The sequence below is a fragment of the Apodemus sylvaticus genome, chromosome 19, assembly GCF_947179515.1.
Source record: "Apodemus sylvaticus chromosome 19, mApoSyl1.1, whole genome shotgun sequence".
In the NCBI taxonomy this organism is placed as follows: domain Eukaryota; kingdom Metazoa; phylum Chordata; class Mammalia; order Rodentia; family Muridae; genus Apodemus; species Apodemus sylvaticus.
In genome coordinates, this window is record NC_067490.1 from 367,791 (window position 1) to 491,457 (window position 123,667).

At 39.2% G+C, this 123,667-nt stretch overlaps 6 protein-coding genes and 6 pseudogenes across 6 annotated transcripts; 5 read left to right on the forward strand and 7 right to left on the reverse strand.

Annotated features, from left to right (window-relative positions):
* Positions 1-2,240: 2,240 nt before the first annotated feature.
* On the reverse strand, positions 2,241-3,206 carry LOC127669767 (olfactory receptor 12D3). Its single transcript, XM_052163975.1, has one exon. The coding sequence runs from the start codon at positions 3,204-3,206 to the stop codon at positions 2,241-2,243; it is 966 nt and encodes a 321-aa protein (XP_052019935.1).
* A 3,306-nt stretch (positions 3,207-6,512) lies between these two features.
* LOC127670058 (HLA class I histocompatibility antigen, alpha chain F-like) lies at positions 6,513-14,155 on the forward strand (annotated as a pseudogene).
* Positions 14,156-18,611: 4,456 nt separating this feature from the next.
* On the forward strand, positions 18,612-26,701 carry LOC127670059 (olfactory receptor 11A1-like; annotated as a pseudogene).
* A 1,425-nt stretch (positions 26,702-28,126) lies between these two features.
* LOC127669779 (olfactory receptor 1361-like) lies at positions 28,127-29,056 on the reverse strand. The gene has a single exon (XM_052163987.1). It carries the CDS (start codon positions 29,054-29,056, stop codon positions 28,127-28,129), a length of 930 nt encoding a protein of 309 aa, XP_052019947.1.
* A 4,431-nt stretch (positions 29,057-33,487) lies between these two features.
* On the forward strand, positions 33,488-36,180 carry LOC127670061 (patr class I histocompatibility antigen, CH28 alpha chain-like; annotated as a pseudogene).
* An 11,690-nt stretch (positions 36,181-47,870) lies between these two features.
* On the reverse strand, positions 47,871-48,833 carry LOC127669768 (olfactory receptor 1G1-like). The gene has a single exon (XM_052163976.1). It carries the CDS (start codon positions 48,831-48,833, stop codon positions 47,871-47,873), a length of 963 nt encoding a protein of 320 aa, XP_052019936.1.
* Positions 48,834-64,632: 15,799 nt separating this feature from the next.
* LOC127670062 (olfactory receptor 11A1-like) lies at positions 64,633-65,240 on the forward strand (annotated as a pseudogene).
* A 1,433-nt stretch (positions 65,241-66,673) lies between these two features.
* On the reverse strand, positions 66,674-67,630 carry LOC127669793 (olfactory receptor 1361-like). The gene has a single exon (XM_052164011.1). The coding sequence runs from the start codon at positions 67,601-67,603 to the stop codon at positions 66,674-66,676; it is 930 nt and encodes a 309-aa protein (XP_052019971.1). The 5' UTR covers positions 67,604-67,630.
* An 18,771-nt stretch (positions 67,631-86,401) lies between these two features.
* On the forward strand, positions 86,402-86,937 carry LOC127670063 (olfactory receptor 11A1-like; annotated as a pseudogene).
* A 657-nt stretch (positions 86,938-87,594) lies between these two features.
* On the reverse strand, positions 87,595-88,480 carry LOC127669783 (olfactory receptor 1G1-like; annotated as a pseudogene).
* An 11,076-nt stretch (positions 88,481-99,556) lies between these two features.
* On the reverse strand, positions 99,557-115,165 carry LOC127670068 (olfactory receptor 12D2-like). Its single transcript, XM_052164379.1, has 4 exons — positions 115,158-115,165; positions 112,696-112,726; positions 108,510-108,570; positions 99,557-100,485 (listed from the first exon to the last, which is right to left on the reverse strand). The coding sequence occupies exons 1-4, from the start codon at positions 115,163-115,165 to the stop codon at positions 99,557-99,559; spliced, it is 1,029 nt and encodes a 342-aa protein (XP_052020339.1).
* A 111-nt stretch (positions 115,166-115,276) lies between these two features.
* LOC127670084 (olfactory receptor 12D2-like) lies at positions 115,277-120,937 on the reverse strand. Its single transcript, XM_052164413.1, has 2 exons — positions 120,904-120,937; positions 115,277-116,205 (listed from the first exon to the last, which is right to left on the reverse strand). The coding sequence occupies exons 1-2, from the start codon at positions 120,935-120,937 to the stop codon at positions 115,277-115,279; spliced, it is 963 nt and encodes a 320-aa protein (XP_052020373.1).
* Positions 120,938-123,667: the final 2,730 nt, after the last annotated feature.

Below are 123,667 nucleotides of genomic sequence, written 5' to 3' on the forward strand. Positions count from 1 at the left end.
GCATGATACTATTGGAGTACCGTGTTATACCACTCATGGGCATATACTCAGAGGATTCCCCAACATGTAATAAGGACACATGTTCCACTATGCTCATAGCAGCCCTATTTATAATAGCCAGAAGCTGGAAAGAACTCAGATGTCCCTCAGTGGAGGAATGGATACAGAAAATGTGGTATATTTATACAATGAAATACTACTCAGCTATTGAAAACAATGAATTCATGAAATTCTTAGGCAAATGTGTGGAACTAGAAAATATCATCCTAAGTGAGGTAACCCAATCATAAAAGAACACATATGGTATACACTCACTGATAAGTGCATATTAGCCCAGAAACTTGGAATACCCAAGACACTTTTCACATATAAAATGATGCCCAAGAAGAAAAAAGGAGAGGCCCCTGGTCCTGGAAAGGCTGGATGCAGCAGTGTAGGACAGGTTAGCAGGAAGGGGTTGATTGGGGAACAGGGGGAGGGGAGAGGACTTATGGTACTTTCAGGGATAGAGGAACCAGGAAAGGGAAAATCATTTGAAATGTAAATGAAGAATATATCTAATTTAAAAAAAAAAATATCTTGAGAAGAACATCTTGTGATTCCTGGGAAGTCAGAGTTGTTCTTTGTTGTTACTAAGCAAATTTAGATACATACAAACTGAAGCTGGAAGGGGAAAAAACAAATCAAATGGAAAGCTAGAGGAAAATTTATTAGCCCTCAAAAGGAAATCTGAGGGCATACAAGTTGCAAATCTCACAGCTGCTAGGAAGGAAGGAAGGAAGGAAGGAAGGAAGGAAGGAAGGAAGGAAGGAAGGAAGGAAGGAAGGAAGGAAGGAAGGAGGGAAGGAGGGAAGGAGGGAGGGAGGGAGGGAGGGAGGGAAGGAGGGAGGGAGGGAGGGAGGGGAGGGAGGGAGGGAGGGAGGGAAGGAAGGAAGGAAGGAAGGAAGGAAGGAAGGAAGGAAGGAAGGAAGGAAGGAAGGAAGGAAGGAAGGAAGGAAGTGGAGATGTGAAGAAACAAAGGCCGTGTTGCTTGAGAGAAGCAATTCAAATATCATAGTTACTTAGGCTTAAAAGTATACTTAGGCTCTGGCCAGCAACCAAAAGAAAAAGAATAAGGAAAAGACAAATAAATCGGGAATCAAAAAGGTGGCCAACCCAACCCAGTCTTCTAGAGGGCTAGGCTTAGCTCCAGTTACTACAGTAGTGGGCAAGAATTATGGGAAAGAAACACACATTATCTTAAGGAAAAGCACCTTCCTAGGGTTAGTCCCTAGCCAGGTTCTTAACCAGCCCTACTAGACTAGCCCTAAAGGTAGAAAAATAGGGCATGTCTCTACCCACAAGTAAATTGCATTCTTAGAGTACCAGCCTCCTGTCTTTGTATGCCTGCTGTAGGTCAGTTAACAATAATCTCTAGCTCTATGTTGTTATAATGATAGATTTTCTCCTTCTTGCAATTGAATAGGTTTCCTCTGTTTCAGGAAAGCCTGACAGAACTCAGAAAAGTGCTGTGCTTGTGATTTAAGTTTATTATACACAAGGGTACACATGAGAGCTGGTGGAAGGACACAGAGAAAGTTCTGTGAAGTCCTTAATGTGCACAATTCTTTCAAACACCAATGTTCAAACATGAGAACCTCACACTAAGTACTGAGCTTCTACTGAAACTTCCTTACATAGCTTCATTATTTTCTATTTTTGGTCTATAGCTGAATTTAATCTCTATCCTCCCTCACTAAATAATTAAGCTTCTGTCAACAGACCCAAATTTCCATATATAATCATAAAATCTTTCTGTTGTAACCAACCTCCTATCTGGGATTTGCTTGGAGCCTACCATGAAATCTGTTGTTAATATAGACTCAGGTTTGAGTCAATGGCCTATGACTTATTAAGGTTATTTAGGGTTTTCAAAACTCTATCTCAGGAATCAAGGGCAAAGGCCAAACAAGTTGTTTAATATATATCAAGAACTTGGTCCCATCTCTCTCTGTCCCTCCTGCCTTTTTAAAAATTTCTACACCATTTAATTACCTTGGTATATGTACTGTGCAAATTGTGAAAACCCTTGACACATTAAAATTTATATCTTAAAATACTGTGGAATTAATTTGTTTATTCCCATGTGATTTGAACCTCCAGTCCTGCCTAAAATGTTCATAAATCCTGACAGAGGGAAAAATGAAGTTAACCCATCATTTATTAGAGTGAAGTGTCTTCATATACTTAAGATATGAGTGTCATTGGTATCCTCCATGTAGCTGGTTGTCTTTAAACAACTTCTTCCCAAAGTTCCTTTTCAGAGCCAACATCACCTCTTTGTTCCTAAGAGTATATATCAGTGGGTTCAGCACTGGAGTGACTGCACTATAGATAATGGCCACCATTCGATCCTCACTCATGGAGGAGACTGATGCTGTGGCAGGGCGGATATATGTGAAACCAACAGGTCCATAGAAAAGACAAACCACCATAAAGTGAGAGGTGCAAGTGGACAGAGCCTTCTTAAGCATTCTGCAGGACCGGTTCTTGAACAGAAGAAAGGCAATGATGTAGAAATAGGAGAGGAGTATGAGGAGGAAGGCCCCCATGGATATACTGCCTGTAACAACAGAAAGAAGCCACTGGTTGAGCACTGTGTTGCCACAGGCCACCTCTAAGAGAGGCTTGACATCACAGAAGAAATGACTGAGTTTGTGAGAGTGGCAAAAGTTCAATCGAGCAGTCATCACAGAATGCAGCAGAGCATAGAAGAAGCTGGTGAGCCAGGCAGTAGCTGCCAACAGGATGCACAACTGAGGATTCATGATACCAGTGTAGCGGAGTGGGCTGCAGATGGCCACAAAACGGTCAAAGGCCATCACAGCCAGCAAGATGGCCTCTGTGCTTCCCAGAAAGTGGAAGAAGTAGAGCTGAGTGATGCAGCCTAGGAAAGATATGGTCCTATGCCTCGAGAGAAGGTTAATGAGAACCTTGGGAAGCGTCACCGAAGAGTAACAAATATCCAGGCAGGAAAGGTTTCCTAGGAAGAAGTACATAGGGGAGTGGAGTCTTCTTTCCAGAGTGATAATCATTAATATAACTCCATTTCCAACCAAATTCAGCAAGTAAATGGTTAAAAACATCACAAAGAAGATGGGCTGCAGTTTCTGAACACTGGTCAGGCCAAGCAAGAGGAACTCATCCACTGAAGTGGAGTTCTCCATCACTAGGGGAAAACAATGTATTCTGTTTTTCTGAATTTAAAACATTACTCTGAAGGGATTAAGTGAAGTACAAGCTGACTCTATGGAGGAATTTATGGAGCTTCCATATAAATAACATTTAGACGTCTCATTTACTTACAACAGAGTTAGAGATGGGTATATCTGATAAATTCTGAACCTGTAAAAGGGTTTCTGACTAATAAGTAAAGCATGTTAGGACTAAGCCAAATACATAAGGGCACTTTTAAGAGGACCTTACCATAACCTCATACAAAACATTCAAATCAAGGGTTGAACATGTTAAAAACACACAGACTAAGGGAATAATGATTTATCTTCTGTTTTAGGTCCTGAGAATCATACAGATATGGCCTAGTGAAAATTTCTCCACTTCTGAACCAAAGCAGTCAATGATGAACCTCTACATCCTCCTTGATGGCCTAAATCTTTCAAGAAATTAAAAGAAGATTATGAGTTTGAGGACAGCCTAGGCTACAATGTGAGACCATGTTTCAATAGAGGGGAAGAGCAAAAAAATAGAAAAATACAAGGTGACAGAAATTATAGGGAGGAGGGAGTGGAAGGGAGAGCTCACAAACTCCAGCATCATGTAAGTACAGGAAATGTCGAGTGATTTGCACTGCAGTATTTCAGCACAGCTGTGGGGCTCTGAGTGAAGCTAGAAAAATCTTGAAATACTAGAGGTTGTAGAAATATGGCAACACCCCATTTTCAGCCCAAAAGACTATTCCACAATGAAATTTCCTTTAAAGGAGGGGAGCTAGTAGGAAGAAGACAACATAAACACTGAGGGTGAAGGTAAGAAGGACATAGTAAATTAACTAAGAAAACTGCCATTTGAAAAAAGAAAGCAGCCACATAAGCTCCACAGAAGGAGAAGCCCTCAGACTGTGTTGAGGCATTGAGAAAGAACATGGGCGATTTTCCACTACTACCCACAGAAGAGACTCTGATAGTTAGTGATCCAGAATATCAGAATCCAAAACAAACTCCCAGTAATTAGCTTTAAAAGTTAAAAGAATGAAGAATATGTAGTCAAATCTACAATCAGGAGATACTTTTACATACCTTTCAATACAACTGACTAAGTAAACAGCCAAGGTGTATGTAAGATATGAAAACCTGAACAACATGACTTCACAATTTGGTTAACACATGTAAAGCACTGAACACAAAAATAAAAGAATTCATGCTATTGTTGGGGCACATTGAACATTTACTAAGTCAAGCATAGACTGAGCTTTTTTAAAAGACTTGGAGTTTTTTTTGTTATGCTCTTTTTTGTTATGGTTGATTGGTTGGTTGGTTTTATTTCAGAAAGCAGAACTATTCAAAATGTTCTTTGAAATATGAACCTGAAGAAAATAAGATGGAAAAGACAAAAATAAAGGGAATTTTACAATAAAAAATAAGGATATAATAGAGAAAATTCAACAAAGATAAACTCCATCAGAATCAGAAAATTATAAGAAAGGCAATTTAAAAATCTTACTAAGTGCTTCAAACTAAGTAACATCACTTAAATAACTTATAGATAAAAAGGAAACCCAAATAGAAACTAGAAAATACATTGGATTGTTAGGAAAATAAGACATATCAAATTTTGTTATGTAGTGAAAACAGTAAGTAGAAACACTATTGGCCTTAAATACATATGTAAGAAACGGATAAATACTGAAAAAACACATGAAAATAGTAAGCTTTTGTAGTGGTGGGCATGTAAACTAACATGTCTTGATCATTATAAAATAACATGCATACCAAAACCTCACATTGCGGCTGGACAACAGTGATGCATGACTTTAATTCCAGCATTTAGGAGGCAGAGGCAGGTGGATCTCCAGGAAGCCCAGCCTACTCTACATAGCAAGTTCCAGACCATCTAGACCAGCACAGTAAGGCTCTACCTAAAAAAAGAAAACTCACATCACATTCATGAATATATACAATTATCTATTAATAAAAAGCAAAATAAAATAAATGGAAGTATCTAAATTTTTACTTCCTAAAGCTATGCAGATAAGTGAATGGTTGCTAGAAAGTTGAGCATGAAGAAAATAAGACGGAAATAATAAAAAATAATCTTACTATAAAAACAAATGTACAATAGAGAAAATTCAACAAAGATAAAGCTGTTATTTTAAAAGATTTTGAAGATGATAAACTACATCAGATGTATGCTACCAGTTCAAAAGACAGTCTCTTTGTAGATAAGATTAATGTTAAAAATGTAGAAATCAAATCAACCAAATATTAACAAACACAATATCATATGATTGTTAATTAGAATTTACAGCTTCAGTTGCACTGAGTTCTTTTAAAACTTCAGTCTTTTCCTCTGTAAACTTAAAATGTATAGTATATTCATATTATATGATATGTATAATATATTCATAAAAACTTACACATCAACGTTTGTAGAATATTCACTTATAAAAACCAAAAACTCAAAGTAAAGCATAAGTCCTTCAATGAATAAATAGCAAAGCAAATTGTATTATATATCAGAGAAAACAATTCTGCAATACAAAACAAACAAACTGGATGTGGTGTTTCATATTTGCAATCTCAGCATTTGAGAGGCTGAGGGAGGAAAAGAGGGTTGCTATGAGTTTTAGGCCTGTCTGTGCTTTATAGTGAAACTGTCTTTTAAAGGCAAAAAAATATTACAAGGAAGGAATAGAATCTGTTTAACTTTAGCCTCTCCCAAGATGTTTTACACTCAGGTTTTATGCTTCTGTATCATGTTTTAAGTGAGCAATATTTAGAAACTGAGAAAAGATAAGTAGTTCCCAACCCAGGATCCCTCAACGGAGGAATGGACAAAAAAAAATTTGGTATATATACACAATGGAGTACTATTCAGCCATTAGAAACAATGAATTCATGAAATTCTTAGACAAATGGATGGAGCTGGAGAACATCATACTAAGTGAGGTAACCCAGACTCAAAAGGTGAATCATGGTATGCACTCACTAATAAGTGGATATTAACCTAGAAAACTGGAATACCCAAAATATAATTCACACATCAAATGAGGTCCAAGAAGAATGGAGGAGTGGCCCCTGGTTATGGAAAGACTCCATGTAGCAGTATAAGGCAACACCAGAACAGGGAAGTGGGAAGGGGTGGTGGGGGAATGGGGTGAGGGAAGAGGGCTTATGGGACTTTCGGGGAGTGGGAAGACAAAAAGGGGAAATCATTTGAAATGTAAATAAAAAATATATCGAATTAAAAAAAAAAGTAGTTCCCAACATTGTGGAATGAGGTTTAAGAAGAGGCCGATGTACAGCTATGGGCATAAAAGAATAATGACTGATCCCCATGAACACACTGTTCTGCACTTTCAGAGGAGTGGCAGCTGTAAGGACACACAATGAAATCATGAAGATGTAAATACAAACACGGAATGGATGAGTGCAAGGGAATCTGGGTAATCATTAGAGTGATGAATTGCAGCAGTTTATTAACCTCCCTGTTCCCTCGATTATAATTTGTTACCTTTGGAAGGACTGACTACAGGGACACAGCATGTTTATAGTTCACGTTGCAAAGACTATACTTAGGATTGTAGTTAATGTGTTTGACAACAACAAAATGTTTACAAGCAACCTGTATTTTTTGAAGCTATTAAAAGAGAAATTTGTCAAGACAGGATTTTGCACTATTTATATGATGATAAACTTTCAATTCTATCTGCTTTGTAAATTTTTAATCACATATATTAAAATTACAACTTACCTGTCCAAGTCCCTCAACATGTTGAAAATTACATATTATACCATTATGTTCGTTTGACCAATTTAAACACAAGTGAATGGAAATAATCTAAACACACAAAACTATGACTAAATTATTACATTTATAAAAGGAAATGTATGCAGGATTTAAGCATGTATGTGTATATAAATATACTAAAAATAAAACTTAACTACCAGATAAACTCAGGAAAATGCAAAAATCATACATAGTTTTAGGTATGTATAATACAGATGTACACGTAGGGCATACATTCAGAATTCCAGGATGATTTGTTGGACAACAAAATCAAGATTCAGTACAAGATGATCAATGTGCAGAGATTTCTCACTGAATCTTCTTTTGTGGGTAGAAAATCCCTCTGAACACACCAGAAGAAACCACTAATGGTCGGGACCTTTAAGAAAAGGGCCTCAATGGCAGATGGACTAAGGTACAAGGAATACACACCTTTTATAACATTTTTAATTTTGTGAAATATTAACATCTAATATATTCAATATATAATCATTTGTTTATAAATAGGAAGTAGAAGCTGTACAAGACTAGAGTATTAAAATAGAGAAGAGTGTTGGGAATACACAATTTTTAGTCCACTTATCACATTCAAGAACAATGAGATTTGGAGTGACTCATGGCCTATACTTTACAGTCTAGGAAAGAAATTACTTTTGCACACCCTTTTCACCCTTTTCACACAAGAACAGTAAGGTAAAAGGCACAAAGTAGAAATTTCACCAATTCTACAGTCAGTTATTCACATTTGTCTTCTTAGCCAAGGCATAAAATCATTGGAGATTTTCTTAATTTCAGTATATTCTGTCAAATCTTTGTAATTCCTACACCATACAAAATTGGGTGGAATCAAAATGGTGAATATTTTTAGCCACTTGTTACTATCATAAGTGACTGGTAGAATGAATAATGTTCCTAATGCATTTACTAATAATACTAATATATTCCTAAATACATCTGGAGTCTTATAAAGATATTATCTCCATTTATGTCCAAGTAGTACTTCTTTTAAAACCCATCTTGGATCACTGTTACCTATGTCTAATGCTCTGAGCTCTCAAGTGCCTCCCATGTTATTTGAAGGTTTAACATACTGTGTTGAACTAGAATATTGTGCACCACCTTCCCTCTCTTAACTTGTGCATGTATCTGCTATTCAACTTCCTGTCTCAACCACACTGATATCCAAGTCAGCACCAGTTCTTGACTGAAGCGAACATTACTCACTTGATAAACCTACATGGATAATTCCCTTGCTTTTATCCTAAACTCAGTGCTTTACTGGCTGTCTCATTGTAAACACACACACACACACACACACACACACACACTGTTGTTATCAATAGACTCTCTCTTAATTTGCTGCATTGAGTTTTATTACATATCTTCAACATGAATGCAAGTTCTAGGAAGAAACAAAAATGCTTTCTAATTTTTTTCTAATACTGTAACCTCAGCATCCAAAACAATACCTACCATTTTTACCTGCCTTATATGCATTTACTGGGCTCACTCAGAGCCTAATATTACCTATTAAGTGTTTGATAACAAATCTCATGAGATCACATTTACCTACTGTTACAGTTTGCATCTACACTTTATCCACAAGATTCCCCTGACTGTGACGATAAACTTGAAGATTATCAGAATACCTAGAAACAACACACCAGAATCTGTGTCCTGAACTAAATAAATGACTTTAGCAATAGAGGGACAGTTACTTTGGCATTTTGTTGTACTGCATGACATAGTCAGATTAGTTAGCATCAGAAGCACTATGGAAATTCATTACATAATAAGTGAGTCAACATGGACACCAAAAAGATGATTGCTATTAACACATGTGTAAGAGAAATGTCCTAAACATAACTGTTGATGGTGGAGCATCCCAAGGATCATGAATCAAACTGACACACACAGTCAAGAATTTGGGGTTCTATAAAAGAAGTAATGTAAGAAGTATATCATACATACCATAGTTCACAGTTTATTATCATCTTTTCTGACAATTGAATCCTCCCTCTTCCACTAAAAATACTCCTACAGAGTCATGTGTTTATTTAATACCAAATACAACCTAACTTGTTACTAGCACTGGAAGAGAACCTGCTTCTCTGATGATCATTGACTTTAATGGATACTAAGAGATGAATCCTATAATTCTTTGCTCTCTCTATCTTCCCTCTTTTTATCTCCTCTCATTCTTACATGAATACAAGGGCCCAACTCTACCACCAGATCCACTAAAATTATACACACACACACCCTGCCGTATACTTTCAACATATTATATGCTTGATCACACAGCCTATCCTAAGATCTGAAAATCCCAAACACACCAAGAGTGCATGCAACAACTTACAAACAAATTAGGAAAATAAAAGATTTCCAGATAGTGACTTGTATACTCTATTTTTATAAAGATGCCCCCCCCCAGTTACTCTCACTTACCCATTGCTCTGGTCTGAACTTCCTTTCATCAGAGTGGGGGGAAAAGACCCTAAACGTCCATGTGAAGGCACATTCCACATAAGCCAAGCTCTCAGAAGGTGCTGATCACCAGGCTCTCTGCACATATGTAGCAGTTGCTCAGCTTGGTATTCCCGTGGGACTCCTAACAGCAGGAGCAGAGGCTGTCTCTGACTCTGATGACTGCCTTTGGTTTCTTTTCACCTTACTGGGCTGCCTTGTCTTGCTTCAGTAGGAGAAGTTGTGCTTAGTCTTCACTGCAACTTGAAATGCCTAGGCAGGTTGCTATCCATTCAAAGCCTTCCCTTTTTTGAAGACAGGAAGGGTCAAGGAGAGGGAAGGCCTGGGAAGAAAGGAGGGAGGGGAAACTGTGATAGGGATGGATGTAAAGTAAACAACTGAATTAATGGTTTCTTAAATAAATGGTTCAAAGTGTTAATTCCCCTGGGCTACATGGAGATTTTACACTAGCTTGGGCTATAAGACAACTTGTCTTAAGAAGGAAGGAAATGAGGGATGAGAGAGGGAGGAAAGTAGGGAAAGAGAGAGAGATAGAAATTCGGGGACATGAAAGAAATTTTTTGCCAATATTACATTTGCCCATTACTCTAAGCTGCTGTACATACTTTAGAATGGATATAAGAAACTACTTAAAATTATAACAATCTCAGAAGATCTTATTTTGTGTTCTGACAGAGGGAAGACCAAAATGAACCCTCTTATACTTACTTCTCTAGCAGCATCTTGGGCATTAACATCTTGGGGTTTTCTCTCCAAGGAGTCATTCTGTCCAAAATTCTTTTCCCATAAGAATCAAGTCATTTGTTTTCTTTTTGTTTTAGTAGTTTCCTTGATGTTAAAAATAATAAAAATTTGGGTAAAACCCTTTGCCAATTACAAGAGAGAAAAGGGTGGTAATAATATCAAAAATGAGGTAGCACTACCGCAGTCCTTGAGAAATCCAACATATAGTGAATGCAGAAAGTCATAAAACTTAGAGTAGTATACTGCAAATTAAAATGATGAGCTTTAAACTGAGTTCTACATACACTGTGAATCATTTACGACCAAATACGGAGACTAAGCCAGGCACAGTGGCACACAACTTTGATCCCAGCACTCAGGAGGCAGAGGCAGGAGGATCACTGTGAGTTCAAGGCCATCCTGGTCTACAAATTGAGTCCAAGACAGTTAGGATTGACTGACAGTTTGAACCCTGTATCAAAAAAACAAAACAAGACAAAACAACATTTCTATTATGGCCACTCCTACCTAAGACTAGGTTTACAAGTGTGCATCACCAAGCAGGACCTGAACCATTCTAACTTCCAAATGTGATAATTATTGTCAGACCTAACCAATAACAGTTATCCATGGAGTCTGCCAGAGGACCTGAATTTTATTTGCAGCACTCACATGGCAATAAATAGGATCTCTAACTCCAGTTCCAATGGACCATATGCCCTCTTCTAGTCTCTGCTGGCACCAGGCACTCACTTAAAGCACATATATACATATGCGCAAAATATCAGTGCACATAAAACAAATCAATAAAAAATGTTCGGTTTTTTCCTTGTTAGTTTGTTTTGGTGAACATACAGAGATCCTGAAATATTTGACAAGCTCTAGGACATTAAGTACTTAGTGTGAGAGAACAGGAAACAACATTGGAGATTCCATTTCCTCAGAGGTTTCAATTTTCTGTAACTTAAAATTTGTCTGGTACTTTCTCATGGATACTGATGACACTCCCCCAGTTCTCATTACAGTTGTGTGGTGGGTAACTAGAGAATCCAATCAGCACTACCACTGAAAGGAAGGGGAACTCAGAAAACTGCACTCTTGCTTCTGGTGGTTGTCCCTCTGGCTGTTACCCAAAGAGGGCCCAGTGAGTTCAGGGGTCCAGTAGGAAACAACCTTGGCGGGGAGGAGCAAGGGCTTGGGACCAGACCCTCAGACCCCTTCCCTACCCTGTCCTATGCTCCTTGTCCTGCCCATCTCCCAACACCCTGCCAACTCCTGCACTTGCTTGTACTCTCAGAGAAGGGTCCTGATATCAACCTGCACTTTCCCTAGGCTCACATTTACTGTGCTATTTCCAAACTGTCCTGTCAGAGTACATCACTGCAGGCTTCGGGGATGACAGAGTTTCAGCTCTCTGATAGCAATGAGGAGTTTCCAAGGATAGAGCCAATTAGGCCCTGGATAGAGTAGGAAGGTCTAGAGTATTGGAAGGAGCTGAAACTCAGAGTCAAGAACATTATACAAAGAACCAGAGCTTGCCTTCAGAAACTGCTCACCTACTACAACCATACTGAAGGCACCTAGTGACTCTAGGACTATGTTCAACTCCTACATATCCCCACTGCCTAGCCTGACTAGCCCTGGGTCCCAGGTTCAATGTATGGGGGTGGGCTTCAGAACCCTCAAAAACACTAAACCAGTTTCACTTACAGTTTAGGTCCAAATCCTGCAGGTGAGCATAACAGGGTGAGGTGGTCCAAGGCTGACTGACAGCTCTGTTGTCAGGCTCTCATATCTTGCGGTGGATCGTTGCTTCTGAGGCAGGGCCATATATGGGCCTTCTTGTAGAACACTATCGGCTTGCATATGATGGCTCAGATTACAAACACTCTGAATGAGGACCTGAACTCCTGGACTGCATCAGACATGGTGGTTCAGATCTTGAAGAGCAAGTTAGAGTCAGATGGTACAGCGGAGTACTTCAGGACCTATGTGGATGGAGAGTGCCTAGAGCTGCTCCATAGATTCCTGCAGAATGGAAAGGAGTCTCTGGAGCAAGGAGGTGTGAGGAAAAACTAGGAACCACTTTTAGTTAGCAAATTTATCTCTTCAACCGTACAAGTGAGGTTCATGCTGTCTGGGGAGGGAGGAAATATTGGATCAGCTGCAATACTGCATAAGGAGAAGGAAGAGTGTTACTTGGCTTTCCTGATCCAACATCAGAGAGCAACTGTTCCAGGACTGACACTACTTTCAGGATAATTGAGTCTGTCCCAGGATGGAAGGAGAAAACATCCCCCAGATAAACAACCAAGCATTTCTATTCAGTATGCAGCTCATTGTGAACCGTAGCTTCTTTCAGGCTTGGTTCTCTGCCCATCCCCGATGTCTTTGGAGGTCACACTCCTCTGATGCTGAGTCTCTCAGCTTAACCCAATCAGGCCAGAGATGTTAAATCTGAAGGCTTCTACTTGATTCTGTCTTAGGGTGTCTATTACTACAAAGAAACACCATGATTGTCTTAGTTAGGGTTTCTATTCCTGCACAAACATCATTACCAAGAAGCAAGTTGGGGAGGAAAGGGTTTATTGAGCTTACACTTCCACGGTGCAGTTCATCACTAAAGGAAGTCAGGACTGGAACTCAAGCAGGTCAGGAAGCAGGAGCTGATGCAGAGGCCATGGAGGGATGTTTCTTACTGGCTTGCTTCCTCTGGCTTGCTCAGCCTGCTCTCTTATAGAAAACCCAAGAATACAAGCCCAGGGATGGTACCACCCACAAGGGGCCCTCCCCCTTGATCACTAATTGAGAAAATGCCTCACAGTTGGATCTCATGGAGGCACTTCCCCAACTGAAACTCCTTTCTCTGTGATAACTCCAGCCTGTGTCAAGTTGACACACAAAACCAACCAGTACAATGACCAAAAGCAAGTTGGAGAATAAGGGGTTTATTTGGCTTACCCTTGCAGCACTGTTCATCATTGAAGGAAGCCAGGACAGAAAGTCAAACAGCTTATCAGCAGGGCATGAAGAAGTACTGCTTCCTAGCTTGTACCCTATGGCTTGCTCATCCTGCTTTCTTATAGAACCAAGGACCTCCAGGCCAGTGATGGCACCAAATACAATGAGGTGGACTCTCCAGCATCAATCACCAATTAAGAAATGATCTATAGACATGCCTACAGCCTGATCTTTTGGAGTCATTTTGTTAATGGAAGTTCCCTCCTCTCAGATGACTTTAGCTTGTGTCAAGTTCACATAAAACTAACCACCTTGATTTTCAGAACATTTCAAGAAATGGATCATGCTAGGTATCTGAATCTAGGCTTCATATTGTGTTTGCATTCCTCTTTTACCCTAATTATGTCCATTCCAAGGATGCTGACATGAGCCCCAATGGCTCCACAAAAAGAATGCAAAATGCTTAAAATTTCCAAACCTTCCACCTCACCCCCCCCAAAGGCACATGTGGCCTATCAGCCTAGATCTGAAGGAGATGTCATCAATGAAGTGCTAGGCAGTGGGCTTCTATCCAGACCAGGCTCTGGGATGGGAAGGACCTGGCCTATGACATGGTGCTTGTGGAGACTGGGCCTTCAGGGGATGGGACCTTTAAGAAGTGGGAAACTGTGGTGGTACCTTAAGGAGAGGAGCAGAGATACACATGCTATGTGTCCCATGAGTGGCTAACAGAGCCCTTTGTCCTGAAATGGGTTAAGGACAGAAAAGGGTAACAACAGAATCAAGGAAAGGAGCCCAGAACAAGATCAGAACTGATAACTGGGGTTCAGGACCATCACTCTCCACTCCTTTCCCAGGAAGATCTTCTCAGTCCTCTGTCATCATCATGGTCATCACTGCTGGTCTGGTTCTCCAGGGAGTCGTGCTTACTACTGTGGTGTGCAACAGGGGGAGCAAAGTATGCAAAAGCGTTGCCTAGGTCATCCTCCTCACCTGTGGACTCAAGGTCTTAGGTGGAATTGTTCCTGCCTCTTCTCTGGGAAGGCCTTTGGCCCACCATCTCAAATGACACAATTGCTTATTTTATCATTGCATTTTATTGTCTGTCTGTGAATGTACTATGTAGGTGTTTGTGTGTATAATGTAGCTATGTGTTCAATACATGTGTGTATGTGTGTATGTATGTTGGTATATATGTATGAATGTGTGTGAGTGTGTGTGTGTGTGTGTGTGTGTGTGTGTGTATGTATGTGTTGTAAGCCAGAGGTCAGTATTATGTGTCTTCCTCTGTCCTTTCTATCTTTTCTTGAGATGGGATCTTACCAATGTGATTGGAACAATTAGCCAGTAAAACAAGGGATTCTACTATTTCTGCCTTTCTAGTACTTGGATTTCAGATGTATACCAATTGCATTCAGACAGACTGAAAACACAGTTTAAACAATTTGCATCTGAACACCAAATATTTAAATTTTAAAAATATCAAAATTCTAAAATTAAAATTCTGGGAAAATATTTTTTAATTCATGTAAAGACATTTACTTACATTTTAAAGAGATGTTTATTAAGGTACATAAAAGTATCAGAGAGTACACTTTATCCCATAAAATAGATAATAGCATATAACTTATATGCACAAGCACTCAGAAATACTAATGAAAGTCATACTGATCTAGCATCATGAGTAACACAAACTAGGAAGCAGTATCTGAAACAAATGATCACCTTGCCTGAGTGTCTACCCTGACAACCTACTATTGTACAAGGGAAATAAAGGGCCTATTCTTTATCCAGAGTCAAAAGTAGGAGTGGAAGGTCCATGTTGAAAACAGACCATCCAGAATACTTTATTATGCTTCCTTCATATCTCACCAGATTTTCAAATCCTTCCCTGAGTCTACAGTCCTAGTTCTAGTGGCTTCCTTTAGGCTATGATTAAGCATTTCACTAGACGATCAAGGCCATTCTGCCTTCCTGGCTTCTTATCCACTATATTCTTTCACAGGGAAAAGAAGCAGCAGTTTTTTTCAGACTTCCAGTAAGTATTGTGGTATATGGCCCAAGCTATGGGCTATAGTAGACAGGAACCTGTGGGGAAACAATTCCAGCTCATAAACCCTACTTTATCCCATCATGTGGGCTCTGATCAAGTCTCATTTGATCTACCACAGTCAGGAACACTGATTAAGGATCTGGTGCTTCTCTCACCATCTAGAAAGATAAGACCTTGCAGGGCCTAATCTCTGGCATGTGGTGGAACAGAGTAGAGATCCTAGGTTATAGGGGCTCTAAGCATTGGGACATTTTGAGTTGAGTTCTTTAGAGTATCACCACGCCTAGGAAATAGTCTGAAATTCTTCTATTTTCTTCCCCAGTATGAAAGCACTGCCTTGTGTGGGTCTGAGTTTTACAGGGTGTGTTCAGATCTCTCTTCTCTACTATAAATCCAAGTCTCTAAATTTCTCTTTCTGCAGTTGGCATCTCATGCTGTCTCCTGTTAGCACAATGTGATAAAGTGAGCAGCCCAGGCCAACCATGATGACTGAGTCTGTCCCCTATATCAGTGTCTCTTCCATGTCTCATCTGTAACACAGCGGGATCTGGGAATTCTTCATCCCTTGTGAAACTTTAGGCTTCTATGAACAGCTTTTTTACTTCCCTATTGACAATAAGAATGTAGATATAGCTTTTTTATATCATCTAAATATAAGATTTGGCTTGTGTTAAGAGTAAGATTTGTAAACTTGAAAGGAAATAAAATGTGAAAACGAACACAAACACCATAAACCTCTGTAATGCACTGAGTCTATTGGGGTGGGTCAGGAGAAAGCTAGAGATCAGACTGTGGCTGGAATTTGTCAGTGATGCATCTTTTATGGGCTTGCATGTGAGTTATATGTAATATGCAGAACATTGATGAAACTGCCTAGGGAATGACTAAGATGAGAAAGGAAACAAGGACTGACCCCCAAGGCTCTAATAATTTTATGTTGGCAGTTTTCTACATACAGTGATGGTTATACTGTATTTAGCATGGATTTTTTTACTCTAGCCAATTTTAATGCTTCAGGATTTCACCATGTCCCCTTTCCTCTACTGGAATTGCAATGTAAATTCTGTGCCATTGTATGTTGGAAGTGTATAATTTGCTATGTGCTTTTGATTTTACTGGGAGTTATTAATAAGATATTGTACCAAGTCTCAGAAGAGACTTTGTACATGGAAATTTTTAACTATATCAAGACTATAATAGACTATGGAGACTTTTGAAATTAGACTAAATGCATTTTTCAATATGATATGGCCACAAGACTATAAGATACATGGAATGAAATGCGGTTGTTTGGATAAGAATGGCCACAAATGGTGAAGCATTTGAATATTCATCCCTTGATGTTAGAAATTGATTGGTTTCTTTTTTTTTATTCAATATATTTTTTATTTACATTTCAAATGATTTCCCCTTTTCTAGACCCCCACTCCCCAAAAGTCCCATAAGCCCCTTTCTCTCCCCCTGTCCTCCCACCCACCCCTTCCCACTTCCCCGTTCTGGTTTTGCCCTATACTACTTCACTGAGTCTTTCCAGAACAAGGGGCCACTCCTCCTTTCTTCTTGTACCTCATTTGATGGATGGATTATGTTTGAGGTATTCCAGTTTTCTAGGTTAATATCCACTTATTAGTGAGTGCATACCATGAGTCACCTTTTGAGTCTGGGTTACCTCACTTAGTATGATGTTTTCTAGCTCCATCCATTTGCCTAAGAATTTCATGATTTCATTGTTTCTAATGGCTGAATAGTACTCCATTGTGTAGATATACCACATTTTTTGCATCCACTCTTCTGTTGAGGGATACCTGGGTTCTTTCCAGCATCTGGCAATTATAAATAGGGCTGCTATGAACATAGTAGAGCATGTATCCTTATTACATGGTGGGGAATCCTCTGGGTATATGCCCAGGAGTGGTATAGCAGGATCTTCTGGAAGTGAGGTGCCCAGTTTTCGGAGGAACCACCAGACTGATTTCCAGAGTGGTTGTACCAATTTGCAACCCCACCAGCAGTGGAGGAGTGTTCCTTTTTCTCCACACCCTCTCCAACACCTGCTGTCTCCTGAATTTTTGATCTTAGCCATTCTGACTGGTGTAAGGTGAAATCTCAGGGTTGTTTTGATTTGCATTTCCCTAATGACTAATGAAGTTGAGCATTTTTTAAGATGCTTCTCCGCCATCCAAAGTTCTTCAGGTGAGAATTCTCTGTTTAACTCTGTACCCTATTTTTTAATAGGGTTGTTTGGTTTTCTGGAGTCTAACTTCATGAGTTCTTTATATATATTGGATATTAGCCCTCTATCTGATGTAGGATTGGTGAAGATCTTTTCCCAATTTGTTGGTTGCCGATTTGTCCTTTTGATGGTGTCCTTTGCCGTACAGAAATGGGAAAACCTCCCATGCTCATGGATCGGCAGAATCAATATAGTTAAAATGTCCATTATGCCAAAAGCAATATACAGATTCAATGCAATACCCATCAAAATCCCAACTCAATTCTTCACAGAGTTAGAAAGAGCAATTAACAAATTCATCTGGAATAACAAAAAACCCAGGATAGCTAAAACTATTCTCAGCAACAAAAGAAATTCTGGGACAATCAGTATCCCTGATCTCAAGCAATACTACAGAGCAATAGTGTTAAAAACTGCATGGTATTGGTACAGTGACAGGTAGGCAGATCAATGGAACAGGATTGAAGATCCAGAAACGAACCCACACAACTATGGTCACTTGATCCTCGACAAAGGGGCTGAAAACATCCAATGGAAAAAAGATAGCCTTTTCAACAAATGGTGCTGGTTCAACTGGAGGTCAGCATGCAGAAGAATGCGAATTGATCCATCCTTGTCTCCTTGTACTAAGCTCAAATCCAAATGGATCAAGGACCTCCACATAAAGCCAGACACTCTGAAGCTAATAGAAAAGAAACTGGGGAAGACCCTTGAGGACATGGGTACAAGGAGAAAATTTCTGAACAGAACATCAATAGCGTATGCTCTAAGATCAAGAATTGACAAATGGGACCTCATAAAATTGATTGGTTTCTTAATTTATAAATTGAATTGAGCCAAATTAAAGTATAAAGGCAGATTTATTGGGAGCATCTCTCACGTGGATTGACTGGATTCACAGGAAGAGTTCAGTAAAGTCTCAGCTTGGCCAGCATTTGGCATTGCATACATTTAATCTCAGCACTTGGGAAGCAGAGGTGGGTTGATCTCCAAGTTCATAGCCAGCTTTCTCTACAGAGCAGATTCCATGATAGCCAGGGCTACACAGAGAAACCTGTCTTGAATAGAAGAAGGAGCAGGAGCAGGAAGAGGAGAAGGAGGAAGAAGAGGAGAAGAAAAAGGAAAGAGAAGAAGAACAAGAGCAAGAACATGAACAAGAACGAGAACAAGAAAAACATGAACAAGAACATGACCAAGAACAAGAAAAACAAGAAGGAGGAGGAGAAGGCGAAGAACAACTGTCATGGATTTGGGGGTAGGGAGTACTGCTTGAGGTTTAATAATAAAAAACATGGGTCTGCCAGCCCCCCGGGAGTGGGGCCTGTGTCCTGCCCAGTGAGCTGCAGAAGGAGAGAAGCCCCGTGGCCATACTTGCTGCCTGCTGGGACAGAAAAGGGTCACTAGGTTCTGTATCACCCTGAGCATTAGATCTCTGGTGGTACAAACCACCAGGGTTCTGCTCCAAGGAACTGAGCACATAGGCGGTTTGTCTGCCAGTCTGCCTGGAGTGAGACCTGTGTCCTGCCCAGAGAGCAGCAGAGGAAGAGATTCCCTGTGGCCATATTCGCTCCCTGCTGGGACAGAAAAGCGTCACTAGGTACTGGATCACCCTGAGCTTTAGATCTCTGGGGGTGCAAATCTCCAGGGGTCTGCCTGCACTCAGGAACTGAGCACATAGGCGGTTCATCTGCAAGCAAGTCGGTCAAGGGACCTGTGTCCTATGTGAGAATCAACAGAGGGAGTGACCCCACCACACCATCTTCGCTCCATAATAAAGCAGAGAACGCCTGACTGACCTTGACAACCTAAGTATAACATTGCTTGAGGCAAGACTGAGAAGGGCTCCAAAGGCACAAAAGATGAAGGCAGCATATCAGTAATCTGTGCCAGAGGAAACCCAGTCATCAAGTGTTGCATAAATAACCTTAATGATCCACAGTAGGTTGAAGCACCAGCGAGTGACAATAAGACCATCTAACTCCTGGGAGAACTATATGGCTACAGGCAAACATTACTAACAGAAACCAAGGCATTATGGCAGATTCTGAACCCAATTCTCCAACAATAGCAAGTCCTGGATACGCCAACACACCAGAAAAACAAGATTTAGATTTAAAATCACTGGTCATGATGCTGGTACAGGAACACATGAAGGACATACTTAAAGAAATTCAGGAGAAAATGGATCAAAAATTAGAAGCTCTTACAAGGGAAACACAAAAATCATTGAAAGAAATTCAGGAGAATACAAAAGCCAATAAGGAAGAAACGCAAAAATCACTTAAAGAAATATAGGAGAACTTTGATCAACAGGCAGAAGTCATGAAAGAGGAAACAGAAAAATCTCTTAAAGAATTAGAGGAAAACACAAACAAGCAAATGATGGAACAAGCAAAAATTTACAGGATCTAAAAACAGAAGTAGAAACAACTAAGAAAGCACAAAGGGAGGAAACTTTGGAGACATAAAACCTTGGGAAGGAATCAGGGACCATAGACGCAAATATCAACAACAGAATACAAGAGATAGAAGAAAGAATCTCAGATGCTGAAGATACCAGAGAAACCATGGACTCAACAGTTAATGAAATTGCAAAATGCAAAAAGCTTATAACCCAAAACATCCAGGAAATCCAGGACACAATAAGAAAGCCAAATCTAAGGATTATAGGCATTGATGAGAGTGAAGATTTACAACTTAAAGGGCCAGCAAATATCTTCAACAAAATAATGGAAGAAAACTTCCCTAACCTAAAGAGAGAGATGCCCATGAATATACAAGAAGCCTACAGAACTCCAAACAGACTGCACCAGAACAGAAATACCTCCAGTCACATAATAATCAAAACCCCAAATGTACTAAACAAAGAAAGAACACTTAGGGCAGTAAGAGAAAAAGGGCAAGTAACATATAAAGGAAGACCTATCAGAATTACACCAGATTTCCCACCAGAGACCATGAAAGCTAGAAGATCCTGGGCAGAGCTCATGCAGACCCTAAGAGAACACAAATTCCAGCCAAAACTACTATACCCACCGAAACTCTCAATTACTATAGATGGAGAAACCAAGATATTCCATGACAAAATCAGATTTACACAATATCTTTCCACAAGCCCTACAAAGGATAATAGGGAGAAAACACCATTACAACGAGGGAAACTATACCCTGGAAAGAGCAGGATATTAAGCTTCTTTCATCAAACCCAAAGAAGATAACCACACAAGTATAAAATTAAAATCAAAAATGATAAGAAGCAATAACCACTACTCCTTAATATCTCTTAACATCAATGGACTCAATTCCCCAATAAAAAGACATAGACTAACAGACTGGATACATAAACAGGACCCTACATTTTGCTGCATACAGCAAACACACCTCAGTGTCAAAGAAAAAAACTACCTTAGAGTAAAAGGCTGAAAGACAATTCTACAAGCAAATGGTCCCAGGAAACAAGCCATTCTAATATCAGATAAAATTGACTTTCAACCTAATGTCATCAAAAGAGAAATGGAAGGTCACTTCTTGCTGGTCAAAGGAAAAATCTAACAATAAGAACTCTCAATCCTGAACATCTATGCCCCAAATACAAGGGCGCCCTCATTCATAAAAGAAACTTTACTAAAGCTCAAGGCACACATTGCACCTAACACAATAATTGTGGGTGACTTCAAAACTCCACTCTCACCAATGGACCGATGAGTAAAACAGAAACTAAACAGGGAGACAGTGAAACTAATTGAAGCTTTGAACCAATTGGAGTTAACAGATATATATATATAGAACTTTTCATCCCAAAGCAAAAGAATATACCTTTTTCTCAGCACCTCATGGTACCTTCTCCAAAATAGATCATATAGTTTGTCACAAGACAGACCTCAACAAATATAAGAAGATTGAAATAATCCCATGCCTCCTATCAGATCACTATGGAGTAAAAGTGGTCTTTAATAACAATAAAAATAACAGAAAGCCCACATACACATGGAAACTGAACAATACTCTACTCAATGATACCTTTGTCAAGGAAGAAATAAAGAAAGAAAGAAATCAAAGATTTCTTAGCATTTAATGAAAATGAAGGCACAACATACACAAACCTATGGGACACAATGAAAGCAGTGCTAAGAGGAAAACTCATAGCTTTGACTGCCTCCAAAAAGAAATTCGAGAGAGCATACACTAGAAGATTAACGGAATAACTGAAAGCCCTGGAAAAAAAAGAAGCTAATTCACCAGGAAGAGAAGAAGACAGGAAATCATCAAACTCAGGGCTGAAATCAATCAAGTAGAAACCAAGAGAACCATACAAAGAATCAACAAAACCAAAAGCTGGTTCTTTGAAAAAATCAACAAGATAGATAAACCCTTAGCCAGACTAACCAAAGGGCACAGAGAAAGTATCCAAATTAACAAAATTAGAAATGAAAACAGAGTTATTACAACAGAAACTGAGGAAATTCAAGAAATCATCAGATCCTACTACAAAAACCTGTACTCAACACAACTGGAGAATCTGGAGGAAATGAACAATTAATTTCTTAGACAGATACCAAGTACCAAAATTAAACCAGGATCAAATAGACCACCTAAACAGACCCATAACCCCTAAAGAAATAGAAGGAGTCATAGATAGGCTTCTGACCAAAAAAAAGCACCGGACCAGATGGTTTTAGTGCAGAATTCTATCAGACCTTCAAAGAAGACTTAACACCAATACTCTTCAAACTTTTCCACCAAATAGAAACAGAAGGAACACTACCCAACTCCTTCTACGAAGCCACTATTACGCTGATACCAAAACCAGACAAAGATCCAACTAAGAAAGAGAATTTCAGGCCAATTTCCCTTATCAATATCGATGCAAAAATACTAAATAAAATTCTTGCCAACTGTATCCAAGAACACATCAAAACGATCATCCACCATGATCAAGTAGGCTTCATCCCAGTGATGCAGGAATAGTTCAATATCAGGAAATCCATAAATGCAATCCACTACATAAACAAAATCAAAGAAAAAAACCACATGATCATTTCATTAGATGCTGAAAAAGCATTTGACAAAATTCAGCATCCTTTCATGCTAAAAGTCTTGGAAAGAACAGGAATTCAAGGCCCATATCTAAACATAGTAAAAGCAATATACAGCAAACCGGTAGCCAACATCAAACTAAATGGAGAGAAACTTGAAGCAATCCCACTAAAATCAGGGACTAGACAAGGCTGCCCCTTCTCTCCATATCTTTTCAGTATAGTTCTTGAAGTCCTAGCTAGAGCAATTAGACAACATAAGGAGGTCAAGGGGATCCAAATTGGAATGGAAGAAGTCAAACTATCACTATTTGCAGATGATATGATAGTATACTTAACTGACCCTAAAAACTCTACTAGAGAACTCCTACAGCTGACAAACAACTTCAGCAAAGTGGCTGGCTACAAAATCAACGCAAGCAAATCAGTAGCCTTTATATATTCAAAGGATAAGCAGACTGAGAAAGAAATTAGGGAAATGACTCCCTTCACAATAGCTACAAACAGCATAAAGTATCTTGGGGTGACTCTAACCAAACAAGTGAAAGACTATATAAGAAGAACTTCAGATCTCTGAAAAAGGAAATCGAAGAAGATCTCAGAAAACAGAAAAATCTTCCATGATCGTGGATTGGCAGGATTAATATAGTTAAAATGGCCATCTTGCCAAAGGCAATCTACAGATTCAATGCTATCCCCATAAAAATCCCAACCCAGTTCTTCATAGAGCTAGAAAGAGCAATTCTCAAATTCATCTGGAATAACAAAAAACCCAGGATAGCTAAAACTATTCTCAACAGTAAAAGAAATTCAGGGGGATTCAGTATCCCAGACTTTAAACTTTACTACAGAGCAATAGTGATAAAAACTGCAAGGTATTAGTACAATGTCAGGCAAGAGGATCAATGGAATAGGATTGAAGACCCAGAAATGAACCAACACACCTATGGTTACTTGATCTTCGACAAAGGAGCTGAAAGCATCCAGTGGAAAAAAGTCTTTTCAACAAATGGTGCTGTTTCAATTGGAGGTCAGCATGCAGAAGAATGTGAATCGATCCATTCTTATCTCCTTGTACTAAGCTCAACTCCAAATGGATCAAGGACCTCCACATAAAACCTGACACACTGAAACTAATAGAAAAGAAACTGGGGAAAACCCTTGAGGACATGGGCACAGGGGAAAAATTCCTGAATAGAACACCAGTAGCTTACGCTCTGGGATCAAGAATTGACAAATGGGACCTCATAAAACTACAAAGTTTCTGTAAGGCAAAGGACACTGTCAAAAGGACAAAACGTCAACCAACAGACTGGGAAAGGATCTTCACCAACCCTAAATCCCACAGAGGGCTAATATCTAATATATACAAAGAACTCAAGAGGGTAGAACCCAGAGAACCAAATAACCCCATTAAAAATGGGGTACGGAGCTAAACAAAGAATTTTCACATGAAGAACTTTGGAGAGCTGAAAAACACCTTATGAAATGTTCAACATCATTAATCATTAGGGAAATGCAAATCAAAACAACCCTGAGATTTCACCTCACGCCAGTCAGAATGGCTATGGTCAAAAACTCAGGAGACAGCAGGTGTTGGCGAGGATGTGGAGAAAGAGGAACACTCCTCCACTGCTGGTGGGATTGTAAAATGGTGCAACCACTTTGGAAATCAGTCTGGCGGTTCCTCAGAAAACTGGGCATGACACTTCCTGGGGACCCGGTTATCCCACTCCTGGGCATATATCCAGAGGATTCTTCAGCATGCAATAAGGACACATGCTCCACTATGTTCATAGCAGCCCTATTTGTAGTAGCCAGAAGCTGGAAAGAATCCAGGTATTCTTCAACAGAGGAATGAATACAAAAAATGTGGTATATTTACACAATGGAGTACTATTCAGCCATTAGAAACAATGAATTCATGAAATTCTTAGACAAATGGATGGAGCTGGAGAACATCATACTAAGTGAGTCTCAAAAGATCAATCATGGTATGCACTCACTGATAAGTGGATATTAGCCTAGAAACTTTGAATACCCAAGACATAATCCACATATTAAATGATGTCCAAAAAGAAAGGAGGAGTGGCCCCTGGTTCTGGAAAGACTCAGTGCAAGAGTATAGGGGAATTTCAGAAGAGGGAAGCAGGAAGGGGTAGATGGAGGAACAGGGGGAGGGAAAAGGGCTTATGGGACTTGTGGGGAGTGGGGACCCAGAAAAAGGGAAATCATTTGAAATGTAAATAAAAAATATATCAATAAAAAAAGAAGAAAAAATGGTTAAATCTATGAACCAGCGAAACATAGATTTAAAAAAAATATGGAGACATCTGCATAGTATGAGGTATTAGCCTTTTTTCTAGGGGCAGTCTCTTGAGCTAGTCATCCTAATTCAACCCTACTCCCTTTCCTCTTCCTCTCAAACATTTAGTTCTCAGTTTGTATCCCTGTTTTGCTCTTCCCACAGTTCCAGCCACTAGCTCTTTTTATAGTTGCACAGCAAGGGCCAACAGGGAAAGACACACACAAAGGTGCATCAAGTGGTACTCACATATTCACATGGCAACAAACTGTTGTCTAATTGGACTTAAAGTCCATTCATCAGCAGGAAAGTTATACCTTGTACTGGAAAACTAGACAGCTCCCCAGGGCTAGAGATATCATGGACATCAGTAAAGAGTCTGATGTGGCCCTTTGCTAAGCCAACATAATTCCTTACTACTTTCTAAATCTTATCTTTATACTGACAGATAAGTGTAGTTATGACCCTTCATCAAAGAAGCTTCTTTTAACAGCTAATGAAGACTATTATTTGGGCTTTCCATTGCTGTGAAGAGACACCATGACCAAGGCGAATTTTATAAAACATAACATTTAACTGAGTCTGGCTTACAGGTTCAGAGATTCAGTCAATTGTCATGGCAGGAAGAATGGCAGCATCCAGAGAGATATGGTGCCTGAGTGTTCTACATCTTGTTCTGAAGGCAAACTGGAGCTGTCGATGGGAAGATAGAAGGAGAGTCTCAAAGCCCAGCCACACAGTGACACAGTTCTTCCAGCAAGGCCTCACCTACTCCAACAATGCCACACCCACTCTAACAAGGCCACACTCCTAATAGGGTGACTCCTTGAGCCAAACATATTCAAACCACCACAAAGATCAGCACAGAAAACCACAATTGAACATCGAACAGAAATCAATTGATCACAGACTTCAGCTCCCATGGATATCTCTACATCACAGCTCCCGTCTCTATGGTTCAGCAAACATTTCAAAAGGAGGTGAAAAGATGGCAAGAGCCAAAATACTAGATGTTCTGTTCTGAAAAGGTATCTGCTGGAAATGGCTTCATAACCAAGACAGTGGGGTCCCAACCCTTGACAAAGAAGTATGGATATCTGCTAACTACTGGAGGAAGTGAATTAGAGTCTCCCATGAATAAATCCACTCACTGGTTTTCCAATGCAGGGTAGTCAGCCCTGAAATTATATATACATAAACAATAAAAATGGACTTAGCACATATTATATATGTGTGTGTACAAACATACATATGTAGTTACACACATAAATACTTATGTATGTATGTATGTAACTATAATATTCAAAGAAAAATGATTATCAAGTTGATCTGTCCCCTGAAATCTGTCACCTTCTATGATACGCACTCTTGATCAGTCTTCAGTGGTTCCTCTGACTGGTGCTCACGGTCTGGTATCATGGAACATGGACTAGTTGTTGTTCTGATGGCTCAGCTGAGGTTCTGTGGCCCCAACCTAATTGATTACTTTTACTGTGATGTCTCACCCATGATGGTCCTGGCTTGCTCAGATACCCAAGTGTTCCAGGTGACTACTTGTTTTTCTCTCATTTGTCTTCCTGACTGTCCCCTTCGGGCTGGTTTTGATCTCTTGTGCTCAGATTGTGGTGGCAGTGCTGAGAATTCCCTCTGAAGCCAGAAGGACCAAGGCCTTCTCTACATGGTCCTCTGATCTGGTTGTGGTGTCCACATTCTGTGGAACACTCATGGTCTTGTACACTGTACCCTCTGCTGTCCATTCCCAGCTCTTTTTCAAGGTCATTGCCCTGCTTTACAGAGTGGTCACCCCCATCTTCAACCCTAGCATCTATATTTTGAGGAAACAGGAGGTGCAGCAGGCACTAAGAAGACTTCTCTACTGCAAACCAACTGAAATGTGACCTAAGAAGGAGGGCAGTGAAGATTTTCTATTTGACTGTCAGTGTCTTGATTGAAAAGTCTCCCACAATGGGCTGGAGATAGAGTAATAATGTTCATTCTCAGAATTCCACTTTAGGTCTGCTGAACTATGCTGGTGGGGGAGAGAAAATAGTTAAACAATTTTCTCATGTTAGCTTAAAAGATTATGTGAATTACTGTGAGTTGTAGACTGCATACACCATAAACTGCTCTGGTTTGAATATCACAATGTGAAGAAATGTACGGAATTGTCACTCTGTAACCTGTTACTATATATAGAACTTTTGCTAAAGATTAATGCAAAATAATTAAAGAAACAAGACACCAATGCAAACACAAATCTGGAACAATGTTCATTTATTTTATTGTATGACGTTTAGAGTCTTTCCTATTGTGTGTATTTGGTTTAAGCATGCAAACTTTATGATGCAACTTGCAATATGCTATCCCACAAGATGATATGTCATAAGTAGCTTTATATCCATATACCCACATAATAACAACAATAATAAATTATTTTAAAAGGACTCCTGTAATATACTCACCATTAAAAAATAAAAGAATAAAATTTTATTCTTTCTCATCCTGCTCCTATTGACCTGGCTTATTGCCAGACTTCTTACTTGTTATTTAAGTTCTGTGAACACTATAGCTCCTTTTAACATGATTTGTCAGTGGTATCCAGGTTCAGCTGGAGGAAAGATATTAGAAAAATAAAGGAATACTTTAATTCACTAGATATCAGGAATAGGAGATGCAGTAAAATCTATAAGGCTATCATGGGGCAGTTGTTACTAAACCACTGGTAAAAATTCTTAAAATTATCACATAATTGTAGTGATTGCAATGTATATTCATGCAACAGGAGTATAAGAAGACAAATTAAAGAATATCAAACCCAAAATGCTATTCTTCCAATAGATTATTTTATTTGTTACCTGTCTTTTTCCTGTGACAAAACACATGACAAACAATTTAAGAATGAAAGTTTCATTTTATGCATGGTTTGAAGAATACAATAAATCAGGATGAGAAAAGCAAGGGGTGGATGGATACATTGCATCTGTGGTCAACAGTCAAAAACAGATGAATAATGTAAGAAAGCTAGGTTTTTACTTTTTCCATTTATCAGTCTAGGATACTTCTATGAAAATGGTACCACTCACATTCAAAAGGATCATTTGTTCACTGTGAAATCTCTCCAGAGATATCTTCACAGAAATGCCCACCTGTGTACCCCATGGGCACAACCATGCCCATGTCTGTTCAGGTTGATTCCAAATCTAGTACTGTTAACACTGAAGATTAGCCATAACAATCATGGAGTTACCCCCTGAGCCATGGGATTAAGTGACTCAACATGTGTGGTAGTAAAGTGGGGTGTGATCCTTCCTGAATAATGAACCTTACCCCTGAGACTTCTCCATATTCAGGATCCTTCTCAATGAACTCTTAACATCCTTATTTCTCAGACTATAAATGAAGGGATTCAGAGTGGGCGTTACAAGGGTATACATAACAGCAGCTACCACCTCCCCAGAGGAGTGAGAAGTGGATGGTGGCTTCAGATAGGTAGCAAAGACTGTGCTATAGAAAAGGAGAACTACAGAGAGGTGGGAACTACATGTGGCCAAGGCTTTCCTTTTCCCCTTTGCTGATGGAATCCTAGCCACAGCATGAAAAATACAACCGTAAGAACTTACAATGCAGAGAACTGCACTGATACCCAAAACTCCAGCTGAAGCCATCATCAGGACCTTGTTGAGGTGAGTGTCAGAGCAAGAAAGCAATAAGAGAGGCCTACAATCACAGAAAAAATGAGGAATCACTTGATTGGTATGAAAATATAACTGGGAGAGCAATAATGTATACATCAGAGAAACACAATGAGCTATTCCCCATGACCCACTGAGCAGAACCTCACATCTACAGGGAGTCATGAGAAGTGGGTAGAGGAGTGGGTGGCAGATAGCAGCATAGCGGTCAATAGCCATGACTGCCAGAAGCAGGTTATCCATATCTGCAAAAACACCAAAGAAGTACATCTGAGACAGGCATCCAGAGAATGAGATTGATCCATCTCCAGTCCACAGAGACTCCAGTGTTTTAGGAGCTGTGGTGGTGATGAAGCAAAGATCCACGAGTGAGAGCTGACTGAGGAAGAAATACATGGGGGTGTGGAGGTGGACATCAGCACCAATAGCTAACAGAAGTAGCAGGTTCCCTAAAAGGCCCAGGAGGTAGAGACCTAGGAAGAGGCTAAAGAAAGAATGCCATTTCTCTGGATCCCCAGATAGTCCCAAGAGGATAAAGCCAGGAGCCTGACTGCAGTTCATCCTGGGTCTTGTTATTAAAGACAAAACTGGCATGAAAACAATTCTCCCACAGCAGGCAAGAATTGGCACCAACTCAGACCTGGTCCCTTGTCAATAGGTGTTACTCAAAGCCCTTATTGAGCAATAGAAACTAAAACAACAAGAGGGACAAGATTTAGAGTTCACTAAAAATGGCTCCTAGGGAGACATAAAGAAAATTTGTTGAGTGGCTTCCAGGAATTCTCTTGGTGAAAGCTATGCTCTTTAAGCATTGTGTTACTTGATTGAATAACTACTTGTTCATATATCTGTTTGTCTGTGACTCCTTTGAAGGCAGAAGCTGTATCTTAGTATGTAACTTAGTGCTTTGCTGACTCGGTGTTTCAGCAAATGTTCCTGTCCATCCATAATGTCACCATTCCAATTGCAGCTTCATTAGACAAAGTACAATACTTTTGTTTTCCTGAGTGATGTACTGTGACTACTTAGCCTCAAAAAGTGGATTGTTCACAATGCTGCCAATGGAGTTCCTTCAAAAAATAAAATCATATTTGTTTAAAAGAAGTTGCCAGGATAAACATATTTTTAATGAAACAGTGTAAGTCCTTGTGTTTTTTGAATTTTCCCATTCATTTACTATTTCAAGAAAGAAACAAATGTCCTCTAGATGTTGTCCTGCTGGTGTGACTTGAACACATGGTACATCTATATATTTCATTCCTACATATGTAAGCAGTGTTATAACACTCTTCTCCACAAACTCTTGTACATTCCAAGGACTTACTTGTGTGTCTTCTATGACTCTAAGTGTTTTGAACTAGGAATGCCTCATAAACTATTATGACTCATTACCCACATTGAGTGAGCTTTTAGCAAGATTCACATTTCTCAGTTCCATTTTCAATGTTGGTCAACTTCTGTTGCTAACATATTATTACAAACTAATTAATGAAAAATGATCCATTTTGGATCAAATGTCAAGAAAAAGGAGAACCCCTCTGATGGAGAGCAGAGAGCAACAACAGAGAGGACGATGTGGGAAGTGTGTGTCTGTGACTTCTGGTAATTTTTCTTAAACCACTAGTGTTTAATCTTTGTGTGTTTACCTAACCCAAAAGACAACCAAATATTCCACCACAGTTGGATTCATTTTCTACTATCTCAGTACCTCACTGAGCTGTGATATACTTGAGAGAGATTATATATGGTTTCATACCATAGGGTTTATCTTTGCCATCTAAGATTCATTCCAAGAAAATCTTATGCTTCTTTGATTGGCAGATTTACTTGCACCATCATAGATTATCATCTTGTGGTATGGAGTATGTAAACATATATATTTTGTTGAAATATTTAGTAAAGTATTAAGTTAGAATTTGCCCCCTTTCACAAGGAAATGAGACATATGATGGACCACACAGAATCTGCCTTTACTCTTCAAGGTATATCTAGTGCTTGGCATTAAAAATAGTGAATGCTGATCATGAAGTGGGCACTGAATTTTCCCATCCATTTAGTATTTCAAGAAAGAAACAAATATCCTCTAGATGTTGTCCTGCTGGTGTGACTTGAACACATGGTACATCTATGTATTTCATTCCTATATATGTAAACAGTGTTATAACACTCTTCTCCACAAACTCTTGTACATTCCAAATCTTTGATCATCTTTTCTTACCTTAACTGGATATTTTCTCATCAATTCAGTCAAAGTTTATTGTATCAACCGTATAATTGGCTAAACTAATTGTACTCTAAATACTATTATTCAAGTTGGAAACATTTCAGTTTTGTCTTGAAACTATTGCTCAAATGCCTCTTGATCAAATATGTCTAGTGTCTCTTCTTTCCCATTAATTACATACATTGTACTGTGCCTGATTACTGGGAACTCATCAGCAAGCCTCTGCACAACTGTCACAGCCCTAGCTAGCCAGTCTTGTCTTTCTGACTGGTCACCCATAGTTTTTCTAATACTCACTCTAGATATTGTGCACACTTATTAAGAGTAATCCCCATAGTTCCTCTCACATAAGGAACTTCATCTTTAGTCAAATTTGACCAGGGCTTCAAAATTGTTATAATTTTAACTTCTTGTCCATTTTTAAACTGTCAATGAATACTTTACCTTTTATTATCTTATCTATTTTTCTTGAATATACACTTTGGAGGATATGTAGCTTAGGTTGATATTGCCTGAATGAGTTTTCTAGTTTCTGTGACATGTGATTTTTTTCTTCTTGGTTAAATGTGAATTTCCTGAGAGTAAAGGCCATAAGTTCTGTATTAAAAGGTCAAAGAAAACATGACTATTGTAACAATTATTACTAGTCTTTTGGACAAGATACTACTCTGGAATTTCCTCCCTATGACCTGGTCAAGGACAATAAAATAAGAAAACTGAGACACTGTTCAAGGACAATGATGGCTCTGAAAATACACCAAAGAAATGAAAGAATATCTTAAACATGTGGAGAAAATTATATTATGTACTAGTAAAATGTATGCTGACAGAAAGAGTATTCCAACACTTTGTCCAATTTTACTTTCTTACTTTCCTTCTTTTTTCTTGTTTTTATTATGATTCCTAATCTTGTCAGACTATAGCCATATTTTCTTCATGGTACTTTCTGTTTAATCATGCCTTTATTCTTTTTTTATGAGAAGAATGGGTTAATAATGTAGATCTAGGAAGGAGTCAATCTTGTGATTGTAATATGTCTAATACTATCAGAAGACAAAGAAATGTAATCTTGTTCATCAACTGCTTGCCAACAGTTATCTGTACATATAACATGAAGTAATTAATGAAACTTTACCGTTGAGTGGTATAACTCTGAGATTTATGTTAGGGGCTAGGATGTTGGCACATTACTTATGTTGCTGCTTTTCCAGAAATGTGAGTTTGGTTCCCCAATCCAAGTTAGGTGACACACGAGCACCTGAAACTCCACTTCCAAGCTCTCTACTCCCAATTCTGGGCTCTATGGACACTCACACACATGTTCACATACAAACACAAATATATATACATATACTTTAAAATAAAATATAATTTTAAAAGATAATGAAAAGTCAGTCTCCCTGTATACAAGAAAATTGAAATAACTTGCTGCATCTGATCATCACAATGAGGTTTTTAGAAATATGTTTCTAAATGAAAATGAGAACTTCAAAGTTCACAAAGCTGACACACACATGGACATGTTGTTAAGTAACAGGTGTCACACTGCACACTAACCTGGAGATGCTATTAAATCACAGGTGTAACACTGACCCCAGAAGTTCTGATTTCAGAAACTGGTGTGAAATGAGAATCTGTGTTTCCACCAACTCATGCTGCAATTAGCAGCACCAAATTTAAAAAATTGAATTGTTCTGCCAATCATACTTGCAATATCACTATTCCAACTTTATAATAAAGATTAGGAAGTTATTTTCATATAAGGTTACATACTTTCACACTTATTCCTGCCATCAGGCAATGACATGCCTCTCATGCTGTCAATCCTCATGTTAAACATTCTCACTGATATTGTAATCAAATGAAACCAATCACTGCTATTGTATTCATCTCAAACCTATTTATCTAAAAAATACATAGATCGCATTGAGCAACTGAGTCTCAGTACTGAGACTATCTGGAAACTACTCAGCATCTGAGGTTGTGTCTAATGACTTAGATTCAGATGGGCTGCACAGTAATATATGATGATCCCTTGGCTTCTAGAGCTATTGCATCATTTTTCTACTTCTTATGATGTATCCAAAAGCTCCTGTCTCAATCCCTAATTGCCTTCTAAACCAAAAGTTTTAATTCTGTGTTTTCTTGAACCCTCTTAAAGCAATCATTTTTGCTTGTATCTGACAAAATGACTCTCATCAATGTCAGGTTTAAATTTCAGTCAAGTGATTATTTGCTTTCTTAAAAACACAACTCAATTGAAAACCCTTTGTTTTCAATTCAAATTTTTGTCTGACTTTCAAGGAACCTACAATACTCACCTAGTTTCTAGTGATCTCTCTCTGACTCATTTTCATTCTCCTATCTGGTTTGTCTTCCTATTGTAAATTACTTTTAAACTCATCTTTTGTATCTCTCTTCTAGTTACAGTTCACATTTCATATATCTGTAAACCAATCACTCTGTTAAAGTTTTAAATTATGGATTTTTTCCTCAAACGTGTGTGTGTGTGTGTGTGTGTGTGTGTGTGTGTGTGTTATGCATATATATAATATATAACATAGTTGCTTCATAGAAGTATTTTTATTGTGAAACATGTTTTCTTTTTCTGTAGGATTATTTACATGCAACTTTGGAAACTAACATACAAATTGAAAGATGTCCTATATTACATCTTCTATGCTCCAATTTGAAATATGACCTAATACTTCATTAAATACCACATTTCACACTTACCTTCTGACTTCTCTAATATCCACTAATCAATGATGAACTCAAAAACATCCACTTTGTCCAGTGTTCTTAGACCTACAAGCATCCTGCCCTTTACCTTCATTGCTGAAACCATATATGAGAGTAGAGATGATGGAGTCTGGAAGTGGAATCTGTATTATCTCTCTTGGGATCAGAAAGAGTTTCCCTACAGAAAGAAATTATTTCATGACCCTGTAGATTAAGTTCCCAAAGTTACTCATTAGTGAAAAATCTGTAATAACCTTCCACTGAGAATTTTTCCTGAAGAGTATTTGAAGAAAAAAATTACTAAACAGCCATAAATTTAGGCCATTCAGATGTGAAAGCAGAGAGATATTTACAACTCATTATCTATTTCTAGACATTGGTCTAACTTCTTAACTAAGGAAATCTGAATAGTGTACATAAGCCCATAACATTTCCTGGCTTCTAATTAAATCACTCTGACTGATGTATGAGCTTTACATTGCACATTTCTAATTAAATATAATTCCAAATTTATGTTCTGTTCACTAAGTACCTACCATAAGATTCTGACAGCACTGCAAACCTAACTCTATCTAAATAAGAATTCTTCTTCCATTCTCCTAATTAGAGCTCATTCAATTTTTACCATATTTGAAGATAATGTTCACAATTCATAAATAGCTCTACAAGTACCATACATTTAAGTCAGCTAGGAAACATTTAACTATGTGGGGCCACCAAGACAACAAATGAAATTAGTAAAAATCCATTTGCACTATAATAAAGATGGCCAGAAGTTGGTAATATATAGAAGAGCTGGTTCATTCCCAAGATCATGGGAATAATGTTCCTGTGTCTCTGGGTATATACAGGCATCTGCTAGAACTATGAAGTTCCAGTAATTATCTTATTTTTCCATCCTCTTAGTAACATGACTGAATTCAAGAATGATATTGTTCTGATCAGATTAACAAGAAGAAAATATGTAAATCATTTCAAATGTATGTCATGCAAGGCAACGTAGGGAAACAATGAACCATAGAAGGTCATGAAGTAGAAATTTTAACAATTCTACAGTCAGTTATTCAAGGAATTGATACACTTTTATTTCCTTCAACAAAGCATACTATCATTGGACATTTTTTTGAAATGAAAATGTATATATTCTCCAAACTTTGCAATTCTTACACAAAACAAAAGTTGGGTGGAATTAAAATGGTCAATCATTTTAGCCACTCATTACTATCGTAAGTTACTGGTAGATAAAAACAATGTTCCTAATGAATTTACATGTAACTATAAAATACTTATGGTGTTTTGGAATGATTTTGATTCGTGTCCAAGTAACACTGCTCTTAAAACGCATCTAGGATTACAGTTATCTATGTCTAATGATCTAATTTCTCCAATGACTCCCATGTTATTTGAAAGTCAAACAGCTCCATCCAGGGCAGATCGGTCATGCCTGTCCCTCTCCCATACCCAACAGCCTGCCTGTCTCTCAGGAAGTCTGCCTTAACCAGGGACACGGGAAACCCCTTCCCCAATACCTGCCCCAGATGGGATCCCCACAGAACCCAACATATGCAGAAACTATCAGCTCTGCTCCAGCCCTGTCTTCCTTCTGGTCTGTAACTCCACCTGGGGTAGAAGTGGAGCACCTGCCCCTCTCCCATTCCCCACAGTCTGCCTGTCTCCCAGGAGACCTGGCATAACCAGGGACACAGTTGAAACCTCTGCCCCAAGAGCTGCCCCAGCTGGGACCTCCACAGAACTCAGACAATGTGGGCCCTGTCTGCTCTGCTAGAACCCCATTTTCCTTCTAGTCTGCAACTTTGCCTGGGGCAGATTGGACAGAGGACCATTTCCTTCCTGTCTGCAACTCTGTGCCCCGTAGCAACATATCCCCACTCCCTCCCAGGCATAGTGCACTTGTCCCTAGTTCTCAGAGAAGGGTCTTGATGTCACCCTGCTCCTCCCCTAGATTCACATTCACTGTACTATTTCCACACAGCCCTGTCATGTCCAAGCCCTAGAGAAACCAGGTACATCTCTATTGACTGTGGTGACTACACGCAGTTTCAGCATCTTGAGAGCAATGAGGAGATTAAGAGGATGGAGCCATGTGAACCATGTATGGAGAAAGAAGGATTAGAGTATTGTAAGAACCTCAAACTCAGACACAAGAACATTGCACAAAGGTCCAGAGCCTGTGGAACATGCTCTGATACTGCAACCAGAGTGGAGGAGGTAAGTGACCCCAGTCTTGTCTAGATCTCCAAAGGTCCACACTGAGTAGTCACTGGGCCTGGGTTCAATGTATTGAAGAAGGCCTCAGAGCCTTCCATAATTCTGAAGTTGTTTCACTTTGATTTTAGGTCCAAATCCTTTGAGTGGGCAGATCAGCGTAGGGTAGCCCAGACTTCCAGGCAGGATGCTGCCAGGCTCTCAGAACCTGCAGAGGATGACTGCCTGCAAGGTAGGGCCAGATATATGACTTCTTGGCACACTCTATCAAACTGCCTATGATGGCTCAGATTGTATTACCCTGAATGAGGATCTGAACTCCTGGACTTCAGCAGACATGGTAGCTCAGATCACAAAGTTCAAGTTAGAGTCAGAGTGTGCAGCAGAGTAGTAGTTCAGGGTCTGTGAGGATGAAGGTTGCCTGGAGCTGCTCCACAGATTCCTGAAGAATGGAAAGGAGACTCTACAGTTAGCAGATATGAGGAACAACTAGGACACACTTTTAATAAGCAAAGATACCTCCTCAACTGATATCTGTTTGAGTATTATTTGTAGGTGCTTATGTGTATAATGTAGCTTTGTGTTCAGTGCACGTGTGTATGTGAATGTGTATGTGTGTGTGTGTGTGTGTGTGTGTGTATGCTTGTTTGTATCTCTGTGTATAAATATGTGTATATGTGTTTGTATGTATGCGTAAGCCAGGGTTCAGTGCTGTGTGTCTTCTTCTATCCTTTCTAGCTTTTCTTGAGATGGGATCTTAACAATTTGGTTAGAACAGCTAGCCATTAAATTCCAGAGATCTTCCTATTTCTCCCTCACTAGTACTGGAATTACAGATGAGATCCAACCACATACAGTCAGACTCAAAATACAAAATTTAAATAATTTACATCTAAATCCCAAATAATTAAATTTTAAGAGATCAAAATTCCAAAATTACAATTTTGGAAAAATATTTTTTTAACTCATGTCAAGACATTTACTTACATTTTAAAGAGGTGTTTACTTAAAAGGCAAAAATATCACAAAAAAACACTTTATACCATAAAGTAGGTAATAGCATACATATTTGCATGCACAAGCACTATGATACAATAATGAAATTCATACTGATGTAGTTTCATGAGCAACATGAAGTAGGAAGCAGTATCACAATCAAATGCTCACCTTTCCTGCGTCTCTGTGCTGATAACCTACTGTGCATGGGAACATGGGAAATAAAGGCCATAATCAAAGTGGAAGGTTCCTGCTGTGAACAGATACTCTAGAAGGCTCGTTCATATCTCGCCAGGTATTCACATCCTTCCCTAAGTCTGAAGTCCTAGTTCTAATAGTTTCCTTTGGGAAAAGATTACGGTTTTTCATAGATGTTCATGTCCCTGCTGCCTTTCTGGCCCACCATTTTCTTTTCAAGGGTGAAAAGAAGCAGCAGTTACACTAAGACTGCCAGTACATATGGTTGGATATGATCCCTAGTATGGGATACAGTAGACAGGAGCACATGGGTTACACATCCAGCTTATAAATGCTTCTTTATTCCATCATGTTGCTTCTGATCAAGTCTCAATTGTTCTACCACAGGCAGGAACAGTGATTAAGGCTCTTATGATTCTGTCACAATTTAGAAAGTTAAGAACTTGCAGGGCCTAAGCAGTGGCATGTGCTTAGACAGATACATTCCTGGGTTATGGGGCCTCTAAGGGAAGAATATTTTCAGATCTCTCCTCTACTATGAATCCAATTCCCCTAGTTTCTCGTTCTGTTATAGGCATCTCATGCTGTCTCCTGTTAGCACAGGGTGAGTGACAAAGTGAGCAGCTCTGACTAACCCTCAGGACTAAGTCTCTTCCTCATACCTGTGTCTCCTCCCGCTTTCACCTGTACCACATGGGTGTCTGTGGAACTTGTGGAACTTTAGGTTTCTATGAGCAGCTTTTTAATTCACTGTTGAAAATAAGGATGCAGATATAGCTTTATATTTTTTAATCATCTATGGTTTGTGTGATTAATAGTAAAGAATATGTGAATTTGAAAGTAAATAAAACATGAAAACTTACAAACACATGAGTTTAATGTGCTTGGTCTTTTGTGTCTGGTTCACTGGACAGCTAGAGTGCAGACTCTGGCTGGTATTTGCCAGTGCTACATTTTCCATAGGCTGCTATGAAGTCATCAGGGGTACAAAGAGAGTTGCCCAATGATGCCATGCGAGTTATATGTATGTAATGTCCTGAGCATTGATGAAGCCGCCTAGGGAACGACTAGATGAGAAAGGACCAAGGACTGAGCCCTGGAGATGAACAGTTTTATTTTAGCAGTTACCTGAAATACAGTGATGGGTTATATTTTCTTTGTTTTTACTTCAATGATTTTAATGCTTCAGGGTTTCTTTTATTTGTTTTAGGTTTTTGTGTGTTTTTATTAGATATATTCTTTATTTACATTTCAAATGATTTCCCCTTTCTGGCATCCCCCTCCCCGAAAGTCCCATAAGCCTTCTTCCCTCCCCCGTTCCCCAACCAAACCCTTCCTGCTTCCCTGTCCTGGTATTCCCCTACACTGCTGCATTGAGCCTTCCTGGACCAGGGGCCTCTCTCTCATTTGATATGTAAATTGTTTCTTGGGTAGTCTGAGCTTCTGGGCTAATATCCGCTTATCAGTGAGTGAGTACCATGTGTGTTCTTTTGTGATTGGGTCACCTCACTCAGGATGACATTCTCCAGTTCTACACACTTACCTAAGAATTTCATGAATTCATTGTTTTTAATAGCTGAGTAGAATTCCATAGTGTAAATATACCACATTTTCTGTATCCATTCCTCCATTGAGTGACATCTGATTTTTTTCCAGCTTTTGGCTATTATAAATAGGGCTACTCTGAACATAGTGGAGAATGTGTCCTTCTTACATGCTGGGGAATCCTCTGGGTATATTCCCAGGAGTGGTATAGCAGGGTCCTCTAGTAGTATCATGCCCAGTTTTCTGAGGAACTGCCAGACAGATTTCCAGAGTGGTTGTACCAGCTTACATCCCCACCAGCAGTGGAGGAGTGTTCCTCTTTCTCCGCATCCTTGCCAGTACCTGTTTTCTCCTGAGTTTTTGATCTTAGCCATTCTGAAGGAGCTACAATCATTCAGTGGAAAAAAAAAGATAGCCTTTTCAACAAATGGTGCTGGTTCCACTGGAGGTCAGAATGCAGAAGAATGCAAATTCATCCATTCTTATCTCCTTCTACTAACCTCAAGTCCAAGTGGATCAAGACCTCCACATAAAAGCAGACACAGTGAAACTAGTAGAAAAGAAACTTTGGAAAAGCCTTGAGCACATGGCCACAGGGGAAATTTTCCTGAACAGAACACCAATAGTATTTTCTCTAAGATCAAGAATTGACAAATGGGACCTCATAAAATTACAAAGTTTCTGTAGGGCAAAGGGCACTGTCAAAAGTACAAAACGGAAACCAACTGTATTAGTTTGGGTTCTCTAGAGTCATGGCAGTCTCTATATAGTTAGGGAATTTGTCTATGACTTACAGTCTATAGTCCAACTCCCCAAAAATGGGCAGCAGCAGCTGTGGATGGAAGTCCAAGGATCTAGCAGTTGCTCAGTCCCACGAGGCAAGCAGGCAAGGAAGAGTGAGTAAATCTTCCTTCTTCCAATGTCCTTATATATCTCCAGCAGAGGGTGTAACCCAGATTAAAGGTGTGTGCCTCCATGCCTTTAATCCCAGATGATCTTGAACGCAGAGATCTCCTTGTCTTAATCATCTGGAATTCATAGCCACTATGCTTCAAGATCTCCATGCCAAGATCCAGGTCAAAAACTTATATCTCTGAGCCTCCAGATTAGGATCATAGGTGAGCCTTCCAATTCTAGATTGTAGTTCATTCCAGATATAGTCAAGTTGACAACCAGGAATAGCCACTACATCAACAAATTGGGAAAAGATCTTACCAACCCTACATCCGAAAGAGGGCTAATATCCAAGATATACAAAGAATTCAAGAAGGTAGACTCCAGAGAGCCAAATAACCCTATAAAAAATGGGCTACAGAGCTAAACAATGAATTTGCACCTGAGGAATATAGAATGGCTAAGAAGCACCTCAAGAAATGTTCAACATTCTTAGTCATCAGGAAAATGCAAAGTTGAAGTTTGAAGTTACAAGTGTTTATAAATAAGACTGCCTCAAGTCTCAGAAGAGACTTTGGACATGGGAGTTTTAAACTATGTCAAGACTGTGATAGACTATGGAGACTTTTGAAATTAGAACAAAAATGCATTTTTTATTATGATATGGCCACAAGGCTACAGGCTCCATGAAGTAGAATATGGTGGTTTGAATATGAATGACCCACATATGCTCAAATATTTCAATATTGATCCACAGATTGTAGAACTGGTAATAAACCTATGTAATAAATTGAACTGAGTCAAATTCAAGTATAAAGTCAGGCTTATTTGGAGCAGCTCTCAGATGGGCTCCCTTCATTCTCAGGAAGAGGTGAGCTAAGTCTCATACCTGGGCTGGTTAGGGGCTTCTTGTAGGGCAGGGATGGAGGTCCTGATATGATGGTGAGGTACTTGGGCTATTGAATTATTATGTGAATTTTTAAGTCCCTATATGATGGTCTAAGTTCCAACTGAACATAATGGAATCGGGAGCTGGCTTTGTCCAGTGTTCTGTGAGGGCTTTTGAAAGCATGGGCTCCTGGTCAGAAGAGAAGGGAGGGAACCTCTTGGCCCATACCATCTTGGCTATGTCCCCAAACCCTCAAACTATCAGAACTATTTGAGAGGGATTAAGATAGTAGACCTTAGCCAGGTAGTGGTGTTGGGCATTGTGAGCTTAGCTCAACACCCTCTGATGAGCTGTTTGCACAGGTTTCCTGAGAGCAGAACATCCTGTGGCTCATCTTGATTTCTGGTTTCCCACCTGGTGTGGTAGGGACTTCCCAGGTGCCTGACCTATGGATATGATTGTTTTTTTCCTATTGTTTTTCACCCAGCCTCAAGTATAAATTGTTGGTCCCTCAGAAAAGTTTTGGCATTCTCCTCACCAGAATGATCCGAGTCAGTGTTTCCTGTCAATTCCCCATGCGTATGCCCAATACTTGGTACTGTGGAGGGGTGCTGTCAAGTGGAGGTCCCTCTAGATCGGGAAAGAGAGGAGCACCTGATGGGATCTTTCGAAAAAAGGCCAGCCGGCAAAGAGGGAGGAACACATTGGAAAAATAAAAATAAGGTGCTGGGAGCAAAGTGAAATAGTGGCTACAGATTGGCGCACAAACTTGTGGCTTGGAAACATGGAGACCAACTGAGGGATGCTGTCTTGGGTGGAGCTCCATAGGAATGAAACATGTTATATAACCAGAACAGTAAGCAGCATAGAGCATCAATGTTAGTGCTATAAATGTCATCTTTTGAAGGCTGTTGTTGCAGGGGTGCGAAAGGTATAGGGGCCAGAGTGAATCAGTGTAGGCCTGATGCTGAGAACAGCTAAGGTGTGACAGGGAATTGGGACAGCAAATTTTATTAGGCAAATTGTCCACAGTCTAGAACTGCTTCAGGCTAGAGGAATAGGACATAAAAAATAAAAAGAGTATAAAACAAACAAACAAACAAACAAAACAAAACAAATTTTAGAAACATTAGAAAGAAAGAGAGAAGTAAAACGGATTTCAACACTCTCCTGGGGACAAGGAGAAATCTAGAGATGTCCTGTTTTCTCTATGGACCCTACTGGAGATATTCTTAGTATTGGATACAACAGGTACTCTTCCCTCTCCATGTATTGTTTGTCTTTGGTGCAGCAAATTGTCCAAATGTCAATTTGTGTCTGTCTTTGTTTCGTTGTTTGATTGTTTTCTATGTTTCATGTTGAAAAGAAAAAATGGTAAAAACTTTATCTGCTGGCAGTTCATTTCTTGATCCAGTCTCAGTTTACACAGTGGAGGCTGATTTAGGCTGCCCCACATTCATCTAGAAGTTAAGCACAGCTGGAGAAAAAGCTGGTTTTAAAAGGTCTAGCAGCTTCTCAAGTTCTAGGGCAAATAAGATGGTTATTTCTCCTAGAGAAATCTCTACAATTGTGATTATTGGGTCCAAAGTTCTTTTTCTCTTGAAATTACAGCTAGAAAAATAATTGTTTGGTTTTAGTTTATAAGATTCATGTAGTGACTTCATTTTTGTTTCTGATTGGTCTTAAAGGTATAAATATGTTTTGCATGTCTTGACTATAGATTATTGGCTTATAAGTTATTGGTCATGATTAAAAAGTATTACATTGGGAACAAAAAGTTAATTTAAAACTGGTAACTCAGGGTTGAAGTTATCTTATTTTTATGAATCATTACTTTTATTTTTTTTTATTCACATTGCCAATGATTTCCCCTTTTCTGGGTCCCCACTCCCCGCAAGTCCCATAAGCCCTCTTCCATCCCCCTGTTCTTCCATCCACCCCTTCCCATTTCCCTGTTCTGGAATTCCCCTATACTCTTGCACTGAGTCTTTCCAGAACCAGGGGCCACTCCTCCATTCTTTTTGGACATCATTTAATTTGTGAATTATGTCCTGGGTATTCAAAGTTTCTAGGCTAATATCCACTTATCAGTGAGTGATCTTTTGAGACTGGGTTACCTCATGTAGTATGATGTTCTCCAGCTCCATCCATTTGTCTAAGAATTTCATGAATTCATTGTTTCTAATGGCTGAATAGTACTGCATTGTGTAAATATACCACATATTTTGTATCCATTCCTCCGTTGAAGGACACCTAGGTTCTTTCCAGCTTCTGGCTACTACAAATAGGGCTGCTATGAACATAGTTATAAGTTGCACTGTCATGCATTCAAACATAAAAACTGGCAGACAGACATTGTAATGTAGAAGTAATGCATTTGCCATTGATTTTAAAGAAAATAGATTGATTAAAATTGGGTTTTGCTTTCCAAAGTTGTAGTTATGCTCTAATATTGCAAGAGAAAGTTAAGAATTACGATTAACAACTGCCAATGTACCACTGACTGCAATTTGTAGTCTGATGGAAGGTTCACGATTCTGAACTCACCCATATTTTGTAATTAAGATAATTTCAAGAGTGATAAAATTTAAAAACAGCTATGGCCAGTATAGACCTATTGTCACTTTTTCACAAGCTTTATTTGATACAGTGGTAGAAGCAAATTTTAACTCCCCAAGATTGAAAAGGAGATCTCAGTGGGAATTTATTTGGTATCTAACAGGCTCCTTTTGAACTATTTCAAAATTTGTAGATAAGACTACTAAAAACTGAATTAAATCTTTTGGCAGTTAAATATTCATTTTCCCCCTTTTTACATTTTTATTTTAATTGAAAATAATTATATCTCTTTCTTTCATTACTCCTGATCCACTTAGCTACTCTGCCATGAGTACCTCCCATACACCTCACTCCCAGGTTCATAGTCTTTCTTTCTTTCTTTCTTTCTTTTTTTATTGATATATTTTTATTTACATTTCAAATGATTTCCCCTTGAAAAATGTAAAAAGGGGAAAAATGAATATTTAACTGCCAAAATATTTAATTCAGTTTAAAAACAATATGTATTAACATATTTCAAATGTCTGCCTTACTTTTGCATAAAATTCACTTTAATGAAAGAAATATATGCCAGTATTTTATTGAGCTGTGTGGTTTTGAAAAGTTTATTTTGTTTGGATTATGCTTTTAGCAACAAAAGTTATGATATTGAATTCATCAAAATGCATGAGAAAAACCCATTTCAGTAGGTTATCATTATATCACTTTCCTCAAACTCATTTAAAGATTATGGCATATTTTTAAAACATGTAAGAAATTTTGCTTGTAATATTATAATTGTACATTTGGTTCTGCAAAATGAAATCTCTTGAAATATAATTAAATGCATAACTATTTATACACAAAGTTTGGGATATGCAGTAAGTAAAACTCTATTGAAACTTTGAAAAAAAAAGACTATTAAAAACAGCTAGTAGAATTTTTCCAGGAACCCTCAAATTACAGGTTCCTTTTGTTATTCGACCCTCATACAATGGGGTCTTGTTGCAGTCTACTGGCCTACAGGACAGGTGGTTGTTGGGCCTGGCCTTGGGCAATAGGCTCAGATTAGAAAATAATTTACATTTGAGTAAATGCAAAGTTTAGAGCTGCCTCAGTAGAGACTTGTGAGACACTGCTTTTGTCCTGCAAATCCCACCTAGGAAGTTTCAGGCCAAAACCAGAGTTATTGACAGATCTATCCAGGTGTGGTTCAAAATACAGTTCAAACTTAAGATCTATGAAAGGTTAATAAGGCGATGGAGAACTTATGAAAGCATTAAAATCTGGCCTGCCTACTCCATACAAAATTATTATGAATTCAGAAGGCTGTTTTTTGCTTTGCATCCTGATAACTGTAAAACATTTATTAGCTAAGACATTGCTCTTAGCTTATCACAGGTGGACTTAAACCTCTGTTCTCAAGGTGAATGCAAATTAACTGGCAAAAGACAAAAACTTTACAGAGAGTTGAGAAGGCTACTGTAATCAGTTGTTTGTGTTATGTGTTCACAGCCATTCTCTGGCAAAGGGAGCATTAATGTAGATCACCCCTTTTCATTTTGAAGTAAATTTTAACAACCTACTATAAAGCTGTTGGTGTGTTGATAAAGTATTGTTGGACAGAATTATTTTGAAAAGAATGTGTAAGACCCCAAAAACCGAGGGTGCCCCAGCACCCCACACCCCGGAAGGCGACACCCAAATCACTCGCGAGAAACGGTCTCGATGCAATGGCATGAGGATTTCTTTATTTCCAGAATTCTGGGTTCCATAGCCATGCACCACGCAGGGTCAGATGACTATGGACCATGAGTGCCAAATTGAGACAGCTTTTATAAGTTTACGACAGAGCCCGCGAATCACAAACCAATCATTTCTTAGCATGGAGAGCCCGCAAAATGCGAGCCAATTGATTTGTACCACTCCATAGTTTGTAGGCCAATCAGTTTAAATTATCGGAGCCCAAGCTCAGTGAACCAATTAGTTTCCTATAGTGTCTACAGCTGCGTGAACTCCTGCTTAGGGGTAATGGCGTAAGTTTACAAAAGCAAGATAAGCTTAGCCCATTTTCAGTTACCCTATGGGGCCAGGATCACCTATTCAAGGCCTCTCTGCTAGGTCTAAACAAAGGGTGGCCTCTGGAATGTGACCTTTTACCTAGTTTCTAACAAAGCAAGATAGCATTTTAAACTACTGACTTCTTGGAGTCATTAGAATTAGGCTGTATTATTTTTTTTATCCTTTCAAATGTCTTAACCTGATGAAACATTTGTTTCATCAGCTTGTTTCAATCAGCTATCAAATTGGTCATTACAGAGTATTGATACTTGGCCTATTACAAACATTTTAGGAAAAATTGATAATTGCTATCCAAAAGACAAATTGTTAAAATTTGCATCCATGCAGGCCTCAAGTATAAATTGCTGGTCCCTCAGTAAAGCTTCAGCATTCTCCTCAATAGAATGACTTGAGTCTGTGTTTTCTGTCAATCTCCTAGGCCTATGCCCAATTCTCGTAGCAGGGCAGGCACCATCATAATTGCATAATTTTAATCCCAGCACTCACAAGGCAGAGGCATGCAGAGCTCTTAGTTCCAGGCCATCTTTGTCTACAGAGATATTTCCAAGCTAGCTAGGAATACACAGAGAAACTATGTCTTGAGAAGAAGAAAAGAGAAGGAGAAAAAAAAAGAATTAGGAATAGGAGGAAGAGAAGTGGGATGAAGAAGGGGAAGGGGAGGAAGAAGAGGAACAAGAGGAGGAAGGAGAGGAAGAGGAGAAAGAGGACAAGAAGGAGAAGAGTAGAAAAGAGGAGGAAGAAGGGGAGGAAGAAAAGGATCTTGTTGGAGCAGGTGTGTTAACGGGGGTCAATTTTGAAATGACTGAAAGTCCATTCTACCAAAGGCATTAGAGCCTAATTCTCCAGGACTCCATCATATTCTGAAGACCACTTAAGACAGCCAGGCTTCAGCTTCCAGCATCTTGTCCTGCAAGTTGTTTTGGGGATGAAGTTGCTTGAGATTTAATAATAAAGTTGTGGAGACCTGTATGGTATAAGGTGTTAAACGTTTTTTCTGGGGACAGTCTCATGAGTTAGTCATCCCATTTCGATCCTACTCCGCGGCCACCTTCTCTTAACCATGTAGTTCTCAGATGGCCTCCCTGGTTTGCTCCTCAACCCAGCTCTTTATTGTTGTACAGCAATGGCCAGTGTGGAGAGTTATACACAATGTTGCAATAAGTGGTACTCACATGTTGGTAGCAGCCAAATGCTGTCTAATTGGACTTAGAGTCTACTCATCATCAGGAAAATCATACTTGGACTGGAAACCTAGCCAGCTTCCCTGGGCTAGTGAGATCATAGTAAAGAATCTACTATGGCAACTTTACTCAACCAACATTATTCCTTACTACATTCTAAATCTTATCCTTATACCCTTAAGTACTATTCTTCATCAACAAAACCAAGGCCTTCTCCCTATGCTCCTCTCACCTGCCTGTGGTGTCCACATTTTGTGGAACACTCATGGTGTTGTACACTGTGCCCTCTGTTATCCATCCCAGCTCCTCTCCAAGGTTATTTCCCTGCTCTACATAGTGGTCACCCCCATCTTCAAGCCTGGCATCTATACCTTGAGGAAACAGGAGGTACAACAGGCACTAAGAAGTCTTCTGTACTGCAAACCAACTGAAATGTGACCTAAGAAGGAGGGCAGTAAAGATTTTGTATTTCACTGTCAGTGTCTTGATTGAAAAGTCTCTCACAATGGGCTGGAGATGGAGTAATTATGTTCTTTCTCAGAATTTCACTCTAGGTCTGCTGAACTATGTTGGGGGGTAGTAATTGTTAAACAATTTTCTCATGTTAGTTTAAAAGATTATGTGAGTTGGTGACCAAATACAGCATAAACAGCTCTGGTTTGAACATCACAAAATAAAGACATGTACTTAATTGTCACTCTGTAGACTGTTCCTGGATATAGCACTGCTGTTAATGATTAACGCAAAATAATTATAGAAACAAGACACCAATACAAACATAAATCTGGAACAATGTTCATTTATTTTATTGTAGCATGATGTTTAAAGAATTTTTTCTATTGTTTGTATTTAGTTTGAGTATACAAACTTGATGTTGCAATTCACAATATACTATCCCACAAAATGATATGTCATAAGTAACTTTATACATATATATCCACATGATAACAAAAATAATAAATTATTTTCAAAAGAATCCTGTGATATACTCTCCATTAAAAGATAGAATAAAATTATATTCTTTGTCTCGCTATACCTATTGACCTGGATTTTTAATCAGACTCAACAGGCTCCTAACCTCTTACTTGTAATTTAAAGAGTGTGAGCATTAAACTACATTTAGGAGCACTTATCAGTGGCATCCAAGTTCAGCAGGAGTATGGATATTAGAAAAAGAGTGCAACACTTTAACTCACTAGATCTCCAGAACAGAAGAGACAATAAAACCAATAAGGATATCAGGAGCCTATTTTTACTAAACCACTGGTAGGAATTCCAACAATTATTCAATGATTGTAAAGATTGCAATGAAAATACATGCATCAGGAATATGAATATAAGAAAAATTAAAGAAGATCAAATCTGACATAGTGTGGTTTCCAGCAGATCATTATATCTTTCACTCATCTGATTGTTGTGGCAAAATTCCTGAGAAGCAATTTAGAAGTGAAAATTTCATTTTTATTCATTGCTTGGAGAATACAATACATCAGAATGAGAAAAGCTCAGCAGGCAGATGGGTTCACAAGTCACATTGCATCTGTGGTCAACAAGCAAAAAGGGACTTAATGGCAGTAAGTTTGGTTTTTCCTTTCTCCGTTAGCAGATGAGGTGGGTTCTAGGGACTGGATGGTGCCAACCAAATTCATAATGGATCTTTCCTACTCAGTGGCATCTCTACAGAGACACACTCAGAGAAATGTCCAAACTAGTGGTTCAGAGTGATTCCGAATTCAATCCAGTTAACACTGAAGATTAGCCATAGCAATCAGGTAATTATCCCATGAACCATGGTGTTAAAAGACTCATTTTGCATGTGTGATAGTGAAGTGTGGAGTTGTCCTTTCTGAATGATGATCTTTAATTTTGAGCCTTCTCCATGTTCAGGATCCTTCTCAATGAACTCTTAACATCCTTATTTCTCAGACTATAAATGAAGGGGTTCAGAGTAGGAGTTACCAAGGTGTACATAACAGCAGCTACCACATCCCCAGAGGAGTGAGAAGTAGATGGGGGCTTGAGGTAGGTAGCAAAGGCTGTGCTATAGAAAAGGAGGACTACAGAGAGGTGGGAACTGCATGTGGCCAAGGCTTTCCTTTTCCCCTGTGCTGATGGAACTCTAGACACAGCATAAAAAATACAACCATAGGAACTTATAATGCAGAGAATGGCACTAATTCCCAAAACTACAAACAAAGCCAGCAACAGTCCTTCATTGAGATGAGTGTCTGAACAGGAAAGCAATAAGAGATGCCAAGAATCACAGAAAAAATGAGGTATCCCTTGATTGGTATGAAAATATAACTGAGAAAGCAATAAGGTGCAGACCAGAGACACACAATGAGCTACTCCCCATGATCCACTGGCAAGAACTTCACATCTACAGGGAGTCATGAGAAGTGGGTAGAGGAGTGGGTGACAGATAGCAACATAGCGGTCAAGAGCCATGACTGCCAGAAGCAGGTTATCCATGTCCACAAAAACAGCAAAGAAGTAAAACTGAGTCAGGCATCCAGAGAATGAGATTGATCCATCTCCAGTCCACAGAGACTCCAGTGTTTTAGGAGCTGTGGTGGTGATTAAGCAAAGATCCACAAGTGAGAGCTGACTGAGGAAGAAATACATGGGGGTGTGGAGGTGGACATCAGCACCAATAGCTAACAGAAGTAGCAGGTTCCCTAAAAGGCCCAGGAGGTAGAGACCCAGGAAGATGCTAAAGAGGGGCTGCCATTTCTCTTGTTCTCCAGATAGTGCCAAGAGGATAAATCCATGAGCCTGACTGCAGTTCATCCTGGGTCTTGTTATTAAAGACAAAATTGGCATGAAGACAATTCTCTCACTGCAGGCAAGATTTGGCACCAACCTAGACCTGGTCCCTTGTCAATAGGTCTTCCTCAAAGCCTCTCTTGAGCAATAGAAAATGGAATAGCAAAGGGAGGAACAAAACTCACAGTTCTTTAAAAATGGCTCCCTAGGGAGTCATGAAGACAATTCCTTGTGTTGCTTCCAGGAATTCTCTTAGTGAAAGCTATGCTATTTAACCATTGTGTTACTTGATTGAATAACCACTTTCCTGTGAATCTGTTTGACTGTGATGCCATTGAAGACAGAGGCCTTATCTTAGTATGTAGCTTAATGATTTGTTGACAGTTCCTGTCCATCCCTAGAGTCACCACTCTAGTTGGAACTTCAGCAAAGTACAATACTGCTGTTTCCTCATTGACAAACTATGACCACATAGCCTCAAATAATGTATTGTTCACAATGTTGCCAAGGGAGTTCCTTCAAAAAATATAGTAAAATCGTGTTACTTATTCGTTTATAAGAAGTTGCCTGGGTAAAAATATTTTAATGAAACTGTGTCTTTGTGTGTCTTTTAAACCTCTAAGTAGTTTGAACTGTGAATGCCTCATAAACTCTATCATGACTCACTGCCCACATTGAGTAAGCTTTCAGCAAGATTCACTCTTCACAGTACCATTATTTATCTTGGTCAATTTCTGTTGCTAACATAATATTACAAACTAATTAATGAAAAATAATCCATTTTGGATCAAATGTGAATTTAAAGCAGAACCGCTCTGATGGACAGCAGAGGGCAACAACATACAAAATATTTTGGGAACTGCTTGTCTGTGACTTCTGGTAATTCTTCTTAAACCACTAGTGTCTAACATTTGTGTATTTACCTAATCCAAAAGACAACCAAATATTCCACCACAGTTGGATACAGTTTGCACTATCTCAGTACCTCACTGTGCTGTGATATGCTTGAGAGAGATTATACATGGTTTCACACCATAATGTTTATCCTTGCCATCTCAGTTTAATTCCAAGGGAGTCTTATGCTTCTTTGATTGGCAGATTTACCTTGCACCATTATAGATTACCATCTTGTGATATGAAGGATAGAAACAATATATATATTGTTGAAGTATTTAGTAAGGTATTAAGTATTAGTATTTTCCCCCATCACAAGGAAATGAGACATATTATAACAGAGCACAGCAGAATCTGACTTTACTCTTCAAGGTATGCCTAGTGCTTGGCACTAAAAATAGTAAATACTGATCATGAATGGGAATTTTCCCATTCATTTAGTATTTTAAGAAAGAAAAATGTTTCCTACAGATGTCTTGCTGGTGTGACTTGAACACATGGTACATCTATTTATTTCATTCCCACATATGTAAACAGTGTTATAACTCTGTTCTCCACAAATTCTTCTACATTTCAGCCCCTTGATTACCTTTTCTCACTCCATCCCAAAAATTCTCACTTAAGAGACTGGTATGAGATGAGAATCCGTGTTTCCACCAACTCATGCTGTAATTAGGAGCACCACATTTTAAAAAATGGAATTATTCTCTCAGTCATACTCGTAATAACAATTTTCCATCTTTGTACTAAAAATTGAGAGGTTATTTTCATGTAAGGTTACATCGACTTTCACACTCTTTCTTAGAGGCAATCATTCCTATATTCAGGCAATGACATTCCTCTCATGCTGTCAATCCCCTTGTTAAACATTCTCTCTGATATTATCATCTGAAAACAGTCACTGCTATTGTATTCAACTCAAACCTATTCATCTAGAAAATATATAGATTTCAGTGGAACTCAAAGCAACTGAGACTCAGTACTGAGATTATCTGAAAACTACTTCAGTATCTGAACTCACATCTTAAGACTTAGGTTCAGATGGGCTACATAGTAATAAGTGACAATACCTTGGATTCTAGAGCTATTTTTCTATTTCTTATGATGTATTTATCTAATAGCTCCTGTCTCAATCCCTAGTTGTCCTCTAATCCAAAAGGTTTTATTCCATGCTCTCTTGAACCCTCTTAAAGTAAGTATTTTTGCTTCTAGTTCACAAAATAACTCTCATCAATGTCAGGTTTAAATTTCAATCAAGTTATTACTTGATTTCTCAAAAACACAGCTCAAATGAAAACCCTTTGTTTTCACTTCAAATCTTTTGTCCGACTTTCAAAGTACCTATAATACTCTCCTCTTTTCTAGTGATCTGACTCATCCTCAGTCTCCTTATCTGGTTTCTCCTTCTATTTTAAAATACTTTCAAACTCATCTTTTTATCTCTCTTCTAGTTCCAGTTTCATACATCATAGATCTGTAAACCAATCACTCTGTTCAAGTTTTCAATTCAGGATGTTATTCCTCAAATATGTGTGTGTGTGATGTATGCATAAATATAATATATAACATCGGTGCTTCATAGAAGTATTTTTACTGTGAACTATGTGGGATTCTTTACATGCAACTTTGGAAACTAACATACAAATGGAAAGATGTCCTATACTACAACTTCTATGTTCCAGTCTGTAATATGACTTAAAATTCCATATGACTTTATATTCCATAAAATACCACATTTAACACTTACCTTCTGACTTCTCTAATATCCACTAATCAATTATGAACTCAGAAACATCCCCTTTGCCCAGTGTTCTTAGACCTACAAGCACCCTGCCTTTTGCCTTCATTGCTGAGACCATATGTGAGAGTAGAGATGATGGAGCCTGAAAGTGTAGTCTGTATTAACTCTCTTGGGATAAGAAAGAGTTTACCTACAGAAAAAAAAAATCTTTCTTTACCTTGGAGATTAAGTTCCCAAAGTTACTCATTAGTGAAAAATCTGAAATTCAGTGTAAATCTGTATATTTCCACTGAAAAGTTTTTCTGAATAGTATTTGAAGAATAAAATCATTAAACAGCCATAAATTTAGGCCATAATTCAGGTGTGAAAGCTGAGAGATATTTACAACTCATGACCTATTTCTAGTCATTGATCTAACTTCTTAACTAAGGAAAATTTGAATAGTGTACATAAGCCCATAATATTTCCTAATCTCTAATTAGACCACTCTGACTGATGTATGAGTTTTACATTGCACATTTCTAATTAAGTATAAATCCAAATATATGTTCTGTGTATTAATTACCTACCATAAGATTCTGACAGCACTGTAAACCTAATTCTATGTAAATAAAAATTCTTGTTCCATTCTCCTAATTATTGTTCAGTCAATTTTTACCATATTTGAAGATGATGGTCACAATTCATAAATAACTCTACAAGTACCATACATCAAAGTCAGCTAGGAAACACTTAACTATTTGCGACCACCAAGACAACATGTGAAATTAGTGAAAGTCTATTTCCACTCTAATAAAGATGGCCTGAGGTTGGTAATATAGAGAAAAGCTGGTTCATTCCCAAGATCATGGAAATAATGTTTCTGTGTCTCTGGGTATGTACAGATACCTGCTAGAGCTGTGAAGTTCCAGTAATTATATTATTTCTTTCAACCTCTTAGTAACATGACTGAATTCAAGAATGATACTGTTCTAATCAGATTTACAATAAGAATATATGTAAATCTTTTCTAATGTATGGCATGCAAGGCAACCTAGGGAAATATGAACCATAGAAGGTCATGAAGTAGAAATTTCAACAATTCTACAGTCAGTTATTCTAAGCATATATCCATATTTACCTCCTTCAATATAGCATACGATCATTGGAGATTTTTTGAAATTAGAATACATATATTTATGAGAATATATACATATTATAGACTATATATTCTCTATATATATGTAATTATAGAATATATATAATGCAATTCTTACAGAAAACAAAAGTTGAGTGGAATTAAAATGGTCAATCATTTTAGCCACTCATTACTATCATAAGTGACAGGCAGAAAAAGAAAAAAACAATGTTCCTACGGAATTTACTAGTAACTATAAAATACATATGGAGTCTTAGAATGATATTATTTCCATTCATGTCTAAGTAACACTGCTCTAAAAACCCATCTGGGATTACTGTTACCTCTGTCTAATGCTCTAAGCTCTCCAACGCCTCCTATGTTATTTGAAAGTTAAACAACTCCATCCAGGGCAGATTGGACTGCCTGCCCCTTTCCCATACCCAACAACCTGTCTGTCTTCCAGGAGGTCTACCCCAACCAGGGACATGTGAAACCCCTTACCCAATACCTGCCCCAACTGGGATCCCCATAGATCCTAGCATATGTAGAAACAATCAGCCTTGCTAAAACCCTGTCTTCCTTCTGGTCTACAACTCCACCTGGGGCAGATGTGGAGCACCTGCCCCTCTCCCATTCCCCACAGTCTGCCCATTTCTCAGGAGGCCTGTCATTATGAGGGACACAGGTGAAACCCCTGACCCAATACCTGCCTCAACTGGGACATCCACAGAGGTCAGCCAATGTGGAATCTGTCTGCAATGCTGGAGCCCCATTTTCCTCCTAATCTGCAACTTTGCCTGGGGCAGATTTGCCAGAGCCCCGCCTTCCTTCCAGTCTGCAACTCTGTGCCCTGCAGCAACCCATTCCCTTTCCCACCCAGGCCCAGTGCCCTTGTCCAGAGTTCTCAGAGTAGGGTCCTAATGAGACCCTGCTCCTCCCCTAGGCTCACATTCACTGCACTGTTTCCACACTGCCCTGTAATGTCTGGGTGCTGGGGAGGCCAAGTACATCTCTATTGACTATGTGGACAATGTGCAGTTTGAGCATTTTGATAGCAATGTGGAGATTGTGAAGATGGAGTCATGTGAGCCATGGATGGAGTAGGAAGGACAAGATTATTGGGAGGACTTAAAATTCAGACTCAAGAACATTGCAAAAAAAAAAAAAGGTATGGGGCAGGGTTGGCGTGCACCTTTAATCCTTTAATGCCAGCACTTGGGACACTTGGGAGGCAGAGGCAGGTGGATTTCTGAGTTCAAGACCAGCCTGGTCTACAGAGTGAGTCCCAGAACAGCTAGGGCTACACAGAGAATCCCTATCTTGAAAAACCAAGAAAAAGAAAAAGAAAAAGAAAAAGAAAAAGAAAAAGAAAAAGAAAAAGAAAAAGAAAAAGAAAAAAAAGAACATTGCCAAAGATCCAGAGCCTTTGAACTGTGCTCTGATACTACAACCAGAGTGAAGGAGGTAAGTGACCAAGGCTTGGCTAGGTCTCTGACAGTCCGCACTTCTTAGCCAGATTAGCCATTGGTCCTGGGTTCAATACATGGAAGAGGGCCTCAGAGTTGTCAGAAATCCTAAACTGGTTCCATTTTCAGTTTAGGTCCAAATGCTGTGAGTGGGCAGATCAAGGTGGGGTAGCCCAGGCTGACATGCAGGGTCCTGCCAGAATCTCACATCCTGCAGAGGATGATTACCTGCAAGGTAGGGCCAGATATATGCCTTCTTGGAACACTCTATCAGACTGCCTATGATGGCTTAGATCATATTACCCAGAATGAGGACCTGAACTCGTGAACTTCAGCAGACATGGTAGCTCAGATCACCAAGTTCAAGTTAGAGAGTCAGACTGTACAGCAGAGTAGTTTAGGGTGTATGAGGGTGGAGGGTGCCTGGAGCTGCACCACAGATTCCTGCAGAATGGAAAGGAGAATCTGCAGTTAGCAGGAAGAACTAGGAAAAACTTTTAATAAGTAAAAATATCACCATGAAAGCAAGACGATCCGAAGTAGATCTCATATAGACCATAAGAGAACACAAATGCCAGCCCAGACTACTATACTGAGCAAAACTCTCAATCACCACAAATGGAGAAAGTAATATTTTCGATGTTAAAACCAAATTTACACTATATCTTTCCACAAATCCAGCCCCACAAATGATAATAGATGGAAAACTCCAATATAAGGAGGGCAACTACACCTGAGAAAAAGCACGATAGCAAGCTTCTTTCAACAAATGCAAAAGGAGATAAACACACAAACATAAAAATAACATCAAAAATAACAGGAAGCAACAAACACTGTTTCTTAATATCTCTTAACATCAGTGGATTCAATTCCCTAATAAAAAGACATGGGCTAACAGACTCGATATGCAAACAGGACCCAGCATTTTGTTGCACACAGAAAACACACCTCAGTGTCAAAGACAAATACTACCTCAGAGTAAAAGGCTGGAAAGCAATTTTCCAAGCAAATGGTCCCATGAAACAAGCTGGAATATCCATTATAATATTGGATAAAATAGACATTCAACCAAAAGTCATCAAAGAAGACACAGAAGTACACTTCATACTCATCAAAAGAAAAATTTACCAAGATGAACTCTCAATTCTGAACATCTATGCTCTAAATGCAAGGGCACCCTCATTCATAAAAGAAACTTTACTAAAGCTCAAAGCACACATTGCACCTTACACAATAATTTTGGGTGACATCAATACTCCAGTCTCCTCAATGAACTGATCAGGGAAACATAAACTAAACAGAGACACAGGGAAACTAATTGAAGTGTGGGACCAAATGGATCTAACAGATATACAGATAGAACATTACATTCTAAATCAAAAGAACACACCTTCTTCTCAGCACCTTATGGTACCTTCTCCAAAATTGACCATATAATTGGTCACAAAACAGACCTCAACAGATATAAGAAGATCAAACTATTTCTTTGTTGGATCTTTGTGTGGTTTTGGTATCAGTGTAACTGTGGCTTCGTAGAATGAGTTAGGTAGTGTTCCTTCTGTTTCTATTTTGTGGAATAGTTTGAAGAGTATTGGTGTTAGGTCTTCTTTGAAAGAATATATAAATAAAACACAGAAAAAATGTAGAAAATAAAAAACAGTAAAAAAAAAAATCAAACTATTGTCATGCCTCCTATCAGATCACTATGGAGTAAAGGTGGTTATCATTAGCAGCAAAAACAACAGAAACCCCAAATACACATGGAAACTGAACAGTACTCAATGATACCTTGATCATGGAAAAAATAAGGAAAGAAATCAAAGGCTTTTTAGAATTTAATGAACATGAAGGCACAACATACCCAAATTTGTGGGACACAAGGAAAGCAGTGGTAAGAGGAAAATTCATAGCTCTGAGGGCCTCCAAAAAGAAACTGAAGAGAACATACACCACAGGCTTAACAGCACACCTGAAAGCTCTAAAACAGAAAGAAGCTAATACACCCAGGAAAGCAGGAAAGCAGGAAATCATGAAACTCAGGGCTGAAATCAACGAAGTAGAAACAAAAAGAAACATACAAAGAATCAACAAAACCAGAAGCTGGTTCTTTGAGAAAATCAACAAGATAGATAAACCTTTAGCCAGACTAACCAGAGGTCACAGAGACAGTATACAAATTAACAAAATCAGAAATAAAAAGGGAGATATAACAACAGAAATTCAGGAAATTAAAAAAATCATCAGCTCCTACTACAAAAGCTTATACTCAACTGGAAAATCTATATGAAATGGATAATTTCCTAGACAAATACCAAATACCAAAGTTAAATCAGGATCAGATAGACCACATAAACAGTCCCATAATGCCTAAAGAAATAGAAATGGTAATTGAAAGTCTCCCAACTAAATAAAAGCACAGGACCAGATGATTTTAGTGCAGAATTCTATCAGACCTTCACAGAACACCTAACACAAATACTCTTCAAACTATTCCACAAAATAGAAACAGAAGGAACACTACCCAACTCATTCTAAGAAGTCACAATTATGCTGATAGCCAAACCACACAAAGATCCAACCAAGAAAGAGAACTTCAGGCCAATTTCCCTCATTAATATCGATGCAAAAATACACCTCCTGCACTGCCTGGAGACAGGGTGCTGTTGCCCAGGCTGTTCAGATCCCAAAGCAGACACCTGAAGACTCCCTCTGGGGCCCTGCTGGATTCACCGGAGCACACCGACTTCTCCCCGCTGGCAGCCCGGACCCCCTCTTGCCTCTTGCAGGACCTGGATATGTGGTGTTGCAGCCCAGGCTGATCTGGATCCGGAAGTTGAGAGATCTGAGTGCTCCCGCCAGAGGCCTCAGGACTGGAACCTTTTTTGCCCTTTCTTAGAGGAACCAAAACACTCCCAATTAAGTCCTCCTTCTTCTTGAACTTCCTCTGCTGGGTGAGTTGTAACTTATTTTGAGCTTTTGGGCTAACATCCGCTTATTAGTGAGTGCATACCATGTGTGTTCTTTTATGATTGGTTTGCCTCGTTCAAGATGACCCTTTCTGGTTCCATCCCTTTACCTAATAATTTCATGAATTCATTGTTTTTAATAGCTGAATAGTACTCCATTGTGTATATATACTATGTTTCTGTATCCATTCCTCTGCTGAAGGACATCTGGGTTCTTTCCAGCTTCTGGCTATCACAAATACGGCACCTATGAACATAGTGGAGTATGTGTTCTTATTACATGTAGGAGCATCTTCTGGGTATATGCCTAGGAGTGCTTTAGCTGGGTCTGCAGGTAGTACTATGTCTAATTTTCTGAGGAATCGCTAAACTGATTTCCAGAGTGGTTTTACCAGCTTGCAATCCCACCAACAATGGAGAAGTGTTCCTTTTGCCCCACATCCTGTCCAGCATCTGCTGTCCCCTGAGTTTTTCATCTTAGCCATTCTGGCCGGTATAAGGTGGAATCTCAGTGTTGTTTTGATTTGCATTTGCCTGATAACTAAGGATGCTGAACATTTCTTTAGGTGCTTTAGAGCCATTTGATTTTCCTCAGTTGTGAATTTCCTGTTTAGCTCTGTACCCCATTTTTAATAGGGTTATTTGATTCTCTGGAGACTAACTTCTTGAGTTCTTTGTATACATTGGATATTAGCCCTCTATTGGGTGTAGGGTTAGTAAGATCTTTTCCCAATTTGTTGGTTGCTGTTTTGTCTTATTGACTGTGTCTTTTGCCTTACAGAAGCTTTCCAGTTTTATGAGATCCCATTTGTCAATTCTTGTTCTTAGAGCATAAGCCATTGGTGCTCTGTTCAGGAACTTTTCCCCTGTGCCCATGTGTTCAATATTCGTCCTCACTTTCTCCTCTATAACCTTCAGTAAGTCTGGTTTTATGTGTAGATCCTTGATCCACATGGACTTAAGCTTTGTACAAGGAGATAAGAATGGGTCAGTTTGCATTTTTCTGCATGCAGATCTCCAGTTGATCCAGCACCACTTGTTAAAAATGCTATCTTTTTTCCACTGGATGTTTTTAACTCCTTTGTCAAATATCAAGTGACTGTACATGTGTGGGTTCTTTTCTGGGTGTTCAATTCTATTCCATTGATCTTCCTGCCTCTCTGCATACCAATACCAAACAGTTTTTATCACTATTGCTCTGTAGTAGAGCTTTGGGTCAGGGATGGTGATTCCCCCAGAAGATCTTTTGTTGTGGAGTATGGTTTTTACTATCCTGGGTTTTTGTTTTTTTTTTTTTTTTTTTTTGTCATTCCAGATGAATTTGAGAATTGCTCTTTCTAGATTTATGAGGAGTTGATTTGGGATTTTGATGGGGATTGCATTAACTCTATAGATTGCTTTCGGCAGGATGGCCATTTTTACTATATTGATCCTGCCAATCCATGAACAAGAAAGATCTTTCCACCTTATGAGACTTTCTTCTATTTCTTTCTTCAGAGGCTTAAAGTTCTTGACATATAGATCTTTCACTTGCTTCATCACACCTAGGTATGAAATATTATTTGGGACTATTGTGAAGGTGTAATTTCCCTAATTTCTTTCTCCTCTAGTTTATCCTTTGCATAGAGGAAGGCTACTGATTTGCTTGAGTTAATTTTATATCCAGACACTTTGCTGAAGTTGTTTATCAGCTTTAGGAGTTCTCTGGTGGAAGTCTTGGGATTGCTTAACTATACTAACATATCATCTGCAAATAGTGATATTTTGACTGCTTCCTTTCCAATTTGTATACCTTTGATCTCCTTTTGCTGCCTGGTTGCTCTGGCTAGGACTTAAAGTACTATATTGAATTGATAGGGAGAGAGTGGGCAGCCTTGTCTAGTCCCCAATTTTAGTGGGATTGCTTCAAGTTTCTCTCTGTTTAACTTGATGTTGGCTACAGGTTTGCAGTATATTGCTTTCATTATGTTTAGGTATGGGCCTTGAATTCCCAATCTCTCCAAGACTTTTATCGTGAAGGGATGCTGGAGGGTTTTGTCAAAAGCCTTTTCAGCATCTAATGAAATGACCATGTGGGTTTTTTTTTTCCTTTAGTTTGATTATGTAGTTTATGTAGGATTACATTGACAGATTCTGTATATTGAACCGTCCCTGCATCCCTGGGATGAAGCCTACCTGATCATCGTGAATTACAGTTTTTGTGCATTCTTGGATTCAGTTGGCTGGATATTGTTCAGTATTTTTGCATCAATGTTCATGAGGGAGATTGGTCTGAAGTTCTCCTTCCTTGTTTGGTCTTTGTTTGGTGCAGGTATAAGCATTATTGTGGCTTCATAGAATGAGTTGGGTAGTGTTCCTTGAGATTCTATTTCATGGAAAAGTTTGAAGACGATCTGATCAAATTCCCCACAAAACCCATCTGGTCCTGGGCTTTTTTTTTTTTTTTTTTTTTTTTTTTTTTTTGATGGGAGACTATTAATGATTGCTTCTATTTCCTCAGGACTTTAAGACTATTTAGATGATTTATCTGATCCTGTTTTAACATTGGCACTTGGTGTATATCTAGAAAGTTGTCCATTTCATCCAGGTTTTCAAACTTTGTTGAGTATAAACTCTCGTAGTAGGATCTGAAGATTTTTTGAATTTCCACAGTTTCTGTTCTTATGGCTCCCTTTTCATTTCTGATTTTATTAAATTGTATACTGTCTCTGTGCCTTCTGGTTAGTCTGGCTAAGGGTTTATCTATCTTGTTGATTTTTTCAAAGACCCAGCTCCTTGTTTTGTTGATTCTTTGTATAATTCTTTTTGTTTATGTTTCGTTGATTTCAACCCTAAGTTTGATTATTTCCTGCTGTCTACTCTTCTTGGGGGTATTTGCTTCCTTTTGTTCTAGAGCTTTCAAGTGCACTGTTAAGCTGTTAGTGTAAGCTCTCTCCATTCTCTTTTTGGAGGCACTCAGAGCTATGAGTTTTCCTCTTACCACTGCCTTCATTGTGTCCCATAAGTTTTGGTATGATGTGTCTTCATTTTCATTAAATTCTAAAATGTCTTTAATTTTTCTTTATTTTTTCCTTGACCAAGCTATCGCTGAGACGAGCATTGTTCAAGGTCCATATGTATGTGTGTTTTCCACTGCTTTTCTTTGAGCTTAAGACCAGCCTTAGGCCATGGTGATCGGATAAGGTACATGGAATACTTTCAATATTTCTCTATCTGTTGAGGCCCATTTTGTGACCAATTATATGGTCAGTTTTGGAGAAGATACCACGAGGTGCTGAAAAGAAGGTATATTCTTTTGCTTTAGGGTGGAATGTTCTATAAATATCTGTTAGATCCATTTGGTCCATCACTTCAGTTAGTTTCACTGTATCTCTGTTTAGTTTCTGATTCCATGTTTGTCCATTTTTGATAGTGGGGTGTTGAAGTCTCCCACTATTATTGTGTGGGGTGCAATGTGTGCTTTGAGCTTTATTAAAGTTTCTTTTATGAATGTGGGTGCCCTTGCGTTCAAAGCATAGATGTTCAGAATTGAGAGTTCAACTTGGTAGACTTTTCCTTTGACCAGTATGAAGTGTTCCCTCCTTATCTTTTTTGACAACTTTTGGTTGAAAGTCAATTTTATCTGATATAAGAATGGCCACACCAGCTTGTTTCTTGGGACCATTTACTTGGATAATTGTTTTTCAACCTTTAACTATTAAATAGTGACTGTCTTTGTCACTGAGGTGGGTTTCTTGTATGCAGCAAAACATTGGGTCCTGTTTATGTATCCAGTCTGTTACTTGTACAGAGCCATATTGGGGCAGTCATGCACATGGTTTGAGTTTGACTTTGGTCAAGGACAATCCCTAGCTTCAGGCAGGAATCTTAGTTACACTAAGACTGTCAGTATATATGTTTGCATATGATCCCTGGGATGGGATAGAGTAGACAGGAACACATGTTGCAACACAGCCAGCTTATAAATACTTGTTGCTTCTAGTCAAGTCTCAATTATTCTACCACAGGCAAGAACAGTGATTAAGGCTCTGATGATTCTCTCACCATTTAGCAAGGTAAGATCTTGCAGGGCATAAGCTGTAGCTTGTGCTTGGACAGATCGATTCCTGGCTTATGGAGACTCTAAGGGATGGCACATTTTGAGTTGAATTCTTTAGAACATCACCACTCCCAGGAAATAGTTGGAATATCATCTGTTCCCCAGTATAAAAGAATTGCCTTGTGTGGGATTGAGTCTTACAGAATATGTTCAGATCCCTCCTTATCCACTATGAATCCAACTCCCCTAGTTTCTCTTTCTATAATAGGCATCTCATGCTGTCTCCTGTTAGCACAGACTGACAAAGTGACTAGCTCAGAATAACCTTCAGGATGAAGTCTGTTCTTCATACCTGTCTCTCCTCCCTGTCTCACTTGTACCACATGGGGATCTGGGACTTCTTCATCCCTTGTGGAATTTTAGGTTTCTATGAGCAGCTTTTTAATTTTCTGTTGAAAATAAGGATGCAGATATAGCTTTATTGTTTTAATCATCTGGTTATATGGTGTGGTTTGTGTCATCAAAGTGAAAAATATGTAAATTTAAAAGTAAATAAAACATGAAAACTTACAAACCCATGAGTTTAATATGCTTGGTCTTTTGTGTCTGGTTCAGTGGACAGCTAGGGAGCAGACTCTGACTGGGATTTTTCAGTGTTACATGCTCCATGGGCCTCTATGAAGTCATCTCCTCTACCCTTGATCGTCAGGGGTACAAAGAGATTTGGACAATACTGCCATGTGAGTTATATGTATGTAATGTCCTGAGCATTGATGAAGCCACTTATCGAATTACTAAAATGAGAATGGGAACAAGGACTGAGCCCTGGAGACTAACACTTTTATATTGGCAGTTATCTGAAATACAGTGATGGGTTATATTCTCTTTGTTATGCATTTTATTTATACTTCAATAATTTTATTGCTTCAGGGTTTCAAGTATGTAATTTGTTATTTAGTTTTGAAGTTACAAGAGGATACAACTAAGATTGCCTCAAGTCTCAGTAAAAACTTTGGACATGGATGTTTTAAAATGTGTCAAGACTGTGATAGACTATGGAGACTTTTGATATTAGAATAAATGCATTTTGTATTATGATATGGCCACAAGGTGATGTACTCCATGGAGTAGAATGTAGTGGACTGAATACAAATATCTCACATAGGCTCAGATATTTAGATATTGGTCCACAGATTGTAGAACTTGGTAATAAACCTATGTAATAAATTGAACTGAGGAAACTTAAAGTATGAAGTCAAGTCTTATTTGAAGATGCTCTTAGATGGGTTCCCTGCATTCTCAGAAAGAGATCAGTACAGTCTCATACCTGGGCACATTTGGGATTTCTTGTAGGGGAGGAAAGGGAGGTCCTGAGATGATGATAAGGTACGAGGTACTGGGGTTCTTGAATTATTATGTGAGTTTTTAGGTCCCCAAGTTCCAAGGTCCAATTGAGCACATTGGAATCTGTAACTAGGAGCTAGCTTTGTCCAATGTTCTGTGACTGCTTTTGAAAGCATGGGCTCATGGCCATAAGAGAAGGAGGGGACATCTTGACCCCTATCATCTTGGCTCTGTCCCCAAACCCCCAACCTATCAGAACTATTTGAGAAGGATTAAGATAGTATGCCTTGGCCAGGTAGTGACATTGTATAACTTTAATTCTAGCACTCAGGAGGTAGAGACATGCAGAGCTCTCAGTTCACAGCCATGTTGATCTACAGAGCTAATTCCAAGATAGCTATGGGTGCACAGAGAAACCCTGTCTTGAAAAGAAGAAGGAGAAAAGAAGAAGGAGTAGAAATAGGAGGAAGAGGCTGGAGAGGTGGCTCAGTGGTTAAGAGCACTGACTGTTCTTCTGAAGGTCCTGAGTTCAAATCTCAGCAAATACATGGTGGCTCACAACCATCCCTAATGAGATCTGACACCATCTTCTGGAGTGTCTGAAGACAGCTACAGTGTACTTATATATAATAAATAAATAAATTTAAAAATAAATAGGAGGAAGAATAGGAGGAAGAGGAAGAGGAGAAAGAGGGCAAGGAGGAGAAGAATAGAGAAGAGGAGGAGGAAGCAGAGGAGGAGGATCTTGCTGGAACACATGTGTCACTAGGGGTAGATTTTGAAATAATTGAAAGTCCATTCTACCACTGGCATTAGAGCCTAATTCTTCAGGACTCCAGCATATACTAAAGACCAGATATGACATCCAGCCTTCAGATTCCAGCATCTTGTCCTACAGGTTGTTTCAGGGATGAAGTTGCTTGGAAAGATAGGGAGATGTGTATAGTATAAGGGGTTACCCTTTTTTTCTGGGGCAGTCTCATGAGCTAGTCATCCCATTTCCATCCTACTCCCAGACTACCTCCTCTTAACCATGTAGTTCTCAGGTGGCCTCCCTGGTCTTCTCTTCAACCCAGCTCTTTTTATTGTTGTACATCAATGGCCAATGTGAAAAGATATACACAATGGTGCAATAATTGGTACTCACATGTTGGTGGCAGCCAAATGCTGTCTAATTGGACCTAAAGTCTACTCATCAGCAGGAAAGTCATACCTTGTACTGGAAACCTAGCCAGCTTCCCTGGGTAGTGAGGTCATAGACCTTAGTAAAGAATCTACTATGGCCACTTGTTCTGTAATAACAATAAGTATAATGTTCTGCAATTATAATAAGTATAATAAGTATAAATCAACATTATTACTTTCTACATTCTAAGTCTTATCCTTCTACCCACAGATAAATATAAGTACTATCCTTCATCAAAAAAAGCCTCTCTTTACAAAAAAAATGAAGACTGTCTTAGGTAGGCTTTCCATGCCTCTAAAGAGACACCATGACCAAGGCAACTTTTATAAATGATAACATTTAATTGGGGCTGACTTACAAGTTCAGAGGTTCAGTCCATTATCATCATATTGGGAGTCATGGCAGCATCCAGAAAGATATAGTGCTGGAGGACCTAACAGTTATACATCTTATTCTGAAGGCAAAACATAGCTGTCTCACAGGAAGCTAGTAGGAGGGTCTCAAGGCCCACCCCCACAGGGACACAGTTTCTCCATCAGGACACTCCTACCAGAACAAGGCCACACCTACTCTAACAAGGCCACATCTCATAATAGGGCCACTCTGTGAGCCAAACATATTCAAACTACTAGAGAGATTAGCACAGAAGACCGAACTGAACATACATCATAAATCAAGCTATCACAGGGATCCCAGCAGCAGTTGATAAATCTACATCATAGCTCCTGTCTCTATGATTCAGTGAACATCTCAGGAGAAGGTGAAACAATGGTAAGAGTCAGATTACCAGATTATCTGTTCTGAAAAAGTGTCCACTAGAAAGGGCTCCATAAACAATACAGGAATAGCTGCAATATCAATATGCAAGGGGGAAAGTTGTGTGGGGCTCCACCCTTAGACAACAAACTATGGACAGCTGGTAAATTCTGGAGAAAGAAGTATTAGACTCCCCAAGGAATTGGTTTGCCAATCCAAGGTATTAAAACTATACATACATAAAAATCAAAAAGGAACTTAGCAAATTTTGTATATCTGTGTGCATAAACATACATACTTACATACACACACACATACATACATATATACATATATATGTAACAATGTTAAAGAAAAATGGTTATCAAATTGATCATTGTCTTGAAATTTGTCACCCCCTATAATACCTGCTCCTGATCGGGTCTCAGTGGTGCCTTGAGTTGGTGCTCACTGTCCGGCTGTCTGGCATGAGGGTAGATGGACTAGTTGTTGTTCTGATGGCCCAGCTGAGGTTCTGTGGTCCCAACTTAACTGATTACTCTTACTGTGATTTCTCACCCATGATAGTTCTGGCCTGATAAAATACCCAACTATTCCAGGTGACTATATTTTTTTTACTCTCATTTGATTTTTTGACTATGCCTTTTGGCTGGTTCAGATCTCATGTGCTCAGATTATGGTGACAGTGCTAAGAACTCCCTCAGGAGCCAGGAAGATCAAGGCCTTCTCCACACGGTCCTCTCTCCTGGCTGTGGTATCCATGGTCTACGGAACACTCATGGTCTTACACACTGCGCCCTCTGCTGTTCATTCCTAGCTCCTCTCCAAGGTCATTTCCCTGCTCTACACAGTGCTCATCCCCATCTTCAACCCTGGCATCTATACCTTGAGGAAACAGGAGGTACAACAGGCACTAAAAATACTTCTCTACGGCAAACCAACTGAGATGTGACCTAAGAAGGAGGGCAGTGAAGATTTTCTATTTGACTGTCAGTGTCTTGATTGAAAAGTGTCTCACAATGGGCTGGAGATGGAATAATTATGTTCTTTCTCAGAATTCCACTTTAGATCTGCTGAACTATGCTGGGGAGGGGAGAGAAAATAGTTAAACAATTTTCTCATGTTAGATTAAAAGATTATGTGAATTTCTGTGAGTTGTTGACTGCATACAGCATAAACTCTTCTGGATTGAACATCACAAAATGAAGACATGTACTGAATTGTCATTCTGTAACCTGTTACTATATGTAGCACTGACTGGTGCTAAAGATTAATGCAAAATAATTATAGAAACAAGACACCAATACAAACATAAATCTGGAACAATGTTCATTTATTTTTTTGTAGTATGATGTTTAAGGAGTCTTTCCTTTTGGTTCTATTTAGTTTGAGCATGCAAACTTGATGCAATTTGCAATATGCTGTCCCACAAACTGATATGTCATAAGCAACATTGTACATATATACCTACTTGATAATAACAATAATAAATTATTTTAAAAGGAATCCTGTGATATACCCTCCATTAACAGATAGAATAAAGTTATATTCTTTCTCTTCCTGTTCCTTTTGATCTGGAATTTTGTCAGACTCACCAGGATCCTAACCTCTTACTTGTAATTTAAGTGCTGTGAACATTAAACTTCATTTAGGAGGATTTATCAGTGTCATCCAAGCTCAGCAGAAGTAAGGATATTAGAAAAAGACTGACACACTTTAATTCACTAGATCCCCAGAATAGGAGAGACAATAAAACCAATAAGGATGTCAGGGAGTATTTTTACTAAACCACTGATACAAATTCCAACAATTATGCAATGATTGTAAAAACTGCAGTAGAAATCCATGCATCCAGAAAATGAATAAAAAAAATTAAAGAAGATCAAACCCAGCATAGTATGATTTCCAGCAGATCATTGTATGTTTTACCTATCTGGTTGCTGTGGCAAAATTCCAGAGAAGCAATTTAGAAGTGAAAATTTCATTTTTATTCATGGTTTGAATAGTACAATACATCAAAATGAGAAAAGCAGAGCAGGCAGTTGGGGTCACAACATATTATATCTGTGGTCAACAAACAAAACAGGGCAAATAATGATAGGAAGTTTGGTTTTTCTTCTTCGTTCATCAGACAAGGTGTCTTCTATGGACTGGATGGTGCCAACCAAGCTCACAATGGATTATTCCTACTCAGTGGCATCTCTACAGAGACATACTCAAAGAAATGCCAAAACTAGTGGTTCACTGTGATTTCAAATTAAATCCAGTTAACACTGAAGATTAGCCATAGCAATCAGGTAATTATCCCATGAACAATGGTGTTATCTGACTCATGTTGCATGTGTGGTAGTGATGTGTGGAGTTATCCTTCCTGAATTATTATTATCATTTCTGATCCTTCTCAATCTTCAGGATCCTTCTCAATGAACTCTTAACATCCTTATTTCTCAGACTATAAATGAAGGGATTCAGAGTAGGAGTTACCAAGGTATACATGACAGCAGCTACCACATCCCCAGAGGAGTGAGAAGTAGATGGGGTCTTGAGGTAGGTAGCAAAGGCTGTGCTATAGAAAAGGAAGACTACACAGAGGTGAGAACTGCATGTGGCCAAGGCTTTCCTTTTCCCCTCTACTGATGGAACTCTAGCTACAGCATAAAAAATAAAACCATAAGAGCTTACAATGCAGAAAACTGCACTGACTCCCAAAACTCCAGTCAAAGCCATCATCAGGACCTCACTGAGGTGAGTGTCTGAGCAGGAAAGCAATAAGAGAGGCTTAGAATCACAGAAAAAATGAGGTATCCCTTGATTTGTATGAAAATATAACTGAGAAAGCAATAAGGTATAGAACAGAGACACACAATGAGCTACTCCCCATGATCCACTGGCAAGAACTTCACATCTGCAAGGAGTCATGAGAAGTGGGTAGAGGAGTGGGTGGCAGATAGCAGCATAGCGGTCAAAGGCCATGACTGCCAGAAGCAGGTTATCCATATCAACAAAAACAGCAAAGAAGTACAACTGAGTCAGGCATCCAGAGAATGAGATTGATCCACCTCCAGTCCACAGAGACTCCAGTGTTTTAGGAGCTGTGGTGGTGATGAAGCAAAGATCCACGAGTGAGAGCTGACTGAGGAAGAAATACATGGGGGTGTGGAGGTGGACATCAGCACCAATAGCTATCAGAAGTAGCAGGTTCCCTAAAAGGCCCAGGAAGAAGAGACCTAGGAATATGCTAAAGAAGAGCTGCCATTTCTCTGGCTCCCCGGATAGTCCTAAGAGGATAAAGTCAGGAGCCTGACTGCAGTTCATCCTGTGTCTTGTTATTAAAGATGAAATGGGCAAGAAGACAATTCTCTCACTGCAGGCAAGAATTGGCATCAAGCCAGACCTGGTCCCTCATCAATAAGTCTTCCTCAAAGCCTCTCTTGAGCAATAGAAACTAGAATAGCAAAGGGAGGAACAAGACTCAGTGTTCATTAAAATGGCTCCCTATGGAGACATAAAGACAATTTATTGGGTGCTTTCCAGGAATTCTCTTCATGAAAACTATGCTGTTTAACCATTGTATTAACTGATTGAATAACCACTTTCCTGTGAATCTGTTTGATTGTGATTCCACTAAAGGCAGAAGCTTTATCTTAGTATGTAGCCTAATGCTTTGCTGGCACTTCTGGTCCATCTAACAGAGTCACCACTCTAGGTGGAGCTTCAGCAAACAAAGTACAATACTGCTGTTTTCTGAGTGACATAGTGTGACCACATAGCTTCAAATAATGCAATTTCAGTGCTGCCAAGGGAATTCCTTCAAAAATATAATAAAGTCATATTACTTATTTGTTTAAAAGAAGTTGTCTGGATAAACCTATTTTTAATGAAACTGTAAGTTCTTCTGTGTTTTATAAGGCTCTAAGCATTTTGAACTGGGAATGCCTCATAAATTCTGTCATGACTCAATGCCCACATTGAGTGAACTATCAGCAAGATTCACACTTCTCAGTACCATTATTTATCTTGGTCAATTTTTGTTGCTAACATAATATTACAAACTAATTAATGAAAAATGATCCATTTTGGATCAAATGTGAAGTAAAAGAAGAACCACTCTGATGGACAGCAGAATGCAACAACACACAGGATGATTTGAGAAGTGCTTGTCTGTGACTTCTGGTAACTCTTCTTAAACCACTAGTGTCTAATCTTTGTGTGTTTAATCTAATCCAAAAGACAACCAAATATTCCACCACAGTTGGTTTCAGTTTCGACTATATCAGTCTGGACTCTGATATGCTTGAGAGAGATTATACATGGTTTTATACCATAGGGTTTAACCTTACCATCTCAGTTTAATTCCAAGGAACTCTTATGCTTTTTTGATTAGCAGATTGACCTTGTACCATCATAAATTACCATCTTGTGATATGGAGGATAAAATCATATATATTTCATTGAAATATATAGTAAGATATTAAGTTACTATTTGCCCCCTTTCACAAGGAAATGAGTCATATTATGACAGAGCACAGCAGAATCTGACTTTACTCTTTGAGGTATGCCTAGTGCTTGGCACTAAAAATAGTAAATACTGATCATGAAGTGGGCACTGAATTTTCCCATTCATTTAGTATTTCAAGAAAGAAACAAATTTCCTCTAGATGTTGCCCTGCTGGTGTGACTTGAGCACATGGTACATCTATGAATTTGTTTCATTCCCACATATGTATACAGTGTTATAACTCTGTTCTCCACAAATTCTTCTACATTTTAGCCCCTTGTTCACCTTTACTTACCTTCACTGGATATTTTCTTATCAACTCAGTAAAAGCTTATTGTATCAACCAGGTAACTGGCTACATTCATTGTACTCTAATTACTATTATGCAAGCTGCAAACATTTTAGTTTTGCATTGATTCTAGTGCTCAAATACATCTTGCTCAAATATGTCTAGTGTCTCTTCTTTCCAATTAATTATATATACTGCACTGTGCCTGCTTACCGGGAAACCATGGGTGTGCCTCTGCCCACCTCTCCTAACCCTAGCTAGCCTGTCTTGTCTTTTTGGCTGGTCACCCATACTTTTTCTAATAACCACTCCAGATGTCATGTACTCTTATTAACACCAATCACCCTAGATCCTCTCACCTAAGGAACTTCATCTTTAGTCAAATTTGACCAGAGCTTTGACTATGTTAAGATTTTATCTTCTTGTCCACTTTTAAACTATTGAATACTTTACCTTTTATTATCTTATCTTTGCTTAAATATACACAGAGGATGATCTGGTGCTTAGTTTGATATTGCCACAATGAATTTTGTAGTTTCTGTGACATATATTTTTTTCTTCTTGGTTTAATGTGAATTTCCTGAGAGTAGAGGCCATAATTTCTGTTGTAAAAGGTGAAAGAAAACATGAATGTTGCAACAATTATTACTAATCTTTAGGATAAGAGGCTACTCTGGATTTTGCCTCCCTATGTCCTGGTCAAGGACAGTCAGAATAAGAAAAATGTGACTCTGTTACAAAGACAATAATGGCTTTGAAAATACACCAAAGAAATGAAAGAACACCTCAAAAGTGTGGAGAAAAATACATTATGTACTAGAAAAATGTAGGCTGACAGAGAGTGTGCTCAATACTTTGTCCAACTTTACTTTATTTCTTACTTTCCTTCTTTCTTTTCTTCTTTTTATTATGATTCCCCTTAGCTGAATTTTTCTTTGTACTCTCTGTTTAATCATGATTTTACTCTTTCTTTTATGAGAAGAATGGGTTAACAATGGGGATATGGGAAGGAGTCCATCAGGTTACTGTACTAAACAGGGCTTTACTACCAACAGAAGACAAAGAAACATAAACTTGTTTATCAACTCCTTGCCAACAGTTATGTTTTCTGTATACCTAACATGAAATAATTAATGAAACTTTATTGTTGTGTGGTATAACTTTGAGATTTATGTAAGGGTTAGAAAGATGGCACAGTAATTAAGAGTGTTGCTGCTTTTTCAGAAGGTGTGAGTTTGGTTCCCACATCCAAGTCAGGTGACACAAGAGCAACTAAGACTCTGGTCCAAGCTCTCTAATCCTGTTTCTGGTCTCTGTAGGCACTGACACACATGTGCACATACAAACATAAATACACATACATATACTTTACAATAAAAATATCATTTAAAAAGAGAATGAAAGGCAAGTCTCCCCATATACAAGAACATTGAAATAACTTGCTGTGTCTAATCAGCACACCGGATTGAAGCTGGATATCAACAACAACAAAAACAAAAGAGAACCTAGGAACTCATGGAAACTAAATAACTCTCCATCGAATGGAAAATGGGTCAAGACAGAAATAAAGAAATTAAAGGCTTTCTAGAATTTAATGAGAATGAATACACAGCATATCCAAACTTATAGGACACAAAGAAAGTAGTGCTAAGAGGAACGCTGACATCATTAAGTGCCTGCATAAAACAATTGGAGTGATCTCATACTAGCAACTTGACATCCCACCTGAAAGCTGCAGAACAAGAAAGCTCTAATCATGCCCAAGAGAATGAGATGGTTGACGAGGGGGAGAATATATTAGGAGTGAGAGGGTCTGTAGGACAGCAGGAGAACATGGGTCAAGCACAGAACCTGCACTGGCCTGCACCACATCCTCTGTGTATATGTTGTGGCTGTTAGCTTGGTGGTTGGTAGGACTCCTAACAGTAGGAGCAAGCGTGTCTCTGATGCTTTTTCCTGTACTTGGAACTCTTTAACTCCTAAGGGATTGCCCTGCCCTACCTCAATATGAGCGGTTTTGCCTTATCTTTTTGAACCTTGTTTTGTTGTGTGTGGTTGTTGTATCTTAGAGGGCTGCTTCTTTCTGAAGGGACCCTGAGAAGAAGCATCTCAGGGATCTGTTGAAGAGGGGTGTGATGGGGGAAGAGATGGGGAAGCTGAAGGGAGGGGAACGTTAGGTCAGGATATATTATATGAGAGAAAAGTCTATTTTCAATAAAAACAAATATGGTACATACATAATAAGATTGTAATCACTGACAAAGAATACTGAGATAAAATTTTTCAAGTAAGAGAATGGTTCTGAACATAATTGTATTAAATGAAATGATATAAACTCAGAACAGCAGAAAACTCATATTCTCTCTCCAATGTAGATTCTAGATTGTAGCTTACATATATATGTGTTTGAATTGGTATAAATGTATATAAAGCCTCAAATATTATAAAGGGGACCAAAGTAGAATGAGAGAGAGAGAGAGAGAGAGAGAGAGAGAGAGAGAGAGACCCTGTCTTTGTGGTACATTACAAGACACATTCTTCCTACAAACTATGTGGGGAGTTAAATTCCCACACATATGGGAAGATCTTACAATTTTAGAAGTTTCTGGCTGTCCTTTCATACTTTGTAGTAAAGAATATATAAACAGCTCAGAAGGATGCTTTTTCTTAAGAAAAGCCAGAATGATGAGCTATATTTGAAAGACAGAAGATGCATATAGGATAACTACCATATCCTTTTTCCTTTCATTTTCATGTACATGGTTATTAACTGCTGATGCTCACATGTGTAGTTGTGCCAATGGATATATGGTTTAGAATACAGAGAAATAAGTTTTTTGGAATATTTTTCTAAATAAAAATGAGAACTTCAAAGTTTCACAAACCTGACACCCACCTGAACATGCTGTTAAGTCAGAGGTGTCACACTGTACACTCACCTGTGATGCTGTTAAGTCTCAGGTGTCACACTGTATATGCACCTGGACACGCTGTTAAGTCACAGGTGTCACACTGTACACTCACCTGGAAATGCTGTTAAGTCACAGGTGTCACACTGTACAGTCACCTGTGATGCTGTTAAGTCTCAGGTGTCACAATGTACACTCACCTGGAAATGCTGTTAAGTCACAGGTGTCACACTCCACCACAGAAATTCTGACTTCAGAGACTGGGGTAAGATGAGAATCTGTGTTTCCACCAACTCATGCTGCAATCAGCAGCACCAAATTTTTAAAAATTGAATTGTTCTGGCAGTCATACAAGCAGTATCACTTTTCCATCTTTGTACTAAAAATTGGGAGGTTATTTTCATTCATGGTTACACCTATTCTCACACTCTTGTTTAGAGACAATCATTCCTGCAATCAGGCAATAACATGCCTTTCATGCTATCAATCCCCATGTTAAACATTATCACTGATATTGTAATCAAATGGAACCAATCACTGCTATTGCATTCATCTCAAACTATTCATCTAGAAAATATATAGATCTCATTGGAACTCAGAGCACCTGAGACTCAGTACTGAGATTATCTGAAATATAATATGCATCTGAGGTTGCATCTAAAGACTTAGCTTAAAATGAGATACATATTAATAAGTGACAATCCCTTGGCTTCTAGGACTTTTGCCTCATTTTCCTATTTCTTATGATGTATTTAGACAAAAGCTCCTGTCTCAATCCTTATTTGCCTTCTAATCCAAAAGTTTTAATTCTGTGCTTTCCTGAATGCTCTTAAAGCAACTATTTTTGCTTGTATTTCACAAAATAACTCTCATCAATGTCAGGTTTAAATTTCAATCAAGTGATTATTTGATTTCTCAAAAACACAGCTCAATTGAAAACCATTTGTTTTCACTTCAAATCTTTTGTCTGACTTTTAAAGTACCTACAATACTCTCCTGATTTCTAGTGATCTGACTCATCTGCAGTCTCCCAATCTGGTTTCTCCTATTTTAAACTACTTTTAAACTCATCTTTTGTATCTGTCTTCTAGTTCTACTTTCATGTTTCATATATCTGTAAACCAATCACTATGTTCAAGTTTTCAACTCAGGATTTTTTTTCCTCAAACTGTGTGTGTGATGTATGCATAAATATAATATATAACATTGCTGCTTCATAGAAGTATTTTTACTGTGAAACATATTTTTATGTGGGATTATTTACATGTAACTTTGGAAACTAACATACAAATGGAATTTTGTCCTATACTACATCTTCTATGTTCCTATCTGATATATGACCTAATACTCCATAAAATACCACATTTCACACTTACCTTCTGACTACGCTACATCCACTAGTCAATGATAAACTTAGAAACATCCACTTTGTCCAGTGTTCTTAGACATACAAGCATCCTGCCCTTTGCATTCATTGCTGAGACAATATATGCAAGTAGAGATGATAAGTGTAGTCTGTATTTCCTCTCTTGGGATGAGAAAGAGTTTGCCTACAGAAAGAAATTCTTGACCTTGGAGATTCAGCTCCCAAAGTTACTCATTAGTGGAAAATACGTAATAACTTTCTATTGAGAATTTTTCCTGAAGAGTATTTGAAGAATAAAATCACTAAACAGCTATAAATTTTGGCCATAATTCAGATGTGAAAAAGGGGAGATATTTACAACTCATGATCTATTTCTAGTCATTGATCTACCTTCTTAACTAAGGAAATTTGAATGGTGTATATGAGACCATAATATTTCTTGGTCTTTAATTAGACCACTCTGACTGATAATATAAATTTAAAATTGCACTTTTCTAAATAAGTATAAATCCAAACTTATGCCCTAGGCATTAATCATCTACCAAAAGATTCTGACAGTCAATGTTGTCTATGGTATCTTCTTCTTCTGAGATTCTCTCATCTATCTCTGTATTCTGTTGGTGATGCTTGCATCTGTGGTTTCTGATCCTTTTCCTAGGGTTTCTAACTCTAGGTTTGTCTCCCTTTGTGATTTTTTTTTGTTTCTATTTCCATTTTTAAATCTTTGATGGTTTTTTTCATTTCCTTTGCCTGTTTGTTTGTGTTTCCTATAATTATTTAAGGGATTTTTGTGTTTTCTCTTTAAGGGTTTCTACCTGTTTATCAGTATTTCTTTAAGGAAGTTATTTATGTCCTTCTCAAAGTCCTCTATCATCATCATGAGAAGTGATTTGAGATCTGAAAATTTCTTTTCCAACATGATGGTATATCCAGTACTTGCTATAGTGGGAGATTTGCATTCTGATGACACCATGTTACCTTGGTTTCTGTTGTTTATGCTCTTAAGCTTGCCTCCTGCCATCTGATTATCTCTAATGCTACCTGCCCTTGCAATATGTGACTGTAGCCTATCCTTCCTTTGATCCTGGTTGTGTCAAAACTGCTGAGTCCAGCTGTCTCTGTGGTTCTGAGATCATGGGGTGTCAGAGCTCCTGGGAGTCAAACTGCCTCTGGGGCCGTGGGATCTTGATGTGACCAAGTTCCTGTGATCCTGTGATCTTGTGATCCTGTGATCCTGTGATCCTGGGAGTGTTCGAGAACCTGGGAGTGGAGGTTCCTCTGTATGTTCCCAGGCTGGTGGGGAATTCACTCCCGAGGTAAACCAACCCATACCAGCTGGATTTATTTTTTTCATCTTCCAATTATAAGGTGCGGTTTGTGTCATTAAAAGAAAAATTTGTAAATATGAAAGGAAATAAAATATGAAAACTTAGAAAACCTATGTGTTTAATGCACTGAGTCTGTTGTGGGTGGGTCAAGAGATACCTAGAGAGCAGATTGTGGCTGGAACTTGTCAGTTATGGCTGCCTGTTCCATGGGCTTCTATGAAGTCATCTCCCCTACCCTTGACCATCAGGGGTACAAAGAGATTTGGACCATGATGCCATGTGAGTTATATATGTAATGTCCTGAGCATTGATGAAACCACCTAGGAAATGACTCCAGATGAGAAAGGGAACAAGGGCTGAGCCCTGGAAACTAACAGTTTTATATTGGCAGTAATCTGAAATACAGTGATGAGTTATATTCTCTGTCGAAATGATTTTGTTTTTACTTCAATAGCTTTAATGATTCAGGGTTTCAAGTATGTAAATTTCTTTTTTTTTTATTGAGTATCTTTTTCATTTACTGAGAGCGCCTGTGCTGCCACGGTTCCAAGTATCGGGCGTAGGCCTGGGGGATTAACAAAAAACACAGACATGGGTCATTCTGCAAGGATAATGCCAAAGCTTTACTGAGAGACGAGCAATATATATACTAGAGGCCAGGGAAGGGAACAGGAAAAAAACAATCATAGTCATAGGTCAGGCACCTGGGAAGTCCTTCCCACACTGGGCGAGAAGACAGGAACCAAGCTAAGCCATGGGATGTTTTGCTCTCAAGAAACCTGTGCAAACAGCTCAGCTGGGGGCGTTGAGCCAAGCTCTCTGGTTCCCAACAACTCCCCCTTTTTTATTTTTTTAAGAATGAATAGCAGCTGTCTTAGGACACCTTCCATCCAACTCCCATTACCCATCTCTGTGAATCTCTGCCAGTCCCAGAGCTCCTGTCTTAGGTTGGTGTGGACTGCAAAGTAGTTGCATAGACTCCCGTCATAGACTAACTATTCTCAATACAGGCTGAGCCAAATTTGAGCAGATGTATTATCCTGTGCCAAAGACTTAATCACTTGTTCAGTTACTGCTCTGGACTGGTTTTGTTGTTTGCACATATGGTTTAGCAGGAACAATCCCAATGTGGCAGCTGCACAAGCCAAAAACCCCAGTGCCATAGACCCAGACATTTTTTAATCAGGGGTGGCAATAATGCCAAAGTCTCTCTGATGTTAATACAAGGTGACAGGGAATCTCCCTTCATTATTTAGAGGCATAGATACAATTCCAGGAACTCTTCAACCACAGAAGCATCTTTATACTCTCAGTAGTTTGTCAGTACACACAATCTGCTAGAACAATTCAATTTCTTCTTGTCTTCTTTTTGTTCATGAGACTTTTCAAACTACAGAAGAATGGGACTAAAACACATGGTTTAGTATTCAAGGAATCATTGCAAAGCACAAGACAGAAGTCAAGAAATAAAGTTCTATCTAGCATAAACTATTCTCTAATATAAGATGTAAGGTAATATCACTCTGTTCTACTTCTAATTTAGCTGCAGAATTCTCTGTAGTCCTATTAGTAGAATACACAACTGGCCACACAGTACTTCTTATCCCCACTGGCATCAGGACTAGTGGATTTTCCACAAAGCTCCAGTGAGTGTCTATCTGTACCAGTGTTCATAATGACAGAACACACACAGTGCTCAGGAACCCAGATAGGACTTTCTGCATCTTTAGGAAAAATAGAAACAGAACCTCTTGTCCTGACCAACACTGGATCAGAACCTTTCCAAACTCCTGAAGATAACTCTTTCCATTTTACTAAACCCTCTGACTTCTTCGCACCTTTCCGATGTCTGTCTGCAGCAGAAAGCTTATCTCTATCTATTAATAAAAAATTTAAAGTATAAAGAACAAAGGACAATCTAGCATGCGGAGAGGTAAACTCCCCCTTTGTTTTTTCAAGATATTTTTTTTAAAGTATGATTAGCTCTCTCCACTATAGCTTGCCCTTGTGGATTATATGGAATCCCTGTTTTATGAATAATATGAAAGTCCAAACAAAATTTTTCAAAGGGTCCGCTGGTATATGCTGGACCATTATCGGTTTTTAACTGATTTGGGACTCCCATGCAAGCAAAAGCTTGTAGACAATGATTTTTTTTACATCTTTTACCTTTTCACCACTATGTGCAGATGCAAAAATCATACCAGAAAAGGTATCAATAGATATATGAACAAATTGTAGTTTCCCAAAAGATGGGACACGAGTCACATCCATTTGCCAAATATCCTTTGCTTTAAGACCTCAGGGATTCATTCCAAATTGGGGGGTGAAATGAATTGAGCACATCGAGGGCACTGAGCAACAATTTGCACAGCTTGTTCTCTAGTAATATTACAGTGAAACTTCAAAGAATTTACATTAAGATGAAATTTATTGATTGGTGGCCAAATTCAATGCAACCAATGGAGGTTGGGTATATAAATCAACTTTATGATTGCCCTGTGCCAGGGGACCAGGTTATAATGAATGTCCTCGTATATGATCCACAAATACTGGTTGTTTGTGCTTGTCATAGAAGAGCTTGCACCTCCAACAGGAAAGAATAAATAGAGGAAACCAGTGACACATATGCTGCAGTTTCTAATGGTTCTATAATTTGGGAAACATACATACTAATCCATATAAATATTACATGCTTTATTAGGGAGTAAACTCAAGGTTAACTGAAGTGCCTTTAATTCTGCTAATTGTGTAGAACAATTAGGAATTTTTATAACTTTCACTTCATTCCTGAAAATAACAGCAGATCTCCCATTGGATGATCCATCAGTGAAAACCAACTGAGCACAATCCAAAGGGTAAGAGGAAACAATCTTTGGAAAGACTACTGGATGAAAAAAATTGATACAACTTATTGTCTGGATAATGACTATCAAAATAACAATTGGTAACACATCTAATTAAGGCCCAATCAGCAAAACCTTGTGATAATATTTGAAGCTGGTCCTTATTATAGGGTGTAATCATAACATCAGGTTCCTTGCCAAATGTTTGCAAGCTTATTTTATATGCCTTAAGCAGTAAGGATACCACTGCCTGTGGATAAGACAATACAATGTTGGAAGGTGAAGCTTGCAAATGTACCCAAAATATGGGTCCCTCCTGCCAAAAAATACCTGTGGGAGAATGTTTAGAGGCAAAAACCAAAAACAATATTTTTTTAGAATAATCTATATAATTTAGATGAGCTTCCTCAAGGGCTCTTTGCACTAATTCTAAGCATTTTCTAGCTTCCTTTGTTAATTTCCTAGGAGAGTTGAGTAAAGCATCCCCCTTTAATATATCAAAAAGGGGATTTAATTGCCCTGTATTAAGCCTCAATGATGGCTGTAACCAATATACATCTCCTAATAATTTCTGGAAATCATTCAATGTTAAGGTATCCAATCTAATTTTCAATTTTTGTGGACAAATTCCTTTTTGTAAGAGTTCATGGCCTAAATATTGATATGGATATTCCTTTTGTACCTTTTCAGGCTCAATAATCAATCCAGCTTGCCTTAAATCATATTGAAGATCAGCATAAGCTACAAGAAGTACCTTCTCCTCTCTAGCTGTTAAAAGAATATCATCCATGTAATGAATGATGTACATCTGAGAATACTTTTTCCTTAAGGGTTGTAGAGCTGTCACCACATACACTTGACACACAGTGGAGCTATTAGCTATTCCTTGAGGTAAGACTATCCAATAGTAGTGATGTTCAGGCTCTCTGAAATTAATAGAGGGAATACTAAAAGCAAAACGCTCACAATCCTTGGGATACAATGGCACTGTAAAAAAAAAAAAAAAAAAAAAAAACAAACAGTCTTTCAGGTCTATAACTAACAAGTGCCAATCCTTAGGAATGGCAACAGAAGGCAACCCTGGTTGAGTAGGACCCATAGGCATCATGGTTTTATTAGTTTCCCTGAGATCTTGTAAGAGCCTCCATTTGCCTGATTTGTTTCTTAACAAAAATAGGAGTATTCCAAGGGGATGTAGATGGAACAATATGTCCTGCCTGAAGTTGTTCTTGTACTAGGTGATGAGCTGCCTCCAATTTCTCCTTAGAAAGGGGCCACTGTTCAATCCACTCAGGCTCATTTGACTTCCATGTGATTGGTAAAGGTTTGAGAATAGGAAGCTTTTTAACAGTGACCCTTAAGATAAATTTCCCAATCCAATTTTATCTTTTGGATGTTTAAGTACTAGTGATTCTTTACTCACACTTATAGGTTTTCCTTGTAAATATTTCCCCAAGCCTTTTCCAGGAATATTACCTTGTTTATCCAACATATTTTGTACTGGTTGAGTGGTAATTATGGCCCCCATTTTCATGAGGACATCAATTCCCCAAAGATTAATAGGTAAATGCTCTAAAATAAAGGGTTGAAACCATCCTTCATGGCCTTCCTCATCCTTCCACTTTAACACCTTGCTACCCCTAAGTGGAGCAGTGGCTGTTCCTATACCCTGTAAAGTAGATTGAGATACATCTAGAGGCCAATTCTTTGGCCAAAAGGCTTTTGAAATTACCATAGTATCTGCTCCAGTGTCCAATAATCCCTTCATAGGCTTTCCATCAATCCTAGAGTAAGTGTAGGGCGTGTGTCTAAGGAAAAGGTACCTGCTCCAGTGGAGCCAAACCCTTGATTCCCCCTAGAAGTCTTGAATACAGCATTATTAGTGTGGAATTTTGGTAGGAGGTAGTCCTCCCAAATTCAGCAATTCTATTTCCTTGGGGGAATAACCACAACCCCTCTTTCTATAGACACCATAATTTTAATTTCTCCAGTATAATCAGCATCAGTTACCCCAGGAAGGATCCTTATTCCTTTCAATAAGACACTACTGTGTCCTAAAAGAAGGCCCATGCTTCTAGATGGTAGCGGTCCATAGACTCCAGTGCCTAGGGCCTGAGAACCCATTTGAGGCATCAATACTGCTCTGGTGGATGAGCAGAGGTCCAATCCTGCCTGCACTTCCTGGGGTACCTCTGACAAGGTCTTGGACATGAAAGGGTTGGCTTGAGGAACAAGCTGAATTGGTATAGGGGTTATGGCAGGGGTATTCATGGCTCTGTACACTCTGGTTTGAGGGCCCTGGAGTGGGCCCACTTCCCCATTTCCCAGAGGATAGAGGGGACGACCTTTTGTACTCATTACTCCAATGGTGTGCTTTGCGACAGCGAGGACATAATTCAGGATCTGAAGTCCCTCTATTTTTAGGACATTCTCTTTTAAAAATGTCCACATCCCAAACAAGATTTCCATTTGAACCTTTTTGCATGGCAGCTGCCATAACCTGCCCCACGACATAATTACCATCAATTTCTTTGCAGATTCTAATATAATCATTCAAACTTTGTGTTCTGTATGGTCTAATAGCTTCTTTACAATATTTGTTTGCATTTTCAAAGGCATTTTACTATAGGCATTGCTGTATCTGCATCTCCAAACAATTTTCCAGTAAGTTGTAATAATCTATCCGCAAACTCTTGAAAAGGTTCAGAAGGTCCTTGAATTACCTTAGACAATTGATCCCCAGCTGCTTTATTAGGTAAAGCTTTCCAAGCCCTAACAGCAGCAGATGAAATTTGAACATATACAGCAGGATCATATTGAATCTGATTATGAAGCCCAGCATAGGTTCCAGTCCCTGTTAACATCTCCACATTTCTCTGAGGCAATCCTGTATTTGCGTTTATTCTGGCTAACTGAACACATTGCTCCTGGAACTCTCCTTTCCAAAGTAAATAATCTCCCCCCACTCAGTACTGCTCAGCATAATTCTTGCCAATTCCCAGGAGTCAAATTAGAAGTAGCATATGACTCAAAAATGGCTAAGGTAAAAGGGGCTAAAGGTCCATAGGAAGAAACAGCTTCCTTTAGGCTCTTCGACTCTTTAAAACTCAAAGGCACATGATGTCTTATCACCTGTCCTGGATTAGCAGGATCAGGAATCTCAATCACAGGATATGCTGCTTTTGTATTAGAAATAGATTCAGAAAAAACTACTCCCCTTTTTGGTGTTGGTTCTTCATAACACCAATCAAGGGCTAGATAAGGTTCATATGCTGGAGGAGCAGAAGCCCCCTCTTCTTTAAAGAAAGGATTTTTACTAGGTGGTCAGGAAGTGGACACTCTTTGCTCTTTACATTTCTTTAATTTTAATTTCAATTCCTCTATCTCTTTTTCTAGAATCTCCTCCTCATCAACAGATAATTCTGTCTCACTCTCTGATTCGGATGCCTTCAAAGACTCCTTTGAGGCATCATCTTGTACTACTCCAAAAGTTCTTTTAATCTCGAACATCTGATCCTTAACCTTAGCATTGGTATTCAAGAGAGCATCCCTGACTAGTCTCCATAGGGCGAAAGCAGACACAAGAATGCTTTCTGGCCCTTTTAAAAGCAGCTTTTCTCTAGCTGTGCTTGACTCCTAGCTAAATGCAGGGCAGCTTAAATCAGTCTCTGCTGTGTAAACTGAGACTGGATCAAGATATGGACCTCCAGTAGATAAAGTTTTTACCAATTTTTCTTTACAACATGAAATAAAGTTTTGACCATTTTTTTCTTTTCAACATGAAACATAAGACAATCATTCAAACAAGGAAACAAGGACAGACACATGTAGACAAATTGGTGCACCAAAAACAATACATAGAGAGGAAAGAGCACTTGTAACCAGTACTAATAATATCTCCAGCAGGGTCCATAGAGGAAACAGGACGTCTCCATGTTTCCCCTTGTCCCTAAGAGAGTTTTGAATCCATTTTCCTTCTTTCTTTCTCTTTCTCTTCCATGTTTCTAAAGTCTGTTTTTTTGTCTTTTACTCTTTATTTTATTTTATTTTATTTTATTTTATTTTATTTTATTTTATTTTATGCCCCATTCCTCTTGCCTGATGCAGTTTTCGACTGCTGACAATTTGCCTAATAAAATTCACCATCCCAATTTGCTGTCACACCCTAGCTGTTTTAACCTTGAACCCAATACCTGTTACCTAAGCAGAACCACCAGTTGATCCACCAATTTTAAGGTGAACTTGCTATACCCATGGTGCCATCCTGTACTCTTTGTTTCTTGCAACATATATCCCTCAATATGTTCCTATTCCTTTTGCCAGCTGGCTTTTCTTGGAAAGATCCTGTCAGGTGCTCCTCTCTTTCCCGATCTTGGTGGGACCTCCATTTGACCGAGCCTGTGCTGCCACTGTACCAAGTATTGGGCGTAGGCCTGGGAGATTAACAAAAAACATAGACACGGGTCATTCTGCAAGGAGAATGCCAAAGCTATACTGAGAGAAGAGCAATATATATACTAGAGGCCAGGGAAGGGAACAGGAAAAAACATTTATAGTCATAGGTCAGGAACCTGGGAAGTCAGTACCACACCGGGCAAGAAGGCAGGAATCAAGCTAAGCCACAGGATGTTTTGCTCTCAAGAAACCTGTGCAAACAGCTCAGCTGGGGTCATTGAGCCAAGCTCTCTGGTTCCCAACAATTTACATTACCAATTTACATTACCTTTCCCAATTTCACTCCTCCCAAAAGCCCCCTCCCCCAAAGATTCCCAACCAGTCCTCCCACCCCCTGCCTCCATGCATATGCCCCTCTACCCGACACACTCCCACCCCCACCCCACCCCACCCCTGTCCCTTTCCCTTTGTTGGGGCCTCTATTGAGCCTTTACCTGAACAAAGACCACTCCTCCTGCTGATGCCCAACAAGGTATTCCTCTGCCACATTTTTGCCTGGAACCATGTGTACCCCTTGATTGATGGCTCAGTCCCTGGGAGTCTTGGGGTGTCTGAGTGTCCAAAGTTATTGTTCTTCCCGTGGGGCTGTAAACACCTTCAACTCCTCCAGACCACTCTCCAGATCCTCCATTGGGGACCCCAAGCCCAGCCCAATAGTTGGTTGCTAGTTTCTGCCTCTGTATGTGTAGGGCTCTGGCGGGGCCCCTCTGAAGGCAGCCATGGCATGCTCCTTTTGGTATACACTTCTTGTCGTAGTGTCGGGGTTTGGTGACTTTTTATAGGATGAATCCTCAGGGAAGGCAGTCTCTGGGTGGCCTTTACTTCTTCTCTGCTCCGCACATTGCTCCTGTGAGTATTATGTTCCCTTTCTCAGAGGAACCATAGCACCCTCACTTAAGTCCTCCTTCTTGAGCTTCCTGTGCTGGATGAATTGTAACTTGTTTATTTTGAGCTTTTGGACTAGCATCTGCTTATTAGTGAGTGCGTATCATGGCGTTCTTTTGTGACTGGGTAACCTCGCTCAGGATGTCACTTTCTAGTTCCATCCATTTGCCTAAGAATTTCATGAATTCATTGTTTTTAATAGCTGAATAGCACTCCATTGTATATATATACCACAGTTTCTGTATCCATTCCTCTGTTGAGAGACATCTGGGTTCTTTCCAGCTTCTAACTATTATAAATAAGGCAGCTATGAACATAGTGGAGCATGTGTCTTTATTATATGTAGGAGCACCTTCTGGGTATATGCCCAGGGGTGGTATAGCTGGGTCCACAGGTAGTACTATGTCTAATTATCTGAGGAATTGCCAAACTGATTTCCAGAGTGGTTGTACCAGCTTGCAATCCCACCAGCAATGGAGGAGTGTTTCTCTTTCTCTACATCCTCTCCAGCATCTGCTGTCCCCTGAGTTTTTCATCTTAGCCATTCTGACTGGTATAAGGTGGAATCTCAGTGTTGTTTTGATTTGCATTTCCCTGATAACTAAGAATGCTGAACATTTCTTTAGGTGCTTTAGAGCCATTTGAGTTTCCTCAGTTGAGAATTCCCTGTTTAGCTCTGTACCTCATTTTTAATAGGGTTATTTTATTCTCTGGAGACTAACTTCTTGAGTTCTTTGTATACACTGGATATTAGCCCTCTGTCGGATATAGGATTAGTAAAGATCTTTTCCCAATTTATTGGTTGCCGTTTTGTCCTATTGACTATGTGCTTTGCTTTGCAGTTTTCTGAGGTCCCATTTGTCGATTCTTGCTCTTAGAGCAAAGCCATTGGTGTTCTGTTCAGAAACGTTTCCCCTGTGCCGTTACTAGAGGATATAGAAGAAACTTTGTACATGGGAATTTTAAACTCTGTCAAGTCTGTGATTGACTATGGAGACTTTTGAAATTAGACTAAATGAATTTTGTAATATGGTGTGGCCACAAGGCTATGGAATCCATGGAGTGGAATTTGATAGTTTGAATAAGAATGGCCCATATATGCTCAAATATTTGAATATTGGTCCATAGATGGTAGAACTTGGTAGGTGTATTCACCTAGAAAATAAGTTGAGTTGAGCCAAATTAAAGTATAAAGTCAGGTTTATTGGGAGCAGCTCTCTGGTACATTCCCTGGGTTCACAGGATGAGGTAAGTGAGGTCTCATAGCTGGCCTAGTTAGGGGCTTTATGTAGGGAAAGGGAGGGAGATGGTGACATGATGGTGAAGTACTGGGGTTATTGCCTTATTATGTGAGTTTTTATGGACCTATAGGGGTGACCTTAGGTTCAGTTGAGCACTTTGGAATCTGTAATTAGAATCTGGCTTTGTCCAGTGTTTTTCCATGAGGGCTTTGGCCAGCACCAGCTCCTGATCAGAAGAGATGGAGAGGACCTCTTGGCCCATACCATCTTGGCTTTGTCCCCAAACCCCCAGCCTATTAGAACTATTTAAGAAAGATTAAGATAATAGGCCTTGGCCAGGTGGTGGCATTGCATAACTTTAATCCCAGCACTCAGGAGGCAGAGGCATACAGAGCACTCAGGTCAATGCCAGCTTAGTTGACAGGGCTATTCCCAAAATAGCCAGGGCTACACAGAGAAACTCTGTCTTGAAAAGAATAAAAAGAAGGAGAAACAAAGAAGAATTAAGAATATGAGGAAGAGGGGTAGGAAGAAGAGGAGGAGGAAGAGATGAGAAAGATGAAGAAGAGGAGGAGAAGATGAAGATGAAGGAGAAGGAGGAGAAGATGAAGAAGAAGAAGAAGAAGAAGAAGAAGAAGAAGAAGAAGAAGAAGAAGAAGAAGAAGAAGAAGAAGAAGAAGAAGAAGAAGAAGAAGAAGAAGAAGAAGAAGACTTCTTGGAGCAGATGTGGTGTCACTGGGGGTAGATTTTGAAAGGCTTAAAAGTCCATTATACCACTGACATTAGAGCCTAAGTTTTCAGGATTCAAGCCTCTACTAAAGTCCAGACAATCCAGTCTTCAGCTTCCAGCATCTTGTCCTGAAGGTGGTTTTGGAGGCCAGGATGCTTGGGTTTAATAATAATAAAGACATCGAGACATGTATAGTATAAGGTGTTAGACTTTTTGTGGGAAGGCAGTTTCATGAGCTACTCATCCCATTTTGATCCTACACTATGGCCACCTCCTCTTAACCGTATAGCTCTCAGATGGCCTCCCTGGTCTGCTCCTCAATCCAGTTGCAGCTTCCAGCTCTTTATTATTGTTGTACAGCAATGGCCAGTGTGGAAAGATATATACAAATGTGAAATAAGTGGTACTCACATGTGGGTGGCAGCCCACTGTGGTCTAATTGGACTTAAAGTCTACTCATCAACAGGAAAGTCATACCTTGTACCGGAAACCTAGCCTGCTTCTCTGGGCTAGAGAGGCCATAGAATCTACTATGGCTACTTTGCTCAACCAGCATAATTCCTAACTACATTCTAAATCTTATCCTTTTACCCACAGATAAATGTAGGTGCTATCCTTCATCAAAAAAGCCTCTCCTTATAACAAATTAAGATTTTCTTAGGATTTCCATTGCTGTAAAGAGACAACATGACCAAGACATCTTTTATAAAGTACAACATTTAATTGAGGGTGGCTTACAGGTTCAGAGGTTCAGTCCATTATCATCATAGTAGGAGGCATGGAAGCATCCAGACAGGCATGGTGCTGGAGGATCTAAGAGTTCTGTATTTTGTTCTGAAGGCAAACCAAAGCTGTCTCACAGGAAGCTAGAAGGAGGATCTCAAGGTCCACCCCAACAGTGACACACTTCCACCAGTAAGGCCACACCTACCTAAACAAAGACACACCTACTCTAACAACACCACACCTCCTAATGTGACCACTCTGTGAGCCAAGCATATTCAAACTACCACAGAGACTATCACAGAAAACCACAACTGAACATTCAACAAAAATCAACTGATCACAGGGATCTCAGCTCCAATGGATAAGTCTATATCACAGCTCCTGTCTCTATGGTTCAGCAAGCATCACATAAGGAGGTGAAAAGATAGTAAGAGTCAGAATACCAGATGATCTGTTCTGAAGAAGTGTGTACTGGAAATGGCTCCATAAACAAGACAAGAACAGATGGAATATCAACATGCAAGGGGGAAGTTGTGTGGGGTCCCACCCCTAGACAAAGAACTATAGACAGCAAATAACTTCTGGAGGAAGAAGTATTAGACTCCTCCAGGAAAACACTCTACTCATTGGTTTTCCAATTCAGGGTTGTCAGTCCTGAAACTATACCTAAACAACAAAAATGAAATCAGTAGATTTTATAAATGTGTGTATGTATGTGTGTACAAACATACATACACCTACATACACACATACATACATTTATATGTAATGATAATATTCAAAGAAATTGGCTATCAAGTTGATCACTACCTTGAAATCGGTCACCACCTATGATGCCCACTTCTGATGGGGCCTCAATGGTACCTGGAGTTGGTGCTCACAGTCTGGCTGTCTGGCATCATGGTAGATTGACTAGTTATTGTTCTGATGGCCCAACTGAAGCTCTATGGACACAACCTAATAGATTATTTTTACTGTGATTTCTCACCCAAGATTGTCCTGGCTTATTCAGATACACAAGTGATCCAGGTGACTATATTTTTCTCTCATTTTTTTTTCCTGACTGAACCCTTTAGATGGTTCTGATCTGCTATTCTCAGATTGTGGTAACAGTGATGAGAATTCTTTTTGCAGCCAGAAGGACCAAGATCTTCATATGTTCCTCACTCCTGACTGTGGTGTTCACATTCTATGGAACAATCATTGTCTTGTACATTGCACCCTCTACTGTACATTCCCAGCTCCTCTTGAAGGTCATTGCCATACTCTTCACAATGGTCACCCCCATCTTCAACCCTGGCATCTCTGCCTTGAGGAACTTGGAAATTCAGCAAGCACTAAAAAGGCTTCTCTACTGCAAACCAACTGAAATGTGACCTAAGAAGGAGAGCAGTGAAGATTTTCTATTGGACTTTCAGTGTCTTGACTGAAAAGTCTCCCATAATGGACTGGAGATGAGTAACTCTGCTCTTTCTCAGATTCCCTTTTGGTTTTAAGAACTATGTACAAGGGGAAGATAATAGTTAAGCATTTTTTCATGTTAGGTTAAAAGATGATGTCAATCAGTGTGAGTTGTTTACTCCATACAACATAAATACCTGCCAAGCAATTTAGGAAAGAAAGATTCATTTTATTCGTGGTTTGAAAAATACAATAAATATACATCAGGATGAGGAAAGCACAGAAGGAAGATGGGATCATAGCTTACATTGCATCTATGATCAACAAGCAAAAACAGATGAATAATGATAGTCCTAGTCTTTCATTTTTCCCTTTATCATTCAAGGATGATTCTATAGAATGGATCATGCCACACTCAAAGTGTATCTTTCTTCCTCAATGAAATCTCTCCAGAGACATCTTCATAGAAATTCCCAGATGTGTATTCAAGGTGATTCCAAATCCAGTCCAGTTAACACTAAAGATTAGCCATAGCAAACATGTAATTATTCCCAGAGCCATGGTATTAACTAACTTACTTTGCATGATGTAGGAGTGTGATCCTTCCTGATAGATGATCCTTATTACTGAGACTATTCCATGTTTAGGATCCTTCTCAATGAACTCTTAACATCCTTATTTCTCAGACTATAAATGAAGGGGTTCAGAGTGGGAGTTACCAAGGTATACACGACAGCAGCTAACACCTCCCCAGAGGAGTGAGAAGTAGATAGGGCCTTCAGGTGGCAGCAAAGACTGTGCTATAGAAAAGGAAGACTATAGAGAGGTGGGAACTGCATGTGGCCAAGTCTTTCCTTTTCCCCTGTGCTGATGGAACTCTAGCCACAGCATAAAAAATACAACGCAGAGAAGTGCAGCAATTCCTAAAATTCCAACCAAAACTATCATCAGGATTTCATTGAGCAGGAAAGCAATAAGAGAGGGCCACATTCACAGAAAAAATGAGGAATCTCTTGATTGGTACGAAAATATAACTGAGAGAGCAACAAAGCATGGGTCAGAGACAAACCATTTGTTATTCACGTGACCCACTAACCAGAATCCCACATCTACAAGGAGTCATGAGAACTGGGTAGCACAGTAGGTGGCAGATAGCAGCATAGCAGTCAAGAACCATGACTGCCAGAAGCAGGTTATCCATGTCAGCAAAGACAGCAAAGAAGTACAACTGAGTCAGGCATCCAGAGAATGAGATTGATCCATCTCCAGTCCACAGAGACTCCAGTGTTTTAGGAGCTGTGGTTGTGATGAAGCAAAGATCCACGAGTGAGAGCTGACTGAGGAAGAAATACATGGGGTGTGGAGGTGGACATCAGCACCGATAGCTAACAGAAGTAGCAGGTTCCCTAAAACGCTGACCAAGTAGAGAGCAAGGAAGATGCCAAAGAGGGGCTGCCATTTCTCTGGGTCACTGGACAGTCCCAAGAGGATAAAGCCAGAAGCCTGACTGCAGTTCATTATGGGTCTTGTTTTACCAGAAGAAATTGGTATGAAGACAATTCTCTCACTGCAGGCAACAATTGGCATCAACCCAGACCTGATCCCTTGGAAATGGGTCTCCCTCAAAGCATCGATTGAGCATTGGAAACTAGAATAGCAAAGGAAGAGGTACAAGACTTGAAGTTCATTAAAAATGGCTCCCTAGGGAGACATAAAGACAGAGTGTTTCTCTGGAATTCTCTAGGTGAAAGCTATGCTATTTAACCATTGTGTTACTTGATTGAATAACCACATTCCTATAAATCTGTTTAACTGTGAATCCTTTGAAGGTAGAGGCTTTATATTAATAAATTTTCTGCTTTGCTCACAGTTGGATTTCAATTAATGTTACAATCCATCCTTAGAGTCCCACTCTGGTTGCTGATCCAGCAAAGTATAGTACTGCTGTTTTACTGTAACCACTGTTGCCTCAACTAATGTATTATTCTCAGTGCTTCCAAGGAAGTTCCTTCAAAAAATAAAATTATGTTATTTCTTTGTTCTGAAGAAGATACTTGGAAACCAAAATTTGTATGGAACTTTACAAGTTCTTGAGCTATACACTGGGGTAGAAGACCTGAATTTGGCTCCCAACACCCATGTCAAATGACATACAAGCACCTGTAACTCTAGTTCCAAGCTCTCCAATGTCCTTTCTACTCTCTGAGTACACTGACACACATGTATATATACAAATACAAACATGCATGCATGTACTTTATAATAAAATATAATTTAAATAGAAGACATAGAGCAACTCTCATTATATACAAGAATATTGAAATAACTTGCTGCATCTGATCAACCCACCATGGGTTGAAAAGCTGGATATCAACAGTAACAAATCAAAGGATAGCCTACACTCTCTTGGAAACTGAACAACTCTCTACTGAATGAAAAATCAGTCAAGAGGGAAATAAAGAAAGGAAAGAAAAGACTTTCTATAATTGAATATAAATAAATACACATCACATACAAACTTATGGGACACAATGAAAGTGTTACTAAGAGGAAAGTTCACTTCATTAAGTGCCTGCATAAAATAATTGAAGCAATCCATACTAGCAACTTGACAGCCCACCTAAAAGTTCTAAAACAAGAATGCTCTAATTATATCCAAGAGAAGTAAACAGTAGAAGAGGGAGAGGAAAGATTTGAAGAGTGAGAGGTCATGTAGGACACAAGGAGAACATGGCCCACTGAATCAGCTGTTTATATGGGCTCACAGGGAATGAAGCAGCAAGCACAGGACTGGCATAGTTCTCCACCATGTCCGCCATGTATATTTTATGGCTGTTAGTTTGGTAGTTTTGTGGGATTCCTAACAATGGAAGTACGCATGTCTGTGATGCTTTTGCCTGCTCTTGGGACACTTTTCCTCATAATGGATTGCCTATTCTAACATCAATATGAGAGGTTTTGCCTTGTCTTTTTGTATCTTGTTTTGTTGTGTGTAGGTTTTTATCTTGGAGGCCTGCTCCTTTCTGAAGGAAAACTGAGAAGGATTGGATCTGATGTGGGAGGGGTGTAGTGTGGAACATGAGAAAGGAAAGCTGAAGAGAGGAAAAATGAGGTCAGGATGTATTGTATAAGAGAAGAATCTATTTTCAATAAAAACAAATATGGTAATGTACGTAATAAGATTTTAATTACTGATAAAGAATGATGAGATAAAATTTCCAAGGAAGTGAATGGTCTTGAAATTAATTGTATTAAATGAAATGATACAAACTCAGAAAAGCAAAAATCTCATGTGCAGGTTCTAGATTGTAAAGTACATGTGTATGTGCTTGAATTCGTGTGAATGTATATAAAGCCTTAAAAACTATAAAGGGGACCAAAGGAGGATGGGGGGTGGAGTGGGCCCATTTTATGATGCATTAGAAATGTTATTCCCACAACTATGTGGGAAGTTAAATCCCCACGTGTGAGGATATTTTATAATTTTAGTTGTTTGTAGTTGTCTTTTCATACTATAGAGAAAAGAACATATAAGAAACTCATAAGTAAACTTCAAAAAAAATGCTAAGTTATGTTACACTAACTGTAAATGATGAGGTGTGTAAATGATAGAAGATCCATGTAGGTATGACACAATATCCATTTTTCCTTTTCCTTTTTATTTACATATTTATTAACTTCTGGATGCTTGCATATGTAGTTGTACCAACAGATAAATGGTTTAGAATGAGGAGATATGAGTTTTTAGGAATATGCTTTTAAATGATAATGAGAATGTCCAAGTTTCACAAAGCTAACATTCACCTGGAGATACATTAAATCTACAGGTGTCACTCACCTGAAGATGCTGTTAAGTCATACTCCACCCAAGAGATTCTGACTTAAGGGTGAGATATGAGAGTCTGTGTTTCAAACAACTGATGCTACAATTAGCAGCAATGAATTTTAAACAATGAAGTGTTCTTTCTATCATACAAGCAATATGACTGTTCCATCTTTGTACCAACAATTGGGAGGTTATTTTCATACAAGATTACATCTACTCTCACACTCTTTCCTAGAGACAATCCTTCCTATCATCAGGCAATGGCATGCCTCTCATGCTGTCAATCCCCATGTTAAATATTCTAAATGATAATGTAATCATCTGAAACCAATCCCTGCTATTGTACTAATCTCAAACCTATTTATCTAGAAAATATATAATTCCCATTGGATCTCAGAGGAACTGAGACTCTGTTCTGACTTTATCTAAAAACTACTTCAGCATCTGAGGTTAAATCTAAAGACTTAGCTTCAGATGGGCTACATAGTAATATGCGACAATCCCTTGGCTTCTAGAGCTATTGCCTTACTTTTCTATTTCTTAGGATGTGTTTATCCAAAAGCTCCTGTCTCAACCCCTAGTTACTTTCTAATCAAATAGTTTTAATTCTATGCTTTCTTTAACCCCATTAAAGTAAGCATTTATGCTTGTATTTCACAAAATAACTCTCATCAATGTCAGGTTTAAATTTCAGTCCTTAAGTTATTACTTGACTTTTCCAAAAGGCAATTCAATTGAAAATCCTTAGTTTTTACTTCAAACCCTTTGTCTGACTTTCAAGGTACCCACAATACTCTCCTGGTTTCTACTGATCTCTCTGACTCATCCTCAGTCTCCTAATCTGGTTTCTCCCCCTGTTTTAAATTACTTTTAAACTCATCTTTTGTACCACTCTTCTAGTTCCAGTTTCATGCTTCAAATATCTGTAAACAAATCACTCTGTTCAAGTTTTCAATTTAGAAATTTTTTTACTCAAACATATGTGTGTGTGTTTGTGTGATGTATGCCTATAAATATGATTTCTTCATAGAAGCATTTTTACTGTGAAACACATTTTCTCTTATATGGTATTATTTACATGCACCTTTGGAAACTAACGTAAAAATGGAAAGATTACCTATGCTACATCTTCTATGTTCCTATCTGAAATATGACCTAATACTCCATAAAGTGCCGCATTTCACACTTACCTTCAGACTTCTCCAATATCCACTAATCAATGATGAACTTAGAAACATCCACTTTGCCCAGTGTTCTTAGACCTACAAGCATCCTGCCCTTTGCATTCATTGCTGAGACCATATATGAGAGTAGAGATGATGGAGCTTGGAAGTCTAGCCTGTATTACCTCTCTTGGGATCAGAAAAGGTTTGCCTACAGAAAAAATTCTTTCTTGACCTTGGGGAGGGGAAGGGGAGGGGAAGGGGGATAAGGGGGAAGAGGTAGGAGGAGGGGAGGGGAGGGGAAGAGAGGGGAAGGAGAGGGATAGGAAGAGGGGCAGGAGGAAGGGAAGGGGAGGGGAAGGGGAGGGGAGGGGAAGGGGGGAGGAGGAGCAGAGGGAGGAGGAGAGGGAGGAGGAGGAGGGAGGAGGAAGGGAAGGGGGAGCGGAAGGGGAGGGGATGGGGGAGGAGGAGGGAAGGGGGAGGAGAGGAAGTAGAAGGGGAGGAGATCAGGGAGAGGGATGGGGAGGGGAGAGGAAGGAGGAAGAGAAGAGGGATAGGGAGGGGAGAGGAAGGAGGAGGGGACGAGGGAGGGGGAGGGGAGAGGAAGGAGGAGGGGAAGAGGGAGGGGGAGGAGAAGGAGGGGGAGATGGGAGGGCAAGGAGGAGGGGAAGAGGGAGGGGGAAGAGGATGGGGGAGGGGGAGGAGGAGAGAGAGGGAGGGGGAGGAGGAGGAGAGGGAGGAGGATGGGGGAGGTGGAGGAGGAGGAGAAGGAGGAGGAGGGGGAGGGAGGGGAAGGGGAGGGGGAAGGGAGGAGGAGAAGGAGGAGGAGGAAAGGGAGGGGGATGAGGAAGGGGGAGAGGAGGGGAAGAGGGAGGGGAGGAGGATACAAAGGGGGGAGGGGAAGAGGGAGAGGTGAAGAGGGAGAGGAGGAGAAGAAGGAGGAGGAGGAGAGAAGGGAGGGAAGAGGCAGGGATGAGGAGGAAGAGAAGAGGAGGAGGGGAGGAGAAAGAGGGAGGGGCAGGGGGATGAGGAGGATGGGAGGAGGAGGGGAGGGGAAGAGGAGGAGGGGAGGGGGGAGGGGGAAGAGGCAGGAACAAGAGGAAGGAGAGGAGGGGAGGGAAGGGGAGAGGAGGGGGAGAGGGGTGGGGGAGAGAGAGGGGAGAGGGGGTAGAGGGAGGGGGTGGAGAGGGGAAGAGGGGAGGGGAAGGGAGAGATGGAGGGGGAGGAGGAGGGGAAGAGGGAGGGGGGAGAGGAGGGGAAGAGGGGAGGGAGAGGGAGAGATAGGAGGGGGAGGAGGAGGGAAAGAGGAGGGGGAGGAGGAGGAGGAGCAGAGGAGGGGGAGGGGAGGAAGGGGAGGGGAGATGGGAGGGGGGTGGAGAGATGGGAAGGGGGGAGGAGAGGAAGAGGAGGGGGAGGAGGAGGGGAAGAGGGGGAAGGGGGAGGAGAGATGGGGAGGGGGAGGAGGAGGGATGAGGGGAGGGGGAGGAGGAGGGGAAGAGGGGAGGGAGGGGAGAGATAGGAGGGGGAGGAGGAGGGAAGAGGAGGGGGAGGAGGAGGAGAGGAGGAGGAGGCAGAGGAGGGGGAGGGGGAGGGAAGCAGAGGGGAGGAGGAGGAAGGGGTGGGGTTCCAGAGGTGTGGCAAATTGCTGTCAGCTTCCCTCTGCAGCATATTATGCACTGCCAACAACATATAGCTTTATCTGTGAGTCTAAGCCACATCACAGAGAGTTTCCTCAGCTCACTCTGACTTTCACAGCTATCATTTAGTGAGTGGGTAGTCCAGAGGCCTCAAAGAGAAATCTTGAAGCTTAAAGAGGTAAAATGTAGGAGCTTTTGCCCATCTATCCAATTCAATCTATCCATTTATAAGAATTATAATTTCCTTGATCATAAATGGGTCCAATGACAAGGTCTGTGTCCCCAGCCACTTGAGAGGTTGACCAGGAGTCCAGCACAGTCAAATCCTTCCTGAACAATATTCAGTGCCATGTCAGCCTGGAAAATTTTGTAAAATTCTATCTCAGAAAAAAAAAGGCCTAAAGCATAGGCATCAAATGTGTGAGATATTGTGTTCAATTCTCAGCACTGCCTCTTAAATTTATGGATCATGTTGTAGTATGAAAAACTAATGTGGCCTTATGGATAAATGTACCTTTTAATATCCATCTATTCAAAATATGGGAAATCCATGGGTATATTTTGTTACAGCTTACCCATGTGCACCCATGAGGAAGAGGTGGGAATACACAAGGGGGGTCATGAATCTTTCATTATCCCAGAGTTGCTGATAAATCTGGGCCACCAGACAAGGACATGGGAGACTTTTTCTCTTCTGGCAGCTCCAAGTACAGGCTGAAGCAGGATATAAGCATAAAACCCAAAGCATCTGAGCCATGTTACGTTTATATATATTATATATTACCAAGCAGAAATTTATGGATTATAGACTTTCCAAGTTTTCCATCATTGTCAGTTGACATTGAATGTAAGTGGGTTTGCCCAGACTTTCAAATTCACTTGTTCTTTCTGTTGTTGGGGACATTTCATGTGGGACAATTATCTTTGCTTAGATAGGGAGTTGATAGCAGCTATGTTTGAGGGAACTATTGTTGCTTGGAGAGGGAGTTGGTCACCTTAGGTAAAATGGAATCTGAAGTCAAAATGCAGTCCTTAATACAAGTTCCTTTCATCTATTCCAGCAATTTGAACACTTAATTTTACCTGTAAACAAAAATGAAGGATACCAAGTTGGGTTCATCAATCGTTATCTGCAAAATAAATCCAGAGTTTATATTTTATAGGGTGTACCTGGTTTGTTCCAATTTTTATCTTATATAGAGATTAAGATACAAATACAACAGCTTGCTCCGTGGCACGGAGCTTAGGTTCAGTCCTGAGGCCTCTGGCTGGAGCCCTCAGATCTCTCCGCTTCTGGATCCAGATCAGCCTGGGGGGCCACACCACATCTCCAGGTACTGCAAGAGGCAAGAGGGACTTCCTGGAGGCTGGCTGGGAGGAGTCAGTGTGCTCTGGTGAATCCAGTGGGCCCCAGCGGGAGCCTTCAGGTGTCTGCTTCGGGATCTGAACAGCCTGGGCCACAGCACTTGGTCTCCAGTCAGTGCAGGAGACCTGGTGTGCACCCAGAGGCAGACCGGGAGCACAGCTTGCACTGGTTAGTCCAGCATTTGACAAGAACAACTAACACCAGTGAGAACTAGATGGCAAAAGGCAAATGCAGGAATGTCACTAACAGAAATGAAGGCAATATGGCAGCATCTGAACCCAATTCTCCTTTAACAGCAAGTCCTGGATACTCCATCACACCAGAAAAACAAGATTTGGATTTAAAATCACTGGTCATGATGCTGGTACAGGAACACATGAAGGACATACTTAAAGAAATTTAGGAGAAAATGGATCAAAAGTTAGAAGCTCTTGCAAGGGAAACACAAAAATCACTGAAAGAAATTCAGGAGAATACAAAAGCCAATAAGGAGGAAACGCAAAAAAAAAAAAAAAAAAACACTTAAAGAAATACAGGAGAACTTTGGTCAATAGGCTGAGGTCATGAAAGAGGAAACACAAAAATCTCTTAAAGAGTTACAGGAAAGCACAAACAAGCAAGTGAAGGAGCTAAGCAAAACCATCCAGGATCTAAAATCAGAAGTAGAAACAAATAAGAAAACTCAAAAGGAGACAACTTTGGAGATAGAAAGCCTTGGGAAGAAATCAAGGGACATAGATGCAAATATCTACAACAGAATACAAGAGATAGAAGAAAGAATCTCAGATGCTGAAGATACCATAGAAACCATGGACTCAACAGTTAAAGAAAATGCAAAAAGCAAAAAGCTTGTAACCCAAAATATCCAGGAAATCCAGGACACAATGAGAAGACTAAACCTAAGGATTATAGGCATAGATGAGAGTGAAGATTTACAACTTAAAGGGCCAGCAAATATCTTCAATAAAATTATAGAAGAAAACTTCCCTAACCTAAAAAGAGAGAGATGCCCATGAACACACAAGAAGCCTACAGAACTCCAAACAAACTAGACCAGAACAGAAACACCTCCCGTCACATAATAATCAAAACACCAAATGTAATAAACAAAGAAAGAATATTAAAGGCAGTAAGAGAAAAAGGCCAAGTAACATATAAATGAAGACCGATCAGAATCACAGCAGACTTTTCACCTGAGACTATGAAGGCTAGAAGATCCGGGGCAGGAATCATGCAGACTCTAAGAGAACACAAATGCCAGCCAAAACTACAATATCCAGCAAAACTCTCAATCGCCATAGATGGAGAAACTAAGATATTCCATGACAAAACCAAGTTTACCCAATATCTATCCACAAACCCAGCCCTACAAAGGATAATAGGAGGAAAACACCAAAACAAGGAGGGAAACTTCACCCTGGAAAAAGCAAGATAGTAACCTTTCATCAAACCCCAAAGAAGTTAACCAATCAAATTTTAAAAATAACATCAAAAATGACAGGAAGTAACAATCACTATTCCTTAATATCTCTTAACATCAATGGATTCAATGCCCCAATAAAAAGGCATAGACTAACCGACTGGATACGTAAACAGGACCCTACATTTTGCTGCATAGAGAAAACACACCTCAGGGTCAAAAACAAACACTACTTAGTGTAAAAGGCTGGAAGACAATTTTACAAGCATATGGTCTCAGGAAACAAGCTGGAGTAGCCATTTTAATATCAGATAAAATTGACTTTCAACCCAAAGTCATCAAAAGAGACTCTAAGGGACACTTCTTCCTGGTCAAAGGAAAAATACAACAAGAAGAACTCTCAATCCTGAACATCTATGATCCAAATGCAAGGGCACCCTCATTCATAAAAGAAACTTTATTAAAGCTCAAAGCACACATTGCACCTAACACAATAATTGTGGGTGACATCAACACTGCACTTTCCTCAATGGACCGATCAGGAAAACAGAAACTAAACAGGGACACAATGAAACTAATTGAAGCTTTGGACCAAATAGATTTAACAGATATATATAGAACATTCTATCCTAAAGCAAAAGAATAAGATAAGCAGGCTGAGAAAGAAGTTAGGGAAATGACACCCTTCAAAATAGCCACAAACAATATAAAGTATCTGGGTGTGACTCTAACCAAACAAGTGAAAGATCTATATGACAAGAACTTCAGGTCTCTGAAGAAGGAAATCAAAGAAGACCTCAGTAAATGGAAAAATCTGCCATGCTCGTGGATCGGCAGGATTAATATAGTTAAAATTGCCATCTTGCCAAAAGTGATCTACAGATTCAATGCAATCCCCATCAAAATCCCAACTCAGTTCTTCTCAGAGTTAGAAAAAGCAATTCTCAAATTCATCTGGAATAACAAGAAACCCAGGATAGCTAAAACTATTCTCAACAACAAAAGAAATTCTGGGGGAATCAGTATCCCTGACTTCAAGCAATACAACAGAGCAATAGTGTTAAAAACTGCATGGTATTGGCACAGTGACAGACAAGTGGACCAATGGAATAGAATTGAAGATCCAGAAATGAATCCACACACCTATGGTCACTTGATCTTCGACAAAGGAGCCAAAAACATACAGTGGAAAAAAGATAGCCTTTTCAACAAATGGTGCTGCATCAATTGGAGGTCAGCATGCAGAATGCGAATTAATCCATTCTTATCTCCGTGTACTAAACTTCACTCCAAGTGGATCAAGGACCTCCATGTAAAACCAGACACACTGAAACTAATAGAAAAGAAACTGGGGAAGACCCTTGAGGACATGGGCACAGGGGAAAATTTCCTGAACAGAAGACCAATAGCTTATGCTCTAAGATCAAGAATTGACAAATGGGTCCTCATAAAATTACAATGTTTCTGTAAGGCAAAGGACACTGTTAAAAGGACAAAACGGCAACCATCAAATTGGAAAAGGATATTCACCAACCCCACATCTGATACAGGGCTAATATTCAATATATACAAAGTACTCAAGAAGTTAGACCCCAGGGAACCAAATAACCCTATTAAAAAATGGGGTACAGATCTAAACAAAGAATTTTCACCTGAAGAAATTCAGATGGCCGAGAGTCACCTTAAGAAGTGCTCAACATCATTGGTCATTATGGGATATGCAGATCAAAACAACCCTGAACTTTCACCTTACACCAGTCAGAATGGCTAAGGTCAAAAACTCAGGAGACAGCAGGTATTGGCAAGGATGTGGAGAAAGAGGAACACTCCTCCACTGCTGGTGGGGCTGTAAGTTGGTACAACTACTTTGGAAATCAGTCTGGAGGTTCCTCAGAAAACTGGACATGAGACTTCCAGAGGACCCTGCTATACCCCTCCTGGTCATATACCCAAAGGATTCCCCGGCGTGCAATAAAGACACCTTCTCCATTATGTTCATAGCAGCCTTATTTTTTTTCTTTTTTTTTCTTTTTAACTTTTTTATTCGATATATTTTTTATTTACATTTCAAATGATTTCCCCTTTTCTAGCCCCCCACTCCCCAAAAGTCCCGCAAGCCCCCTTCTCTCCCCCTGTCCTCCCACCCACCCCTTCCCACTTCCCCGTTCTGGTTTTGCCGAATACTGCTTCACTGAGTCTTTCCAGAACAGGGGGCCACTCTTCCTTTCTTCTTGTACCTCATTTGATGTGTGGATTATGTTTTGGGTATTCCAGTTTTCAAGGTTAATATCCACTTATTAGTGAGTGCATACCATGATTCACCTTTTGAGTCAGGGTTACCTCACTTAGTATGATGTTCTCTAGCTCCATCCATTTGCCTAAGAATTTCATGAATTCATTATTTCTAATGGTTGAATAGTACTCCATCGTGTAGATATACCACATTTTTTGCATCCACTCTTCTGTTGAGGGATACCTGGGTTCTTTCCAGAATCTGGCAATTATAAATAGAGCAGCCTTATTTATAATAGCCAGAAGCTGGAAAGAACCCAGATGCCCCTCAAAGGAGGAGTGGATACAGAAAATGTGGTATATTTACACAATGGAATACTACTTAGCAATTAGAAACAATGAATTCACAAAATTTTTAGGCAAATTGTTTGATCTGGAAAATATCATCCTAAGTGAGGTAACCCAATCACAAAAAAAAAAAAAAAAAACCACATGGAATGCAATCTCTGATAAGTGGATATTAATTAGCCCAGAAGCCCTGAATACCCAAGCCACAAATTGCATAACAAATGACTCCCATGAAGAAGTATGGAGAGGGTCCTGATCCTTGAAAGTATTGATCTAGCATTGGAAGGGAATATAAGGACAGAAAAAAAGGAGGGAGGTGATTGGAGAAGGGATGTAGAAAAGGTTTATGGGACATATGGGGAGGGGGGACCCAGAAAAGGGGAAATCTTTTGGAATGTAAACAAAGAATATAGAAAATAAAAATATTTTAAAAAAAGAATACAAATACAATTTAGCCAGATTTTCTCATATATTTATTCTGTTACTTGGTCATCGTTTTTTATACATATCTTACAAAATTGCAGAATCAACTAATTTCACATTTCAGTATACACATTAATTGTGTTTTAATATTCAAAAATAACTTACTGGATTTCTTCAAGTCAAAGCAATATTCTGATTTTTCTATTCAGAGCACCCCTCACTTCCTTGTTCCTCAGAGTATAGATAAGTGGATTGAGTGCAGGGGTGACCACAGTGTACATGACAGCAATGATCCTGTCCTTTTCCAGCGAACTCCCTGAATCAGGATTGATATAGATGAAGAGAACAGGAGCATAGAAAATAATGACAACCATGAAGTGGGAGGCACAAGTGGACAGTGCTTTGTGCAGCATGCTGCAGGAGCGTGTCTTGAGAAAGAGATAGGTGACAATGTAGAAATAGGAGAGAAATGTCAGAAAGAAGAGGCCAATGCCAATGGTCCCTGCAAGAGTATTGAGCAGCCACCTGTTGAGTTCAGTGTTTCCACAGGCAATCTCCAATAATGGCTTAACATCACAGAAGAAATGATGGATATGGTTCGAACCACAAAAGTTCAATCGAGATGTCAATATGGAGTGAACCAGAGCATGAAGAAAAGGAATTGCCCATATGGTAGCAGCCACCTGGATGCATACCTGACGATTCATGATGGTAGGATAGTGCAGTGGTCTGCAGATAGCCACAAAGCGGTCAAATGCCATGACTGTCAGCAGCAGGGCCTCTGTACATCCCAGGAAATGGAAGAAATGAAGCTGAGTTATGCATCCCAAAAAGGAAATTGCTTTGCTTGCGGAGAAGAAGTTCTTTAACATCTTTGGCACTGTTACAGTGGAGAAACAGATATCTAGACATGCTAGGTTTCCCAGGAAAAAATACATAGGTGAGTAGAGTCTTGGATCCAAGATGACGATCATCATGATGGCTCCATTCCCAAACACATTGACAAAGTACATGGCAAGGACCATGACAAAAAGAATAGGGTTCAGTTCTTGAATGTCTGTCACCCCCAAGAGGAGAAATTCAGTGACTAATGTGTGATTCAATAACACTTAAAAAGAAAAGATAGAATAGTTTGTGGGAAACTAACCTTCCTGTCCATCAGTCTTTCTTGTCAATAATTTTTTTTGCCAACCCAAACACAGTTTCTAAGTAGTTACCTATAACCCAGCAAAGTTCTGTTGAAGATCTTATGTATATACCTATCATACCATTAAATATTTTCTAAAATTTTTTCATTTGTTTTTATTCAAATGTCTTTTAATTTATTACATTTTTTACTATTAATGCATTTTTATTGGAGATTAACAACAGGTATAATTCTACCATTTTATCTAGCCTATTTTCTTAAAGACGGATTTATTCTGGCTTACTGTTTGAGAGGACTCAGTCCTTTGTACATATTGGGGGCATGGTAGAGTAGAAAATTTTGCATCATAGTGGCCAGTACTCAGGAAAAAAAATGAACACAGGAAGGGGCCAAGTAAGCATGTCGCCCAAAGGCCTGCCTTAAGAACCTCTTTTCCACCTAAACCTCACCTCTTTTTTTAAATTAATTAATTTATTAATTTTTTACATTCCATATTTTATCCCCCCATCCCCATCCACCCTCTGACTGTTCCACATCCTATACCTCCTCCCCACACCCCTGTTTCCACGTGGATGTCTCCACCCACCACTCCACCTTCCTCTAAACTCCCTGGGGCCTCCAGTCTCTTAAAATTAAGTGCACCATCTCTGAATGAACACAGACTCCCCAGTCTTCTACTGTATGTGTGTTGGAGGCCTCATATCAGCTGGTATATGCTGCCTGTTTGGCGATCCAGTGTTTGAGAGATCTCAGGGGTCCCAATTAAATGAGACTGTTGGTCCTCTTACAAGATTGCCCTTCTCCTCCGCTTCTTTCAGCCTTCCCTAATTCAACTACAGGGGTCAGCTGCTTCTGTCCATTGGGTGGGTGTAAATATCTGCACCTGATTCTTTTAGCTGCTTGTTGGGTGTCTACCTGTTTTTGTATTTTGCTCTAATTGTTTTTTCATCTCTTTAGTTGTCTCTAACAAGGAGCAGCTTTTGAAATATTTCACCAGACATAGAGCCTCTGAGAAGTAGGAACACTTTTGAAGGGTTTAAATGCGAAAAAAATAGGAATTTTGTTTCAATGTCAATTTCAATCACATGCTTCAATCAATACCTATTTCAATCACATGTTTCAATAAATGTAGTGTTTCAATCAATGCTGTGTTCCAATTGTGGGGTTAAGAGAAAGTATAGAAAGCTTTATCATAACATAGCAACTCTACCTCATCTTACTAATGGATAAGGTATAGAAACATTTTTGCATTGATTGGTTTCTTATTCATCACTGAGTCAAATGAGATAAGAAACATGACCACATTAAGCTTTGTTAGTCTGACCAGATGTATGCATAACACTTTACAGTATAGTACCAAATAATGTGCTTACAGTCTTCCATTAATATGAACCACTGATAACTTTGAAAATAGATCCAAAACAAGATAAAAATAAGTCACCAAATGTACCCACCATGACTCAAACATCTCCTCCCTCAATTTCTGGAGTACTGGGGTAGTAGTCATATAGCCATGCTCACCTAAGACACTTTTTATACTATAAATTATGCTATGTCATTTCTATTCTCCTGGTTAGGCTAAGACTAAGGAAAGCCCTTTTCACTTCCCAGAATACTGCATTAAGAAATTCTCTGCTCTGTGGACCCAGTAGTCTCTTCCCTCATTTCATTAAAGGGAACTAAATATGCCTATGACTTTAGTCTCTTTGAAATCTTTGCTTCTCTGTTACCTAATTAAACTTGTTCTTCAAATATTGAGGAGGTTTATTTGCCTCTCTTCTAGCACTGCTAATGGGACCATGGTAACTCTCTTGTGTTTTATCATCCCCCAAATCAGGCTGCCTTAAATCATCCTACTCTGTTTCCAGGATGGTTCATCTCTCCCTCATTTTAGACTCTTTCATCTCTATAAAACTAATTCCTGGTCTTCCCAATGCCATTTGCACCAGGGACCCTGGAAACTCCACAGTCTTCTGTGCATAGCCTACCAGGAGAGAAAGAGAGAAAGAGAGAGAGAGAGAGAGAGAGAGAGAGAGAGAGAGAGAGAGAGAGAGAGAGAGAGAGATCTCCCATCAGTGCTTTCACTTTTGAGCTCAGAGGAGTAAGAGCACAGGCTTACAGGCACAGGAGGAACAAACTCCAGCCAAAGACAATACCAACTAGCACCAGAGATAACCAGATGGTGAAAGGCAAGCACAAGAACCCTACCAACAGAAACCAAGGCCACATGGCAACATCAGAACCAGTTCTACCACCACAGCAAGTCCAGGATACCCCAACACACCGGAAAAGCAAGAGCTTGATTTAAAATCGTATCTCATGATGCTGATAGAGGGCTTCAAGAAAGACTTAAATAACTCCCTTAAAGAAATACAGGAGAACATTGGTGGTCAACAAGTAAAAGCCCTTACAGAGGAAACACAAAAATCCCTTAAAGAAATACAGGCGATCATGGGTCAACAGGCAGAAGCCCTTAAAGAAGAAACACAAAAATCCCTTAAAGAAATACAGGAAAACACAAACAACCAAGTGAAGAAACTGAACAAAACCATCCAGGATCTAAAAGTGGAAGTAGAAACAATAAAGAAATCACAAAGTGAGACATCTCTGGAGATAGAAAACCTTAGAAAGAATTCAGGAGTCATAGATGCAAGCATCAACAACAGAATACAAGAGATAGAAGAAAGAACCTCAGGTGCTGAAGATACCATAGAAAACATTGACTCGAAAGTCAAAGAAAATGCAAAATGCATAAAGCTGGTAACTCAAAACATCCAGGAACTCCAGGACATAATGAGAAGACCAAACCTAAGGATTATAGGTATAGAAGAGAGAGAGAATTTACATCTTAAAGGCCCAGTAAATATCTTCAACAAAATTGTTGAAGAAAACTTTCCTAACCTGGAGAAAGAGATGCCCATGAACATACAAGAAGCCTTCAGAACTCCAAACAGACTGGACCAGAAAAGAAAGTCCTCTGGACACATAATAATCAAAACACTAAATTCACAAAACAAAGAAAGACTATTAAAAGCAGTAAAGGAAAAGGGGCAAATAATTTACAAAGGCAGACTATCAGAATCACTCCAGACTTCTCACCAGAGACCATGAAAGCTAGAAGGTCCTGAGCAGACCTCATACAGACCCTAAGAGAACACAAATGACAGCCCAGGCTGCTATACCCAACAAAACTCTCAATCATCATAGATGGAGAAACCAAGATATTCCATGATAAAACCAAATTTACACAATATCTGTCCACAAATCCAGTCCTACAAAGGATAATTGATGGAAAATGCTAACACAAGAAGGGAAACTACACCCTAGAAAAAACAAGAAAGTAATCTTCTTCCAACAAACCCAAAAGAAGATACCTACACAAACATAAAAATAACATCAAATATAACAGGAAGCAACAATCACTATTCCTTAATATCTCTTAACAACAATGGACTCAACTCCCCAATAAAAAGACATAGACTAATGAAATATTTCTCATGTAAATCTTCAGTTTTATCAGAAAATGTTTATAATTCCACCTTCAATCAACTTAGAATTACCTTTATGCCTATCATTTTATCTATATAATTTCCATGATAATCTTTAATTTTAACATATTTTTCTATATATTTCTTCAATTTTATCAGAAATATTTTCCATGTAAATCTTCAAGTTTATCAGGAAATGTTTATGATTCCACTTTCAATCAACTTAGGAATACTTTTATGCCTACCATTATTATATCTAATATCTATATAAAATTTTTCATGATAATCTTCAATTCTAACATGTTTTTCTACATTTTCTACAATTTTATCAGAAATATTTTCTATGTACATCTTCAATTCTATCATAAAATGTTTCTATTCCATATTTCAATTAATTTAGCAATGTTTTACATGTCTACCACTTTACTCTTTAATTTTCCATGAAAATTGTCAATTTTAACGTGTTTATCTGCAATATTTTCCATGCAAATCTTTAATTTTATCATTAAGTATTTTTGCTTCCCTTTTCAATAAAAAAAGAGAGCTGTTTGCTCCCTCCTCACTCTCTTGCTCTTGCTCCATTCTCTTCCCTCTCTCCCCATTCCCCTCCCACCTCTCTAAAAAAATAAAAGATTACTACTGACATATACAATAAACTAAACAATGAATGCAAAATCCTCAGCAAAATGTGTATGGGAGCTGCATCACTGATGACCTTGCTGCTTGTGGGAGCTCCGTCAGTCACTGATGACCTTGCTGCTTGTGGGAGCTCGTCAGTCACTGATGACCTTGCTGCTTGTGGGAGCTCCGTCTGTCACTGATGACCTTGCTGCTTGTGGGAGCTCGTCAGTCACTGATGACCTTGCTGCTTGTGGGAGCTCGTCAGTCACTGATGACCTTGCTGCTTGTGGGAGCTCAGTCAGTCACTGATGACCTTGCTGCTTGTGGGAGCTCGTCAGTCACTGATGACCTTGCTGCTTGTGGGAGCTCGTCAGTCACTGATGACCTTGCTGCTTGTGGGAGCTCCATCAGTCACTGATGACCTTGCTGCTTGTGGGAGCTCCATCAGTCACTGATGACCTTGCTGCTTGTGGGAGCTCCATCAGTCACTGATGACCTTGCTGCTTGTGGGAGCTCGTCAGTCACTGATGACCTTGCTGCTTGTGGGAGCTCTGTCAGTCACTGATGACCTTGCTGCTTGTGGGAGCTCTGTCAGTCACTGATGACCTTGCTGCTTGTGGGAATTCCGTCAGTCACTGATGACCTTGCTGCTTGTGGGAGCTCGTCAGTCACTGATGACCTTGCTGCTTGTGGGAGCTCCATCAGTCACTGATGACCTTGCTGCTTGTGGGAGCTCCGTCAGTCACTGATGACCTTGCTGCTTGTGGGAGCTCCATCAGTCACTGATGACCTTGCTGCTTGTGGGAGCTCCGTCAGTCACTGATGACCTTGCTGCTTGTGGGAGCTCCGTCAGTCACTGATGACCTTGCTGCTTGTGGGAGCTCCGTCAGTCACTGATGACCTTGCTGCTTGTGGGAGCTCCGTCAGTCACTGATGACCTTGCTTCTTGTGGGAGCTCGTCAGTCACTGATGACCTTGCTGCTTGTGGGAGCTCCATCAGTCACTGATGACCTTGCTGCTTGTGGGAGCTCGTCAGTCACTGATGACCTTGCTGCTTGTGGGAGCTCGTCAGTCACTGATGACCTTGCTGCTTGTGGGAGCTCGTCAGTCACTGATGACCTTGCTGCTTGTGGGAGCTCTGTCAGTCACTGATGACCTTGCTGCTTGTGGGAGCTCTGTCAGTCACTGATGACCTTGCTGCTTGTGGGAATTCCGTCAGTCACTGATGACCTTGCTGCTTGTGGGAGCTCGTCAGTCACTGATGACCTTGCTGCTTGTGGGAGCTCCATCAGTCACTGATGACCTTGCTGCTTGTGGGAGCTCCGTCAGTCACTGATGACCTTGCTGCTTGTGGGAGCTCCATCAGTCACTGATGACCTTGCTGCTTGTGGGAGCTCCGTCAGTCACTGATGACCTTGCTGCTTGTGGGAGCTCCGTCAGTCACTGATGACCTTGCTGCTTGTGGGAGCTCGTCAGTCACTGATGACCTTGCTGCTTGCCATTTTTTCTGAATGCTGTTGCTCACCTGGATCTCTATTACCCTTTATATGAATAACTTTCCAGTCATAATTTCTTTATATGTTGTTGTCTGTCTGGGTTTTTTTTTTTTTTGTCATAGTTGTTTTGTTTTAGAGATAGGCTCTTACTTTTTATCACCAACTTCCTGGCTTGAAACGGTTTGGAGATCAGACTGGTATTGAACTCAGAGAGATCCTTTTGGCTCTGCCTCCTACATGCTGGGATTAGAGGTGTGCATAACTACTCCTTGGCCTTTTTAATGTCAGTATTATGTGAATTTTTGTAAAAAAAAAATAATAAAGTGCTTTATTTTTTCCTGTGGTGTTTATTGTATCGACTTAAACTAGTTTGTGGATCATCAGAATTTAAAATTAATGTCAGTATAATTTATCAATATATAATTATATATTTAGATGATATTATTTTAATTCGGGTTTTCCAACTTTTATTAGCCACTTAAAATTTCCCATAAAACTGCTTTTGTTTAGTATTAAACAACTTTTAAGTATTTGGAGAATGTAATTAAACATATTCAATTAAGTGCCTAAAAGTTAAAAAAAAAAAAAAACTAATTCCTAGTACGTTTTTCTGTCAAATGAAATCTTGTTTTCTCCTAAATAAATAAACCAACAAATGGACAGAAGCAGCTGACCCTGTTGTTGAATTAGGAAAGACTGGAAGAAGCTGAGGAGAAGGGCAATCCTGTAGGACAGCTAGCAGTCTCAATTAATCTAGACCCCCAAGATCTCTCAAACACTGGACCACCAAACAGGCAGCATACACCAGCTGATATGAGGCCCCCAACACACATAGAGTAGAGGACTGGTGGGTCTGTGTTCCTTCAGAGATGATGCACCTAGCCCTCAAGAGATTGGAGGCCCCAGGGAGTTTAAAGGTCAGGTGGGGTGGTGGGTAAGGACATCCACATGGAGACAGGGGTAAGGGAGGAGGTATGGGATATGGAACAGTCACAGGGTGGACAGGGGTGGGGGGAATAAAATATGGAGTGTGAAAAATAAATTAATTAAACAAAACAAATAAATGTTTTTAATCAATGTTAAAGACTATGACGAATGTGTTGTTTGGAAAAGGTTTCCTATTTAATCGTACACTCAAAACATACTAAAAGTAACGTAACTTTTAAAATTGTCTTTATACTCAATATTAGGAAAATACCTGAATATCCTCCCTGAGATACACTGGTAGGAGCAGACATAGCTGTGAGAAGTAGTTCTTCTGGTTCCTTGCATTTATAGATGCACTGTATTCACTCTGTGTACATGAGACAAGAATGAAAATCAGTGTGTGGAGAGCCCATGTTGCTGGAAGTCACTGAGAGAACTCCCCAACTGCACTGGAGCTAGACAAAGACTGATACAAGGGAGAGTCCTACAAGAGAGGAACCACTCTAGTATGAGTTGTCACTCATTTAAGAAAACAATTTGCCCATCTTGAAAAATCAAAATTGCTATACTGGAAAAGCCTGTAAGGGTTCTAAACAATTCTAAGCTGTATATGCAAGACAGTCTGAGAAATTATGTAATCACAGTAGGGTCCTTCTGTGGAAGGTTGCCTTCTAACAACTCAGGGCAGTTACTTAAACAATCATGCAGGGCTGGGTGTGGTGGCGCATGCCTGTATTCCCAGCACTTGGGAGGCAGAAGCAGGCTGATTTCTGAGTTCAAGGCCATCCTTGAACTCAGAGTGAGTTCCAGGACAGCCAAGACCACACAGAGAAACCCTGTCTCAACCCTCCCCCCAAAAAATCCAATCATGCAGAATTGGTCCATTTATAAACAGAACAGACTTTCTTGTTAAAAATTCAAAACTTTTGGTACAGCTAATTTATGAATCTTTGGATAAGAAAACAAATCAGTTACATATATGTGTATATATGTATATATATATATATATACATATATATATATATATAATTCATTTACCAATTTTTAAAAGAAAAAATAGTGACTGGAAATTTCAATGATATTAATTCTGCTCAGCACTTTAAATATTTGGTCATTTCAGGGAGTGTTTAAGTAACTATGATAATGAATTGAGATGAGATGTGGTAATACAGCGCAGAAGCCAAACAGCTTTCATAATCCTTACATAGAGTGAGGAGTCCATCTCAAGACAGGGAACCAACTCTGAATCTAATGATGTTTAATGTTGCAATCAGATAGACTACTCCCTAAAGAACAGAAAGTATAAGACATTTCCAAGTTTAAGCCAAATGCATTCTCTTACCTGGCTGATTTTGCAGACCACAAGTGACAAAGGTTCTAAGGTTTGTGCACACAAATTTCACAGGTCATTAAAATATTGGAAGTGACAATTCATGTTGTAGTTATGGCTTACATTCCATCTCCACAATCCCCTTTTCCATCAGCAGTTCTGCTGTTGTATTAATGAGGCAGATCTGTAGACATAAAAACCCCAAGGGGGCTCATCCCCTGGTACTGAGTTGAATTGGTGTGAAAATAAACTTGGTACTCTTCCCCAGTTGCAAAAGGGGAGTATAATTTCAAGCAATTCCTCTGTGGTTCTCTATTTTTCAAAACCTACATGGGCACCTGCGTATGGGATTTATAAGTTAAGTTCCCAGCTTGGCTATTGCTTTGTGGACACCATCTTGAAGTTTTTAGTAAAACTTTTAGCATAGAACCCTTAATGTTTATTTTCACTTAGTCATCTAAACTTTTTAACTTTTACATTTGTTACATGAACAATTTTACAAGTAAAACAAATTTACTTTCTTTATTAAGTCCAAGTTGCAAATTATCTGTGTATTCAAGCTCTCTTTGTATTCAATGATTCAATCACACACACTGGGCTCTCATTTGTAGTTCTCTTGAACCCATGAATATTTTCTTTCTCAATGGCATTTATTCACTGAACATGGTAACAGCCTATACAAAGTCCTTTTCAGTTATATAGGTGATATCCCCTGAACTTCCTTACCCTATATGTTCCAATGCTTCTATACTTTCTTTCCTGTATCTTCTTCCATTATTCCCCCTGGGGCCTATAAATTCTAGATAGTTTTGCTTCTATTTCATGTCATTTATATATAATGATTTTCTGTGCCTTTATAAAATGTAGATATAATCCAGAAAACACAATTGCCACTGCCTTAATTTATTTAATATGTTTATAGCTAATTGCTAGGTTTTCATGCCAAGAACATACGTTTGTTCTTCCTATAACTGAAAATGTGTGTGTGTGCGCGCGCGCGCGTGTGTGTGTGTGTGTGTGTATGTGTGTTTGTGTGTGTGTGTGAGAGAGAGGGGGGGGGTAACATTTCTTCATCCATTCCTCTGTAGACAGACACCTAGGTTTATCCCATAACTTACCTATTGTGATTACTGTTTTGCATTGAAGTTCAACTGTCTCTGTGATATTTTGACTTGGAGTTCCTTCAGTCATAGCCAGGAGTAGAATTGCTGGAGTAACATCATGAAAATATTCGCAGTTCACTGCTCAGGGATGAGTGTTGGGGAAGGGAAGGTAGGAGCTTTTACTGAAAGTTGGCTCTGACCTCAGTAGCAGCCTCAGGTGGTAATTCTCATTGCCTCTCAATCACATTTCAGCCTAGTTGCTCCCTCCTCAAAGAAGTGTAAAAGATTCTTTATCCCCCTGGCTCAGGAAAAGGTGATGAAGGAATTTCAAATTGACTACGTTTCATGCCTCTGGTTTAAAACAGAAAAAAAAAAATCCAAGAAGAGAAAATAAATAGGGTTCTTTAAAGTTGAAGAAAATTACTTTTCCTCCCACATCTGGCTTGTGAGATTTTAATTTACTCTATTTACAAGAGTATAAAATATAACTCTAATCTCCTTCTTTTCCTCATTTAAAGAGATTATTCACAAAACAATGGTTGTGTTTGTTTTCCTTATATTTTACTAAAATTATTTATTTATTTTTGCATGTCTCTCTCTATATGTATGCATGTATTTCTCAGGCTGTAGATTTCTGGATTGAGCTATAACATGTGTAAGTTAGGGGACAAGTTTCAAATGTTGGTTCTCTTCTCCTACCATGTGGGTCTCGGGGAGTTAACTCAACTTGTCAGGCTTGGTTGCAGATGTCTTTACCCAATGAGCCATCTGACTAACCCAGTTCTAGCTTTAATTGATACATTGACTCTGTTGTTTATCCCAATACCTATTGATGTGGCTCACAAAGAAAAAATAATGGATATAAAAAGAGATATTTTTCCTTTGAAAAATCTTCTTTCAGACTCTGTCTACAGCCTCATTTCTCAAGCTATAGATTTCTGGATTGAGTGTTGAAGGGGAAAAGTATGAAAAACTAAAAATAAAGTCTAGTGAATTTGAGGAATCTGAATGTGGGTTTAGAAACTCAAAAACACCAAAAGGGATAAACAAAATGCTTGTCTATGTGGCACAAACAAATAGAAAAGATTTTGGTTCTTCCCTCCACAGATGGCATTCTTAGCTCAGTAGAAAATAAATGCATAAAGGTAAAACTAATAGAGATGAAGCAGAAAAGTGCCAGCAAGTGGGGAAGCCAGTGATCCAAGATCACTTCCATGATCATTGAAACAAGAGTTTCAAAACCAAGAGGAATCACAGAACTAGTGAATAACACTGCTCCCACAGAGCACATAGAGAAATAACAGCTGTGTGCATAACTCCACAGATGATTCCACATGACATTGACCAAGACAGCTAACATCCCATGTTTACACAAGTTGACACTTATGATGACTTTGTACCACATGGCCATATAACAGTCATAGGACATGACTGTGAATATGGAAATGGCGGTATAACTACAGAATGTGAATGCAAAATCTTGCAGGGTGCCCTCTAAGGGGAAATTAAGGCACTGTGCATGAAAGAGCTATAGGCAGACCTGGGCACCATCACAGAAATGTAGCAGACATCCAAGCAGAAGAAATGTGTTAAGAGGAAATGTATAAGTGAACAGAGACAATACTCATAAAGGAACAGCAACAATGGAGATAGTACCAATTAATACCACCAAGGCTAAAGCTGAGAAAATTATTTCTACCTCAAACTTTCTGAAAAACCCAATAATAAGAAGAAATACATTGAAGAAATACAAGAAGAAGTCATTGTAATGAAGTTAGCCACATTCCTTCTTGAACTTTGAGCATAGGATAAACCATAAGGACAGACATTTCTAAAATTATAATTGGTGTCATTACAAACTTAATGTACTTGGTGAGGTCAGTTCATGAAGGCAGGACCACTAATCCTTTGTCATAAAGTGTGGATTTCTTGTCTATGCTAAAAATCATTTCAGTAATTTTAACTGTCTTTAACTCCATATAAATATTTTTATATTGTATGTTTTATTATCACCCATTTCATTAAAGGAAAGGGAAATTATAACTGAATTAAAGCAATGTACAAAAGCTAACTTTATTATGCACCAAAAGTTCATTCAGTAAATACACACATGAACATATTCTTAGACAAAGTTATGAAATGCATGCTATAGTCCTGTGCTTTAATATTTTAATCTGTAATAATTGTTCATATTTCGGAAGTACATTGTAGTATTTCAAAATATATATAACACATATAATGTACTATTTCTTACATTATCTAATCCCTATCTAAGTCCATTGGCATAATGCTACAGTCATTTTATTATGATGAATCAAATTAGTTATCAATTAGTAAGTGATAACTCATAATTATTGACAGAATGTGAATTAACCAGATGGAAGTTAGGAAGAGGCCCAGCTATTGTGCTGGTTAAGGTACATTTAAATATAAAAGCCATCTATGTGCCTTTCATTGGGGAACCCAGAACATTGGGGAGGGAAGCAGGAACATGCCACCAGGATTCATTTATAATATTTCATATTCAGCATATATTTATATATGCTGAAGGAATTATTTATATATAATATACATATAATAAACATAATATATTTATATGTAATTTCTTCATAGGAGCATTTTTACTGTGAAACGTATTTTCATTTACATACAACCTTATAAACTAATATATAAATGGAATGATGTCCTATAATACATCTTCTATGTTCCATTCTGAATAAGAGTTCATACTCTATAATATATCACATTTCACATTTACCTTCTGAGTTCTCTAATGTTCACTAATAAACAAATGAACTTAGAAACATACACTCTACCCAATGTTTTTAGACCCACAAACATTAAGCCCTTTGCATTCATTGATGAGACCATACATAACAATAGAGATGATGGATCCTGGAAGTCTATAATTATCTGATTTCCCTCTCTTGTCATCAGAAAAGGTTTGCCTATAGAAAAGATCTTTCTTGACCTTGGAGATTCAGTTCCCAAAGTTACTCTTTAGTGTAAAATCTCTAAGATTTTGCCATTGAGAATTTGCCTATGAATGCATTTGAAAAATATAATCTACAATCAGCCATAAAATATTAACTATGATTCAGATATGTAAGCAGAAAGACATTTTAAAATCATAGTTTATTTCTAGTCATTGATCTACCTTCTTAAATAAGGAACTCTTGAATAGTCCACATGTGGCCATAGTATACCAGTCCAGCCGGTACAAATTCCAGCAGTCCTCTAAGGGGTGAAAGAGGATTATGGAAAAATATGAAAAAGAAGACACAGAAACAAAGGTTATAAATCATGAGGGATGTCCAGTCAATACTGAGGTAGTCTCAAGTTTTATTCTCTTCGGCATTATATACTGTACAGCATTGTAGGAAACAAGGTCACAAGCTGGCAGAGACAATGACTAATGTACATTCAATATCTGTACACATCAGGAGGCATCCCTATTCTACTCTATTCCTTCCTCCAAGATTAACAGAACATCCAGCCCTTCACCTTGAGCTTCAAGTCTAGCCCCTCTTATTGTTCTATACATCATCAGGCCAGAAATCTACCAGCAGGCCCTGGCCTGACTTGACTCTGCCTGAGAGGCAAGCTTTCACCGAAGCAGGCAAAATGGCTCTCAGCACCAAAGTATTCCTTGGACTCTAAAAAGAACCACTCTAAATGATGTATGATTTTTAAAATGCACTTTTCTAAAGAAGTATAAATTCAAACATGTGTCCTATTCATTAATCATCTATCATAAAATTCTGGCAGCATTGCAAGCCTAATTGTATCTAAATGAGAATTCTTTGTCTGTTTTCCTAATTGTTTCTCATTCAAGTTTTAACATATTTGCTGATCATTTTCACAATTCAACAATACCTCTACAACGTAACATTCATTGAAGTCTGCTTGGAATAGCAATTAACTATTTAAGACCACAAAGATAAAATGTAAAGTTAGTAAAAGTCTGTTTTTCTCTCTAATAAAGATGTCCAGAGGTTGGTAGCATAGAAGAGAGTTGGAACACTTTCAACATCATGAGAGAATACTGTTTCTGGGTACATACAGGCACCTGCTAGAACTGTGAAGCTCCAGTAATTATCCTATTTCTCCTGCCTCTTAGGAAAAGGACTGAGTTTAAGAATCAAACTGATCTCATCAGATTAATAGAAGAAACTATAAATTTTATCTAATGTATGACATAGGAGGCCTCCTAGGGAAGCAATGATCCATAGAAGCTGTCAGTCAGGTGCTTAGATACTATATTCAGAAAGGGAAGAAAACAAGCTGTGCATAAGCTACTGAATTATATGCAAAGTATAAACATTGCCACTCAGGGTAATTGCAGACTTTCTCAGAGGCTCTGGTGAAAGGATTAGGAAACATGGTCATGGCCCAAGAACAGACCTGGCAAGGTCCAGTGTGGAGCTGGGTTCAGGACCTTGAATGAGTTAATGTTTCAGTTCCTGGAAACTTGTTTTCTTCCTGGAAAGCTGTGGTTATTAGTCCCAAAGCTGCTGTGTGCTAGTTTGTGATATCCTTGAGATATCCTGGGTTTTCTTTGTTCAACAATGCTTGATTATCTTCTGTCTGACTTCATCCTATTCATAGATTGTGACAATACAAGAGCTGTGCCCCCCAGCCATTTGAGAGGCTAAACAGGGAAACCAGCACATTCAAGGCCTTCTTATACAACAGTCAGTTCCAGGACACCCTGGAAATTTTCAATAAATCCTGTCTAAAAAATGAAAAAGAACAAAAACTACAGAAAAAGACCTATGAAGATTGGTTAGTTGTAAAGTGTAAGCACAGCATGTGTCAGATATTGGATTGCATTCCCAGTTCTGCCTTTTAAACTGATTTTATTGATCACATTATGGAATTTGAAACTAAGTGGTTTTATAGATAAGTGTACCAAGTAATATACATCTATTCAAAACATGGGCAATTCAGTCATGTTTTCTTATACTTAGTCCATTCTGTGCTATGAGGAAGAGAAAAGAATACAACAGTTTTAGTGAGATGGCAAAACCTTTTATTAATCCCACCCACATAAGCAGAGTTGCTGAGAGATCATGGCCACAGAAAAGAATTCAGGAGACTTGCTTCTTGTGGCAGCCCCAACTAGGATATGAAGTAGGACTTATAAGCACAAAATTTGCAAGCAGATGAGCCAAATTAATTATAGTTATATTTAAACCAGTCAGAACATGGGAAATAGGAACTACCTAAAGTGTCCCATCATTGTCAGCTGACATGGAAAGTAAATGGGTTTTTCCCCAACCAATCAAATTTGTTTCTTGGAATGTTGTTAGAGCCATTATATTTAGGGTAATTATTGTTGCATAAAGGGGTGTTGGTAACAATTATGTTTGGGGGAACTATTATTACTTAGCGAGGGAATTGGTCAGGTTAGGTAAAATAACTAATGTCAAAATGGCAATATGGAAGACAAGTTCCTTTTATCTCCTCCCAGCAATTAACATACTTGATTTTACATACAAACATATATGAAAGGATACCAAGTTAGTTTCATCAATGCTTATTTCCAAACAAATTCAGAGTTGGCATTTTATCTGAAGTACCTGCTTTGTTCCAATTTCCATCATATATACAGATTGGAATTTTAAATACAATTGAGCAATATTTTCTTATATATTTATTCTCTTACCTGTCCATCTTTGTTATACACACCATACACAATTGCAGAATCAAAAAAATCACACTTCAGTATCTACATTAATTGCTTTTGTTGTAACATTTCAAAATAACTAACTGGATTTCTTCAAGTCAAAGCAGTATTCTGATTTTTCTATTCAGAGCACCCCTCACTTCCTTGTTCCTCAGAGTATAGATAAGTGGATTGAGTGCAGGGGTGACCACAGTGTACATAACAGCAATGATCCTGTCCTTTTCCAGGGAGCTCCCTGAATCAGGATTGATATAGATGAAGAGAACAGGAGCATAGAAAATAATGACAACCATGAAGTGGGAGGCACAAGTGGACAGTGCTTTGTGCAGCATGCTGCAGGAGCGTGTCTTGAGAAAGAGATAGGTGACAATGTAGAAATAGGAGAGAAATGTCAGAAAGAAGAGGCCAATGGCAACTGTCCCTGTGAGAGTATTGAGCAGCCACCTGTTGAGTTCAGTGTCTCCACAGGCCAGCTCCAATAATGGCTTAACATCACAGAAGAAATGATGGATATGGTTCGAACCACAAAAGTTCAATCGAGATGTCAATATGGAGTGAACCAGAGCATGAAGAAAAGGAATGGCCCAGATAGAGATAGCCACCTGGATGCACACCTGACTGTTCATGATAGCAGGGTAGTGGAGTGGTCTGCAGATAGCCACAAAGCGGTCAAATGCCATGATTGTCAGCAGCAGGGCCTCTGTGCTACCCAGGAAATGGAAGAAATGAAGCTGAGTTATGCATCCCAAAAAGGAAATTGCTTTGCTTGCGGAGAAGAAGTTCTCTAGCATCTTTGGCACGGTTACAGTGGAGAAACAGATATCTAGACATGCTAGGTTTCCCAGGAAAAAATACATAGGTGAGTGGAGTCTTGGATCCAAGATGACGATCATCAGAATGGCTCCATTTCCAAACACATTGACAAAGTACATTGCAAGGACCGTGACAAAGAGAATAGGGTTCAGTTCTTGAATGTCTGTCACACCCAAGAGGAGAAATTCTGTGACTAACGTTTGATTCAATAACACTTAAAAAGAAAAGATAGGATAGTTTATGGAATACTAACATTCTTGTCCATCAGTCTTTCTAGGCAATAATTTCATGTCAACTGAAACACAGTTTGTGAGAGTAGTTTCTATAAGCCTGCAAAGTTCTTGTGAAGATCTTATATATTTGCCTATCAGATCATTAAATATTAAGCCTAAATTTTTGTGTGTTCCTGTTCAAACATTTTTTTAATTTATTATAGTTTTCATTATTAATGTCTTTTATTGGAGAAGCAGAGCAGGTACCATCCTACCATTTTCTTTAGCTTTGAATATTTACATAATAATCCAACTTTATTTTCATTTCATTAGTTGTCTCTAACAGGGAACAGGTTTTAAAACATCTCCCCAGGCAGACAGACTCTGAAAGGTAAGAACACTCTTGAAGGGTTTTAGCATGAAGAAAATAGGCAGGGATGAATTTGTTTTAATCACAGAGTTAATAGAAAAAATAGACAACTTGTTATAACATAGCAACTCCACCTCTACTTAAGAAAGTATAAGGTGCAGAAACATCTTTTCACTGATTCATTTCTTATTCGTGATTAAGCCAGATGAGGTAAGATGTGTGATCACATTCATCTCAAGAGTCTGACCAGATATGTGCATAACATTTTCATTGTTCTAGAAAATAATGGACTTAATGTGTTCCAATAATCTGAACCATTGATAGCTTTAGAAAGAGATCCCTAAGATGTTCTTTGGCACTCTCAAATTGTTCCCAACATGGCTCAGTCTCCTCCCTCAGTTTCTTGAATGATGGGGTTATAGTTACACTGCCATGCTGACTCAAAACACATTGTGCATTATAAATTATACCTTATGACATTTTTATCCTAGTCTTAGACTAAAGAAAGCCTTTTCTAGGGCACAGAATATTTGAATAAGAAAATGCCTGCTCTGTGTCCCTCAATTCATCAGAAGGAACTACAAAAACCTGTGGCATTAGTGTCTTTGAAATTTTGACTTCTCCGTTACCTATTTAAACTCATTCTTCAAATATTGAGGATGTTTACTTGCCTCTCTGCTAGCACCACTAATAGGATCATTGTAAATAACTATCTTGTGTTTTATCTTCCCCAAAGTCAGGCTGCCTTAATCATCCTACTCTAAAGTTTCCAGGATGGTTCAGCTCTCCCAAATTTAAGATAGTTTCCTCTCTGTGAAATTTATTCCTGGCATTCCTTCCTATCAAATGAAGGCTTGTTTTCACCTAAAGAAATGAATAATTTATTTTACTTGTATAATCAAGTTTCAATTGTTTTTAGTGAATGTTAAAGTTTTGAGGAATATATTGTTTGGAAACAGTTTCCTATTTAATCATACACTCAATACTTACTAAAAAGACAGATAACTTTTAAAATTGTTTTTGTCCTCAATATAGGAAAGTACCTGAATTGGCTCCCTGAGATACACTGGTAGGAGCAGACATAGCTATGAGTAGTCCTTCTGGTTTCTTTCATTTAAAGATACACTGGCTTCACTCTGTGTACATAAAAGAAGAATGAGAATCAGGGTGTGGAAAGCCCATGTTGCTGGGAGGCAAAGAGAGAACTCCCCAATCTGCACTGGAGTTAGACAGAGGCAGACATCAGGGAGTTAGCCTACAAAGAAGGAACCACTCAAGGTGTGCGACATTGCCGGATGAACAAAACAATTTGTTCATCTAAAACATCAAAAGTTAATGAACTGTAGAAAACTTCTAAGGGTTTTGAAGAATTCTAAGCCTTATACCTGGAACACAGTCTGAGAAATGATATAATAAAAGGGTCTTTCTGTGAATGGTTGCCTTCATACAACTCAGGGCAGTTTATTTAGTAATCATGCACATTTTTCTCTGTTTATAAACACAAGAAATGTCCTTGTTAAAAATTTGACTCCTTTGAACCAGTTAATTTATGAATCTTTACACAAAAAAACAAAGTGGTTTTAGAAATATATATATCAAAATAGCATTTACCAAATTTTTAAAGAAAAATAGCAGTTGGAATGGTCAAAGCTAATGATTCTATTCAGCACTTTCAATACTTGGGGGTTTCAGGTTGGCTTTATAGAGTGTTGAAGTAACCATGATGATTACTTGAGGTGAGTTGTGGTGACATAATACAGAAAACAAACAGCCTTCACAGTACTAAGACATAGTGAAGAGTTCATTTCAAGACAGGGAACCAACTCTGAACCAGGAGTATTAGTGTTTAATGTTGCCAACAGACAGATCACTCCCTAAAGAACAGAAAATACAGGAAATTTCCAAGCTTATACCTAGTTCATTCTCTTACCTGGCTGATTGTTCACAGCACAAATGACAAAAGCTCTCAGGCTTATGTACACAAATTGCATAGGTTGTAAAATATTGGAAGTGACAGTTCATGTTATTTTTCTGGCCTACATTTTATCTTCAGAATCTCCTTTGTCACGGACAATTCCCTTGGTGTTTTAATGAGACAGATCTGTAGACATATTAACCCCAAGGGGACATGTCCCCTAGTACTGAGCAGAATGGGTATGAAAATAAACAAGGTACTTTTCCTCACTTGAAAAAGGGAGGTATAATTTAGAACCATTCCTCTGTGCTCCTCTAGTTTTCACAAGTTACATGGGCACCTGCCCTTTGAGATACATAAGCTAAGCCCCCAGTCTGGCCACTTCTTTGTAGATACCATCTTGAAGGTTTTGGTAGTACTTTTAGCATAGGACCCTTCATGTTTATATTCTAGTCATCCAAGTGTTATAACTTTTACATTTGAAAAATTTATATTTGCTATGTTAAAGTGCAAGTTATCTTTGTATTTAATGACTTAATCAGGCACACTGGGATCTAATTTGTAGCTCTCTTTAATCCATACATATTTTCTTTATATTTTTCCCAATGGAATTTATTCACTGGACATGGTATTAGGTTACATAGGGACCTTTATATAAATGGGTGATAGCCATTGAACTTCCTTTACACTATACATTCATGTTTCTATTACTAATTTCCTGTGCCCGCTTCCATTATTCCTTGTGAATCCTCTAGATTCTAGAGTCTAGATAGCTTTGCTTTTTTTTCTTGTCATATATACATACATGATTTCCTGTGTCTTTATAAAATATAAACATAATCTAATAACCACAATTGGCACTGTCTTAATTGATTTAATAAATTTATTGCTAATTGCTAGGTTTTCATGCAACATAACTTTGTTCTTCCTTTAATTAAATATATATACAGTGTGTGTGTGTGTGTGTGTGTGTGTGTGTGTGTGTGTGTGTTGTGTAACATTTTCTTGATTCAGTCCTCTGTGAATAGATACCTAGGTTTTTCCCATAATTTATGTACTGTGATTAGTGTAATACATCGATATGCAAGTGTCTCTGTGATATGTTGACTTGGAATTCTTTCAGTCATATACAGGAGGGGAAATGGTAAAAATATTTCCAGTTCAACACTCAGTGAGAACGTTTGGAGAGGGAAGGTAGAAGCTTGTACTGAGAATTGGCCCTGGCCTCAATAGGAGCCTTAGGTTGTAATTCCTATTGCCTCCCAGTCATGCTTCAGCCCAGTTGCCCATTGCCCAGGGAGGTGTGTAAGGATCTCTATCCACCTGCCTCACAAAAAGTGATGAAGGAACTTCAAATTCCTTTCTTGCCTGATTTAAAAAAAAATTATCCAAGAAAAGAAATTAAGTTGGGTTATTTCAAGTTGGAGAAGATTACTTGTTCTCCCCACATCTAGGTTGTGAAATTTTAATCTCCATCTTTTCCTCATTTAAAGAGATTACTCACACAACAATGGTTGGGTTTGTTTATATTTTATTAAAATTATTTATTGTGCTTTCTATATATGTATGTATTTGGGTATACATGAGTTACAACTTGTGTAGGTCAGTGGACAAGGTTCAAGAACTGATTCTCTTCTCCCACCATGTGGGTCTAAGGGATTTAACTCAGTTTGTCAGGCTTGTTTGCAACGGTCTTTACCCACTGGACTATCTGACTAGCTCTGTTCTAGCTTTAATTGATTCTGTTGTTTTTCTGAATGCATATTGATGTAGCTCCCAAAGAGGAAATAATGAATATAAAAGAGATAAGTTCTTCTTTGACAAATCAAAGGCCCAAATGAGGATAGTTTAGTGCCACTTAGAAGGAAGGAGAAAATGACAGAGGGAGGGAGAGATCTGGGTGGCAGAGGAGAGGAGATGAGGAAAGAGGAATAGGATCAGGTATGGGACAAGGACAGCAGAGAAGCCTAGAGGGCCAAGAGAATGAATGGTAATAAGAAGCCTCAGGGAGTTGGAGGTGGGGGAGCTCTCTAGAGACCTGAGAGGTGAGAGACTATAAGGATTTAATAAGGGTGACCTTGGGTAAAATGACTAACATTGGGGAGAGAGAGTCCACTCCAGTAGATAGACCGAGCCTCAAAGTGGAGGAACAGGATTACTAACCAACAGTCAAGATTTTTGACCTAAAATTGTTTCTGTCTAAGAAAACTCCAGGGACAAAAATGGAGAAGAGACTGACGGAAAGGCTGCCCAGTGACTGGCCCAATTTTGGATCCATTTTAGGGAGTGGGGTGGGGGTACATCAAAGCCTGACACTATCACTGATGCTATGATGTCATTACAGACAGTAGGCTGTTAGGGCTGTCCTCTGAAAAGCCCTACCAACAGCTGACTGAGACAGAAGAAGACACTTACACCCAATTATTGGACTGAAGTCAGGGGCCCCCATGGTTGAATTAGGGGAAGGAATGAAGAAGCTGAAGGGGAGGGAGACCCCATAGGGAGACCAACAGTCTCAACTAACCCAGACCCCAGAGAGCTCCCAAGACTGAGACACCACTGGAGCCACCATCACTCTTAATCTTTAAGAGACTTTGAGACCCCAGAGAAGCAGGAGGTCTGGCGGCAGGGTGCACCCTCTCAGAGGTGAAGGGGAGGAGGAATGGGATGAGAAACTGTGGTAAGGAAGACACAATGTAGGAAAGGGGAGGAACAACTATAAAGTAAATTAATAGAGTGCAGGAAGTCAGCTATACACCCAGCAGCCAGCTAGGAAGAGGCAGCCTGCATAGCTGAGTCCAGTCCTGCAGAGCGGAGGATCCAGTCCAGAGGCCTCTGGCAAGAGCCTTCCGGTCTCTGCCTCTAGATCAGGAACAGCCTTGGCCACAGTGCACCATCTCCAAGCAGTGCAGGAAGCCAGCTATACACCCAGCAGTCAGTGAGGAGGAGGCAGCAAGCACAGCCTGCATCCAGAGCTGATCAGGCCACAGTGTTACATACCCAAATACAACTACAAGAGAGTGGGTCTTGGCTGTCATCTTTGCTTCTGTGACTGTGCAACAGATTGGTAGGCAGGTTTCACCAGAGTAGAGGATCACTTGGGACACACCACACCTGGACTCCATCTGCACCCAAGAACTCTGCAGCACCACAGCAATTTGTGCCAGGAGAAAGCAGCTCACCCAAGGTTGCTGAGATAGGCCTACAGGCACACACATAGGAGAGGCAAGCTCCAGTCAGTGACAGTAGGCCCAAGTAACACCAGAGATAACCAGAGAGCAAAAGGCAAATGTGGGAACATTGCTAACAGAAATCAAGGCAATATGGCACCATCTGAACCCAATTCTCCCACAACAGCAAGTCCTGGATACCTCAACACACCAGGAAAGCAAGATTTGGATTTAAAATCATAGGTCATGATGCTGATAGAGGGCATAATGGAGGGCTTCAAGAAGGACATAAGTAACTCCCTTAAAAAAATATAAGAGAACACAAGTAAACAGCTAGAAGACCTTGAAGAACTAAGGGAAAACACAACAAAACAGGTGAAGGAATTAAACAAAGCCATCCAGGATCTAAAGAAGGAGGTAGAAACAATAATGAAATCAGAAAGGGAGACAACTCGGGATATAGAAAACTTAGGAAAGAAGACAGGAGTCATGGATCCAATCATCAATAACAGAATACAAGAGATAGAAGAGAGAATCTCAGATGCAGAAGATACCATAGAAAGCATTGATACAATCGTCAAAGAAAATGAAAAATGCAAAAAGCTCCTGACCCAAAATATCCAGGAAATCTAAGGCAAAATGAGAAGACCAAACCTAAGGATTAAAGGCATAGAAGAGAGTGAAGATCTCCAACTGCAAGGGCCAGTAAATGTCTTCAACAAAATTATAGAAGAGAACTTCCCTAACCTAAATAAAGAGATGCCCATGAACATACAAGAAGCCTACAGAACTCCAAATTGATTTGACCAGAAAAGAAATTCATCCTGTCATATAATAATTAAAACCCAAATGTACTAAACAAAGAAAGAATATTAAAAGCGGTAAGGGGAAAAGGTCAAGTAATATATAAAGGCAGACCTATCAGAATTACACCAGATTTCTCACCAGAGACTATGAAAGCCAGAAGAACCTGAGCAGATTTCATGCAGACCCTAAGGGAACACAAATGCCAACCCAAACTGCTATGTCCAGCAAATCTCTCAATTACCATAAATGGAGAAACCAAGGTAGTCCACGACAAAAACAAATTTACACAGTATCTTTCCACAAATCCAGCCCTTCAAAGGATAATGAATGGAAAACACCAACAAAGGGAAGGAAACTACACTCAAGAAAAAGCAAGAAAGTAATCTCTTTTCAACAAACCCAAAAGAAGATAACCACACAAACATAAAAATTACATCAAAAACAGCAGGAAGCAACAATCACTATTCCTTAATATCTCTTAACATCAATGAACTCAATTCCCCCATAAAAAGGCATAGACTAACAGACTGGATATGTAAACAAGACCCAACATTTTGCTGCATACAGCAAACGCATCTCAGTGTCAAAGACAAACACTACCTAAGAGTAAAAGGCTGGAAAACAGTCCTCCAAGCAAATGGTCCCAGGAAACAAGCCGCAGTAGCCATTCTAATATCAGATAAAATAGACTTTCAACCAAAAGTCATCAAAAAAGATACAGAAGGCAACTTTATACTCATCAAAGGAAAAATCTACCAGGAAGAACTCTCAGTTTTGAACATCTATGCCCCAAGTACAAGGGCACCTGCATTCATAAGGGAAACCTTACTAAAGCTTAAGGCATTCATTGCACCCCACACAATAATTGTGGGGGACTTAAACACCCCACTCTATTCAATGGACAGATCAGGGAAACACAAACTAAACGAAGTCACAGTGAAACTAACAGAAGTTTTGGACCAAATGGACTTAATACATATCTATAGAACATTTCATCCTAAATCAAAAAGATATACCTTCTTCTCAGCACCTCATGGTACACTCTACAAAATTGACGATATAATTGGTCACAAAACAGACCTCAACAGATATAAGACCGAACTAATCCCATGCCTCCTATCAGATCACTAAGGGTAGTCTTCAATAGCAACAAAAACAACAAAAAGCCCACATACAAATGGAAGCTGAACAATTCTTTACTC

What these genes read in the sequence shown, in the direction of transcription:
- LOC127670084 (XM_052164413.1), bottom strand. Translation starts at nt 120,937, where the DNA reads ATGGGGGCCCCTGACTTCAGTCCAATAATTGGGT. An exon ending in CTTCAGTCCAATAATTGGGT is followed by an intron (nt 116,206 to 120,903) that starts GTAAGTGTCTTC and finishes TTTCTTTTTAAG; the next exon opens with TGTTATTGAATCAAACGTTA.
- LOC127669767 (XM_052163975.1), bottom strand. Translation starts at nt 3,206, where the DNA reads ATGGAGAACTCCACTTCAGTGGATGAGTTCCTCTTGCTTGGCCTGACC.
- LOC127669779 (XM_052163987.1), bottom strand. Translation starts at nt 29,056, where the DNA reads ATGAACTGCAGTCAGGCTCCTGGCTTTATCCTCTTGGGACTATCTGGG.
- LOC127670068 (XM_052164379.1), bottom strand. An exon ending in AATTTGTACCGGCTGGACTG is followed by an intron (nt 108,571 to 112,695) that starts GTATACTATGGC and finishes TTATGTCTACAG; the next exon opens with ATCTGCCTCATTAATACAAC. An exon ending in GGGGATTGTGGAGATGGAAT is followed by an intron (nt 100,486 to 108,509) that starts GTAAGCCATAAC and finishes TTTCTTTTTAAG; the next exon opens with TGTTATTGAATCACACATTA.
- LOC127669793 (XM_052164011.1), bottom strand. Translation starts at nt 67,603, where the DNA reads ATGAACTGCAGTCAGGCTCCTGACTTTATCCTCTTAGGACTATCCGGG.
- LOC127669768 (XM_052163976.1), bottom strand. Translation starts at nt 48,833, where the DNA reads ATGCCAATTTTGTCTTTAATAACAAGACCCAGGATGAACTGCAGTCAG.